General features: G+C 41.9%; 1 protein-coding gene across 2 annotated transcripts; it reads left to right on the forward strand.

Moving 5' to 3' along the window:
• Window positions 1–7,531: 7,531 nt before the first annotated feature.
• LOC310933314 (4-aminobutyrate aminotransferase, mitochondrial-like) lies at window positions 7,532–104,158 on the forward strand (the record flags this gene model as incomplete). Of its 2 annotated transcripts, none has more annotated exons than XM_083896776.1 (15): window positions 7,532–7,628; window positions 10,812–10,909; window positions 11,017–11,046; window positions 14,034–14,151; window positions 37,264–37,313; window positions 37,442–37,522; window positions 63,311–63,403; window positions 81,722–81,784; window positions 81,903–81,966; window positions 82,522–82,670; window positions 82,900–83,037; window positions 92,433–92,600; window positions 97,361–97,507; window positions 99,359–99,470; window positions 104,037–104,158. In XM_083896776.1, the coding sequence occupies 15 exons, from the start codon at window positions 7,532–7,534 to the stop codon at window positions 104,156–104,158; spliced, it is 1,530 nt and encodes a 509-aa protein (XP_083752902.1). The 2 variants fall into 2 exon arrangements, with proteins under 2 accessions (XP_083752902.1, XP_083752903.1); XM_083896777.1 differs by having other exon boundaries at window positions 7,532–7,605; window positions 10,816–10,909.
• Between the last annotated feature and the right edge of the window lie 38,164 nt (window positions 104,159–142,322).

Consider the following 142,322-nt stretch of genomic DNA (forward strand, 5'->3'; position numbering starts at 1 on the left):
ATTCTTGCTTTGCTGAGAGGATTAAAGGCGGCGTCCAGAAGAGGAAGGGCGTAACGATTCTTCACAGTTATGTCAGTTAGTCTACGATAGTCAATGCAAGGGCGAAGGGATCCGTCTTTCTTCTCCACGAAAAAAAACCCAGCCCCTACTGGAGAAGACGAGGGGCGAATGAGACCTGTAGCTAGTGACTGGTTGATATAGTCCTCCATACTTTGACGTTCGGTGCGGGAGAGGTTGTAGAGTCTTCTGGACGGGAGAGTAGCGCCAGGAAGGAGGTCTACGCTGCAGTCGTATGGGCGATGAGGGGGTAAGGAGAGGCCCCAGTCCTTGGAGAACACCTCAGCTAGATCATGATAAGCCTCGGGAACGCTGGACAGGTCAGGTGGCACAGGTGGGACGTTGGCAGGTCTCTGTGGAGAAGGTTGAGCGGACCTGAGGCAGTGGGAATGACAGTGAATGCTCCAGCTGGACAGACGACCCGAGGACCAGTCAAACGAGGGGTTGTGCAGAGACAGCCAAGGAAGACCCAGGACCACCGAAGCAGAGGAGGCCGGAATGAGGAAGAGTTGGACCTCCTCGACGTGGTTCCCAGACAGGACCAGGGTGAGGGGAATGGTGCAGTGCACGAAAACCCAGATTATCCGCGCCGCGAACGCAAGGTAAATGACCGTTCCCGATAATGCCTGATCACTGTTGATAACGGACTCGCGAACCCCCGCTAGGTGCTAACGGCTCTAATTAGCATATCAATGTAGCGATCGTCAGACTTGCTCTGACTGACACAAACAACCATTGGATGAAAGCACACACAGTTCCACAGTAAAATCCTCTGTGATTGGACAGCAATCCCCTCACTCATTGGTCACCTTTGGAACACATGATCATTTGCCCCTCCCATTTGTAATAATGATTATAATAATACAGATATTAATAATAACATTATTATTAATGATACTACTACTAATTATTCTTATTGCTATTATTATTTAGTGATAACTCCACATCACAATAGAGAATAAGAGACATAAGAAAGTAAATATAGTAAGTGAAGCTTTATTTAAAAAAATAAAAATAAAAAACACAAATAACATGCTTTATGAAAAATATCTCTTGGCTTCTTCAGGGTCAGAAGTTGGAGCAGGTCTTGCAGAGAGTGCCCCATTATGCAGCCTTCTGTGGTGGGTTGTTCAGTATTCTGGGTCCCTCTCCAGCCTCTCTTGTTTAAGGATGGAGGCTGAATATCCACCCAGCTTCTCCATCAGCTGAGCCATCAAATCAAATAACATTTTATTATAATTTTTTATTTGAATTTAAAGCCCACAATTACAAAACACAGTTTGTCCTCCATCCTCCTCATCAGACATCAGGTCAATTGTGATGCCCCTGCAGAAGTCCATCTCATCCTTGGTTAAAACAGCCCTCCTCGCTTCCAGCAGCTGGAAACACAAGTAGTACAATTAGTGCTGCTCCATGTGTGTATATATACACACACGTATGTATGTATGCGTTTGTCTAATTAACCAGTTAGTTTAGTAAAATGTCACAATTAGTACTTAGTATTAAGGTCAAGAAAAAACATTTTTAAATCATGCACTGATTTCAATCGTACCCTCTTTCTTCTCTGTCTGCTCCGGGCTGCACCTCTCACTGCTCCTGATTGGGCCTCAAGGTCTGGCTGACTTTATCTGTTCATATGTAAGTTCTTCTGGAGTGTCTCGTAGTATGTCTTACATGCCGCTGACAAAAAGAGAGGCAACAGGCATTAATATATATATTTAAAAAATCACCACAAACAAGAGAATTTTTTAGATTAAAGTTACTTACATATAAAGACTCCAGAGTCTACTCCACACATATCCGGCCTTGCAGAGAGAGTTTCCACTAAATGTAAAGTCACAGCAGAATTGTGGGGCGAGTCAAGTTGAGTATGTCAGCAAATCAAAAATACAGTCAGGTAAGAGTCAGGTTTTTTTCCTTAAAATCTTACCCTTGTATGGAGTCATAGCGCCTGTCTTTTCCCTCTGAGTTATGAAAACGAGAGAAACATATTTACTGCAATTTTGGGATTGTGCACCCCTCTTTTCCTCTTCAAATCAGAACAGCCACGGTTTGCTCTGGATCCACAGCTGCTTCCTCCAGAGACACCAGTCTGACCTCCATGGACGCCATTTTGGTGTCTGGGTCCCTATAGAGTAGATACATGTGTGAACATTTTATGCTCTTCAGTATTTGGATTCTACAAAATTACAATTCTACTTACTTTTGCTGTTCACGTGTTCTTTCAAGGCCCCAATTGACAGCTGATTGGCACAGTTTTAGCGTCTGTTTGAGTGTCTGTGTGGATAAAATGACCCTGGAATGGAAAATAGTAAAGATTAAAATAATATTACGGCTCATACAAAAAAGACTGGCATTACTTTACTTGAATCTTCATCATATTTACAATAAGTTGTTCTCTACTCGAACATAATACGAGTCTTTAGCTTTAGCTGCATATCTCAAGTGTTTCAACATATGTAGGATAATAAACACACATTTCCTTACGTTATGTTTACTGGCGTGAGAAATACACGCAAATGAAACACGGGCAAACACGTGTAGCATTAGCACTTAGCCGCCTATCGCTAATGCTACACGACAGAACATATACACAAAGACAGTTTCATTGTTGGAAATACTTACAACTTGAGCTGCAAGTAATCCACCACGTAATGTCGACACTGTTCCTTCGTTTAGATGAAGTTGTGTGCTAAGTCCAGCATGGTACTGCCCGAATTTTGAATAACACTTCTCTGTGAAGCGGTTAGCACACACGCGGAGTGTTTTGGGAATGTAGCAGCGGCGTTCCCATCAAAAATAAAAGATATCCACTCCGCTTTTCTGTCCTCGTCGACAGGAAGAATGTGGAGTGTCTGGTGTTGGTTTATTACAACCTAATACAGAGCAAATACTCGCGGATTTATTAGAAACATGTTCTCAATCGATAAACTCAGAAGCTCCAACGACGGTTCATATTTACATCCATGAGACAGACACGCTGCTGTTTCTTCTTCTACCGCTTATATCCATCTATAGGTGCACTACCGCCCCCTAGGTGCATTACCACCCCTATGACAGACCATTTGACCCTCTATCTGAACCAAGACCAGCTGTTATAAAGCAGTTTTTAGTTGTTAATGTCATGTCCAAAACCACTGCATTCAAACATGTCCTTGCTAAAGTTTCTTGGCTTCATCTCCATCCACACAGACATTTTAATGACAGCCAGTAGAAGTTTGGAGTTTGCAGGGAACAGACACATCACACCCAGAATGGTTTCTCCCTGTAGAACACATTGCTGGAATCCATATCCTTATTTAATAGCTCAACCTTGTTTCCTTACACTATAAATACCATGTGCATACTGTGTATATTCTGCAGACCGGTTATAATGTATATTCTACATTCTATTTTTAAACCTATTTTTATAGTCAGTGTTAATATCTTTATATATTGTACTTTATATATTCTATCTCTTTTTGGTAATGCATGTTTATTATTTATTATCCTTCTTTATTGTCTTGCTGCTGTAACACTTTACAAACCTTTACAAAGAGTTTATTCTCCAGCAGTCTCTGCAGAACTGGGCGGACTTGCTGGACATGTTCCTCCTCGGTTTCCGAAAATATCAGGATGTCGTCCAGGACATACGCAAAATGTCATTGGCAAGATGCTGGAACATGGCAGGGGCGTTAGTGAGGCCAAATGGCATAACCAGGTATTCGAAGTGTCCCATGGGTGTGTTGAACGCCGTACTCCACTTCTCTTCTTTTTGGGGGCAGTTTATATAGATATTGTTATACAATATAAAACATGTAAACTGTTTTAAACTGTCAGGCACCTTTATAGATTTTTATTAAAGTTATTGTCTTATGTTTTCTCATCATTCATAGTAAAGTTACCATGAACAGCTGGGAATCTACACACAATGTTGATACATGGCATGACTAAGTTTAAAGGTGTGGTGGTATAATCCAGTTTTTAACCACATAATACAATTAAATAATACTCCAATTGTTCAAAGAAATAATGGCTCTTCAAAATGTAAACTTAAATTCCTTCTACAGGGAAACTATTGAGCAAAACTCAATGGCTCCTGAGACAGTATCTTTTCCATGGTGACACACACTCCTGATTTGCATTTGAACAGATCACAACATGGTCATTTACATATGAAAACCTTACCCGCTCCTAGGAGCTGGGGGGGTGACTTTCTCACCTAGACTGCAAGTTTACGGCAATTCCTGGCAGTTATCGGCAACTGACTGAAACACCCAGTTGACTGGGAGTTTCACTGCAATTCTCAGGGACGATAACTGCCGAAAATCCCACTTTTCATGCAGTGGTGAGTAACCTCTGCCAAAAGATTGCCGTTGAGGTCTGAAATGGTCTTGGGTTGAGGCAGAGGTGTCGTCGGAATGCCAGCCTGTTCAGCCAGATGAGTGTCGATGAAGCTTTCATCAGCTCCGGAGTCCACCAGGCCGGTGGTGGAGAAACAGTCTTGGCCCCAGCGAAGTTGGGCCTTCAGTGAGACACGGGTGGGTGCAGGACAGGAGATGGTCCTATCCTGCGTGTGCTGTTGAGCTCAGGCTTTTGGGCGTTGGGAACAGGCTGCGATGACGTGACCATGCTGTCCACAGTAGATGCAGGCTCCAGACTGCAGCCGTCGTCGTCTCTCCGTGGGGGATAATCGTGTTCGACCCAGCTGCATGGGTTCGGAAATGCTAACGCTGTTAGCAGAGGGACAAGACGGAAGAGAGGAGATGGGAAGACAAGCAGGTTCCGGAACACGAACGGGTGGATTACGTTGTCTATCAACTCACCTCTCTCGGAGCCTACAATCTAGACAGATAGCTAGTTCAATTAACAATTCAAGATGGGGTGATATGTCTCGAGTAGCTAGTTCGTCCCGTAGTTCGTCTGTTAACCCACGTAGAAAAATGGCTCTTAGAGCCGCATCATTCCAACCACTCTCAGATGCTAAAATATGGAAGCAGCGGCGGAAGAGTTACCCTGTTTCAACGAGAGTAACTGATTAGAAATGTCACTGTTATGAAATGTAAAACCCGGTTTAACTCCGTAGAGAACGTAGCGTAGGAGATGGAGCGATGGTGATCGTTACGGAGGAAAGCCGTGGCCCACTGAGAGGCTCTACCGGTCAACAGATTGACTACGAAAGCGATCTTAGCATGGTTTGTGGGATACGTGGTTGGTTGTAGGTCAAAGACTAAGGAGCATTTAAATAGAAAGCTAGCGCATTTGTTTAATTCCCCCGAAAAACGTTCGGGGGTTGGAACAAACGGTTCGCGTGTAGCTAGCGCGGGGGCTAACGTAGGAGTAACTGGAGGCGAAGGAGCTGGGAGCGAGACGGAAGGTAGCAGCGGTTGAATGCTAGCTGTTATCTCGTGAATCGCGGAGGCTACATCCTTTAGCAGGACCTCGTGTCGGCGTATAGCCTCGCCGTGAGATGCTAAAGCTCGGTGTTCCCTTTAAAGGGAAAACCTAGAACTTTAAGGGTTGGACCCAAATGCAGAAGCAGGACACAGGTAAGTATATATATAATAATAATATTTATTAACAACAAATATATATATATATATATACAAGCGCTAGCAAGAGTGAAGGTGCGATAGCGACAGAGAAAGAGTATAGATAGCAGCAGGGCCAGATCCTCAACGACTCCTTCGTGGTAACAAAGTTCGTATGTCGTTCCCAAGGAATGGACTCACTCGAGATGTTTAGCAAGAGGGGTCCGATTGTCCAGGAGGGTCGAGGAGAGGTGGAAGAGACGAACGCAGCGGAGAAGAACAGGAGGAGGCGATTCCGGAGGTGGTTGGAAATCCGCGGAGACTCCGTGTTCTTCTCTCAGCAGGAGACGTGGTGACCTGGAGACGGAAGTTGAGGTGAGTACGTGGGAAGTCAAAGTTTCTAATAGCGAGGTAGAGTAGACGTTTACCAGCTAAGCGAAAACATGGAACTGACACCAGAGAGACGCGTAGCTCCGCCTTGTAAGCCCGCGTGATCGCTGATCAGGAGCAGCTGGGCAGGAGCTGCGCAGGTGGAAGTCATCTCTGGCGTCATCTTGGAAACTGGGTTAACCACGCCCCCTGCAGGGTGAAAGAGAGAGAACACGGAGCAGCAGACAATAACAAACAAAACGGAAGCCATGAAATGTGGATCGTGACAACCTGGACATTAACAGCTACCCAGGAACTCAGACTGGATGCCTTTGACACCACGTGCCAACGAAGACTCCCAGAGATTAGGTGGTATGACTTGGTCTCTAACGCCACCCTACGCGACATGACCAAGCAGCCGCCCCTGACGAACATGATACGGTCGGCCCGGCTCCGCCTCTTTGGTCACATTGCGCGGGCGGACCCTCCCCTGGAGCCAGCCGCCCTGCTGAGAGAGCCGACGCTCACCACATGGTCCCGTCCCAGAGGGCGACCACGACGCACCTGGTGTGATCAACTGAAGGACGACCTACTGGCTGTCGGCCTCAACCTGAACACCACCTGGGAGGCAGCTAGAGACAGATCCACCTGGAGGACCATATGCCGAGGCGCTATTATGCTCCCCTTGGGAGCATGAGGCCTTGAGTGAGTGAGTAAGTGAGTGTGAATGATGTTAAAAAACATTCCCACTGGTCAACAGTTCTGGTTAATTCAAAATAAAGATGTTGTTTATGATAAAAATTACCATATAGCTGAGGTGTGTTACCTTTCACTATAAAGAAATGTACATTACAATTTAACCACTCGTAGATGAGTTGACACAATGCTGATTAGTCATGTCAGAGCCACGTGACTGTCTCTGTGGTTTTCAATATGGCAGTGTTTTGTTTTTGTGTATGTGGTGATGCCTTTTACATCATGACAGAGAAGGAAGCATAACAGCTTCCCTAGTAAAGTGAGAAGGCAGCGAAATTAAACCTCATTCTCTGAATCACGAGGTAGTGAGATATCAAAATGAATAATCAAGATGGTTCAAAATTCAAGAATCTTTGTTATCCCCAGGGCAGATTATATCCTCATAACATAACATAAAAGCTCTGCAGGCTCACCTGAAGTTAAAAGGTCAATCGTCTGTATTTCTGTAGCGATTTTCCAGTCTTGATGACCACTCAAAGCTGCTTTACTCTTTCCATTTTTACCATTCACACCAACACCCACACATTCAAACAGCACAACTATGTGCAGCGCATTTCCTATCACACATTTTTCATACCCATTCACCCACTGTCATCACAGCTGTAAAAGTGTTGTAAAGTGTCTTGCCCAAGGACACATTCACATTGACAAACAGGTGAAGCGGATACAGTTAACACTTTCCCTGCCTTGCAGGGTGGTGGGTGTAAATGTTTTCTTTTTATTAGACATGTCCTCACAAGCTCTATTTCTTTCTCTGTCCATAGGTGACTTGGTGAACTTGGACCCAAGGGTAGGTGTCGCCTCTCGTCTTGTACACCCTGTCAGTTGACACTTTTGTCATGGCCTCCTTTCTGATCAGTCGTCAGCTCGTTTTCTCCCTGCAGAAAAACCTCTGGCTCAGTGCTGCAGGTATGTACAGGACATCGCCAGTGACATGTTGTCTTGTTAAAGATACTTTGTTTCATTGTTTACTTTAAAAATTAATATTTGATTGTTGGACATGTCATCAGTTAATTTTACTAGATCAGATTTAAAAAAATATTTATCATGGACTCTGTGTTACCTTTTCATGTCGCATGTCATTACTTGCCATACTGTATTATGTATGTGTTTGATTTGAATGTTTATTTCCACCTCATTTTTAGTATGTTGACATTTCTGATGTTCCTCTCGGGATGAACATGATAGCTCATGTGCCTAAAAATATACAAAATTATAGTCTTTCATAATCTGAAATAATATCTGACTGTGTTCATAACATGGTCATTGATGCATAAAATGCATATTTGTCAGAGACTGGTGACTGAGGCATGACCTAAAGGTCATCACACCTGTTAATCATTAATAGGTCAATGTGTTACTGCTTCATTTAAACATTTATCTGACACTGACCACTGCGATCATCTGCAGTTGGATTAATGCCAATGACTATTTCTTAGTCAATACCACAATGTGACAAATGAAAACTATATAAATGTTTTTTGTTTTTGTATTTTTTTCAAATTACATGTATATTTAAGCAGAACTGCAGCAGTATCATGGTTTCATAGTGGTATAGAAATGATGGTAATTATTAGGGCTGCAGCTGTTAATAATGTTAGCAATAAAATAGTGATAAATCAGGTAATGGGCTGAATATAACACATTTTTTTTCTTCTTAGCCCTTTTACGTGTAGCAACATACATAACAATATAAAAAAAATATATACTTTAAAACACGGGCAGGCCATTGACGTGTGTAAGGGAATTGGGCTTTTAACTGTAGGGTTGTCAGTCCAGTGAGGGAGAAACCGAAAGAAAAAAACAAAAAGACATATGCTCTTTTAAACACGCTGAATTCTCCACACATACACACACACAAGGTTTTCATGAATTCAACGGACATTGCATTGACTTACATTCATTTCCTAGAGATTTACTCTAACCTTTACCATAATTACAGTGGCCTAATCCTAAACCTGACCTTAACCCCCCCCCAACCTAACCTTAAAGCATTTTGTCACCTTAAAATATAGTAATTTATATGATGCTTTTTGACCCTACAAGGAAGAGAAGTCCCAATAATGTGAGTTTTACGTCCCCACAACATTAGTCATACATTAGTAATACACGCACACACATGCATACGCACACACCCACGCACACACGCACACACACACGCACGCACGCACACACACACACACACAGATTTATAGATGATGAAGTTAAGTTTATTCATTAGTGCTCTTGTTTACTCATCCACTCATTGTCTACCACTTTATCCTCCACATGGAGGAGGGGCTGCTGGAGCCAATCCCAGCTGACATAGGGTGAAAGAAGGGGGAAACCCTGGACAGTTCACCAGCCCATACACAGATGAACCATTCACACACCTATAGTTAATTTAGTGTCCAAGTAACCAATGCAGAAACCAGAGAACCTTAAGAAAACCCACACGCACATGGGGGGAACATGCAAACTTGAACTGGGACACGAACCGGCAACGTACAATTTTACAGTCTTCTGACATGTAATTGACAGGTAATTACTGACTGGTCTATGTGCATAACTCATTGTCAGAAGTAATTTGACTAAAGGGAATCTTTCTGTATGCCAGTCAGTTTTATGTGTGCAGCAAATAAACTGCTGATTTTGTTAGTGTTGTCCGCAGGTGATTTTCCATCAGCCTGATTTTATACTCATTATTTGCACATAAAAAGGATCCTTCATGAAGAGCTGGAAAGCATTGGTGGGAAGAGGGTCTGGAATATCTTGCTCAGCCTTCAAGCACTGCAATCCGAAATGGTGGAACACCATTTACTTTTTAATATATGTAAAACCTGTTTAAGAGTACGAGTATGGTTGATAAACCAAACTACTAAGGAAGAAAGGGTCCAGTTTGTCCAGGCCAGCTGCTTTTCATGTGTCCAGATTCTTTAAGGTTTTCTGGACTTCAGAGACATTCACAGGCATAAAGTTGAAAGTACAGTGAGTGTGTTTGCCAAAAACCTGAGGTTCAAATTTAGACTCCGATTTCATCAAACCGGGGTTAAAATAAACAAATCATATTAACAGTTTAACATGGCTAATTTGTCAGGATACACAAATCTTTAATTAAGAAGTGCAGTGGTTGACACAAGGCAGGAAGAGGATTTCACAATGTTGCAACATTTTTCTTTGAGCGTTAAACTTTTTGTTGTTTCAGAGAGGTAAAACTGTTTGAATTGGTTCTCTCAATTAAAGCAGTGCACTTATTTTGCAGTGGCAGACATTTAGCCAGTCTGTCACAGACAGATTTCTGGCCGCAGGTAGCATCTGTCTTTAAGAATATTTCGAATCTCCAAAGAGGACCTGTCACGAGGAGGCAGATTTATTAGTGTTTTGTTGATTAGTCTGTGTTTTAGTTCATGTCATGTTTTGGTGTTGGTTTAGGTTCACTTCCCCTTTTATTTTGGTAATCACTCAGTCTTCCTGTCGCGCTGGCACTGCTTCCACCTTGACACACTTCCCCTAATTCCCTCATGTTCTTCACCTGGTGATCCTCAGTAATCACACATACCTGCCCTTGATTTCCTCTCCCCTTTATAATGTCCTCACTTCCCTCAGTCAGTGTCAGTGCATTGTTTATGCTTCATGGAGAAATCATTGTTCCAAGTGTGATCGCAAGTATTTTTAAAAGCTCAAGTGAGAATAGGTTTTGTTATTTTTGTAAAGAAGCAGTTCATTGATTTCATGGATTGTTATTTCATTTTGTTAGAGGTGCAATAAAGCTTCACTGTCATTCATTCATCCTGATTCCTGTCTCTTGCATTTTGGATCCAAGCATTGCTACACCTTCATAACAGGACCAAGGATTGTTATGACCCTTCACCCTGATTTTTTTTGAAGGGGAACATGTCTATAACTTAAGAATTCATCATAGAAGTATTTCAAGTCAAGTTCTACATCGCCAAAGAGAGAAACTCTGCTCCTTTTAATGGAAGGTGAATCCTGAAGGAAAGCTTGCTCATGAAAGAATTTTTAAAAGAAGTCAAGGCTTGGACTGAAGGAGTTTCTAGAAAATACATTTCTAAAATCTCAATATTTAATAGAGCAGTTTGGTGTATTTGGTGTTTTAATTAGTTTTTTTTTCCCTACCAGGCAGCAGATATGTCAGCAAAGCAGCACCACAGACTCAGGAGGCGCGTGAATATGATGGGCCCTCCATGAAAACTTCAGTTCCTGGGCCACGATCACAGGTAACAACACACATCCACAGTCTCACAAGATTAAAAAAAAATGAAAAATAAAATATTTTAAGGAATATAAAGAAGGAATTATATTTAACTTTTCTTTTGATCTGTAGGAGCTGACAAAACAGCTGGGAGAAATCCAGGTGAGAAGAGAGTACATTTGTGGGTGACTAATAACAAGTGGTAGTAAAACATTAACTTGTCTAACTGTACTGTGTTCAGACTTAATGCAACAAAATCTCTCACGTGAATAAGTTACATACAGTGTCAATGCAGAGATGTATCACATGTGCCTCTTGCATCCGGCAGCGTGATACACAAGACCTCATAGAGGTGTTGCTGAGTCACTTGTGTTGTACCCAATGCATCATTTACAGACGTCTCTGACCTTTTGACTTATGCCTGGTTCACAGTGGATGCATGGCGTGAGCATTGCAGTTGTGCTACATCCCACTTGTCATCCCAACCCACAAATATGTTTATGATTTCCCTTTCTGATTTATCGCTGACAGAAAAGCTCAGCTGCTAAAATTGTTTCAAAAACATGTTTATGTTTTTCATGTATTCAGGTTCAGCCTAGACACTAAAAGTACAGTCACAGTTGTAAATGTTATGTTAACATGCTAGTAGAACGTCAATATCATTATCAACAGATCTAGACTGTCTTTTTTGCTGGAAACCACGTGTGAAAAATATGCGGGATGCCAAAATCTTAAAGGTCTTATGCAGTGTCAAGCCAAATTAAGGTCTTTGAAGTATGGTTGTTGTCAGTACTGCCTGAAAATATCAAAATACAAGCTACAAAAATGAATAGTAGTCTTCTACATTGTTTTACCAATACAGCTGGAATGCAAGGTGTGTCTTATATGTGTATAATTACAGTAATGTATATGAATCATACACATATACTATACAAACAGCCATTCATTCTCACACTCAAATCTATGGTCAATTTAGGGTGCATTTGCCTAATCCCCAAATCTGCATGTTTTTGGACATCACTGTTCAGATGAAATCTGCTGTGACACTGGTTATACTTAAAAATATATATATACTTTGTGCACGTGTGCGTATGGGAGTGTGTGTGCGTGTATGTATTATATACAGACCTTTTAATGTGCATTCATTCTTATGTTCTATAATATTCTTATGTTCTATAATATCCTTATGTTCTATAATATGCTTTGAATTGGTTCTTTATGTCTTTGCAGAGACAGAGTTCAGTTTTGAAAGGAGCTGATTTGCTTGCTTTGATTTATCCTTATTCAATAAAGCAGCATCGTGTTACTCTTTGATGTGTTTTTAAATTTATATCGTGTGTATAAATATAAAATTATTATTCATTATTTTTGAATGATTGTAATCAATGATTACAAATGTTTAGATAATGACCGTGGGTATAGTTGAATGTGAAAACACAGTGTAGTGGACAGTGGAATAACTAGTTAGTTTCCATTTGTGGTGACTGCTGGCTGTGATGAGGGATGAGATTTAATAAATCCTGGAATTTAGCCTGCTCCAGACCAGGCTAAGGCCACAGGATAAATCTCCATGGTAACTTATGTCATAACATATCCTGCTTTTGAGGAACTGGATCACAGATAAGTTAAGCCAGGATAAGCAACATAGCCCGGCTTAATCCCTTATCCTACTTTTGTGGAATGGGCCTCTGATCTTGGATCCCTGGGGAATAACTCACAGCCAGAGTTATTCCACCTTTAACTACCTGCTGTGCCCCTGCGAGCTGCACACTGCACAGCCGCCAGCCGGGCTAAGGAACTTTCCAGCTTGGCTTCGCCGCTTATTGCTTAAAAAGATATTTTGCAGAGCATTTCTCCTCACCTCCGCTGTTTGTTTCAAGGAAAAGATATTCAGAACTGAGCAGGAAACCACCAGAACCAGCCGCTCTTCGGAAGAGCCCGCTTGGATCGCGATCACACCGGCAGAATAGAAGATTGTGTTAGATCTGTAATACTACAGTTCCACTGGACTCACTCCAGTTAAACTGTGTGATCCAACACAATCCCTATTTCACCCGCGCATTTCTTTGTGTGTTGATAGAGTCTCTGACCCTCTTATCAGTTGATCACCCCATTGTTCTCAACACAGCTCGTGATCACGTGGTGAGGCGGAGGATCTCCTTAGATCTGTTAATACGACAGTTTAACGCAGGCTCCGTGAGTTAAACTGTGTGAATAACAGGAGACTTCTGTTGAGCTGCGTTCCCTCTTTTCACTTTCATCTCCTCCCTCACCTCTCCTCTCTCTGGCCCAGCCTGTGAGAGGTGAGAGCTGAAGATCGGGATCTGAGCACAGGCGCCATCTTGCGTTAAACGTACCACAGCGGCCATTTTGATTTGGTCCGGAAGGAGGCAGAGCCGTGGCGTGACAACATTCACACCACAGACCCTCTCCCACTTCCTCTCCCCCTCATTCTGGTTTACTTTTGGTTTTATTTGTTTACTTCTTATTTACCGCTGTCACTAGCTGACAGGGAGGGACACGCCCCTTTTCTTTTACATACGCACGCACACACACACACACACACACACACACACACACACACATAGCTAGTCCTCTGCACACACCTTTTAGTTAGATTAGATAAAGGATGAATGTTTGTTTATGTGTTGTTAAACAATTAATACTTTAATACATTTTGATCGTGTTTATCTAAAGTACTGTTCTCTATCTGTTGTGTTTGTATGCCTGTGACAAGGGTAATTGCAAGAAGCCAGTGTACGATCTCACACCTTCCCTTCCAAATTTAAGATTTTGCATATTAATCAATCATTTGTAGCTGATAATGAGACTTATCTAAAGGTTGTGAATTGACAGGTCATTCTTGACATTTTTTATATTTTTTTAAATTCATAAGAAAGTACTTAATACTACTTAAACTTAATTTACTTATACTAATACTTAATTATTACAAATTATTCATCATTCATATTAAACATTTCCTCACCAATTGTATAGATAATCCCAACACAGATGATTTACTGTGGCGAAAAGGGAGAAGCCAAAAGAAGAAGACTCACAGCATGATCATTTGCATCTGCTACAGAGTCAATGCAGGGGGTTTGAGTTCTTCTCTTTGATGTATCACATGAAAACTTGTCTCTTCTCAGAATGTTGCTGCCATCAACGTCTTCTGTAACTATGAGGAGAGCAGGGGAAACTACCTGGTGGATGTGGATGGCAACCGCATGCTGGATATCTACACTCAGATCTCCTCCATCCCAATTGGTTAGTAGCAAAGCTTCTTCTCCCAGCTGCCTGGACTGAAAGCTTTTTGCTGTTTTGATAGATATTGCAATATTTAAATATAATACTTATTCAAATGTTGTGGTGTTTGATACATTTCAGTATGAGCATTCATGAATCAAAATCATATATACTGTATCTCCTGCTACCCACTGTGGATTCCATATTATGGGAATGACTAATATATGACAAGAAAAGAGCAAAAAGTCATTTCAGAAGTTGGAAACAGCAGACCATAGATCTGCGGCTCTGTCGTGTTGTGTTGATTTTAGACACAACTTCTAACCTTCTGTTCTCAATTAATCTTTCTTTCTCCTTTTCTCTCCTCATCCCTCTTTCTGTCAACAAGACTCCCCCAACTCTCTTGTTGTTTAGGGGCGCAGGAAACCAGTGCCCCTTCTATCTATGAATCAGGGTGGTCATTTTATATCTGTATCTATATATATATATATATATATGTGTGTGTGTGTGTATATGACCACTGTATTCTACAGCTCAGTATAGCGGTTGAAACAACTTCTGGCTACAATCAGTCTTTCTTCATTACATTCCACTGTGTCTTTTTCCCTGCAAGCTGCTGAAGCTCTCTGAGTTTCTTTGCTGCTGGTTTGCGTTTTGTGGGTCACCTACTTAGACCGCCGCAATTCAGAGTGGTTAAGAGATTTAAATGAGGATTTTGCGCTAGGCAAGGGTTGTTAACATGGAGACTCAATGGAAGCGCAAAATGCAATTTGAAGCCACTGAACAGAAAGTACAGCTGACTGCGATGAGCAGATAACTGGGATTGAGGGACCTGACATATGACATAATGTTCCCCGCTGTTGCTGGTCGATGAACAAATCGGGGAACTCTCGCTTGCTCCCTGTTGCTCTCGCGCAGAAATTATTTTCCAGACTGGTAAAAATAATGTGGAAGAGGTGTAGCTACATGCAGGGGGAAAATATCAACATGATATCAAAAGAAAACAAAATGTGTTTTATAAAGCCAGTATTAAGGAGCAAACTAGTGGACAAATATCTGACAAATAACTGTGCTGCATGTAAAGCGCCAATGTGAGTGTGCATCTGGGCGCACGCATTTCTCCTATGGATATTTATATTTAATTGATTCACATATACCAAAAATAAATGGATGTGTGTCTGGAAAAGCATAATTTCCTGATTTGCTCGTTGTGCCCTGTTAGTAGATAAGCATCAATGTAAATTAGCATGTACAATCCAGTTAGTAGGTTTGTACAATGTCTTCCTTTTCTGGCTCCATACCTATCTATACCTGGACCAGGTGTTTTTGGGGATTTTGGCGGAGCGATCAAGGTTCCTTGACCGATAGATTCAATAGAATGATTGTGTTCAAACTCAACTCAACTTTATTTATTGAGCACTTTAGGCAGCTATAGCTGGTACAAAGTGCTTAACAGTACAATAAATAAAACATGGCACATAAAACATAGGAGACAAAATAAAAATAAATATATATATATATATATATATATATATAAACAATAAAACAATAACAATATTTAAAAAATAAAAAATAAAATAACTATAAAACTATAAAAAATAACAATGTTTAAACAAATAAAAAACAATAAAACTATAAAACAATAAAAATGTTTAAACAATGAAAACAATAAAACACTAAAACAAGAGCAGAGTCTCATGCTGAGTTGAACGCAGAAGAATAAAAATGTGTTTTAAGATGAGTTTTAAAAATGGACAGTGAGGGGGCCTGTCTAATATGAAGCGGGAGGGCGTTCCAAAGTTTGGGACCGGCAATGGAGAAAGCTCTTTCCCCTCTGAGCTTCCGTTTAGACCTCGGTACCTCCAGGAGCAGCTGGTCAGCTGACCTGAGGCACCGAGCAGGAGTGTAAGGATGGAGAAGCTCAGAGAGGTAAGGCGGGGCAAGACCATTTAAAGATTTAAAAACAAATAAAATAATCTTAAAATGGACTCTAAAATGCACAGGCAGCCAGTGAAGGGAGGCCAAAATGGGAGTAATGTGCTCCCTCTTACGTGCTCCAGTTAAGAGGCGAGCAGCAGCGTTCTGGACCAACTGGAGGCGTGAGAGGGACGACTGGCTGACTCCAAGATAAAGAGCGTTACAGTAATCCAGCCGAGATGTAACAAAGGCATGGATTACTGTTTCAAGGTGCTTTTGTGACAGAAATGGCCTCACCTTTGCCAGCTGCCTGAGGTGAAAAAAGCTGGACTTTACTGTTGCCCCAATCTGCCGGTCCAATTTAAAATCACTGTCCATAATAAAACCTAAGTTTGTGACTAAAGGCTTCACATACGGTGCCAAAGGGCCCAAATCAGCAGGAGGTTCACTAGAGCCGCTAGGACCAAACATTATGACTTCCGTCTTCTTTTCATTAAATTTTAAAAAGTTCAGTGACATCCATGCTTTTATGTCATCAAGACATAATAGAAGTGGTTGCAGACAGGCATTTTTCTTTCTCAGTGGGACATAAATCTGACTGTCGTCTGCATAGAAATGAAAAGAGATGCCATGTTTTCTTAGGATGGAACCCAGGGGAAGCAGATACAGGGAGAAGAGCAGGGGCCCTAAAATTGAGCCCTGTGGAACCCCATATGAAAGCGGAGCAGATTGGGACTCAGAGCCACCGAGGCGTACACACATAGATCTTCCCTCAAGATACGATCTAAACCAATTTAAGGCGCTACCACTAATGCCCACTAGGTGCTGCAAGCGTGGCACTAAAATATTGTGGTCCACAGTATCAAATGCTGCAGTAAGGTCAAGCAGGACAAGGATCACAGAGTCTCCAGAATCAACCGTCAGGAGGATGTCATTGAACACTCTTAATAAAGCTGACTCTGTACTATGCCTTGTTTTAAAACCAGACTGGAAAATCTCCAGAATATCATGCTCATCTAGGAACGACTGCAACTGAGCGTGGACAACTTTTTCCAGGATCTTTGAAATAAAAGGCAGCTTGGAGATAGGTCTATAATTGGCTAGCATAACACGATCAAGGCCAGGTTTCTTAAGCAGGGGTTGTACCACAGCATGTTTAAAACTTTGGGGGACAACACCAGAAGACAGACTGCTGTTAATAATGGCCAGGACTGACTGCCCTATACAAGGAAATACCTCTTTAAAAAAGTGAGGCGGGACAGTGTCACAGGGAGAGCCTGATGGCTTCATCTGGGCAACCACTTTTTCTAAGGCAATCAGAGACACGGGCTCAAACGAATCAAGCACAGCTGAGAAAAGCACACTGTCAGAGGGGTCAGACACAGGTGTGGTGATTAGAGCCCTTGTGGTAGCAACCTTATCAATGAAGAACTGCAGGAAGCTATTGCACATTTCAGGGGATTCCTCTGTGCACACAGGCTGAGGTGAGCCAAGAACAGACTCTATGGTTTTAAATAACACACGTGGGTTGTGAGAGTTTGATTCAATAATATTTGACAGGTGCTCTCTTCTGGACTCTTTGACAGTGCTCTGGTAGCTGCAGCTTGTCCTTTTTCCACCTGCGTTCAGCTTTGCGGCAATCCTGTCTGGCTGCGCGAGTTCTCGCATTGAACCAGGGCTCAGGTTTAGCTTTGGGCTGCACAGTTTTAAATGGAGCCACAGAGTCCAGTATGGTTTGGCAGGAGGCGTGAAACCAAGAACTGAGCACCTCCGTGTTTGGTAATAATTCAGAGGGGACACAGAGCTGGTTAAAGGCAGCAGAAAACTGACCGGCAGTGACAGAGTTAAATATCCTACGACAGCGAGCAGGAGCGGCAGATTTAACTGTAGCACAGGAGACGGCAGCTTCAAACAGTACCGGCAAATGATCGGAAAACACGTCGTCACATATTTCCACGTTTGACACAGACAGACCATGACAGAGGACGAGGTCTAGTGTGTGTCCACGTTTCTGAGTGGGACCGGACACACACTGCTCTAAGTTAAAAGAGTCAATAAGGCTTAAAAAGTCCTTCACCAGCTGTTTATCAGGACAACACACGTGAATGTTAAAATCCCCTACAAGGAGAACGCGATCATACTTGGGCATAATTTCCCGATGACCGCGGGGAGTTGAAAAAAGAACAACCAGCCGTTAGAAGTTCGATCAGAGGGCTGCACTCACCGGCACCGATCCATGTCTCTGTCACAAAGAGGAAATCCAGGCCACGGGAGTTGAAGAAATCCCTCAGGATGAACGTTTTGTTCACCAGTGATCTGGCGTTCACCAGGCCAAACCTGGCAGGAGCCGGGGGCTTCTGTTTGACTGATCGCGGAGACGGTGGCAGCGACTTCAGGAGCCGGAGGTTCACGCCGCGCTGTGAAAGTCGCGGAGGGCAGGTGCGGCGGGGCCGGAGTCCCTCAAACGAGCCGATGACAGGAATAAGGCAGGCATCGATGGGATCCAGGAAACGCCAAGGCACGGCGAACGGATGAGTTAATCCATGTCCTGTCCGGGAGATGGACAACGATTGAGCCAGCCAGACTTTTTTGCCACGGCGGCGGGAACGTTTCCGCCGAGGAGGTGGAGCAGAGGCCCGGCACAGGTATGTCGGGATCCCCGCTAGTAGCGGAGGCACAGTTTTCTGCCCATTATGCTTGAATGCACATACTTCTCCGACATTTCGTCGAAGACTCAAAAGAGCCTGATGATCATACACCAGCAGAGACTCGATCTGGTTAGTGCCAAGGGCTATAAACAACACAAAAATCAACCATAGTAGGAGCAAGAGGCGGCCAGCAAAACACAGCGGCGCCATCTTCAAAGGCATAATTGATGATAGATGTAATGATGATGGTGATATGACATGACTCCCATATTTATACAGTTCATTTCTAACTCCATCCGGCCCCACTGAGCATCCGTTGTTAAGGGTCTTTATGGCATTCTTCACTTCTGCCTCTGTGATTGGTGCTTCTCTGGCTTTGGAATGGCTCCAGCTGTTCGCCCTCTGGGTCTGTGAACTGTTCTTGGAACCAGCGGTGGGACCAAGTCACTAGGCGTGTCCCATAAGCGAGGCTGCAGCCGACGTGGACCACGGGCGCAGGAGGACCAGGAAGTCAAACGCTGCGAAATGAGACGGTCTGGCCTACTTTTTCTAATCGGCAAGCCGTCACCAATTCTTCCCGATTCCCGAAGCTCTACTTTATTAGTGTTTGTAAATATTCTACTTAATCTGCCGCTAACTATCTTAAAGAATGATTCCTTATTTCAAAATAATTCATTATTATATCATTACAATTATTATTTAGTTGTAAGTTAGTTTTAGTAGTAATATAGTTTTTAGTCTGTTTAGGTACGTTTAGTATTCCATTTAATTGAGTTTAGTTTGGACGGAGCCTTTAGAGCTTTAGATTATTATTATAATAATGATATTAATATTACATATGAAGAACCTTCACCATAGATGCCGGTGTGTGATGTTTCTCAGGTTGAAAGACAAACATGAACAGGTAAAATAAACATGGTTATGCTGTGAACTCTTAATCCTATAGAAACCGTAATAAATGTCACTTTGCAGGCATAAAATCATATCATAACTGTATACAGTATCTGATATGTCACTGTAGATTAAAACAGCCATATGTATATTAAGTACTCAAATCTGAGCCCGGACTAAAATTTACAGCAGTAAATTAAACAGTAATCTTAATCCAAGCTCATCAGATATAATACAATGGACATGTCACTGTACCAGGAGCCATTTTCCCTTGTAGAGCTTGTCATGTAGTTTACCTACTTCACAACAGAAAGTAAACATAATCTTGTATATATATATATATCTTTATATATCTCTACATACATACATACATATATAGATGTATATAAATATAGATATATGTTGTGATCCAGCCTTGTAATTGGTGAGAAAATATGAATACGAATGATTAATTATTTTTAATAATTAATTATGGTATTTATTTTCTAAAAACCCTTGCACGGGGCACCATTATGTTGTGGTTCATCAATAGTGGCAAAAATTTTATTGATAAAAATAAATTAATAAACATTAATTAATTAAAATGTCAGGGCACCACCCTGAAATCAGGGAAAAGACAATCGATCTATGCCTTTCAAAATCAGTCTAAATAATCACTGTAATTGACTATAATATCAAATATATCCCAATTGATCAGTAATGAAGGTATGAATACGAGCACTGACACTCTCAACCTCCCTTTGTCACAATATTCATGTACAAAAGACAGAGACCATTCCTTTAAGTGAACAAAAGTAAGAATGTATTAAATCAAATAACAAGAATCAATTAAACAATTTGATTCACCAACATTAAATTTCCAAGGCTAATTGAATGATCTAAGTCCATGAGCCGGGCTGTTATTTGGCGCACAGCAAACAGCTGTTGATCATCTTTGTCTCTGAGTGGAAGCAGTTCGGGTGTCAGGTATAGAGGGATGGGTCGACCGAGGTGCGATCCCCACAGGCGGAGGAGTGGAAGCTGGTGGCTTCTTCAAAAAGGACATTGTTCGTGCAGCACGGGAGAGCCGCATGCGGGAGGCCCGGGGGCCCAGAGTAGCAACAAGAGCAGCAACAAGAGCAGCAACAAGAGCAGCAAGCAAGAGCAAAGGATCAAGAGAGAAGGAACAAGAGTCTGTCTTCCAATTGATATGGCTTATCAGTCGAGGGGCCATAAAACAGAGACGGCAGATGTGGTTAAAACTCAAATCAGGCTTGTTGTCTGTATACAGGCCTTACAGAACAATGGATTACAGCCACACTGTTGGGTCCCAACAGTCCCCCTTTTGGTCTGAAGACTGGGTTGCTGGTCGCACTGTTCAGAGCAACCGAAGGGCCTATATGCCAGTGTGGCCTACCAGTGTTCAAGGCTGACAACAGTCCGGGTTCTGAATGGCACAGTCCATTGGTTCCTGGGGTTGAGAGTGGGCACAGTTCACAGTCTAAAGGGTTAACAGTTCAGGTTAACTGTTCAAAACTTAACAGTTAGAGGATTGTGTCTGGGCAACCTTGAGGCGCATCTGGGCAGATGTCTTAAGCTAAGCTAGCTAATTACATACAAATAACAACAGTGGAAAACATGCACAATCACACAGTTCTGGAGTTCTTGCTGTTGGTCCGCAAGGGGCACCTAGAGAGGGGATGGGTGTTCGGCGGAAGGGAAGGAACAGTGTGATGATGGCTTAACTTTGAAGGGGTTAGTGGAAAACATGTTTTCGGGCTGTTTTGTTGGTGCTGTGCACCAGCCAAAAGAGTCCAGCCTTGTCTGTTGTTATGGTGTATGTAATCTGTAAATAAAATGTGCAGTGAGAGCCGTGATGGCCCAGCAGCTAAGGAGAAGGCCAAGGCAGTAAGCTAGATTGTCTCTAGAACAGGCCTGTTCAGGTGATAAAGCCAATAAGTTCAGTACTTTTTGGGACTGAACTTCACCATTTAGTTCCCTCTGCAATAAGTTTCTGCCTAGAGGGTGGTGTTTACTGTGATGTGACCGTTAAAAGGGGGTCCATGACCTTAATCTCACAGTCCTGTCGACTGGAGTCAAGGTGAGTGGAGGCCTAGGTCATTTACATGCACAGTGGTTCGTGGAGGAACCATTTAAGAGAAACAGAACAATCTATTTTGGCAGGTTGACCTTAGCAGCTGTGTCATGCCGGTCACAACTCAGGACACCGCCCACTTTACCTGAGTCTTCATGCCTGGTTTCTTCACAGACATGCCCTGGCACCTTTACTCAGACGCAGACATTCTGAGACTCTGCAGATAATTGGCTATTGGGGAAAACTAAATGAATATCTTTAGTTTAGGTCCACAGGTTCATAGTCAGGTATAGTGAGGGAGGTGTTTCAGTTGCACGTGTGTTGACCTTTCCAACAATCGACATAGAGCATGGATTTCAAGTGACACATGCTCTCGTTCGATTATTGGAAGGTTCAGTAAATATAATCCTATCTCTAACCTGTAGGTTTATAGATGAGATTGCATGGCCAAGACTGCGTGAAAGATGTAGGTAGTCTGTTTCCCTTTCCTTGGGGTTAGAGAGAAAGCTCCAACTCTGTTGCTGGAATCTTCTCCCCCCCCCCCCTTTCGGATGTGGAAAACAGCTTATGGCTCAAGAGGAAAGAGATAGTTGACGAACAAACAATTACGGAACAAATAATTCAGGGCCAGGAATAGGCTCTGAGCAAGAAGCATGGATCAGTGAGGAGCGTCTAGTTTCTTGGCAGCAGCCATTTTGTTATTTGAAACTTGACCAAAATGCTCACTGGATCAAAGGCTAAGGTAGAGTTACCTGAGCTAAGATGTGACGAGGTCCTCACTGATGTGCAAAGAATCTGTGCAGAAAGCACTGGGCTGAGCATTAACCACTTGATCAGGTAAACTCTGTGCTAAACGTACAGATCTTCAGCGCAATCACTCCGAGTTAACACAGGTAACACAACGTTGCAGGTAAACGTTACAGCCATTGGCATAACATGCCCACAATAAATCAATAAAGATGGTCTGTGCACGGGGAAATGCCCCCCTGTGACCCTCTAGATGTCACAGTTCCTGTGACCTAAACTAGGCCCAGGGAATGCTTGACCTAGCCTAATTAATAAACAACCACAGCTCTTTGTAGCTGGGCTGTGCACAGGGAAATGTCCCCCCGTGACTCTCTAGATGTCACAGTTCCTGTGACCTGAACTAGGTGCAGGAAAAGCTCAAACTAGCCTAAATAAATAAAAAACCACAGCTCTTTGTTGCTGGGCTGTGCACGGGGGAAAGTCCTCCCGTGACTCACTAGATGTCACAGTTCCTGTGAACTGGACTAAGCGCAGGGAAAGTTCAACCTAGCCTAAATAAATAAACAGCCACAGCTGGGCTGTGCACAGAGGAGTCTCTCCATCCTCCTCTCATTTCTCTTCTCATGTCTTCCCTGAGGAGGTCGATCAGTTCTATTCAGAGACAAAAGACAACAAGGGAAGATGTAGTTTTAGCACGGGGGTTTAAATGACATGTTGTTGCCCCCTTCACAGTTAAAATTATCATTGTAGGCATAATAACATTACACTTATCTTTTAGAAATGACAAAAGCAATATTTATGTCTTTGCCAGAGTGAATAGGTGAGCTCATCTGAGGAGAATACATTGAGAATTATTTAATTATCTTTCATGCCACCTACAATTAGTGTATGTGGTGAAATAAGTATTATATAAACCCACCACATATATGTTAATTAAAGTTTTACTCAAAACAAAACTTTGAAAGTTACACTGTGATTGAAACTATCGTTTCACGGTGCTTACAGACAGCACGCAGCACACAGCGGTCAGTCTTGTGACTTGTGCTTATTAAAGACATAAATAGCGGTACGACTTTTAAAACAGAAGAAACTTTTAATTTGTTTTGTTTCATTGATTTGTAATACTTCCGTATGAAAACGAACTTGCTTCTCCCAGCCGCAACACGTCCGCCATGTTGGATTGGAAAAGTTTTGCTGCTGGCGCGCAAAGAATTGTTGGATATGATCGGCTGCGAAGGATACCCCAGACCTATCCTTTAAAAACAAGCTAACGTCGGCCGCATATCTCGGCCGCATACGGAGCAGTCGAGGTGGTACCTCAACTTTTCATTTAAATTCATTATTACAAAGCCATTTACATTCTTCTGTTATTGTCAAACTCTAAGTAATTAGAAAATACAAATAAAAATCAGGTCCATATAATGTGCTGGCAGTAAACATGAAAAAACAGTAAGCAGTAAGAATTTCGGAGCAGTAGGGTTAGGGTTAGCACGTATGACACATTTGTGTGGACAGTCGCCCTTCTCTAATCAGAACGATCTAATGTCACTCTGTAATGATCAATCAGACCGGGATTTGTCCCCAAAGCATGCTGGGAGGTGTAGGTAGTTTTTATGTCAAGTTATCACAAGTCAAAGAGGCAAAGTCCGATTAAAGTCATTAAAATAATGACTTGACTTTTTCCCTTGGCCGTTGCAATGAACTGGCTTTCTGTGTTGTGTACTGATAGCGTTGGTTGGGGAGCCCAACTTTGGACTTTCCATTGCTCACTGTAGCCTAAAGCACAACAACCTTGCGTAGCCACCCCTGCTGATTGGGTGGGAAATTGCAGTGCGTATCCGTCACCACGACGGAGAAGTATGAAGGCACGAGGGGTCTCCGTGGTTACACAGTCGGATAACGCATTACGCAGTCGGAGAAGTATAATGTGGCCTTTACTTTTGAACATTCCTCTTATATCCCTCCTGTTTATGCTGATTTTAAGCATAATCATAACATACATTTTGTAGAGTGTGAGAGCTAAAGCCCTTCCGAGCAGCAAAACATGCTATTTATCCATTATCCTTCTAGAAAGGGAAACTCTCACACGGTCCCGCTTCCCCGGCAACCACACGCAGGTACTCATTTTACAAGGCACATAAAACACAGAAAATACAGGTTTCTATATATAAACATTCACACATATTTCATCCGGTAAGTCATTTGAATGTTAAAGCTTCAGTTGTGTTGCCTCCTGAATGTCCAGACGTTGAATCAGTGAATCCTGTTACTGACGTTCAGGTCCCACAATCCATTTTCTGCTATTTGAGCTGTTGCTCTCTGCACTTGAAGAATTTCCATATATTTGCATTACTCTCAGACCCGATACTGGCCTTGATCTTGTCGTACACTTCCTTGTACTTATTCAGTTGACACAATACCATGCTCCTTTAGACTAAACTGCTGATGACGTTATCGTCACAGTTCAGGCTCCTTCTCACATTGGCTCATTCCACTTCCTTTGGACCCCCCTCGGGTACACGGATTTACAAGCAGCATCAGCCACTCAACTTCCTTGTCTCAAGCTGAGCTTCCATCATCATTTCTGAAAGTAAAACAAACCTATGGACTAGCCTATGGAGGGCAGTCATCTAATATGGGTTATTTGATTATGTAATTCAATACATCTCAATCTTTCAAACAATGGGTCCTTATAGGTCCTCTTAGCAACTGTGTTAGCATATGTTCACCTGTTAGCATTCCATGCAGTGTTAGTACTGATGTGAATTAACATGCAGTTATTCATAATTGTATGCAGCAAAAAATATATTCAGTTTAGTGTAGTGTTAGTAGATATTTCATTTAACTTTGCCATTAAATCTCTGAAACCTTGACTTTGAAAATGATCAACAATACTGATCCACACTCACCTCAATTTACAGCATCCAATATACCCAATTCCCTGGCTAGGAGATTAAACTCCCACTCTTTCCAAATTCCAAAAACCAACTGCTTCCTCTCTAAGGTTATCCAATGGTGCCATTTAAATTCAATGACAAACTATCAGAAGTTATTACTTAATTTTTCTAATGACTACACGATTCATAACTAAATATTTAAACTGTTGATCTGGTAATGGAATTCTCAGTGGAGTATTAAACTACCTACAGACATTTCTATTATTTCCTCATTACAAATGTATAATTTCTCATAACTTCAATTACATTTATTTCATTTTTCCAAGAATTTTAAAATTATGTATTTTATTGTTCCAAGACGTATTTCCATTATTCCCCCCTACTTGCAGATTTCATCTGTGCAAATTATTACTAATTCTACTTGTATTAATTGTCCTCTATTTGCATACATCTTAAATCTGCTAAAAATGTCCAACCTCCTACAAAAGCCACTGTATGGCTTACATACAGTGGCTTTAATCCTGTTTTTTTTTTTTAAGTTTCACACCACCGGGGGTAGTGAGTAAATGTCAGAGAACAAGATAATAGGATATCATGGATTGTTCATCACTAAAATAACACAATTTACAAAAACTTGTATCACCAAAAATGTATACACTGTTAATCTACCTTTTGATTTTAACCTAATCAATCCATTCAATCCAATAATAAATGTCACCACGTTGAAGCAGAAAACCATTTCCAAATTAGCACATTTGACTTTGTACTTTTTAATTCAAACATTTTAAATAAGTTTATTATCAACACACTTCAGACAACTTTCAGACTCTTCAAGACACTCCTCACATTACTCACAGACACACTCACACAGACACTCAGTTATTTCTGCAGTTTTTTTCCTTTATATGTCAGTCAGGTCTGTTAGTGGAGTAATGGATTGGATCAAGGTAGTCAGTCCACTATACCTATATCAAATGTATGTTATTTGTTCTCTACAATGTCTAAAATTATCAGAAGATATTTATTTGGTCAGTACATGTTCACATAAGGCTTGAGAAGAAACAGAGCATCCCCCATCTCCTTTTTTGGGATCCCTGAAGAGTCATAGCGTCCTATGTCTCTCCTCTTTACCTCTATTATCTCCTGAGCAAAATTGTAGATTATGTGTCCAAATGTTACTTCATACAGTCAACTTCACTTATTCTGGATTACATGGATTATTATTCATTTTTATTTTTTAATAAATTATTATTTTAAACCTATAGTGACTAGATTATATATTGCAGATGTATGTGTAAGTATATAACCACTTTAGTCATTTTCACATCACATCAACAACATCCACACAGCACACTCATTGTCTATAATGAGACAAGCCATTTGAAATTAAACAAAATCATGTCACAAATTCATCTTAAAAACTATGGGAGCCGTTAAGGACTTTGTTTATGACGAGGTGTCCCTGATCAAGACACTGTCATCCCCTCATTAACCATATACATATGATACATATACAACATAGGAACACGTTTAAGTTTCCACAACTGAGCTGAGCTAACTCAGCCCCAGCCACACATCATCATCTCCATAGTGACAAGAAATCCTGCTCTTTTCCAAAGAATAAAATCTCTCAGCTTGGATTTCTCCCTTATAATGTCAAACAGAACCTTTCTATTTCAGCTTAATTTAACAAGTATAAATCATTTGTGTTTTGGTATGTAGTTCTTATTACAAAATACACAGTTCCTCATTGGAAGGCGTGTCCAGAGGCTTTAGGGGCCCTAGGCAAAAATTCCCAGGTGGCCCTTCCAACCAGTGTTCCTCACCATTATGTTACAAATAATCTGACACCAACGAAAAATGTACGACTTAATTTTTTTCAAAATGAATGAAATAACATGGAAAAACCTTGTAATTAAAACGTATGTGACAATATAAATATATAGAACAATAAAATACTGTAAATAACTGAAAAAAACATATATAAACTGAGTAAAAAAGATATACATTACACTGTAAATAATCCTCTTCATTTTCCAACTTGCAGAACCATAACTTCACAGAGGTTCAAGTAAGGTGGGGCCCCTTTAGGGAGGTTGCCTACTGAGATGTCATTGCAAATCGAACATTGTCGTTTAAGGGGGACGGGGAGGCGGCTGGTCACTGCACATTTCAGTAAAAACAGCCCTCAGGCTCCGAGTGTCGGGGGGCCCCCTAACGGCTCGGGGCAGTTGCCTGCCTTGCCTGTTCACAAGCTGCGCCTCTGGGCGTGTCAGTGGGATTGAGGAGATCTTCTTCATCGACCCACAACGTCCAAAGTCGAGGTCAGCAGCACCCCATCCCCACTGTACACAGTGTTGATGTTGCACTGCTTCCCCCTCCTGAGTCGCCGGATCGCCGACCAGAACCCCCTCCAAGCCGTCCGGAAGTCGTTCTCCATGGCCTCACCAAACTCCTCCCATGCCCGAGTTTTTGCCTTAGAGACCGCCGAAGCCACACTGCGCTTGGCCTGCCGCTACCCATCAGCTGCATCTGTAGTCCCACAAGCCAAAAAGGCCTGGTAGGACTTCTTCTTTAGCTTGACGGCATCCCTTACCGCCGGTGTCCACCAACGGGTTTGGGGGTTGCCGCCACAACAGGCACCATCCACCTTGCGGCCACAGCTCTGGTCTGCCGCCTCAACAATGGAGACGAGAAACATGATCCATTCAGTAAGGCCGGGCGATATGGCCTCAAAAATCAATATCACGATATATTGAGCAGCTCACCTCGATAACAATATATGAACGATACGTTTGAAGTTGCTAAATGACGTCCCCAGCAGTAGCACTTTCTAGCACCCCTTCCCGGGACTCCAGAAAGGGTGGGTACTTTGAACAGCTGTTTGGAGCATAAGCACAAACAACAGTCGGCACCCGTCCCCCCACCCGAAGGCGGCCGGAGGCTACCTTCTCATCTAACGGGGTGAACCCCAATGTACAGGCCCCAAGCCGGGGGGCAATGAGTATGCCCACACCCGCTCTGCGCCTCTCACTAGGGGCAACTCCAGAGTGGAAGAAAGTCCAGCCCATTTCGAGAAGACTGGTTCCAGAGCCCAAGCCGTGTGTCGAGGTGAGCCCAAGTATTTCTATTCGGAACCTCTCAACCTCGTGCACCAGCTCAGGCTCCTTACCTGTCAGCGAGGTGACGTTCCACGTCCCCAGAGCCAGCTTCTGTAGCCAAGGGTCAGCCCGCCAGGGTGCTCGCCTTTGGCTACCACCCAACTCACACTGCACCTGACCTCAATGGCCCCTCCCACAGGTGGTGAGGTCATGTGTGTGTGTATATATAAACACACACACACACACACACACATATATACATATATATACATAATGGTATGCAAAAGTCACCCCTGTAAATTTTCATGGTTTTCCTTTAGAAATCATTGGTTGTTTGAATAAGAAATTTCAGTTAAATATATCATATAGGAGACAAGCACAGTGATATTTGAGAAGTGAATATGATTTGAAAGTGTGCGAGAATTATTTAAATATTATGAGACATTTGTATAAGTTTAGGCACCACAAAAGAAAAATGTTGTGCATCTTCCTTTTGCAGAAATAACAGCCTGGCTTGTCCAAATGTGCTTTAGCATACCTCAAGCGACTGTGGAGGGTGCAGAGAAAAGGATTTTTTTTCTGCATTACTTCATTCCATACAGCATCTCCTTGTGTAAAGTACGCTGAATAGTTGAACGATGCACAGTGACACCATCTGCAGCAAGATGATGTAGGTTCTTTGGAGCTGGTCTGTGGGTAGATTTTTCTTGGTCTGCCACTTCGGGCCTTAACTAGAACTGTGCCTGTGTTCTTCCAATTCCTCACAATGTTCCTCACAGTTGAAACTGAGAGCTTAAATATCTGAGATAGCCTTCTGTATCCTTCCCCTAAACCATGATGTTGAACAATCATTGTTTTCAGGTCATTTGAGAGTTGTTTTGAGGCTCGCATGTTGCCAGAGAAGAGGAGAAACACTTACAATTGGCCTCCTTAAATACCCTTTCTCATGATTGGGTTCACCTGTGTATGGAGGTCAAGGGTCACTGAGGTTACCAAACCAATGTTGAGTTTAATTAGTGCTAAAGGTATTGAAATCAATAAAATGGCACTCTCTCTTGTCCAAGAGTGGCTTGACACAAGGAATGCCACAGCTGAAACCCATGTCTTGCATACGTCTTTGCGTGGTGGTTCTTGAAGCACTGACTCCAGCTGCAGTCCACTCTTTGTGAATCTCCCTTTTCGCAATATTCTAATTTTCTGAGGTACTGAATTTGGGGTTTTCATTAGTTGTCAGTTATAATCAACGGATTTAAAAGCAATAAACACTTGAAATATATCAGTCTGTGTGGAATTAATTTTTTCACTTTTTTAATGGAATAACAACAAATAATAAATCAACTTTTTCATGATATTCTAATTATATCACCAGCACCTGTGTATATATAAAGATATATACATTATATCCGGTGGGGACAAGGACTCCCCCCCCCCTTGATAGCGATGGATGCAACTTAACTGATGGTACATAAACTCTTAGATCTACTAAGATCCCAGATAAAGAACGCTAAATTGCGTGCTCATGCTTAAACATTGCGCCTGCTGCTGGGTTGCGTTTTGCAGGTGACCTACTTAGATTGCCGCCACAATTGACTACAGGCGCAGAATTGGTTAAGACCGCCCTATTTAAATGAGGATTTTGCACTAGTCAAGGGTCGTCAACATGGAGAAAGAGCAGACTCAACGGAAGCGCAAATGAAATTTGAAGCCAATGAATAGAAAGTACAGCTGACGTTGAGCAGATAACGGAGATCGAATAATATTATTTTAATCCTGCATCGGTATGATGGACAGCTCCATCATTACCTGACAAATCAAACAAAGAAAACTATGGACTATGGATGATGCTGTGAGAAAAAAAAGGTGCTGCACTCTCCTCAGCTGCCAGGGAGTGAGCTTTCAATGGATGTGTGACTTTTACAATTCTGGGCAAAATTAAAAAAGACAAGGTAGATATATTATTTCTGCAAGAGACCCATTTGACTGATTCTGAGCATGCCAAACTTAAAGGTGACATAGAGTGGTCCTGTTGCACATAAATGTTAGTTATGGAGGTCTACTTACATATATTAACTTGTTTTTATGGTAAAAAACCTCCTAGTTGCTGTAAACGAGCCGATAGAAATCCTCTTTTCTGACGGTGTTTTTCTGCTGCGAGATTTCAGAGTGAACTTTCACCCCCAGAAGACAGAGTCTTGTGATTGGCCAGTACTATCCAGCACATCTGTTCTCAGAAGCGCAGCGCCCCCCTCTGGAACGGTGGATGCACTGCTCCTCATTATCAAAACATTGTTTTAACAGTGTTTAAAAATAGCTTTGTCACGACTCCCCGCCGCAGTCCCTTTTATGACTTTAAACCGGAGTCAGACCCAGAGTCAGAAGACACTGTCGCTCGTGAAACACCTCCACAACGGACGTTATTCTTCTTCTGCGGTTCAATGTACGCAACCGGATGTGCCCGGACTACTGCCCGGAGCAGGACGATCTGTTGTTCAGGAGAACCGCTGCTTACGTAACTATTACGGGATTTTCAGTGATCTCGTTGAGCCCCAAGATTACAATAAAACACAGCGTTCTCAGCAGTGGCTGAACTGTTTGTTTCGAACCGTCAGGTCTTCATAAACAAGGTAATGACGCAGATACACACCAAAAAAACAGCGTTAATAGGAACTTCCGGTTTAGTTCCGCTTTAAAAGACAGGGTTTCAACCAGGTTTACTCAGCCTCATATAAAACAGGGCACAGAAGGGGGGGTGGCAACACTGATATCGAGAAGAGTAGTCTTTGAAAAGGTAGCAGAAGTCACAGACAAGGAAGGGAGGTTAATTATGGTTGTAGGAAAATTAGAAGGTTCAGAAGTCACCCTCTTAAATGTGTATGCACCTCCGGGTGCGACATGGGGGTCCTATAGTCAGATTTTTGATTTAATGATCACGAAAGCACAAGGAATGGTGATCTGTGGTGGTGATTTTAATCTGAGACTGAACCTAAAGTGGGATATGTCAAGATTAACTCAGACCCAGAATAACACTGTAGGCAAAAAGGTGAGAAAGATGATAAGTGAGATGGGTATCTGTGATGTATGGAGGGAGCTCAATCCCACAACTAAAGATTTCACCTTTTATTCCTCACCACATAAAGCCTATTCGAGGATTGATTACTTTTTCATGTACAGTAAAGATATCGGCCTTGTAAGATCATGTAAAATTGGGTTAATGGACCTGTCAGACCACAGTCCGGTGTACCTAGATTTAAATCTAAGAAACAGCAAAAATACTTTTTCTTGGAGACTTAATCTTAATGTGATCAATGGAAAAATGGGGGAAGAACTTCAAGAGGAAATTAAGTTATACGTCTCAGAAAATGATAATGGGGAAGTTTCCCCCCTTATGGTATGGGATGCAGGTAAGGCTGTTTTGAGAGGGAAAATCATTGCGAAATTGGCATTACAAAAGAGGAATAGACAGGAGAAGTTGGATTAACTAGAAAAAGAGTTGGAAAATTTGGAAAAAAAGCATAAAGGAAATATCCTATTGGACCTTAGCCAGAAAATTGGAGAGATTAAAAACCAGATCAAAGACATTTGTGTCCAGCCATGGCAAAAGGGTTCACAAGTCTACTTCGGGACATTTGGAGTTATTTACAGATTCTGAAAGTGTGATTTCTAAGCTTTCCAACAATGTCAAACACATGTCCATCTGATTTCTGAAGAAGATGTGGCCATTTGAATGTAGGCACTCCTCAAACTGCTTTAGGGAGAAATTCAGCCAGAATAATCTTGACCAACTTGAGGAGCCAGGCCAATAGCTGCTCATTTGCATCACATTAACATGGTCACAACCCCCCACCCAGTCTAGCTGTCAGTGACATCTGACAGCTACAGGACAGAAACAGTGTAGCAGTTTGAAAAAAAAATGAATGAATGTAGTTCATGTCAATGCAGTGTTATTTGCCTTAAGTACTTCAGTGGACTGATAAGAATCAGAATTTACTTTATTGATCCCCAGAGGGAAATTCTTCTGTTACAAAAAGCACTTGAATAAAAATGAGAAACAAAAAGGTGAAAGATAGATACATACTTCAAATATCAAATAAAATATATCTAAGTGTGTGAAGGAGAGTTCAATATTTTCCAGACCATGGACTATATTATCATCTTCAATACCAGTTCCTCCCCCACAATGTGGCTGTACCCACTCTGTCCATCACAGTTGATATGCGGCTAAATGGTGACATCACAAACGCACCCTCTTCTGCTTACTCTTCTGTGCTGTAACCTTTGGTGCTGGGCATGTGAAGTCTTTTGCCTCATCAGAACAGAAAGGCCTGATTTTTTTCAAAATGATAAGTCTGCCTGTCCATGGTCAGTCCAGGTGGGGCCAGGACGGGAAGACTGTCAACAGGGGGCAGAACTCCTGGGTTGCGCAGTAGCTGAAACTCGATAGGCTCTGCATCACTGTGAGCTTGAGCAAGCACCACACCTGGTCTGTTGGCATCAAAGCTGTGACAGAATAGAAGCACACAACAGGATATTTAAAACATGGCTCACTGTTCACATGGAACACTATTATGTCCATTCGTGATTTTTTTATTCATAAAATGCAGAATTTTGAATATAAATACCTAAAGTTCTGATAACTATTAACTGTGGGAGCTTTCGAAAGTAGGGACTCAGATGTGTCTGAAAGGTCGATGATCTTTACTATCACTCTGCCATCTGCCGTTCCAACAAGCTGCGGAATATTGAGGTGACTTTCAGGAGAGCTGTGTTCCACTACCTGTTGACAGCAAGAACCACAATGAAATAATAATTTTACTTTTCCAAAAAAAATCACATTTACACAGTAGTATTTAATACAGTAGTATTGCTTGAATTATGTGTGAATGCCACACCTTTATGTGCATGAATTGCACGTGTAATTAACACGTTCATCACACATTGTGTTAATCACGTCTGTTAATCACATGTGTGATTCATGCATGCAAAGGTGTGGCATTCACACATCATTCAATGCAATGTTAGGTTTCGAACACGGGAGTTTCGTCTCAAAGCATTTGAATTATCAAACTGAACCTGCGGGTGTACAAAATCTCAAAGAGGGCCGTGACATGCTCCCCTTACGACTTATAATACGCTCATCTGACCGAACAAAAGAGAGGAGTAAGATAGGAGTTAGAGCGGTGCTGGCTCCATGTCATCATCTCAGACAACTACTGTGTGTGTCCTGCTCTCTTTCAGCCGCGGAATAATCCATCTGTTTGTTGTTTTAGTGACGATGAAGTCTGCTAACACGTTAGCATAAAGATCGCTAGCTTAAAATGCTAACAGTCCACACACAACAGATGTCTCTGTGCTTTCTCTGTCCCTGTGAAGAAGCTGCTCAGCCACAGCTGACTTATTGTCCTGTTTTCTTTGCCTTCCTTTGTCAAACAAAGCTTTGATGATAATCATGCTTAAATTTCGCACACACACACAAAGTTCCAGGCCTATCTCTCCCCCTCCCCTCCCTCGCTCTCTCTGAGTGAGAGCTGCATATTAATAAGCCATGTGTATTCTCCGTGATCGTCAGCTGATTGGCTGAAAAAGCAACAAAAGCCCTGGAATGTGAGATCGCCACACCCAAACTAAGAGCGATCCACAGCGATAAAACAACCTTAATTCAAACACAAAGTTTATGGTTCACACACCAGCCGTCTCTCTGCTGTCTCTGTCTTTGTGCCACAGCTGACTTATTCTCCGGTTTTCTTTGTCTTCCTTTGTTCAACAAAGCTTTGATGATGACTGCTTTGATGACAATCATGATTTAATTTCACGCTGCACACACACACTGCGCGCGCACACATACACAACTGCTGGACAGACTCTCTGTAAATTTCCCCACTGCGGGACGAATAAAGGACTTCTTATCTTATCTTATCTTATCTCTCCCCCTCCCTCCCTCCCTCTCTCGCTCTCTGTACTGCATATTAATTAGCCATGTGTATTCTCCGTGATCGTCAGCTGATTGGCTGAAAAAGCAACAAAGGCTCTGGAATGTGAGATCGCCACACCCAGACTAGGAGTGATTCACAGCCATAAAACAACCTTAATTCAAACACAAAGTTTATGGTTTTAAGACCCACAATACTGTGATTTGAAGCATGTAGTGGCTTCTTCAAAACTTCAACTTGTGTAATTTTGAAAAAAACGGAAATCCCTAATTTTGGAAAAAAAAACTTTTTCCTGTTTTTTCTCGTTTTGCGCTTTGCCGACTTGTTCCCGCTTGGTCCGTGGCGGGTCACAATATGTTAACAAGCGAACCTAAATATTAAATCTTTTTTATTTTTTTTATTTTATCCCATGTGGTCAGCGAGATGCAGTGCAACTGATGACAGCCCTGTGTTGTTATGGAGGCTTGAATTTCCAAACTGCTTGTGAAACAGTCATAATGACTTTTGGGGAAATCTACCCTGACTGGGTGACGCTGGAGGAAGATCACTAACCACAATTCCTGTGTCCGACCCGCCAGCCGAAAGCGGATTCTCGGTCCAAATCTGAATCAAAACAGCCCAAAGAAGCTGTCTCACCACACGGTTGATGAGGATCGCAAGTTGTCATGTTTCTTGTTGTTGTGTGTCTATTTAAGGAATACTGTATGTCCGGCATTGAATATGCATGGCTTGAATTTTTAAATATTCACGGCAACATGGGCTGTCAAAAATATTTTCTAGCATAAACTCTGCTCTCATCTCTCTCTCTCTCCCTCTCCCAATCTGCTTATAAAAATGAATATTGTATGAAAAAAATAAATGCTCAGAATTCCAGTGTGTTTCATTAGAAGCTGTAGGCCCCAGTAACAATCAAACATAGCCTGGGTTATTTACACGATTTACACTGCTTTACACAATCAGGATTTTTCGATCACCAATCACCGATAAGTGAGTTTAAATAAACTGATAACCAATCACGATCCGATCAGATGAGGAAGCAATATGCCTATTTAAATAACTTGGTCATTTCCTGTATATCCTTATGTACTGTTTACCGAGTATCAACAAAATTATTCTGAAGCATTTTTTGCCAATATTTAATCATTTCCACACCACCTAATCTAATGATTCAAGATTCAAAAAAACGTTATTGTCCCATCACATAGTGAAAGAGCAAAGACGTGCAGACACAACATAAGTATGTGTAACCCATGTTTATAACAAACACTGCAAAAACAGCCCCACTAGAAATAAGTTAAATATTCTTAAAAAAAAAATGTTTTTGTTTGAAAAATAGTAACATGCCAATGGGGTTAACCAGTTTTGCTTGGCTAGAAACCTTAAAACTAGCTTGCAACCCTAACCCATCTTCAGCCATTTTCAGACTGTAATGTTCCTTAAAATGAGGAAAAACTGGAGAAAAACTAGACAAAACTGGCCAAAATTTAAGAAATGTACAAGTATCATAAGAAAAGAAATTTGATGTTTACTAAAATGAGTCTTCTTTTACTTGATTAAGCTGATTTAAGCATTTCTAGCTTACACTTTCTTATATTCACACACACACCAGTCTGTCTTTGTGTATTTTACACTTATAGTACTGTGCAAAAGTTTCAGGGCACCACCAGCTCGGTTGTTTTATCTGTCTGTGAAATTCTGCAATCATTGGAATTTGGAATGAAGTGATGTGATTTAAAGCTGGTCTTATATATTTGTGAGCTTTCAATGAGTTTAACTCATGCAACGTGTGTATGTAATGCTCAAGCATGTCTTGAATAAACCTGGCGTAATAGACATTTTTTTACAGCAGATGTTTCTTTAAATTAAATAGTAAGACAAACACAGGATTTACCAGTAACATTAAGGTTCCAATTAGGTGTTATTGTTCAAGTGTAAGGGTAGATCAAAAAAACAACAACAACAAATAACTGCATACATATGTTCTCGATGTGTTCCAGTAAAGTGAAATAAAAATAATAGTCGTTATAGCATTGCTAAAACAACAAATCTTATTGTGGCCTAATACTTCTGCACAGTACTGTATTTCTTCTTTAATACCACCTCAAGTATGCACATGTATATATAAATACTGTATATATAATGTAACCTGTGTAAATGCCTACCAATATAATATGTTCAAGAAAAAAAGTAAGATGTAATATCTTATTTAAGGTGAAGTAAGTAGTTTATAGTGCCATCTAGAGGAGAGGCTGAAATTTACAACAAAGAACTGCTCCTCTGCTCAACCCCTCCCTTCCCTGACCGATACGGTATCCGCAGCCGGTCAAATGTCGTCCTCGTCGTCTTTCTCCGTGTCAGCAGATGAGGTTTGTGAGGTGAGGGAGAGGGCGGAGCTACTGCGGCCGTAGCAGACGAAGCGGAGAGAGTGGAGGCGGGACTTCCGCTACAAGTAAAGCGACGCTTTATTTGTTCTCTCGCGTTTGTCCTTACAGGCTCCTGTAGAAACATGGCGTCGTGGCAATGGAGTAGCGGCCCGTGACCATGTTATTTTACATGACTTTTTGAAAAACTACGAAAATGAAAAAAATAATATTATACAGCGACTAGACAATGCAGGAGCACATAATATGTATAAAAAAGTGGATTTTGGGTCATATAAACCCATAAATACTACACAGTGTCCCTTTAAGACAAAGTTGGATTTTTTTTGTGAAAAACTTGATTGCCAAGATGATTTTCCTTTTTAGGCAAAACATTTCTCTGATATGAGGCTTATTTTACTGTCTTGAAAATGAATTTCTTGGTTTATTAGTTGGTAGGAAACATGATGTGGCACAAGGTCTGTAAACTGCAGTATGTAATACAATAATGAAAGTATTCCACTAAAAACTCCCACTAAAATCTTTTCCTCTCTCCTACTCTGTCCATCAGGTTACAACCACCCAGCTCTGCTCAAGCTGATGACCAATCCCAACAATTGGGTAGGTTCTCTCCACAGACATATTGTGAATAAGCATTTCACGCATAAGAAACAATCAACATTAATATGGACTGGTTTAGTGTGAAGTATCCTCACTGTTTTTTTATTTGTTTTGTGTTTCACTTTCAGAGTACACTCGTGAACCGTCCTGCTCTGGGATTCTTCCCACCTGAGAACTTTCCAGACAAAATCACAGAAAGTCTTATCTCAGTATGTTTCTCTCTCTCTCTCTCACACACACACACACACACACACACACAATCTGTTATTTGTTAATTCACTTGTACCTTGTGTTTTCCATTTTCATTATTTTCACTGACAAACGTAATTGTTTTTACAGTATTTTATTGGCTATGGAATATTTTTTTAAAAAGGGGGACCGGAGGGTGTGTTCCAACTATCGGGGAATCACACTCCTCAGCCTCCTGGGGAAAGTCTATTCCAGACCGCATTCCTCGTGGCATTCTGTGGGGGGTGCTCTGGGAGTATGGGGTCGGGGGCCCTTTGTTAAGGGCCATGCGGTCCCTGTACGACCAGAGCAGGAGCTTGGTTCGCATTGCCGGCAGTAAGTCAGACTTGTTCCCAGTGCATGTTGGACTCTGGCAGGGCTTTCCTTTGTCACCGGTTCTGTTCATTATTTTTAAGGACAGAATTTCTAGGTGCAGCCAGGGGGGGTCCGGTCGGGAGCAACTGGATTTCATCTCTGCTCTTTGCAGATGATGTGGTCTTCTTGGATCCTTCAAACCAGGAACTCCAGAATGCGCTGGGGCGGTTTGCAGCCGAGTGTGCAGCAGCTGGGATGAGAATCAGCACCTCTAAGTCCGAGGCCATGGTTCTCAACTGGAAAAAAGTGGCCTGCCTCCTCCGGGTCAGTGGAGAGATCCTGCCTCAGGTGGAGGAGTTTAGGTATCTTGGGGTCTTGTTCACGAGTGAGGGAAGGATGGAGTGTAAGATTGACAGGCGGATCGGAGCAGCAGCTGCAGTAATGCGGTCGTTGTATCGGTCTGTTGTGGTGAAGAAGGAGCTGAGCCGAAAGGCAAAGCTCTCGATTTACCGGTCAATCTACGTTCCTACCCTCACCTATGGTCATGAACTTTGGGTTATGACCGAAAGTAGACCCAGGGGAAGACCCAGGACACACTGGAGTGACTACGTCGCTCGACTGGGAAAGCCTTGGGGTCCTTCCGGAAGAGCTGGAGGAAGTGTCCTGCGAGAGGGAGGTAGGGGCTTCCCTTCTCAGACTGCTGCTCCCGCGACACGGCCCCAGATAAGCGGTAGAAGATGGATGGATGGATGGATGTTACAGAGTAGTTACTTTATTTTACATTATATTCATTTACATTTATTCTGTATGACATCTGGCACTTTGAGGGTAACTATTATGCTGATGTGGCCCTAAGTGAAAATGAGTTTGACACCCCTGCCCTACACAATTTAACTGTTTACTGATACAAGTGCAGCTCCGCCTTGCCACGCATCATCAGGAACATGCCATGGGGTTGTATGGGATTACAAATAACAGTCGAATGAGCCATGTGTTATAAATACCCAGCAAATTCAATACATTTCACAGTCATGACGTGTGTCCCAAAAGCGAGGCTGTGGCCGATGTGGACCGCAGCCGACTAGAGCTCTACTTTGTTCGTATTAGTGTTCGTAAATAGTCCTAATCTGCTGCTAACTATCATAAAGAACGATTTCCTACGACGTTTTAGGTACGTTTAGTATTCCGTTTAATTGAGTTTAGTTTGGACGGAGCCTTTAGAGCTTTAGATTATTATTATAATAATAATAATATTAATATTACATAAGAAAAACCTTCACCAAAGATGCCGGCATGCGATGTTTCTCAGGTTGAAAGACAAACATGAACAGGTAACATAAACATTGTTATGCTGTGAACTCTTAATCCTATAGAAACCGTAATAAATGTCACTTTGCAGCCATACAATCATATCATAACTGTATACAGTATCTGATGTCACTGTAGATTAAACCAGCCATATGTATATTAAGTACTTAAATCTGAGCCCAAACTAAAATCTACAGCAGTAAATTTAACAGTAATCTTAATCCAAGCTCATCAGATATAATACAATAGACATGTCACTGTACCAGGAGCCATTTTCCCTTATAGAGCTTACCTACTTCACAACAGAAAGTAAACATTATCTTGTATACATCTTTTTGTACCATTATTTTTTCCTCATTTTAATACTCTTATCAACATAGAAAAGTGGATTGGCTTGCTTTGTGTAAATGTTATTTGCATATTTTGGCATATACTGTAGTGTTTCAAGACACAATTTTTATAATATAATATTTGTTCTAGCCAAAATATAATTTTAGATGAATTATTATTACACCTCTCATTCTACAGACTGAACACTGTCAGACAAACTAATATATGTTACAGGCTAAACCTGGTGTGTGTAACTTGTGTGTGTGTGTGTGTGTGTGTGAGGAGCTGTGCATGTGTGTGTGCGAGACGTTCGCGTGTGACATCAGAGGGGTATGTAGTTGAAGCAGGAAGTAATGTGTTCCGTGTGTTTACATTAGTGAGCCGCAGTTGAATATCTCCGTCACTCTGCATATTTTCAGTTATTCCTTTATTGTGAGCGCCGCACAATAATAACAGAGGCTGTGTATCACCCCACAGTTCTGTGAATAAAGAGACGTTCTTTAATGCAGACGAAGTCCTGTGGTTTAATGTGTTGTTGCCGTAACGAGCTAATCCGAGCTGAAGGAGCTAGCGGAGACACGCGCATCGCTCGCCATCCACTCAAAACGGAACGTTTACTCTTACTTACACGTGCCGACTATTCTTTGACCGGCGCAGCGTGTCTGTTGTTTTGTTTCCGGTCTATCTAGAGCCGGCGTGGTGTTGTTGTTGTTCTAACGTTACTAGTTGATGCAACAGCATGTGAAAAAACTACAAAGTTTGCTCGGCCAAAAAGAGCGCTAATCACGCGATAAAAAAATTGACGCCGTTAAAATGGGTTTGCGTTAACAAAATTATTGAAAAATTTCTCACTTTTCTGTGTCACGGAATGCAGTTTTAAGATAATTTGAGGCGAGAAATTGGCTATTTAGAGTCTAAACATGTTCTGTGTGTATTAAGATATGATGTATTTATAGTTTGGCAGCGACGTTGTCGGCGGTGATCAGCTGCGCCTCTGTGGACACTAGGTGCGTACTGTACGGAGTATAAATTGGGCTTTAGTGTACGTGGTGAAATAAGTATTATATGTGTCCAGCCATGGCAAAAGCGTTCACAAGTCTACTTTGGGACATTTGGAGTTATTTACAGATTCCGAAAGTGTTTCTAAGCTTTCCAACAATGTCAAACACATGTCCATCTGATCATTTTTGAAGAAGATGTGGCCATTTGAATGTAGGCACTCCTCATACTGCTTTAGGGAGAAATTCAGCCTGAAAGATCTTGACCTACTTGAGGAGCCAGGCCAATAGCTGCTCATTTGCATCACATTAACATGGTCACAACCCCCCACCCAGTCTAGCTGTCAGGGACATCTGATGTCTGTTAGCCCACAGGACAGAAACAGTGTAGCAGTTTGAAAAAGGAATGAATGTAGTTCATGTCAATGCAGTGTTATTTGCCTTAAGTACTTCAGTGGACTGATAAGAATCAGAATTTACTTTATTGATCCCCAGAGGGAAATTCTTCTGTTACAAAAGCACTTGAATAAAAATGAGAAACAGGAAAGGTGAAAGATAGATACATACTTCAAATATCAAATAAAATATATCTAAGTGTGTGAAGGAGAGTTCAATATTTTCCAGACCATGGACTATATTATCATCTTCAATACCAGTTCCTCCCCCACAATGTGGCTGTACCCACTCTGTCCATCACAGTTGATATGCAGGCTAAATGGTGACATCACAAGCGCACCCTCTTCTGCTTACTCTTCTGTGCTGTAACCTTTGGTGCTGGGCATGTGAAGTCTTTTGCCTCATCAGAACAGAAAGGCCTGATTTTTTTCAAAAAGATAAGTCTGCCTGTCCATGGTCAGTCCAGGTGGGGCCAGGACGGGAAGACTCTCAACAGGGGGCAGAACTCCTGGGTTGCGCAGTAGCTGAAACTCGATAGGCTCTGCATCACTGTGAGTTTGAGCAAGCACCACACCTGGTCTGTTGGCATCAAAGCTGTGACAGAATAGAAGCACACAACAGGATATTTAAAACATGGCTCACTGTTCACATGGAACACTATTATGTCCATTCGTGATTTTTTTATTCATAAAATGCAGAATTTTGAATATAAATACCTAAAGTTCTGATAACTATTAACTGTGGGAGCTTTCGAAAGTAGGGACTCAGATGTGTCTGAAAGGTCGATGATCTTTACTATCAGGCGACTTTCAGGAGAGCTGTGTTCCACTACCTGTTGACAGCAAGAACCACAATGAAAATAATAATTTTACTTTTCCAAAAAAAAAATCACATTTTACACATTACATATTGCAGTCTATATAAGCATTTGGCTATTGTATAGAAATCAATTTATACACATACCAAGAGCCTTAGCCGACCTCATGTATAGACGCCACACTGAGGCCTTGGACACATGGGTTGGCAGCAACTTCACATGCCAATCCTTATGCCCAGGATTCTGAAAAAAAATAAAAAAATACTTGTATCAGATCATGGTTCATGTTAACAGGCACTTTATCACTGAATCAGTATAGATTGATCAGTAGTATTGCTTGAATGATATGTGAATGCCACACCTTTATGTGCATGAATTGCACGTGTAATTAACACGTTCATCACACATTGGGCCTGATTTACTAAGATTCCAAATAGCGAGCGCTAAATTGCTTGCGCGAGCAGAAAGACTGCGCCCGCTACTGGGTTACGTTTTGCGGGTGAACTACTAAGATTGCAGCCGCAATTGACTACAGGCGCAGAAGTGGTTAAGACCGCCCTATTTAAATGAGGATTTTGCGCGAGTCAAGAGTTGTCCACATGGAGAAAGAGCAGACTCAACGGAAGTGCAGGATTAAATTTGAAGCCACTGAACAGAAGGTGACGTTCTGCGATGAGCAGATAACTGGGATCGAGGCATATATGACATATTGTTCCCCAGGTCCATAGGACCTTTTTATATTATTATTATTATTATTATAATCCTGCGCCTATGGACTATGGATGTTGTAAAAAAAAAAGAAGAAGGTGCTGCGCTCTCCTCCTGACTCACCTGCAGTTCACTGACAGCTGCCAGGGAGCGAGTTCTGCTGTTTCTATGGATCTAATGGATGAGTGACTTGCTTGTCAATAAGTAAATAAATAAATAAAGCGGATCATCACAACGGCTTTTTAGTCCCAGTCCGTCCCTGGTTTCATCTGTGTTCATTCAGTCAGGCTGAGTTTCCATTACGCGTGCCAACAGCCTTTGATCTGACGTCAGAGGCGACGGGACAATCGATATAGATGATATATCTATAGCTGATTCAGATAGTTACATTAAATAGTGATTGTTGTGATTATTTATTGCATTTAAATGTGCCTGGAACTGAAAGGGTTAGGGTTAGGGTAACCTGCCTGTGAGGTTTTGGTGACGTGTGCGCACTGTGCCACCTGCGCTTCGCCGTGCACCGAGAGTAGACCAGGTTAGAGCTGGACCCGTTAAGGTAAAGCAGGGTTCCCCGTTCCTCCGGTCTTAACCGGGGAACATAGGTACGACCCCTCCTTGAACCACACACTGCAGACCAAGGTAAGCCCATACCAGTACAAACACGCATTTCTCCTATGGATATCTATGTTTAATTTATTCAGATATACCAAATAAGAAATGAATGTGCGTCATCTGTGAACGCGTAGTTGAACATGCTCTGGAAGAGCGTAATTTCCTGATTTACAAATATATATAACTGTAAATAACCGCAGCCATGTGTGCGCCACGCACCGCTGTGCCAGTTAAGACCTGCCTTTCAAACGTGCTAAATATAGACGCAAAAATAAACACCGCAATCAGTTTCAGGTTTGATAAATCACTTTGCGCGTGCTAAAATAACATATTTACATTTTCCCCTCCCATCACACGCAAAATAGCGTGTAAACGCCCCATATTGCATATGCATTAAGGCAAGAACGCTAATTGGGTTGCGGGTGCTATTTTGCCCGTCTGAGGGATGCGCTCCTCGTTGCGCCCTGTTAGTAGATCAGCATCAACGCTAATCTGCGTGTGCAATCCAGTTTGCACACGTTTTTGCACACGCAAAGCTTTAGTAAATCAGGCCCATTGTGTTAATCACACGTCTGTTAATCACATGTGTGATTCATGCATTCAAAGGTGTGGCATTCACACATCATTCAATGCAATGTTAGGTTTCGAACACGGGAGTTTCGTCTCAAAGCATTTGAATTATCAAACTGAACCTGCGGGTGTTCAAAATCTCAAAGAGGGCCCCTTACGACCCTCGTGACATGCTCCCCTTACAACTTATAATACGCTCATCTGACCGAACAAAAGTTTCGATGTGCGCATCATTCTCATTGTAATAATACAGTACCGAGCTAGCGAGCTAAGCAAGCATAGCTAATAACAATGTAGCCAAACGGCGTTATGAAACGCACAGTGGATTATTAAAAGACAGCGTCCCTATGTGCGTCTGTATGTGACTTTGAATGAACACTAACATAACATAGATTAACAACGTTAATGTAAACTCACCCCATAAGAAACTGAAAGGTATTCCGGCAGACTTCAGTGCCTCCGATCAGATAAGAGGTCCGGGCGTGCTTCCTTTTCGTCGCAGTTTTACGTCTGTTTGCCTCCAAAAGTCCAATTAGATAGGAGATAGAGGGCTGCTGGCGCCACGTCATCATCTCAGACAACTACCGTGTGTGTCCTGCTCTCTTTCAGCCGCGGAATAATCCATCTGTTTGTTGTTTTTGTGACGATGAAGTCTGCTAACACGTTAGCATAAAGATCGTTAGCTTAAAATGCTAACAGTCCACACACCAGCCGTCTCTGTACTTTCTCTGTCCCTGTCCGTGAAGAAGCTGCTCAGCCACAGCTGACTCATTGTCCTGTTCTCTTTGCCTTCCTTTGTCAAACAAAGCTTTGATGATGACTGCTTTGATGATAATCACGCTTTAATTTCATACACACACACACACACTGCACACATACGCTGGAAAGTTCCAGACTCTCTCTCCCCTCCCCTCGCTCTCTGAGTGAGAGCTGCATATTAATTAGCCATGTGTATTCTCTGTGATCGTCAGCTGATTGGCTGAAAAAGCAACAAAGGCTCTGGAATGTGAGATCACCACACCCAAACTAGGAGTGATTCACAGCGATAAAACAACCTTAATTCAAACACAAAGTTTATGGTTTTAAGACCCACAATACTGTGATTTGAAGCATGTGGTGGCTTCTTCAAAACTTCAACTTGTGTAATTTTGAAAAAAACGGAAATCCCTAATTTTGAAAAAAAAAAAACTTTTTCCTGTTTTTCTCGTTTTGCGCTCGGCCGACTTGTTCCCGCTTGGTCCGTGGCGGGTCACATATAAACCCACACCATATATGTTATTTAAAGTTAAACCTAAAACAAAAGTTTGAAAGTGATTATAACTACTGTTTCACGGTGCTTACAGACAGCACACAGCAAACAGCAAATGCGGCGGTCAGTCTTGTGACTTGTGCTTATTAATTACATAAATAGTGGGTCGACTTTTAAAACAGAAGAAATGTTTAACTTGTTTTGTTTCATGAGTGGATCAATAATATGAGGAGCGAGCGATTGAAAACATGGCAGCAAGTCAGCCCTTAATTACAGTGTTAAAGCGTCTTCTACATAAATATTGAGACCACGGAGTAAAAATTATGAAAAATGCGCTCTGCTCTTCAGATTCTGTCACCACGTTTTGATAAGATCTACTCAGACCACCTACAATTTATCGCGACTGTACTCCATCCTAGTTATAAAGATCATTATTTTTGTGTAGCGATTAAACACGGAGAAAAATTATCCAGTCTGCTTTGGATACGAAGAGACCGCTTGGAGAAGCAGAAGTGCAGGAGAGATGAACGGAGCAAGAGAGGGAGAAGAGCACAGCGCAGGGGCGGTGCGCAGAAATAAAAGAGCCGTTTGTCTGCACCAGATGAGGGGGCACTACCACTTTTTTATTGATGTTGATTTATTTTACTTTTAAATGTGCCCATTGCATGGCTTGGTTTAAGATTCACTGGCCGATTACTTAATTAGTATGTAACTTAAGTGAAAAAAATGTATATTATTTCTTTAATTTCAAGAGTGTGTCTTTTTGTAAGACTCTATTGTTAGTGTAAAAGTATTGTTAATAAATGTCTTATAATAACACATAATAGTCATAATTAAACTTCCTGTGAACTTTTTTTTTTTTTTTTTTACAAAAATGCCATGGGCCACCGGTGAGCTGCCCGAGAGGTCCTAACACCGGGCTTAGCAGGTTTGCTGGGGGAAACTCTGTGTGTTACATTTCACATCTGTTCGCATTAGTGAAATGCACCCGAGCAAGCACACTCTGCAGTTCCCCTGGAAATGCTTTCTAGTTGGAAATTGATGTATGAAACACACCAGACCTAAATCTGGGCGTACATGTGCAGTAATGTTATTTGCTTGTGAGCTACTGACATAAATGTGACGCTTTCATTTCCTCTCTTTCTGAATCTTTTCCCGACATTTCATTTATTTAGGGAACGCAAAGTCCTTCAGCCAAGCAGTTGCCTCCTGGTCTGCTGTATGGAGGGTGACTAATCCTCCTTTCAGTCTTGGGGAGGGCACGTTTCAATGATGTGCTCCATTGTGTGTTCCTCTCCACAAGCACACAGTCGGCTTGGGCTGTGCCAGGGACCTGTTGGGAAGGGTCTGACACGAGATGTTTAATGGGGACCTCCGCGGACGCCCATTCCTTCTCTCAAGCTGATTGCATGCCAAAGTCAGCTGGTAGGCTGTGCTGGTGAGAGCAGTGCGTGGGTTGAAAATGTGTGTATGGTAGATGGGTGGATTGATAGGTCAGGGAGCTAGGGGAGTGGTTTTGACCAAATAGTCCCGGTTATGATTCTCATGGTTGTGTTGAGCTGGGTGTCCACATGATGGGCGGCTGTGAGGTCGAAAAACACAGTCCCTGTCTTTTGTCTGCTCTCGAAACCATTTTCGATGGTTTCGAGGTGGTGGTTAAGGCCAGTACTTGTTCTCCTTGGCTATGGTCCTTGCAGAAACCTGCCTGATCCACACAGAGAATATCTTCTACTCCTGGGGATATACACTGAAGTATAAACTGTTCTAGGATTTTGTAAGGAACACAGATTAGAGAGATTGGGCTGTAGCTTGCTGGTAGTTTATGGTTTTTGCCAGGTTTTAATATGGCAATAACTTTTGCTGTTCACCATTTCTTTGGGATCAGGTTTATCTGTATGATCCTGGTGTAGAATTGGGTCAGCCAGGTTAGTGCTCAGGGGCCCATATGTTTCTGGAGCGATGTTGTTGTATTCTGCTGCCTTTCTGTGTATTTTCTGTGTAATTCTGTGTATGTTTAAATCTATATATCCTGTAATTAATGACATCAATACGAGGCCCCTGCATACAATAGCACAAACGTACACACACACCAAGCACGTTAACACACATGCACACATACATTCACATATTGGCCATAGTTATGCTTACACAGGCTATCAGATAGATGCAAAAAATATATATATAATAATATATATATAATAATAACAAATATATAATACACACACGCACGTTCACACACACACACACACCCACATACAGGTTATAGTTTCCACATAGGTTGTCAGACAGGCGCGCACTCACAAACACACACACAGATTACACTACATAAATAGAATGGAATGTGTACGGAATTGGCTCTAAGCTTAAATAAAACGGCTTAAAGTTCTTAACCACTTAAATAGCCTTCAAGCAGACATCGTCTTACTACAAGAGACTCACCTATCTAAGACAGATTGCCAGTTCACTTCATCACAATTTCCCCACATATACACAGCAAGCTACAACTCAAGACAGAGAGGAGTAGCCATCATGATCAATAGAAAACTACATTTCACACATAATAATACTACAATAGACCCAGATTTAAAATACTTATCTTATTAATCAATAGCACAGACTTCTGTATTTCAAACATATATGGTCCAAATGTCGACGACCCCTCCTTTTTTCACACTTTCTTCACCTCACTGTCCACTCACCTAGACACAACACTTATAATGGGAGGGGACTTTAACATGGCACTTGACCCAGAACTTGACAGGCTCAGTAAGGCAGGAACAACACGGAACTGGCAATCAACAGAAACACTTAAACAATACATGAATGACTATGGTCTTTGTGATACTTGGCCCTCTTGTCATCCAGCCGTCAGAGAATACACCTTCTTTTCACCTGTACACAACTCCTACTCCAGAATTGACTTCTGGAGTACATTTGGTCTTCTTCTGACCAACAGCTCAATTCTTTCAGATATCACAGACACTCAGATTCACCCTATCACCATCACTGACCATGCATCAGTCTCATGAAATACAACTAATAAGACCATCACACCACCAATCAGAAACTGGAGATTTAATACCTCATTGATAGAGGATGCAAATTTCATCAAATACTTGTTGTGGTCAATATTTTTGGAGACCAATGACCTGCCAGGAACACCACCAGGTGTCCTCTGGGAGGCTGCTAAAGCAGTAATGCGGGGTATATTAATCTCCTACTCCTCATTTAAAAAGAAGAAAGACAAATTACAGGAATCAGAACTAGAACATAACATAAAAGTACTAGAGACTGCTTATGCTACATCCAAAGATGAGCACCTTCTGAACAATATAAGACAAGTATAACTTGAATTAAACAAAATAATAGAAAGAAAAACACAGGTCCAACCGGAGATATTTTGCTTGGAAAATTTTTAACATGACAATAAATCCAGTAGCTACCTAACATTTTTAGAGATTTCTATAAATACTTACATTCATTAAACAATAACTCATCTAGTACAGACATAAACACATTTTTAAACTCCATAGAGCTACCAAAACGTAATAATGAAACGGTCAAGTCTATGGAGTCCCATATCACAACAGCTGAATTGAATGAAGCCCTACATCATATGCCAAACAGGAAAGCCCCAGGACCAGATGGATTCCCAGTGGAATTCTTCAAAAAATTTTGGCCTACACCTGCACCAACATTCTATAAAATGGTCATAGAAATTAAGGAAAGTGGCAGTCTTCCCCCACACATAAACACAGCACATATCTGTCTCCACCTCAAACCTGAGAAAGACCCCTCACTCCCATACAGCTATCGTCCAATCTCACTCATAAACACAGATCATCTGCAAAGCCCTAGCAAGGAGATGATAGCTTTGATCTCCCTCGTCACCGCTCATTTTCGCGACACTCTTCTTCACCCAACTTCCACTACACATGCGCTGTTTGAGGCTGAGCTGCCTCAGCTTTTCCTTCTTCTCTTTTGCCATTTTCTCAGTCCACATCTCTGGTCATCTTCTTATGATATATGCTGATCACCCATCCAAAAAGAGCAGTACTACCATCTACAGGTTCAATTCCTCATTACACTTAGTTTACAGCTTTGATATTGAGAGACAAGCTCCACCAGTGTCTTATGCCCCTCCCTGGTGAAAAACGCAATTGACGTCTATGGCAGTGAACGTTTCGGGAGCAAATTGACATCTATAGATGTCAATGGCAGTGAATGAGTTAAACTATACTCCACTACTTAAATCAATAGAGGATGACTTTTTCTTCTCAATGATCCGCAACCAACCTTCACCAAGTTGGTTTAAATCGCTAGACTCTGCCACAACTAAATTCTTCTGGAAAAACAAGCCAGCAGGCATTAGCTTAAAAACCCTGGAAATAAATAAGAAAAGAAATAAGAGACCTATAATTAACCTCCAATGATCAAACGTTTTTTAAAACTTATATCTCCCAAAATGGTGTCTAAAATACATACACTATTAACAGAAAATGACAGCACAATTTCTTTACCAACCACAAAATGTGAGGCAGACCTATCTATCAGCCCAGATGGAAATTTCTGCCTACAAATATCATCTAATGCATTCAAAAATTATTTTAAAAAATCCAGGCCTATAACTAATACAATACAAATCCTGCACAGAACACACTACACAGGACAAAGGATGTTCAGAATGGGGTTCTCACAATCAAATATCTGTTCAAACTGCAATGAAAACACAGCAGATGGCTACATGCATGCTATATGGCTAGGCACACATGTGTATATCTTCTGGTGTAGGGTATGTGAGGACCTCTCAACATGCTTTGGATGCGCCATACCACCTTCGCCAGCACTATGCATATTGGGCGGGATGGTGGTTTGTCTCACGGGGCATCACAGGGTTGGTTACCTCCTCTGCCCTTAGAACCTCGGCCAGGGTAAGGAAAAACTACCAGGGGAAAAAAAACCTTAACAGGGAAAAAGAGAGACGTTGAAACTTTAGGGAGAACCACAGGTGAGGGATCCACTCCCTGGACGGACAGACGTGCAGTGGATGTTACCCAAAACATACAGAACACAATCCCCAAAATATAAAGAGTAAACGTTTTTTAGTGCCAGGATCCATCTGGATCACTGGCTTGTCGCAGCCTGTAGTTAAGCTGTTGTGGTCAGAGGGGATGACAGAGTCCTCGTTTCCGTCCTGGCCTCATCCCGTTCGCTGGTGTCAGCAGAGCTGTAAGGGCTTATAAATCAGTTAGATGTGTGGTATATGTTGTTTAATGGGCTGCATGTCATGGGGGGACATGGTAAGTGGTGAAATTTGGGAAATCGAGGACAGGGTGAGAAAAGTGAAGAGAGTGCAAAGTCTGTGTGCTCATTCTAAGTGCATGATGAGAAATTCCCCCCGCAAGGTAAGGTAGACTATTTTAATCAGGACATACCTGATCTAGCTTTGACTATAGGCTATGTTAAAGAGGTGGGTTTTCAGTCTCACCTTATAGGTGGAGACAGAATCAGACTCTCTAACTGAGAGTGGAAGTTAGTTGCACAGGAGAGGAGCCTGGTAGCTGAATGGTCTACCACCTGTTCTACTTTTATTCATTTTAGGAATAACCAGTAGACCCGAGTTTAGGGAGTGGAGCTATCTGTTGGGTTGATATAGGGTGATAAAATTGCAGCTATAGGAAGGGGCTTGATTATTTTGGGCCTTGTACGTGACATGAGTTATATGATCACATCTTCTGGTTCCAGTCAATATGCATGCTGCTGCATTCTGGACCAGTTGAAGGCTTCTTGGGGACGTATTAGGACATCCTGACATTAAGGAATTACAGTTATCCAGCCTAGAAGTTATAACGGCATGGATTGGCTTCTGAGTCTTGTCACAAGGTCAAGGTCAAGGTAAACTTTATTATCCCCCAGGGGAAATTCATGTGGTCAATTGCACGTCCCACAAAATATCACAAACCAGATGAAAGGACAGACAGACAGACAAATCGGTAAACATACCACATTATATACACAACAGAGATACAGAATAAATAGAATAAAACAAATAATAAATAGTAGTACCTGAGTAACATAGGGGTGAATGAAAGTGCAGCAGTGCATATTCTTGGTCTGTTGTTGTACAGTCTGATTACAGAAAGGAACAAATGACTTGTGGTATCTAGTGGACTTGATTACTCTTTGCAGGTTTCTGCCATTTGACCTACTACTTCTGACAAACTTGAGGAACAGGGGATGTGTTGGATCATCTAAAATGTGCTCCCTTTCCTAAAACAAGTTCATTATACAGCTGGGCTGCAGATACCTGATCAACTCCAATGACCCTACTGACTGTTTTGATAATGCGCTGCAATCTCTTCTGATCCTGTGCATGCATATTACCAAAAGTGCATATTAGTCCAAAAGACAAGACACTCTGCAGAAGAGCTTTGTAGAATAATTGGAGAATGCCACTATCTAATTTAAATCTTCTTAGTTTCCTAAGAAAGAACATCCTCTGTTGCAGTTTCCGGCACTTGGTCTGTGCAAACTCATTAAAACACAGCTTGTTGTCAATTTCAATTCCTAAATATTTATAAGATGAGACCCGCTCTATCTGTTCACCATTCATTTTGGATCGAGAGACAGTTTTTCCTCTTACTGAAATCTATGAACATTTCTTTTGTTTTCTTCACATTGACCATTAAAAAGTTGTCTGTACACATTTGATGAAACCTTGAACCTCCCTTTCAAAGCCTTCAAGAGATGAGAAAAACCAACCAGTGCTATATCATCAGCATACTGAAAATAATTATGAGCAGAAGAGGATGCTTGGCAATCATTAGTATATAATGTGTAGAGGATGGGTGATAGTACACATCCCTGCGGTGCTCCAGTGTTAATGCTTGTAGGGGAGGAAATGTGAGAGTTAAATCTTACTTGCTGACTACGGTCTGTCAAGAAATCATGAATCCATAAAATTAGTCTAGGATTTACTCCAAGGTGTAATAATTTCCTCACCATCAGATGAGGTTGGATTGTGTTAAAGGCACTACTAAAATCAATAAACACAATCTTAACCAGGCTCCTTGCATGTTCAAGGTGCTCATAAACATTACTGGTCAGGGTAAGGAGCGCATCTTCAACCCCCCTCTTGGCACGGTAGGCAAATTGGCTAGGGTCTAAAAGATGTGAAACCTCAGACTGAAGCTGTTTTAATATATTTTTTTCAAAGCATTTCATTACTGTAGAAGTGAGTGCCACTGGACGCAGGTCATTAAATTCTTTAGGTCTGTTGTTCTTGGGCACTGGCACTATTAATGATTTTTTTCCATATGTTGGGTGTTGCGGAGATTTGATTATTAAGTGAGTCGACCAAAGATGGAGTTTCCTGGAGTCAGAGATGAGTTAAGTTGAAAAGCTTTATTGGAAGCAGCTCAGATCTGAGGAGAACTGAGACAATGCCGAACATAAACAAGTATGTTAACAGTTGGGCATCTTCTGTCAGTCTGCCTGTGAGTCCCAGAGTTAGGATACTTAAAGGTGCTTCTTCTGCTGATACATGGAGCTGACCTTGGGGAGGACTGCGCAATAGCGTCAGTCCTCTGCCCCATTCCGGTCAGGCTCAGCGAAAACATGAAGAGACGAATTCTGTAGACAACAGTGCTGTACCGAGGTCAATGTGACAACAACAGTTTCAGCAGGCGCTGTCCTGAATTGTTTAGGCTTGCGCTTAGGAATGGGAGCTGATAACTTTAGAGAAGGCCGAATAATATTTTTCACTTACACTGCCCCCTTTTATTGATTTATACAATCAATAAACTAACTAGAAAGCACAGAGCCTCAATAACCCAATCAATTACATCTAACCATTAAATCACTAAAATACATGTATCAAATACCCTTAACCCAGGGACTTCACCTGGCATGCATGGAAAAAATGCCCTTCTAACAAAAAAACACAATCAATCATAAACATAGTCATGACTGATACAAAGAACTTAAACATTGTAATCAAGACATCAAGAAATCATAACATCACCCTTCTTTAGCCACCTCTTATCAACCATATGACTCATGAATTCCGCCTTCCAGGTCAACAAGGACACATTTTAGACAAAATTGTCTCCTCATGGAAAGAAGAACCCCTATGACACCAGAGCATCACAGGCGCTCACAGTGGAGGTCACAGATCACATGACACAGGAGCCAAACACCTTCCTCAGAATGCAGAAGAAGGGTTAAAAAGACACCTGCGCTGACTATTCTGATCTATAATGGTCAAACCTCGATGTTTTTGAGGAAAAAAGACCCACAGAAAACTTCTCTATCTGTCAGATGTTACACACTGTGGTGGGTGATGTAGAAATACAATGATCGTCATACATTACATTTCAGATAAATGAAGAAATAAAAACATCAATTATCATGAATCAGCATGAAACCTGTAGTGCAGGGAATTGAAAATGCATACACAAAATCATACTAATCACACATAAACACATTACTGCAAATGTATTTCGCGCAATCGTATTCACTTCAACTCATGCACTGTCCGTGCAGTAGAGAGTCACCAGCCATGGAGAGGTTACTAGCACATACGATGCATGGCGGCATGGAATCCAACGTCGTCATCTTCTTTATGAAACATTTTACAGAGTAGTGTTCAACCCATTTAAAACCATAAATCTTTTTTTACATTTTGTTGCTGAGATAACGCTGCTCTGTGCCGGCTCACTGTGCCAGCGTCCACAGAGGGTGGAGCTGATCACCACCGAGAATGTCGCTGCCAAACTATAAATACGTCATGTCTTAAAACACACAGCAGTTAACGATCTGTTAACCATGACACAGAGTGCATTTAATAGTTCTAGACATATCTTTTGAACTATCTACCAACTCCATCCCAAACAAATACTTCAAACAAATACTAACCATTGTATTACATTAGAAATCAGGATATTTAAATTCTTATATCTTCTAGAACACTAGCTCTTGTAAAAATAAAATAAACCTGAAATGTCCAATTATACATTATTCTTGTTATCATTAATAACGTATTTACTTATTTCTGTTCTTCTTTTCGTGGAAGGTCTGAGATTAAGTGCTTTCACTTTCTCAAAATTCACAAGTATTGTGATAATTTTTTATATCTTCTTTCAGCACAAATATATTCAGAATTTGGAATATTTTAATTCTAAATATACTTTGCATACAGGTAGATAGGCTTCTGTTCACAACTCTAATAATATGTCTACATTCTCCGAGACACATTATTTTTGAAACTTACAAGAGAGACATTATGAAAAACATGGTGACAAGTCTTATTGATGATTCTAGGGTTAGGGTTAGGGTTATCTATAAGGTAATCTGTATCTAGAATCAGAATACTTATTGATCCCACTGGGGAAATTCATGAAAGGATATACATACAATGTATAGGAATAATAATACAAACGAAATAGAATGAGATTGAACGTAAAGATAAGTAAACGTATACATTCCTATGTTACATGTCAACATGTAAAATTTATACAAGAGAGATGTAAATACAGTAATGACTGAATAATCTAGAGATGGTTGTAATTTGAGTGATGGCACATAAATATGTTATTGTACCGGTAATTTAAATAATATGCACAGATCCCAACATAGATGTCAAACATTAATGGAGGGAGGAGTTGTTGAGTCCAATGACCACAGTTAGGAATGCCTTCCTGTGATGCTCTGTGCTCGATTTGTGCTGTAGGTAGTTCCCCAGAGCTCAACACAATACGACACTTATGACAGAACATGTGAACTGTTCAGTACATGCAAACATTATCTTGTTTTAAACAGATCACATGTTTTGTACCAAATCACAATGCTTTTGGATATTTACATCTCCATGGAGGGATTTTAATGTTATTACAATTTCACATATTGTAACCTATAATTTAAGTTGCTTCTTAACCAATGATTTATCACAGGAGTAATGAATGATCAACTGTGTTAAATCATGTCTTACATACAATAAATCAATATATATCTGTATTAATTAGACTTTTTAGATGCTGTGATCTTGATTCAGAATTCATCCCCAAGAGAACGGCTAAAAGAAACTTGGGCAAGGAAAGGACTTATAACCTGTCTTTCTCTCATCCACACACAACAGTAAGATACAGAGTTTTCAGTCTTTGCAGGACAAACATGGCCTAGTACAAAGTGACTATTTCAGATAACTCCAGGTACGACATTATCTTAAAACTAAGTCCATTTCTAAATTGTATAATGCCTTCTTTTCTGCTAAAAACTGAAAACACCTTATATATTAAAGACAAGTGGGAAACAAGAAGCAGGAATAAGGCTTTCTGATGAAACTTGGGGGGGTTGCATCTTCCAGTGGTCCTCAACTAATTACATGAATTGGAGAGAACATTGCTTGAAAAATGTTTAAAGGTCACATAGAGTGGTCCTGTTGCACATAAATGTTAGTTATGTAGGTCTACTTACATATATTAACTTGTTTTTATGGCTAAAACCCTCCTAGTTGCTGTGAACTAGCCGATAGAAATCCTCTTTTCTGACAGTTTTCGGTTGTTCAGGAGAACCGCTGCTTACGTAACTATTACGGGACTTTCAGTGATCTCGTTGAGCCCCGAGATTACAATAAAACACAACGTTCTCAGCAATGGCTGAACTGTTTGTTTCGAACCGTCAGGGCTTCATAAACAAGGTAATGACGCAGATACACACCAAAAAAACAGCGATAATAGGAACTTCCGGTCTAGTTCCGCTTTAAGATATTTTAAGACTACAAGAATAGGAGTTGGACATGCTGGAGACAATGTGGTTCAATGGATGCAAATCATTTTCATTAACTCTTAAGAGGCTTTCATGTTACCATGTGAAAATATCCAAAAGGAAATATCTTTACATATAATAAGTAAACTACACAATCAATGACATGTACCCTTTTATCAGTGACATGTCAATAGAATTACCATTGGTATTTTGTATTTACTCTTAAACTTGTAACCAGATTATGACAATAAGATATTATTCTCACAATCTCCTCAAAGAAACATGAAATTCCTATTATTAAAAGCAACACAAAAAAATCATCTTCATCACAAGGGACTTTGAGTTTTAACTTGGCAAAGAAAATGATTAAACCCACTTTTCTACTTACTGACTTCCTTATATGTTCAATAACTGAATTGTTGAATTGTGCATTTTTTACAAAATGTAAAATAAATATTAAAATGTATAAAATATACATTTTACTATTTACTTATTTTTTTAACTCTTTTTAGTCAAGAGATTTTGCACACTCAAAAGTTTTTTTATAATTTTGCAACAATCGAACAAAATCTCTTCTTTTGAAAACTTTTCAAAAGGAAATGAAAAACCAACCTAATCCTGTGCAGTCGATGGAGTACAATTTTGGAAACATAAACTCTTTTGTCTAAAAAATTTAACTGCACCGACTTATATCAAAATAATCAAACAAACCCAGTTACTTTAATGCCATGCTCATCATAGCATATAAATACCAAAACATGGGATGAATTTTAACTGATTATTTGGACCAGAACTAAATATTGTCATCTCCTTCCCCACTGAACATGAACTATTATCAGTTCTGCAGTAACTTATGTTAAGATTTATGACAACAATCACTTAGTAATTTAACAGTTCGAGTTGTAACAACCATAACATGAATCAGTGTAGATTTGTACACTGTTTAACTAACCAGCTGCTAATCTAAAGGCTTCATAAAGAGCCACAAGCTCAGTGTCTAGAACTGAGTAGTGGACAGGAGCAGAACCTGAGGACAGAACCGCATGATTAAGAACAAACAGCATAGATACAACATAACCACAGACTGTGTTAGTAACAAAACAGAAACATCAACAAACAAAAATGCATCAGCATTTAACAGAGGTCCAGTCTGGGAGTGCACACCTGTTGGAGAAATCAGACCAGATTAATGATGTGTTCTCTGTCACTTGCAAGCTTGCATGTGTCTTTCAACAAAAAGACCTATGCATCATCACAATGTTTTTTTTGTTTTGTTTTTGTTTATCTAGTGAGGCACTGATGACATCATAAAGTTCAAACTGTGCAGAAATAAGTGATATAGCCAATGCACACCCATGTCATCTATGTGCTGACCAGAACATGTGTGTATGTATCATTATTATTATTTTTAAACCAACTGTTGGCTTCATCAGGACAGACAGACACAAGTTCAGTGCAGTGCAACTCATCAATTGACATAAAATCAGTCTATTACAGAGAAACATCAGATTGTGCTTCTATCAAAATGTTAACAGAAACAGTGGAAACTGAAACTTCCATTCACTTGCATGTTACAACTGTGTGGCACTGACATGAACATGCGTGTGTGTGTTAAGCTTAGAATGCATGCATTTTCTGACAACGCCACCATCAGGTGTGGAAACAGAAAGACATTCCTAGTCTGACCATCAAGGTCGTTCCCTAACAAATCTACATGTGACAAAACAGAAAAGCATGTTTAAAAGTCTTCGCCTTTGAGTTACAGTTACTCATTCATTGATCTTTTTGACCAGAGGAACCTTTGTAGTGCACATAATGTCCACTCAGTTTGGGGTTTCAGTAAATTCTGCTTTAATTCTACTGTCTACAAGAAATGTATGTAGACAAAATGTACTCAGCATGTACGCTGATCATGTATGTGTGCATGGGGGTGTATTTTCTGAGTAATGCACATACTGGATTGTGCAATAAGATTGTGTGAATCTGTATTATTTTCTGCATTAGCAAGCATTTCTTCTTTGCAGTGGTGTGTGTGTGTGTGTGTGTGTGTGTGTTACCTCCCTCCTGTTGTATCACAGTCAGACACGTTCACTGAGTCACCTCTCCTTCCTCCTGCCCCCTTCTCGAGCTTGTTGACTGGTTTGTAGCTTGTCATGTCAAAGAATGTTCATCATTATTGGCACCATGTAAAGTTCTTTTACATCTTTTCATTTTAGTCTTTCTTCTTCCATTGAAGTTGACCTTGGGTGTGGTAAGCATGTCTGCATAGTTCTTGCAGAGTATCAGAGCAGAAAATCATCATTTGCTCACCAAACTTGAGGTCACACTCAAAAGTTTGACAGATGTTTAAGTAGCTGCAGTGATGTCAGCAGCAGTCAAGGCCTGAACACCAGTGTTGAGTGCTCAAGAATGGCCACTTTGACCATAGGCAAGGTGTGTTCTGCACCATGGTCACCTTAATTATTATCATCATCATTGTCATCATCATCATCATCATCACCATCATATGACACAGTGGATTTGTTGTAGAGGCTTTGAAGTGTTATCACAGTCTCACCCTCTCCTCCTGTCTGGCCTTACACACCATTTCTTCTTCAGCATGTGTGTAGTCGTTGCCCGTCCCCTGTGACGCCCATTTCTCGTGATGATGTAGACGTTGGGCCTATGAGGGGTTAAAGGAGGAGTCAGGGGAGGAGGAATCTGACACTTCAATCTCCCTTCTGGGTGGAGCTGTCTGAACGGTGGGAGGGTCTTTGAGTCCTGGTGGTTGGTGTCTCGATGGCGGGCAGGAGTGGAGGTCAGGTCAGTTTCAGTGCAGTGATCTGTGGACAGAGAGAGGAACTGTGCGAGTATGGTGGTCGCAAAATATGAACTTTTTCTTTTTTCTTTTTTTAGTCTGCAATGTGTATATGTCCTCGACAAATGTTTATGCAATCATTCTTCACTTTGCCTACTTTTCTATACTTTTGTTATTTAATTTTTCTCCTTATCTACACCACTCAGGAAATGTTTGGATGTTAAGATGAACTGAGTTTGTTAAGATTCAGTGGTGACGATCTGAGACCTCACATCAGCCCTCCCATCTCTACACAAATGGAGGGTGGATGCTGGAGAGATTTTGTCTCCAGGTTGGCCATTCGCTGTCCATGGAGCCTCAGACCACCACTCTACTCGATCCCCCTTCTGACAACAAATTGTCATGGCAACTTCTTAATAAGACCATCATGAGTGTACAGACATTAGTGAGTGGATAGATAAGGTAATAAAAACAGTAGCTGTTTTGTGAATTTTAGTATCTTTCTGCAAGAGGAGCAGACAGAACAGTGTATCAAGCTTGTCTGTGCAGTCGTTCTCTGGAATAGAGTCACAGTTTAGATTGTTATTTTATTATCCTATTATTCTTCACTCTAAACTGACCAAATCCTATATAGACACTTAAAAAACAATGCGTTAGCTTTTCAACAGCATCAGAGACTCCTCACTCCTTTTAATTTTCTTTTGTTTCTGGGACCTGTGTGGGTTATGAGTGGTTATTTCTACACCATGTGCACATGGAATTTGGGCGTACCCCATTTCCCCCAGGACACAGGGCAGATTCTCGGTCTTGACACCAAACGAGGCGGCTTATTTCATCCCCCCGAAAACTTAATTATCCGATGATTTGGTTCTCACGAGGCCCCCTGTGCCGGACACAGCTTGATGCTGAACCGGAAACCAAAAACGTCACTCATATAATGTGACAATAATCTTATACTACATACCCCCACACTCCTCCCCAAAGAAACACTTTTGTTCTACTTTTGAACAAAATCACTCTATTATTATTTGAATATTTACATTGGGGACCACACCAGTGTCTAAGGACAGCTGGAACAGCCTCTGAAAAGGCTGTGCCAGCTCATCCGGCAAACACTGTTCTTTTTTAAAATCATGTGTGTCAAATCTACAGTAGAAGTTATTTAGCTCATTAGCCATGTCAAGCTCATTATCTACTACCATAAGATTATTCTTAGGCTTGTAACCTGTGATTTCGATATAATATTTCTAATTTTCTTAATTTTGTGAAGGTGGTAGAAGGCTGTTGATTAATGTGTTCACCTAGTGATACATCCTGGTCAAATAGAACCCCCAGGTTCCTTACTGTACTGCATGTGACTTGGTTGTCTTGGAGCTAGGACCATGAATTCAGTTTTTTCTGTGTTAAGCATTAGAAAATTCTGGGTCATCCTTGCCTGGATGAATTTCAGACAATCCTGGAGTTTAACTGAAGGGTTTGGGTCATCAGGCCGTACAGATACGTATAGCTGGATGTCATCTGCATAGCAATGGAAATTTATGTCACATTTCTTGATAATGTTGCCTAGTGGCAGCATGTACAGGGTAAAAAGAATTGGGCCGACACAGAACCCTGAGGAACTCCATAGTTAACTTTAGTGAGTATGGAGGATTCCTCATTTACACTAACAAATTGAAATCCGTCCGACAAATAGGACTTAAACCAGACAAGTGCCGATCCTTTAATCCCACCATCTTGTTCTAGTCTATGTAGCAGGATCTCATGATCTATCGTATCAAATGCTGCACTGAGATCCAACAGGACCAGTATAGAAGCCAGTCCTTTTTCAGAAGCCGCAAGAATATTGTTTCTTACTCTTAGTAAAACATTTTAAATAATTAAATGAATTAATTCATTCATCAATTAATTAATTAATACATTAAATAAATAGCTTCCTGAAGTTTTATAAAGTTAAATAAAATTTGCACAGAAATGTATAATAATATAATATTTCCATACTGCACTTTTAAGTCTATCCATCTGCAATAGGGTTTTGAAAAAAGAAAGATTTAAAAGTGGGGTCACATACTGACATATGCTCAACTCATCATGCTAAATTTATTGCAGCATTTCTGAAGCCTATAATTGATTTTATGTAAATATTAACAATTTTAACAACATGTGATAGCAGGGACCCTGTCATTCAAAACTAAGCTGTTACATTACTAACGATTAATGTTAGTGTAGCTGAAAAAAATAGTATAATAGCAATAGGAGAGACTGTTCATCCCTGAACACCATGCAGTTCATGGAAGCTTTATGATGCTATGTTATGAGAGAAAAAACTGAAACATGTCTCTTAACCTCTTCTCCCCTGACCCTCTTTTTGGAGTCCCTGCTCGAAAATGACATGCCCAAACTAAATAGAGTAAACCTCTGCAGTTACAAGCTCTATGTGGATTATCTTGGTATCAAAATAAAGATTACACTTGTGAGTTTCACTGTAGATGCCACTGTCTCAGAGTAAATGTACATGGAACACAGCAAAACTGAAGGATTTTTTTCTCTCGCCTAAAACAATATTGCATTTTAAAGCAAATATCACCTTTAAATATGCAGTAGGAGCTTAAAACACATGGAGGTCATGTAACAACATGTGGACATGAGCTGTGCAAAGTCTGATGCTGCTGAAATGAAGCAGAGTGAAATTACAGAGGTTTTATTAAAGAGATGTCTGGGCGTTCTCACTTTTGGCACAGCTTGGCACCATCTGTGCCATTTGAGATTTCTTAGGTACCAAATTATTAGAAACCAATTAAATTTTATTTAATGGTTTATATGAGCTTTTAGCTGTTTCTGACCTTTCTGTGGGTATGCAGCATGTCTGTGTTTGTTAAAGTACGATATGGTTTTATGACGCTTTTGTCGTGAAGAAGAGGTTAAACAGACTTCTGAGGGACACATGTTGTCCTCTGTTCAGGTTCTCTGCCCTCTCTCTGTCTCCCCATCGCATGTCCTGTTTATTAACTGCAGGCGCACACACACGGCACTCAGCGCCGTCCTCCCGTGGAAAACTAGCAAGACTATCAAAATGAACCGAGAGGATTAAACTTGATTTCATCACTTGTAATTTGGTGTCTCTCTGGCGGACGCAGGTGTGGAGGGACTGCCAGCGAGCAGAGCTGCTGTAACGTTACTTGTAGCGCTGAGTTGCAGAGGACTGTGATTTTTATTACAATTTCTGGAGAGTCTCTTACCTTCGAAACATATCAGCTCTCAGCAGCTTCTCTTTTTTCTCCTCTCCGCTCTGTGTGTAACCAATCAGATGGTGGTGTGGGCGGGACAATGCTGGAGACACAGTAGTGACTCTACAGGCAGAGAGGAGCCGCTGTAGAGGAGCTTAAATAACCCAGATTTAAATATAAATATAATTGGCCGTCGGATTAAAAAAAAGCAGAAGCCGATTTTCGTCAAAATGCCGAATATCGGCGCCGATAAGTAATGGTTTCAATACTGCTATTTTAAAGGCCTTTGGGACGCAGACACTCCATAAAGACGTGTTTATTTGATCTAGTAAGATATTGCCAATTTGTGGTAGGGCCTCTTTAATGAGTCTAGCTGGTATAGGATCCAGCTGACATGTAGTTAGTTTGGAGGAGGAGACCAATGAGGTCAGCCGTTAGCCGTACTAACTGTGTTTTGGAGATGTTGGAGGGTGGACATGCGACTATACGTTTTTTTAGTAACCTCCGACTGCGGAAGTCAGATGTCGTTGCTGCCGACGTGAATAACGATTTTATCAAACAACACTTAAAATTAGCCTTAGCCAGCAGCTTCAAATAAGATTCAATGTCACTCGCTCCGGCCTCAGGAATACAACGGACTGTGGTCGCTGGAGTCAAAAACATCACATTCCGTAAAATAGAGTCACCAATAACTCGAGACATTTCCTCAGCCGGTGTGTCGCTGCATGGGGAAAATGAATTTGAAATGTGGGCCGGTCGGTGCTTCTGCTAGGTTGACTATCCAGTTCTGCTTGTCCTTACCGGAGCAGCTCGGCATTAAGACGTCTGAACATGTGGTTTCCTTCCAGTCTGGCTGTTCTTCTTGCCTCCACAGCACTGAGCTTTTCCTCAGACAGGAAGCCTTCCTCTTATTCCTTCTCTTGTGACCGAGAACCTTAGCTGCAGCAGTGGTAATGCTTTGCTTGAGGTTGTCCCAGATCTTCTCTGGGTTATCCTCAACTGTAGACAGGGCAGCAAAGCGGTTGTGGAGGAGGGGGAAGAAGGAACGTTCTGTTCGCAGGTGAAAGTTGGAACAGAACTCTAGGAGTCTGGTGCCATTGTTGCAGTTATTCGTTCCATGGGGACCCAGGGCTCTTTCAAACCCGGCTCTGTCGTGCCCGGTTGTAGCGTTGAGGTCTCCAAGGATCCAGATGATGTCATGTCTGGAGATGTCATCCATCAGCACTGATAGCTGGGTGTAAAACTCATCCTTCTCCTCATCTACTGCCATGTTGGTTGGGCATAGGTTACAATGCCATTACATTCTGGTTACATTCTGCCATGACTGTGGTGTAGGCGGGTAAGGAGTCGTTTGCTCCATGTAAGACACAACCAGGGTCATCGCAGCGGCCGTTGCCTGTTGCCCATAGTTGGGTTGTAGTCAGAGGGGCAGGGGAGGTCCCGTAGGTTTAGCGGTCTTCCACTCTGACTACAACCCAGCTACAATTTGTTAAGCACTGTATACATGCAAAATAGAATTAGGTTTGTCAGTGAAAACTTAAAGTTTTTATTGTATTAAAAAGTGTCCCAACTTTTCTGGAAAATGGGGTTGTAGCTTATTTAAGAAATACATACACCCTTCTTTCCTGGTTACCTGTTCAGTGAGTAATCATGTCCTTCCTCTTGTATTCCCTCTTCTCAGGTGGCTCCAAGTGGAATGACCCGTGTTCAGACTATGGCCTGTGGCTCTTGCTCAAATGAGAATGCCTACAAAGCAATGTTTATCTGGTACAGGGTGAGTGAGAAGAAGAGCCTCAATCTTGACTTGGTTATCACTAGCACTAGCATTAGTTTTATTTTGCTTTATCTGTTAAATTGGCTAAACATAACCTGACTAACACCAAATTACATCTAAAATGCATTTGAGATTGAGTATGAGTCTGGAAAGGGTGTAATCACCACCCATTTTCAAGTGGTATCATCAAATGTGCTTTGATGTGTGGAGTGCGGCTTTCTAGTAATGGCATCCAACCAAATTTACCCAGGGGAGTTCTGTGCAGCAAGTCACTTACAATGGAAGCAACTGCCGAATTGAAAGACAGCTGCTCTGTGGTGGTCACCATATTGGATGTATATAAAAAAAAATATCTTAAACCTGCCTGTAGTGTGCCAGGGTTTTGTGTTTGGGTCCCTTTTTTTAGGCAATCCTGCAGTTGGCCAACATGGAGGCCTTGCCAGACGTGTCTGCAGAGTGAAATCGCCCGCAGTCTCGGCTTACTTAATCAGATCACCTAGCTTAATTTAATGATTAAGATTTTGTGTGAGCATAATAGATACTGACATAGTCACTGCCATTGCTGAAAACCAGCCTAAGACATTGGATGCTTGTCCTTACTGGAAGTCATGTCCTAAACATGGCTACCAACAGGGACATAATAAAAACAGATTTTAACAGCATAGCAAGATAAGAGAAAAACTTTTGCTTACGTCTGCTGTATATTAAGAATTTGTGTATGAAGTCTAGGGAGAAAATCAGTGCTTTGAGCTCTCAGGCACACAGGAGCCATGTATACTGTAGGTCTACTGCTGCCACCTTTGGAAAGTTTATAATACATGTGAACTTACCAATAGACAGTGTTGTAATGTAAGGAAGTATTTGTACTTCCTTACATTACAACACAGTGTAATTTAGTAGAATTTTCAAGTATCTGTACTTGTTACGTTATTTATATTTCTGACAACTTTCACTTTTACTCCACTACATTACCCTTATAATAAAATATGTACTTAAACTGATACAACTGTATCAGATGTCTTCGTTACTCGTTACTACAAAATAAAAGTTGACTCCGGTAGTGCCTGCTATGCCTACCACGAGTCACTGGAACATTGGCATTTAAAAACTCCCCATCCAACCTGAAGAAGCATATCAAGGTATGTGAAATTAATTTTTTCATTCAGAAAAATAACAATGTCATTGTTTCTACACATTCTATTTCATCCTTACTGACCGCAAGAGGCGGTGCTTTAGCACTGGATGACCATAACAACAAAGTCACGAGGAATGCCAGTACGTACCTCAGTGAGAGTAAAGGGTAGAGGCGGCACATTCACCCTATAGAATCTGGAGAGGATATCTGGTGATGCCCACCAGGGGCACGCCGCGCAGAGCCGCCCATGATGTAGCGACAGCCCTAGTAGAGTGGCACCGCCCTCCGGATGGCAGGGGATAACCACCGTGTTTGTACACCTGAGTGATGATGTCCATAATTCTGTGTGAGAGTCACTGTTTGGAGGGAGCACGGCCTTATTAGTACGCCGTAGTAGAGAAACAGCTGTTCTGACCGTCTCAAGCTCGCGGTCGAAGTTATATAGGCTCTTAAGGCCTGGACAGGGCACGGCCGTCATGACCTTTCCTCCCCTGCTGGGAGGATAAACTGTGCCAGGATCAAGGTTTGACGATGAGAGAACCTGAGGAGGAAAAGCCCGTATTCGGCCACAGAGTGACCCCTGAGCCATCTGAGTCTGAGTTCGACCTCAGACATGAGTCCCTCACAGAGAGAGCATGTAGCTCCTCAGCACTCCTTACTAAAGTGATGGTGAGGAGAAAGGCAGTCTTTAACTCAAGGGGGGGGGGGGGGCAGCACTGGGGCAGACCCCAAGCCAGAATTCTCTGTACCCTTGGTAGTTGTAGCCTTGAGGCTTTCCTTTAAGGAAAAGGACACGAGTCTGTGGCACTCCACGGTGTTGTCATCAACTTGAGTGTGTCGAGAGGAAAAGCCCGCCACATAAGCCCTCCCGTCCGCCATTCGGGAGTGGCTGTAGGAACTACAAAATTGTTGTAGTTGTATAGTAGACGGGGCCCTCGCCCCCGTCGGAACACCAGGCAGACAGTTTACACCTGTTCACATACTGCATTTGGGTAGAAAGCTCCATAGTTTTCAGTGTGGTACATTGGGCTGTGTCTGAACACTCTGCCCGGAGGTCGTGCCCTGCATTGGCCGACCCAGAGCTGGAGGCAATGAGGGTCAGGATGCCAGACCTGGCCCCCTAACTGAGACAGGAGATCCAACCTGTCGGGGAGACGCCGCGATGAGCTGCAGCAGAGCCTGTGCAGCAGAGGAAAACATGTCATCCCTGGCCAGAAAAGGGGGCCACCAGTAGCAGGTTGTGGCCCTGCTGGAGGACCCTCTGCAGTGTTTGAGGAATCAGCGGCTCTGTGGGAAGGCATAGATAAGAGCTTCTGGGCGATCGTGTGCGAGAGCATCCCCGCGGCTGAGAAGGGCTGGCCTTCTCTGTCAAGGAGAACCAGAGGGGGGCAGTGGGTCGACTCCTCTGTGGCAAAGAGATCCCCCTCTGCCCTGCCGAAAAAACATCCCAGATATTAAATACCACCTCTACATCAGAGTGTGTGCAATTATGTCAGAGAGAGACGGTTGAGACATTGTCTGACCGTACTAGCACATGCCTCTACTGAAGGAACTGAAGAAAAAGCTGCAGTGCCATGTGCACTGCCCGTAGCTGTGAGGGATACATCCGTGTGACAGTCTCCCGAAGGCGTGCCCTGAAGAAGAAACCATCTCACCCTCCGTGGGGCCAGAGCAGGCCGAGGAGGCAGGAGGCCAAGGAGGCAGGAGGCCAAGGAGGCAGCGTTGTGATGCCTAAGCTTCCTGTGCTGGTGCCACTTGGCATACAAGTGGAAAACTGTTCGGCCACCTCTGAAGGGGGCGTAGTGGTAGCGGGCCTAAGGGAGCCACAGTGGCAGCAGCTGTTAGCTTGCCTAAGAGGCGCATATACTGGGCGTAGCGCAAGCAGCGGCCCTTCTGAAGAGGAGAAGGAGGATGAGGATGTCGTCCACACGCCGAAGTGATGGACAGGCCCTCATGGCAACAGCATCCAGAGTCACCCCCCTAGAAAAGTGTACTCTGAGAGGGAACCAGGCAGCTCATTGTGAAAATCACTCTGAGGATGTTCATGCCCCGCGACTGCAGGGGGGAGAGGGCTGCTGCCACACACCTGGCAAGCACCAGTGGTGAAGGGAGAGGCCGAACGGGAGCAGTGAGCACCCCGGACTGATAATGGCGGCCCTGAGAGCAGGCTGCAGAAAATGCCTGGTGCTATGGGGACGTGAAAGTACGCGTCCTTCAAGAATAAGAGGTAAACCATTCCCCTGTAAAAGCCAGTACGCAGAACCACTGCATTACTGAGCATGTGGAACTTCGTGAACTTCAGGAACCTGTTGTCCCCTCAAGTTGAGTGATAGGGCGGAGTCTTTTACTTTTCCATGAGAAAGTAAGTTGAGTAGAACCCCATGGTGACAGGGTTTTTTTCTCTCGGGTCGCGTATAATGGTCATTTGACCAGGCTGTAGGTTGGGGGTGTCGGAACTGAAATTTGTACCTGTGGGGTTAAGGTGGAATCACCTAAGGGCCTGTGGTGAAAACAGTCCAGTAGCTGAGCTGCTGCTGGAAAAAAGAAGCCGATAATCAGCCACTGAATCTCCCCTGAGCTAGCCACTGGCGGCGAGTCAAAACAGTGGGGGAGCTGGGCTGGTTCACGCCTGAAGAGGCACTGGCAGGAGCCGGCTGAGCCTGTGGGGCCATGCGAATGGTGGCACCCATGAAGTTATACCCGCCACTGCTGGCTGGGGAGCGGGAGCTCACCCCAAGGGTGTGTGAGGCAGCACCTTGGGGAACCACATTGGCCCCATTGTTGGTGAACTCGGTGGCTGAAGCCGCCACGGAGAGTACATCTTCCTCCGGTTCGGCCGTGGCAGCGGGGAAGCGGAAAAACCTGCGTCCACTGCACCGATCCCAGAACTGGACGGCTATGAAGAGGGTCTTCATCTAGTTTAACTCCTCAGTCAGCTGGTCCCCCCTGGAGGCCAGTTTAGACTCCTCGACCCTCTTCCCAGAGGGGGCGCCCACAGCCTCTGCAGCCGAAGTCGATTAGGCTGTGCTGGTGGCAGTCGCTGGGCTGGGGTCAGCTGGTCCGGTTCCGGAACATGACCCAGCAGGTGTTCAACCTCAGCCAGTCTGGCAACCCGCACTGCCCTGGGCATGAAGCTGCAGTTCATGCACGGATCCTCCGACAGCCCCTCCCTCAGGTGTTCGAGGCCAAGGCACGGAGGGCACCTATCATGACCGTCCTCCGGCTGCAGGGAGGCCATACAGGTCGCACAGGAGTGGTCACCAAGCATGGTGACAGTCGGCGGCTGTAGAGTGGGAGAAGCAACAGATGCTGGGAGAGGGAGCGAGAACACTGCCTTCACCAACAGGTGTCGCACGGCCGTAGTTAGGGTAAGTGGTTCTTCACACTAACTATGAGGCCAACGGCGTCCGCCTATGCTGGGAGCGGGAGCGAGAACACTGCCATCACCAGCAAAGGTCAGCTTACTGCGCCAGTACAGACTGTCACCACCGAGCAGACACAGCTCGATGTGGCTGTTACTGACGGTAAGTAGTATACACCTGTGATGGGAGAGGGAGCGAGCACACTGCCTTCACCAACAGGTGTCGCACAGCCGAATACAGTTAGGATTAGTGGTTCTTCACACTAACTATGAGGGCACCAGCATCCGCCTATGCTGGGAGCGGGAGCGAGAACACTGCCTTCACCGGCAAAGGCCAGCTTGCTGCGCCAATACAGACTGTCGCCACCGAGCAGACGCAGCTCGAGATGTGGCTGTTACTGACGGTTAGTAGCATACACCTGTGATGGGAGAGGGAGCGAGCGCACTGCCTTCACCAACAGGTGTCGCACAGACAAATACAGTTAGCCTTAGTGGGCTCTTCACACTTCTGCTAACTGGAGGGCAACAGCACCTGCCTATGCTGGGAGTGGGAGCGAGAGCACTGCCTTCACCAGCAAAAGGTCGGCTTGCTGCGCCGAATACAACCATCCCACCTAGCAACACAGCTCAAGATATGGCTGTTACTAGAGGTAGGAGTATACACCTGCGATGGGAAAGGGAGCGAACACACTGCCTTCACGAACAGGTATCCAATGCAGTTGGCCTTAGTGGAACACGTCTGCTTACTACAGGGGACTAGAATGAAGAGTACAGCCAACGGTGTATCATCATCATCAACACAGTAAAAACCCAAAGCAAAAGCAGTACTCACTGTACAGTTACTCCCAGATAACTGTAGTACAGATGTCAGGAGAGGGAGCGAATACACTGGTTTCACTGACATATGTATAATGTACCGATTACACATACGCAAGGTCAAGCAAGCAGTGCTGACACTAGCGCCTGTAACTAAGAACACAAATGTCGGGAGAGAGAGCGCACACGCTGTCTTCACCGACACAGGAGAGTAAAAAAGAGAGACAGTACACATCGTACAGTTACTCATAGATACAGCAGAAGTACAAAGTTGGAAGAGGGAGCGAGTACGCTGGCTTCACAAACATAGAACCACCACGAAAGGTGGGCCGGGTACAACCAGCTGTGTACCGATTACACAGCCTCTAGGTCAAGCTTCTACGGATATAGCAGAAATACAGATGTCAGGAGGGAGTGAGTACGCTGGCTTCACCGACATATGAAGCTACAACTGGAGGTGGGTACGAACAGCGGTGTAGCGATTATGCAGACGCTAGGTCAAGTGAGCAATGTTGACCGCCAGCGCAACAACCCAATGTCGGGAGAGAGAGCGGACACGCTGTCTTTACCAATACATGAAATGAAAAAACAAAGCGAGAAACGGTACTCACTGTACAGTTACTCACGGATAACAGTAGTACAGATGTCAGGAGAGGGAGCGAGTACACTGGCTTCACTGACATGTATAATGTACAGATTATGCAGACACTAGATTAAGTAGCAGTGCTGACACTAGTGCCTGTAATTAAATCACAAATGTCGAAGAGAGAGCACACACGCTGTCTGCACCGACACATGACAGTAAAAAAGGAGAGAGGCAGTACACGTTGTACTGTTACTCATAGATACAGCATAAGTACGGGTGTCGGGGCTTCACCGACATACAACTACAACGAAAGGCGGGTACAACCAATTGTGTAGCGATTACACAGACTCTGTGTCTTAAAGCAATGCTGTCTTCATAACATGGAAAAGTACAGATAAAAAACGGTACAAGTTGTACAATTACTCACAGATATAGGAGTAGTACAGATGCACTTTCTTCACCAACATATGACCGCAACAAAGCGGGTACTATCAGCTGTGTACCGATTATACAGACGCTAGGTCGAGCAGGCAATGCTAACCGCTAGCGCCCGTAATTAACACACAGAAATGTCGGGAGAGAGCGCACAACGCCTTCACCGACTTAATTTTACCGGGAAGACATATTCTCAAAGGAGGCGAAAGACGCCTGGTATACTCAGCCAGTTGTAGCGTTGGCTGATCCAACTTCTATTAGGGGGTGTTCACGGCGAACCGCGACGAACCTCCCGTCTCCGCTCGTCGCAGCCCTTGGAGGGCGAGCAGCTCGCAGCTCCGACAGATTGTCACAAGGCTACCAGCGACGAAGCGGCGATGAACGCTTTAATTCAGCTAGAGTTCGCTGATATGCGTCTACCTGCAAAGCGAGAAGATGAAAAGGAACAGATCCTCTGATGTCACCGGAAGATATAGGCTAGCCGGCGTCATCAGGGGTCATGGGTGACTTTGTTGGTATAAACACTCGACCTGCGCATGCGCAAGATGGAGACATTCAGTGCTAAAGCACCGCCTCTGGCGGTCAGTAAGGATGAAATAGAACTTTAATTATGGATGCATGGATAGTACATAAAATAACAAACCGTAAGTGAAAACTTAAATTTGGGGTCATAACATGTTACAGAGTTCTATTAGATCTATAAGTTAAATTTTCATCCTCACTATTTCAGGAATTGACTACATCAGTCAGCACATCGAAGAACCCTCCCTTCAGCAAGAAGATGCTAGCCATTCCAGAAGATGCTAGCCGGTCCGTGAAGCTGTCAGAAACAGTCCTCTGCCTGCCTCAGAAGCCTGTGAAAGGATCACAGCATCGCAGAACTTGTCTTTAGTCCAAGAAGTGCGAGACTGAATTCTCACAATTTTGAAAACCAACTTCTTCTGAAAATGAAACACGAACACCTTTTCACATTCAATTGTGTCCAGCCATGGCAAAACCAGTCACAAGTCCACTTAGGGACATTTGGAGTTATTTACAGATATCCAAAAATGCCCAACACATGCAAACCAGATAATATTTGAAGAAGATATGGCAATTTGAATGTAGACACTCCTCAAACTGCTTTAGGGAGAATTTCAGCCTCAAATAAGTACACCTTCTGAGAGCCAAGAGACAGAATCATCACATTTACATAGCACAACCCCCTCCTGGTCTAAGCTGTCAGTGAAACCACACCCTGCTCTGTTCTGCATGAGCACAGATACTATTGTTGTGAGCTACACTGCTACACAGAACAATACATATACAATACATGAAAAAACTGGACATAATATCCTCTTAAGTTTTTAAATGAAATAACCTAAAAAATATATAGGGGGGGTGGGGGGGGGGCTTATTCGGTTATCATTTCTTGTCCTTACACTCCTGTAGTCATAGTCAGTTAAATATATCATAAAGGAGACAAGCACAGTGATAAGTGAGACGTGAAATAAAGTTTATATGATTTACAGAAAGTTTGCAAGAATTATTTAAACAAAATTAGTCATGTGCGTAAGTTTAGTTAGCATAAAGATCGCTAACAGTAAACTCACCCGCAGTCTTTATGCTTTCTCTGTCTTTGTTAAGAAGTTCAGCCACAGTTGACTTATTCTCTGGTTTTCTTTACCTTCCTTTGGTCAACGAAGCTTTGATGACGACTGCTTTGATGATAATCAGGCTTTAATTTTGCACTGCACACACACACACTGCACATGCTGAATAACTGCTGGAGTGTTCCAGACACTCTCTCTCCCCCTCCACTCTCTCTTTGTACTGCATATTAATTAGCCATGTGTATTCTCCGTGATCGTCAGCTGATTGGCTGAAAAAGCAACAAAAGCTCTGGAATGTGAGATCGCCACACCCAAACTAGGAATGATTCACAGCGATAAAACAACCTTAATTCAAATACTGTGGCAAGACGAGGAATGAAGAGACGCAGGTGAGTTTAACCAGGTTTATTGCCAGAACAGTAACAGCACATGTGCCCTGGAAAACAGGGATAACACTTCCTGACCCACAACCCACTGGGTGAGAAGACACACCCCTCAGTGCCCGCCACACAGCCCCCCCTGAACACCCAGAGGGAAACCCCATGGCAAGAGTTAGTACCTCCTAGGAGGCTTAACCAGCCTGCCAAAACGATTACGCCACCCCACGTCTGAAACCGCAGGGGGGCGACAGGCAGGAGAGACACCATCCACAGCAGACTCTAAATCAGGACACACAACCGGAGAAGACACATCAGGGGCCACTAAAGGGGGGCGACCCCGACGGGGAACCTGGGCCGGCAGCACCTCTTCCCCGGCCATTGAATGAGCTGGCTTGAGCCTATCCACCGACACGCGCTCCCTACGCCCGCCCATATCCAGCACAAAACTTTTAGAGCCCACCTCCAGCACCCTAAACGGGCCATCGTAAGGGGGCTGGAGGGGCGAACGGTGAGCGTCGTGGCGCACAAAAACAAAACGAGCCAACGCAAGCTCCACAGGCACGAACGACCAAGGAGAAAAGTGGTGCACGGGCACTAGGGCTGAACGATTATGGAAAATAATCTAATTGCGATTTTTCGTGCCAATATTGCGATTGCGATTATTTTTTAAAGGTCTTAATCTTCTGTATTATTAAACAAAGACAAGCAATACATCACAAGTATGGCTAATACTATATTACATTAAAAATAAACTGTTCTTTCCTGGAAGACAGACCTCTGTTATGATGACATGAGGTGATGCATGAATTGATGATTTTTATTTAACTACTTCAATCACAATAGCATATTTGGAACTTACAAACATCTGAACATAAAGTGCTGAGAAGGAACCCTGGTGTTAAAATGAAAGTCAGTCACAAGTCACACAAAGTGCCGATTGCATATATATATGTATATATATATATATATATACATATATATACACACATATTTATTAAAATATGTGGCTTTACCACACTCAGTTTTTTGACATCTTTGAACTGCTAGACAGTCATTAAATATAATAATAATAATAATAATAATAATAATAATAAATAAATAAATAAAATATACACACAACCCGTTTTGAAGTGCGATCATATGTGTCCAACCATGGCAAAAGGGTTCACATGTCTACTTCGGGACATTTGGAGTTATATACAGATTCCGAAAGTGTGATATCTAAGCTTTCCAACAATGTCAAACCCATGTCCATCTGATCATTTTTGAAGAAGATGTGGTCATTTGAATGTAGGCACTCCTCAAACTGCTTTAGGGAGAAATTCAGCCTGAAAGATTTCGACCCTCTTGAGGAGCCAGGCCAATAGCTGCTCATTTGCATGACATTAACATGGTCACAACCCCCCACCCAGTCTAGCTGTCAGTGACATCTGATGTCTGTTAGCCCACAGGACAGTAACAGTGTAGCAGTTTGGAAAAAAAAAGGAATGAATGTAGTTCATGTCAATGTAAGGCAAGGCAAGTTTATTTGTATAGCACATTTCAACAACAAGGTAATTCAAAGTGCTTTACATAAAGCATTAAAAAGCATAGAAAAGAGACATTTATAAAATCAGATATAACATCAAAATAAAAACAAGCAGGTAAAATTTAAAGATTAAGATTAAAAAATAAAATAGATACAAATAAAAAAAAAAGATAAAAAATAAAATCAAGAGTATATATAAGGAATAGAGGTTACAGTGCAGTATTGGAAATGACTGAAATGCAGCGGCAAACAGAAAAGTCTTCACTCTTGATTTAAAAGAGGTGAGAGTTTCAGCAGACCTACAGTTTTCTGGGAGTTTGTTCCAGATATATGGTGCATAGAACTAAAATAAAGAAATAATAAAAAAAATATATATCTAAGTGTGTGAAGGAATATTTTCCAGATCATGGACTATATTATCATCTTCAATACCAGTTCCTCCCCAACAATGTGGCTGTACCCACTCTGTCCATCACAGTTGATATGCGGACTAAATGATGACATCACAAACGCACCCTCTTCTGCTTACTCTTCTGTGCTGTAACCTTTGGTGCTGGGCATGTGAAGTATTTTGCCTCATCAGAACAGAAAGGCCTGATTTTTTCAAAAAGATACGTCTGCCTGTCCATGGTCAGTCCAGGTGGGGCCAAGACGGGAAGACTGTCAACAGGGGGCAGAACTCCTGGGTTGCGCAGTAGCTGAAACTCGATAGGCTCTGCATCACTGTGAGTTTGAGCAAGCACCACACCTGGTCTGTTGGCATCAAAGCTGTGACAGAATAGAAGCACACAACAGGATATTTAAAACATGTCTCACTGTTCACATGGAACACTATTGTGTCCATTCATGATTTTTTTATTCATAAAATGCATAATTTTGAATATAAATACCTAAAGTGCTGATAACTCTTGATCTGTGGGAGCTTTCGAAAGTAGGGACTCAGATGTGTCTGCCAGTCGATGGTCTTTACTATCACTCTGCCATCTGCCGTTCCAACAAGCTGCGGAATATTGAGGCGACTTTCAGGAGAGCTGTGTTCCACTACCTGTTGACAGCAAGAACCACAATGAAAATAATTATTTTATTTTTCCAAAAAATCACATTTTACACATTACATATTGCAGTCTATATAAGCATTTGGCTATTGTATAGAAATCAATTTATACACACACCAAGAGCCTGAGCCGACCTCATGTATTGACACCACACTGAGGCCTTGGACACATGGGTTGGCAGCAACTTCACATGCCAATCCTTATGCCCAGGATTCTGAAAAAAAATACAAAAATACTTGTTTCAGATCATGGTTCATGTTAACAGGCACTTTATCACTGAATCAGTACAGATTGATCAGTAGTATTGCTTGAATTATGTGTGAATGCCACACCTTTATGTGCATGAATTGCAAGTGTAATTAACACGTTCATCACACATTGTGTTAATCATGTGTGATTCATGCATGCAAAGGTGTGGCATTCACACATAATTCAATGCAATGTTAGGTTTCGAACACGGGAGTTTCGTCTCAAAGCATTTGAATTATCAAACTGAACCTGCGGGTGTACAAAATCTCATAGAGGGCCGTGACATGCTCCCCTTACGACTTATAATACGCTCATCTGACCGAACAAAAGTTTCGATGTGCGCATCATTCTCATTGTTATAATACAGTACCGAGCTAGCGAGCTAATAACAATGTAGCCAAACGGCGTTATGAAACGCACAGTGGATTATTAAAAGACAGCGTCCCTATGTGCGTCTGTATGTGACTTTGAATGAACACTAACATAACATAGATTAACAACGTTGATGAAAACTCACCCCATAAGAACTTCAGTGCCTCCGATCAGATAAGAGGTCCGGGCTTGCTTCCTTTTCGTTGCAGTTTTACGTCTGTTAGCCTCCAAAAGTCCAATTCGATAAGAGATAGCGCGGTGCTGGCGTCATGTCATCATCTCAGACAACTACCGTGTGTGTCCTGTTCTCTTTCAGCCGCGGAATAATCATCTGTTTGTTGTTTTTGTGACGATGAAGTCTGCTAACACGTTAGCATAAAGATCGCTAGCTTAAAATGCTAACAGTCCACACACCAGCCGTCTCTGTGCTTTCGCTGTCCCTGTCCGTGAAGAAGCTGCTCAGCCACAGCTGACTTATTGTCCTGTTCTCTTTGTCTTCCTTTGTCAAACAAAGCTTTGATGATGACTGCTTTGATGATAATCACGCTTTAATTTCGCACTGCACATACACACTGCACACATACACACTGCACACATACGTTGGACATTCGACACACTCTCTCTCTCTCTCTCTCTCTCTCTCTCTCTCTCCCTCTCTCTCTCTCTCTCTCTCTCTCTCTCTCCGTATAATTAGCCATGTGTATGCTCTGTGATCGTCAGCTGATTGGCTGAAAAAACAACAAAAGCTCTGGAATGTGAGATCATCACACCCAAACTAGGAGTGATTCATAGCGATAAAACAACCTTAATTCAAACACAAAGTTTATGGTTTTAAGACCCACAATACTGTGATTTGAAGCATGTAGTGGCTTCTTCAAAACTTCAACTTGTGTAATTTTGAAAAAAACGAAAATCCCTAATTTTGGAAAAAAAAAAGTTTTCCTGTTTTCCTCGTTTTGCGCTCGGCCGAATTGTTGCCTCTTGGTCCGTGGCGGGTCACATATGGCGTAACTAGGGATGGGAATTTCAGACATTTTATTATTTTTTTTTTTTTTAAACAGCAGCAGCTACCGCAGCAATGCGGGGGTGGAAACTAACTATTCTACAGTGTACTACGTCGTTTTAGGCTCAAAAACGGTCCATTATTGAACATCAAAACAGCGATAATAAAAATGAGGGTAAAAAAAAAAAAGCGGAGCAGAGAGAAACTATCCGCTGGCACAGGTGTGTCTCCAGACGGCTCAGGTTTTTGAACCTGCGCTTGTTGTGTCCACCAGTGCAGGATCTTGACTGGGTGAGATGCCGTCTTCAATCGTGTAGACGGCTTATTGTTGTGTCCACCCCCCGTTCTTAACATTAGCGCAAGCTCGTTCGCACTACACACACGCTTGGACACGCACAGTCACTGAACAGCTGTTCGGACAGCGGCCGAAGCTCCATAGTCACCTTACCGACCCGCCCTCACCTATTCCATTCACAGAAACGGGCCGTGACTCGTCCTCCGCAACTCGCGCATGTGAGAGCGTAGGGAGCCTGCATGTGACCAGAGTGCAGCGTCTGTGGTTAGACGATCTCGTTCATTATATATATATATCACATGTTTTACACGCGCATGTCACGTGAACAGCGTATAATCGCAGCCTTTGCGGTTAGAAAATTGCACTTGATCATATCGCGATATTATCGCAAATGCGATATATCGTTCAGCCCTAACGGGCACCGGAGCAAAAGTGACCTCGGACGAAAAACGTGCGACTGGAAATGAAAGCGGGGCCGAACTCTCAGGCAAAAACTCCCCTGGAACACGGAGTGGTTGACCGAGGACCAACTCCGCAGGTGAAGCATCCAGGTCCTCTTTAGGAGCCGAGCGCAACCCGAGCATCACCCAAGGCAAACGATCCACCCAGTTAGCATCCGAGAGCGCAGCACGCAACGATGCCTTTAGCGACCGGTGAAAACGTTCACACAAGCCGTTAGCCTGAGGATGGTACGCGGTAGTACGGTGAACTTGTGTGCCCAGAGACCTTGCCAGTGCTGACCAGAGTTCTGAAACGAATTGAGAGCCTCTGTCAGAGGTGATGTCAGACGGGGAACCGAAACGCGCGACCCAAGCAGAAAGAAACGCACGCGCCACATCTGCAGATGTCGTGGAGGACAGAGGAACCGCCTCTGGCCACCTGGTGGTCTGATCCACCATTGTCAGCAGGTGTGTAAAACCCTGGGAGGGAGGCAAAGGTCCTACCAGGTCCACATGCACATGGTCAAAACGCTTGGCTGGAATCGAAAAAGGCTCAAGAGGCGCCCTAGTGTGTTGGTGAACCTTAGCGCGCTGACACGCCACGCACGTGGCCGCCCACTCCCTGACCTCCTTGCGCAGGCCAGGCCAGGCCAGACAAACTTAGATGACACCAGCCTCACCGACGCCCGGACTCCCGGATGAAAGAGCGAGTGAACCAAATCGAAAACCCGACGGCGCCAAGCAACCGGCACGACCGGTTGCTTGGCACGAGACGTCACAAAGGAGGGCGGGACTCCCTTCCTGCACCACCGCCTCCTCTAACTCGAGACCGGTACCAGCGGACCGAAGTGCAAGAATATCTGGGTCACCAGGCTGATCGGCAGCCATCGCAGAAAAATCGACCCGGAGATGCAAAGGACACACCAGCATACGCGACAGGCAATCCGCAACCGGGTTCGCTTTACCCGCCACATGCTGAATGTCCGTCGTGAACTCGGAGATAGCTGCCAGGTGGCGCTACTGGCGAGCAGACCACGGCTCTGTCACCTTCGCCATTGCAAACGTTAACGCTTTGTGGTCGACATAGGCTGTGAAAGAGCGGCCCTCCAACAGGAAACGGAAATGGCGCGTAGCGAGGTACAACGCAAGCAATTTCGGTCAAAAACGTTGTATTTGCGCTCGTTGTCTCGTAAACTACGGCTAAAGAACGCGAGGGGCTGCCACGCACCCCCCACGCGCTGCTCGACCACCGCTCCCACGGCCACGTCTGACGCATCGGTTGTGAGAGCAATGGACGCCCGAGACACGGGATGCGCCAGGAGCACCGCGTTGGCCAGGGCAGACTTAGCCCCGTCAAAAGCCCGGATTCGTTCGGCGGTCCAATCGACCTGGTCGTTGGCCTTCTTCAGTCTCAGGGCCCTGTATAGTGGCTGCAGGAGGTGGGCCGCACGAAACAGGAAACGGTTATAGAAGTTTACCATGCCCAAAAACTCCTGCAGGGACTTGACCGAGATCGGACGGGGAAAGTTTGCCACCGCCTGCACCTTAGACGGCAAAGGAACCGCGCCCTGTGACGAAATGCGATGGCCTAAGAAATCGATCACCGGCAGCCCAAACTGACACTTCGCAGTGTTGACAATCAAGCCGTGCTCGTCGAGGCGCCGGAAAACCTGTGTAAGGTGAGACAGGTGCTCACCAGCCGACGGGCTGGCCACCAAAATGACGTCCAAATAGACAAAGACAAACGCGAGGTCACGTAGCACCGAGTCCATCAGCCGCTGAAATGTCTGTGCCGCGCCCTTCAGGCCGAACGGCATACGCAGGAACTCAAAAAGCCCGAATGGCGTAATCACCGCGGTCTTGGCCACATCGTCTGCGCGCACGGGAACCTGATGATAACCACGCACCAGATCCACCTTAGAGAAAACCGTCATACCAGCAAGGCCAACCGAAAAATCCTGAATGTGCGGAATTGGATAACGGTCATGCGTGGTAATATTATTCAGAGGGCGAAAGTCACCGCACGGCCGTCAAGACCCGTCCGACTTGGGCACCATATGCAGCGGCGAGGCCCACGGGCTGTTTGAACGCCTCACGATCCCCATACGTTCCATGGTAGCAAACTCCTCTTTAGCTGTAGCTAACTTAACCGTGTCGAGGCGCCGTGCGCGTGCAAAAACAGGCGGACCCACGGTAGGAATGAAGTGTTCCACGCCATGCTTGGTAACCGCGGTAGAAAAAGCAGGCGTCGTCAGCGACGGGAAATCTGCCAGTAAACGCTGAAACACATCCCCAGACGCTGAGAAGTTAGCATGAGTTAACGGCCCAGAGCCCCCCGTCTGACATGGGTAAGTAGCAAAAGACAGCATCAATCAAACGACGGTTAGCAACATCCACCAGCAAACCATTAGTACACAAAAAATCTGCCCCGATAATGGGAACTGTAATGGAGGCTATCACAAAGTCACATTCAAAACTGCGTCCATTGAAACAAACAGTCACAGACCTGGTACCAAATGTATCGATAGAGGAGCCGTTGGCCGCACTCAACTGCGGGCCGCCGCCACGGGCCGACAGGTCCGCCTCAGCCGGAGGGAGGAGGCTCTTCTGTGAGCCGGAGTCCACCAGAAACCGTCTACCTGACAGCGAGTCCTTAACAAACAGCAGCTCCTCTCGTTCGCCAGCGCCCACAGCTGCTACTGAGCGCTGGCACCGCCGTTTCCCGGTGCCTCGAAAGCACACGGAGGGACGCAGCGCCGAGCCTTGCCCCCGAAGCGTTGGTGGAAGAAACACAGGTCCCCCCGCTGTCTTCGGGTGGAGACTCCAGCCGTCAACGCCGAATCCGCGCACTCCGCCGTCGGCAGCAGGGAATCCGACGCCACACTCTGCACGGAGACACGTCTGGAAGTCAGCAGGACGCGGTCCGCCTCCTCAGCCAAACCGCGGAAATCGCCAGCAGCCAGGCACGGAGAGTTTGCCAGGGACGTGCGCACCGGCAGCGGGAGCTGTCGCAGGAAAATATGCGGGAAAAGGAAACCGCCGTCCTCCGAGCCCAGCAAGGACAACATGGCATCCATCAGGTCCACCGCCGAACCATCGCCGAAACCGGGAAGCGAAAGGAGTTTGTCCGCTCTCTCCGCGGTGGACAGGCTGTAGCGCCGGAGAAGAAACTGCTTGAGCGCGGCGTACTTTCCGTGCCGCGGCGGGGCACGCAGGAACTGCATCACACGGCGAGTGGACTGCTGGTCCAGTGCTGCGACCACCAAATAATACCTGGAGTCGTCTGCAGTTATTCCTCGCAGGTGGAAAAGTGCCTCGATGTGCTCAAACCACGGAGCAGGATCGCTCACCCAAAATCTGGAAGCTTCACCGGCCCCGTGAAGCCGGCCGGTTGCGGGAGTTGGGGCATGGCTGAAAAGGAGGCACGTCCACCAGCTGTTGAAGAGGAGACACTTTCCTCTTCTTCTTCGAACATGTTCAAAACGGGGTCACCAATGTGGCAAGACGAGGAATGAAGAGACGCAGGTGAGTTTAACCAGGTTTATTGCCAGAACAGTAACAGCACATGTGCCCTGGAAAACAGGGATAACACTTCCTGACCCACAACCCACTGGGTGAGAAGACACACCCCTCAGTGCCCGCCACAATACAAAGTTTATGGTTTTAAGACCCACAATACTGTGATTTGATGCATGTAGTGGCTTCTTACAAACTTCAACTTGTGTAATTGGGTTAGGGTTAAAAACGGAAATCCCTAATTTTGAAAAAAAAAGCTTTTTCCTATTTCTTCTCATTTTGCGCTGGGCCGACTTGTTCCCCCTTGGGCCGTGGCGGGTCACAATTGATAACGCTATCTCTTGCCAGTTGAAAGACATGGGGCCTCATGTACAAAGACTTGCATGGATTTCCTACTAAAACTTGGTGTACGCTAAAACCCAAAAAGTGTTGTACGCACAAATTAATTCAGATGTATCAAAGTGTGCGTAAGCATGGGTCCAAGTAAACCGGCTCTCACTGAAAATTGCGCTTTAATGTTGGCCTGTTTAACAGCATTGTATGGGAATTTGATGAACCTGGATGACATACGGATGATTCCGTCCCACACCGCTGGCATGGCTCGGCTCAGGGTTGACTGGCACACTCCTGACCGAAATCGGCTTATGAGCCAATTATCATCGTTTGCAAGCAACTCCTCGCGTTCCCTAAATACTTGCTCATGTCTGATTGCACCATTTGGTGTTAATTGTTCATAAGTGTGTCTCTGATGTTCACAACACTGTGATGACTACTTGTTTTCACATTATTAACAGTTTCCCAGCATCACCACTAAGTGTCGCCAAAGGAACAATAGCCGTAGAACGCGTACGGCAGCCATGAAATTGGCGTGGGCACCGCACATTTCCAAGGTCATTTCAAATTCATACATCTGAACGTGAGCGTGGAAAAGAACGTACGCCATGTTGTTGTGCGTACGCAAACTTTGGATATGAGGCCCATGGTCTGTCTATTCTGTATGGTCATAGAACACAGAGAGAGAAAGAGAGCGCGCTTGTCACCATGCATGACATTTAAGGTTAATTTTAATGTGGTTTAGAGTTGTTCGCCTGTTGGGCTTTTATTGTTAAGATGCCACAATAACTGTTGTATACAAAATTGTAATTGTTCACTTTGTTTAAATACGTTTAATTCTAATACAAAAGTACGTTTTGTATCAGAAAATTACTTTTGATACTTAAGTACAAAAAATGTCAGGTACTTTAAGATTTTCACTCAAGTAATATTTTAAAAGGTGACTACGTGCACAACAATAGTCATGTTGTGGGCTGTGTTTTTGTACACAATCAGAGAATTATGTGTTATGTCTTATGAGAATTATGTCTGTTAACTTCATAGTTCATAAAGTCTAAAATGACTGTATCGGACTGAGTTTGTGATATCAAATATGGTATTGTGCCTTGTTAGTGCCTCATACAACCACAGCCAGGACTATCCTTTTAAAACTTTATCTCAACCACCACACGTAATTTAGCTTTGTCTCTGTGTGATGTTGTGTGTGATTCTTTTCTTCTAGAACAAGGAACGAGGCCACAACACACCGTCTGAAGAAGACCTCAGCACCTGTATGATAAACCAGGTGGGAGGAGGAAACTTTTTGCATATTATCATGTTTTATGTGATTTCCACTTACATTGTTGTATCTTATTTAACAGTGATAATGTGTTTTTCTCTCTTGTTTTATCTTTCTGTCTCAGTCTCCAGGTTGTCCTGACCTTAGCATTTTATCTTTTATGGGAGGATTCCATGGAAGAACCATAGGTATGTTACATAGTCGCATAAACACAAATCACAGGACATGAAAATCTCATTAAACAGAGTGAAGATGTTTTCCAGCAGAGTTGAGCTGCCGTATGTCCATGCACACACACTCAATGTGGTGTTTGTCTGCACAAATGGAGAAAATAAAATAATGATAATGATGCCCTTTAATTGTGATTCAAAGGTAGTGTGGGCAGTGGCAGTACCTCAGCCATGAAAGGGCATGATTAATCAAAGAATACAAACAAAAGGGACACTTTCTAAAAATGCAATAAAAACTAAAAATCTTTTAGTGAACTAAAATCATTTGTTAAATCACAAACCTCTATTAAATATACAGACCAACATGACAAAGATTGATAAGGGAATGTTACCGCTGTCAGCATTTCTCTTAATAATTGTTTTAATTGTCATTGTCAGAAGTGAAGATATTACATCATCTGCAACAGAGAGCATAGAAAGAGAAAGAGAAATGAACACACCTGAAATACTGCATGTTGAATCAGCATTGCTGTCTGTAGTCCCTTCATGGCTTCATGGTTCTCTCTTGTTTAGGCACATTGGCAACAACACACTCAAAAGCAATCCACAAGTTGGACGTGCCGTCATTTGATTGGCCCATCGCCCCGTTTCCCACACTGAAGTACCCACTGGAGGAGTTCACCAGAGAGAATGAACGAGAAGAGGCTCGCTGTCTGGAGGAGGTGAGCTCTGCATATGTGTGTGTGAGAGATGAGAGAGAGAGAGAGAGAGAGAGTATGTGTATGTAATTAATTTCCCTTTTCTGTCATAAACACTGACCTTTGAATTATTATTAGTATTATTATTTTCTTTTTTTTTAACGTGTAGCACATTAACAATTTGAAATTCAATTTGTAAATTGCTTTATAAACACATTTCGTTATTATCATTATTTTTATTATTATGGTCCAGGTGGAGGATCTGATAGTGAAGTGGAGGCAGAAGGGAAGGCCTGTGGCAGGAATTGTGACTGAACCAATCCAGGCTGAAGGTGGAGATAACCACGCCTCTGCAAACTTCTTCAAAGGCCTTCGAAACATTGCAAGCAAGGTAAAGGTTATCACTTCAAGTAATAAATTCTAATTCACATGGCAGAGGAACAACTTCAAAGAAGTAACAATTGGATATAGAGCTGCAATGGACTGCAACGACCCCTACTGATAGGACGGGAAATTGCAGTGCGTATCAGGCACCACTACGGAGAAGTATGAGGGCTCGAGGGCTCTCCGTGGTTACCCAGTTGCATAACGCATTACTCAGTTGTAGAAGTATAAAGTTCTTCTCCGACTGCGTAATGCGTTATCCGACTGCGTAATCACGGAGACCCCTCGAGCCTTCATAGTCCTCCATCGTGGTGCCGGATACACACTGCAATTCCCTGCCTGATCAGTAGGGGTCGCTACGCAAGGTTGTGCTTTTGGCTGCAGTGAGCAATGGCACAGTTTTAAAATAAATTGCGGGGAGAAATTAGCCATTTAGAGTCTAAACATGTGGTTTGTGTATTACGATATGACGTATCTATAGGTTGACAGCGACGCTGTCGGCAGTGATCAGCTCTGCCTCTGTGGACGCTCGGTGCACACAATGGCGGCACAGAGCAGCGTTATCTCGGCCTGTCCTGAGGACCAATCACAGCCTTTGCCGTCTCTGTTGCCCCTTGACGGAGTAACACTTAAAAAATATTTCATGCAGCCGGAGAGGCTCTCCGACAGGCTCTCTGGCGATGTAGAGGGGGGAGGGTCTCCGTAACCTACATAGAGCACTTTACGCAGGAGTATAAATTGGGCTTAATGTGGCCTGAACGTGACTTTAAACATAAACTAACAAGAACTGACTACACAAGCAAAAAAAACTAACAAATTTGGCGCCTCGTGACAGTACCACAACAGCACATCCTCAATGATTCAGCATCTGAGAAAATCTGGTATATAGTTTTGGCATATACATATATATGCCAATGTGCAATATACACATTTATATAACATCACATTTTGTATCACATTCACAATATAACATTAATATGTATATGGTAGCTTAACTTATTTTAGTTCGATTAAATCAAAGGCTGATCTAGGCAGTAACGTATTGTGTCATTTCCTGTACTTTCACTGGCGTGATGCTGTGTCTCCTGCTCTCTCTTCGATTATTTATCTAGTGTTACGATCAATTAACTCAGTGCTTCTCAATTATTTTCTGTTATGCCCCCCTTAGGATGAAGAAAACATTTTGCCCCCCACCCACTCTCCCCCACTCCCACACAATAATTTGTCTATTAATTTGTGATAAGTAATTCTTTGCATAACATTGCATGCTTATTAAGATTAAAGAAAACTAAATATAGGTCGACTTACAACAAAGAATAACTTTATTAATGTTGTTACATTCTGGTTTAACAGAACAATTTAAGGAGAGTTGGACCCGAAAATGCAGAGGAGACAGTAGCAATAGTATGAATAATATTTATTGAAGTTTACAGAGATTAATGTGAGGCTACGAGGGGAGTTAGCATGTGGGCTAAGGGCGGACGTTGATGCAGCTGAGCAGGGAAGGGCGTGAGCTAAGAGCGAGAGTCAATGCTTGAGGAACTGTCCAGAGTAGAATGAACCCACTGGTTGTGGAGAACACAGGGAGAAGTTCCAGACGCTGAGTGAAGTGTAGCAATCTGTAGCTCTTGGTGTTATCCGAGGAATCTGTGGTGTCCGTAGCTCTCAGGAAGCAGTAGATGTGGTGACCTGAGGCAGAGCAAATGGTGAGTCAAAAACCAGGAAGTCAGACTAGAGCAATCACAAGAGAATCACTAGGAAGTTACCACTGGAGATGATAGAACAATCTGACGCTGGTGAAGGGGTGGCTCAGGCTTAAGAAGCCTCCTGATTGCTGATCAGGAGCAGGTGGGGAGTTGATCACCAGCGTCCTTAATGAAAGTAGGTCAGCCACGCCTCCTGCAGAAAAACTACCAGGGAAAAAACCCTTGTAACAGGGAAAAAGTAAGAGGTAGAAACCTTAGGGAGAACCACAGGTGAGGGATCCACTCCCTGGACGGACAGGCGTGCAGTAGATGTTACCCAAAATTACAAAAAATAAAGAGTAAAAGTCTTTAAAGCAGACCTAGACCGGAAGTACCAATTAACGTGTTTTTTTGTGTGTATATGTGTTTTGTGTGTATTACCTCGTTTATGATGCCCTGGTTTGTCGCAGCCTGTAGCGAAGGCTGTTGTGGTCAGACGCTTGGGGATGACAGCGTCCTAATTTCCGTCCTGGCCTCATACCGTTCGCTGGTATAGCCTGGAATGATGGTTTTGTAGCATACAAAAAAAACTGCCTATTATTCTTCTTTAATCGAAGAAAATAAGAATATGTAATCACAGGTTTCTTTTCAGCACTGTGTACTGAGCCACAGCTCCACTGAACCATCTATTCCATGGGTGTCAAACTCTGGCCCGAGGGCCAAATTTGGCCCGCCGTGTAATTTCATTTGGCCCTTGAGGCAATATCAAATTAACATTAGAGCTGGCCCGCCGGTATTATACAGCGGCACCGCTGCTGTAACACCGCATTCACCGCTAATACTACAAATCCCATAATGCTCTGCTGTTGTTTTGTATTCATTGTTATTTTATTTTCAAATTTATTAGCTTGTGGAAAAAGTTAATGTTGATATTTACCTCAGAAGGCTGCAAATAGAAAAGAGGCATTCAATTTTTTATTTAAATTTTATCTAATATGCCATTGATGTTTTTTCGTTAGTTTTTTGAAAGTTGATTTTGCACTATTAAGTTATATAAGCGTTGCTTGTTCCATATTCAGTGTTAAAGCAAATAAGTGTAGCAAACTGAGCAATAATTAACGTTTTATTCATGCACTTTCTCTTGCTACTTCAAGGCTTGAATGTTTGATTCATTCATTATTGTTATTTTATTTTCCAATTTATTATTAGCCTGTGGAAAAAGTTTATTTTGATATTTACCTCAGAAGGCTGCAAATAGAAAAGTGGCATTAAATTTTAATCCATCCATTATCTACCACTTATCCTGTATTTAGGGTGCATTTAATTTTTATTTAAATTTTATTTGATATGCCATTGATATTTTTTAATTATTATTATTATTATTTGAAACTCTATGTCACTATAAAGTTTTATAAGCCTTGCTTGTTCAATATTCAATGCAAAACTTGTTTGGGTCCCTATTAAAAGGTTAATTTGTTCAACCTTGGCCCGCGGCTTTGTTCAGTTTTAGATTTTGGCCCACTCTGTATTTGAGTTTGACACCCCTGATCTATTCCTTTAACATTGAGCAGTGACCCCTTTATGAACTTGTTTTTGTGAATAAAATAACATTAATTACAGAAAAAATTGATCATCATAACCCTAACAGAGGTACTGACTTTTAGCACAAGAGCTTCAGAAGCACCAGGTGTACAGTTATAAAGTTTGTCCCCATAGATCTCCCTATAGTTTGACATCATTAGTTTCATCATCCAAACCATCAACCTGTCAGTTAGATCCCATCTCTCCCACTAAACTGTTTCAATATGTGTTTCCTTTAATTAACAGCTCTATATTAAATCAAATTAATATATCCTTTCAAACGCTGTCAAATTCGAATTAGTCTCTCAAATTAATGATAAAGAAGTTTGATTTGTTTTGGTAAAAGGTAAAATAGACCAGAAAGAACTAACATTGTTAAATGTCTATGCCCCCCCCCTTTGGGAGCAATATGACCTTTTTCAGAAGGATATTTGAACTAATTACATCACAAACGTATGGGACTTAGGAGATTTTAATATACTTCTGAACCCTTCTCTAGATACAACCAATAGAATAAGAAGGAGGAATTTGATTGAAAAACACATAAACAAAGGACTTAAAGGGACAATGTGTAGTATTTATGGGTTTATATAACCCAAAATCCACTTTTTTACACATATTATGTGCTCCTGCATTGTCTAGTCGCTGTATAATAGTTTTTGTTTCATTTTCGTAGTGTTTCAAAAAGTCATGTAAAATAACATGGTCGCGGGCCGCGGTTGCATAGCCACTGTTATCAGCGAGACGCCATGTTTCTACCGGAGCCTTTAAGGACAAACGCTAGAGAACAAATCAATCGTCTCTTTACTTGTAGCGGAAGTCCCGCCTCCACTCTCTCCGATTCGTCTGCTACGGCCGTGGTAGCTCGCCCTCTCCCTCTCCTCACGAACCTCATCTGCTGACACGGAGAAAGACGACGAGGACGACATTCGACCAGCTGCGGATACCGTAGCGCTCAGGGAAGGGAGGGGGTGAGCAGAGGAGCAGTTCTTTGTTGTAAATTTCAGCCTCTCCTCTAGATGGCACTATAAACTACTTACTTCACCTTTAAAGACTTGGGACTTATTGATGTATGGCCGGCTCTGAATGGATCAGCTCTAGGATACACCTTTTATTCTACAAAAAACACAGCCCATTCAAGGATTGAATATTTTTTATGTATAACAAAGATCTGCATAGGCTAAAATATTGCAGAATAGGTCAGAGGGATCTTTCAGACCAGTCTGGGATTTTTCTAACTTTACATTTAGACGGTAGACAGCGAAAAACTTTGTGGCATCTTAATACTGGTTTGCTAAATGATCACAACTTTAGAAATTCTATGGAAAATGACTTAGCATTATATATGCATGACAATAATAATGAAGAAGTAAATCCCCGTATATTATGGGACGCAGCTAAAGCTGTTCTCAGTGGGAACATTATAGCTAGGACAACTGGACTAAAAAGGATGAAAACTCAAAAAATAATTGGTTTACAGGAAAAACTTTGAGAGTTGGAGCAAACACATATACCAAACAAAGAACCCTCGATTATACAACAAATCAGACAAACTAAACAGGAAATAGATAAAATATTAGGTGAGAAGGTGGAGAAAAATATAAGATTCATGAAACAAAGATATTACGAGGCTGGGCCTAGGGTTGCAAAATTATTGGCTTGGAGGCTCAAAAAACAACAGGCAGAAAACACTATTCACAAGATTATAGACCCTTCTATGAATAAAATGACTAACAATTTGGACGGCATACAAAAGGCATTTGAAAGATATTATAAATCTTTATACTCTCAATCAGAACAGGTTAATAACCACTCAGCTGCTGAATTTTTGAGCTCCTTAGATCTTCCTGCGCTAGTTCAAGAAGCTAATGATAAACTCATCTCACCAATAACAATGGAGGCAATAAGTAAAGCTATCTCAAGTTTGAACTCTAATAAATCATGGCTTCGGATGGCTTCCCTCCAGAGTGGTCAATGAAAAATCACCTGCTCCCTTATTTGGAGTCAAGCTTTAATTATATTCTAAAAGGAGGCTCTCTCCCTCCCTCCTGGAGAGAGGCCTTCATATCTGCGATCCCCAAAGAAGGTAAGGACAGAATGGACTGTAAAGGGTACAGACCAATTAATGTTTTAAATTCAGACTATAAATTGTATGCCACTAGCAAAAAGAATGGAACCTGTGATGCCCCTGTTAATAGACGAGGATCAAACAGGATTCATAAAGAATAGACAAACACATGATAACATAAGAACAGGGTATCCGCATGGTCTTAAAAAGTCTTGAATCCAATAATTTGAATTTAAGGCAAATGTCTTAAATTCTCCTCTTCCTCTCATAAAAGGTCTTAAATACAATTTTGAAAGGTCTTACAAATCTATTAACGTTACTTTTATATAAAATATGCATAAACTTCAGTCTCGCTTTGAAATGTTTCTATTTTTGAGTGTGCGATAACCAGCCACCTGTGCTGCCCAGTAAGAATGTATCGATCACCACTAGCTAGTGTGCTGTGGGTGTGCCGCGGTGTGTTACAGCTTAGCATAGCAGCGGAGAAAACTTTACTTTGAAGTCTTTACTTCATGTCTTTTGCACCTTTTTGCCAGTATGGATTTGAAATGGGTTTTAAATTGTATTTATTATGGTCTTTAAAAAAGTCTTAAATTTGACTTGTTGAAACCTGCAGAGACCCTGAAGAAGAGCCTTACATACTATTGAACAGATTAACAAAGACCAAATTAGTGTCATCATTCTCAGCCTAGACGCTGTATAAGCTTTTGATTCAGTCGGGTGGGAATTCCTGTATTTAGTTATGAAGAGATTCAACTTTAGTAAGGATTTTATACACACATCCGGGCACTTTACTCCTCCCCCACTGCGAGAATTAAAATTAATAGCATTAATTAATATATGTCAGGAGAGGAGAGGAATATAAAATAAGTATGCACGTGGACGATGTGTTGATCACAATAAAAAACCCTAATTCAGGCCTGCCTCAATTAATGAAAATGCTGGAAACATATGGGAAATATTCAGGATATTTCCTAAATATACATAAAACACAGGTTATGACATTTAATTACACACCTACACAAGGTGCAATGTATAGTTTTTATTGGAACACACCTTATATTAAATATCTGGGAGTGAGTTTGCCTAAAGACATGTCACAATTATTCAATATTAACTATAACGTATTACCAAAAAAATATATGATGACCTTGATTGGTGGAGTCTGCTGCCTCCTGACTTTGGTAGCAGAATTAGATCAATAAAGATGAATATCCTCCCTAGGTTATTGTATCTCTCTGTATCACTGTCAATGGAAATCCCCCCAAAACAATTTAGAGAGTGGAATAAACATATTTCACGATTTAACTGGAATAAACAGAGACCAAGGGTTAACTTCTCCACCCTTCAGCTCCCGGAGGAGAGGGGTGGAAAGGCCCTCCCATCTTTACAGGACTATTATTTAGCAGCTCAACTAAGACCTCGAGTATATTGGTGTAATTCTTCTTATGTAGCTAAATGGAAGACCATAAAGTTATCATTAACAGATGCACCAAAACAATCCCTGCTTGGTTGCGTGGGAGTGGAGAAAAAAATATTATATACGGAGAGTCAATGGGTGAATTGCTCATTGAAGTTATGGGGGGAGGTGGTTAAAAACTTGAACTCCAAAAACATAAAATCACTTAGATGGCCAGCATATGACCCTGAATTCAAACTAGCATCACTAGATCATGGGTATATAAAAATTGGACCTATTATGGTGTTACTGCTGTATGCAAAATTGTTAAAAATTACTTTGTCAAATATATGGACTAGTTAGGCAACACTTTTACAGGTACTTACAGCTTCGTGACTATTTTTGTAAAAAGCTGAAAGGTTGTAACCCCACAGAGCCACCAGTGATAATTCATATATTTATTGATGCATACAATTCTGGGAATATTAAAGGCCTTATAAGCAAGTTATACCACAGCATCTTCCCATTGAAGAAGGACACAACAGATTATGTGAAAAACAGATGTGAAAAAGAGTAGAACATCGTGATAACAGAGGACATGTGGCTGCACGCCTAGGAAACACAGTCATCGTCCACCAACTCCTGGACTTGGAGAGACTTCTGTTGGAAAAGTTTAATTCGTTTTTTATAACTCCCAAGCAGAAGTCCAAACAGACTGGCACACAAGTGGCCTGCTGAGAGAATGTGGAGAGGTCTTTGCTGACCATGCCCATGTTTTTAGTCTTGCCCCTCTATCCAGTCTTTATTTCAAAGGTCCTATGTTTCAATATGAATGTATTATTCTCAACGGGACCGTATCTATGTTCCCCGGGTCCTATGTTCCCCGCTTTGTTTGTGACCGGGGAACATAGGACCCTTTCTCTAACCCTAACCCTAACCCTACCCTTTTTCAAAAAAAAGGGTCCCATGTTCCCCTGTCACATACAAAGTGGGGAACATAGGATATTTTTTGGGAAAACGGGGCACATAGGACCCGGGGAACATAGGTACGACCCCATTCTCAACCCTCTTTCTTGGGAACATGCCAGATGGTTTGAGTAAAGCGGATGTGTACCTTCTTAGGGTCATGCTGGCTGCAAGTAAAAAGGCCATCCAGAAAGCTCCAGAAAAATGCCCCCACTACAGACACTTGTTAATATTGTAAAACGACTACATGTACAACAGCAAATGTGTCCAGCCATTGCAAAACCGGTCAGAAGTCTACTTAGGGACATTTAGAGTTATTTACAGATTCTGGAAGTGTGATTTCTAAGCTTCCCAACAATGTCCAACACATGCAAATCAGTTGGGTGAATCCTCCACCAAAATCACACGTTTATTTTTATTTTCGCCGTCGTACATCTTGCTGATTGTGACTCTACTCTCGTGAGACGGCACAGTTTAGCGAGTATTCCCACTAGCGTAGTACGTGGTACCAGGTACTATTTTTAGTACCTACTCTGGTGAGGTTCCAAGTGAGCTGCACAGGTACTATGCGCTGATTGGTCAAAACTGCCAGCCACTGATTGGCCAGAAGTGTCGTCACTGGGTGCGTCATGAGCGCGGCATAAGACACAGGATGCAGGAGTCTCATCCACCATTTTAGCAGCGAGCGAGTCATGGCAACTGTCCGTAAAAGTATTCCATGGACAAATGAGGAGGTCCAGACTTTCTTGTGCTTAGTCAGCGAGGACAACATACAGAACGAGCTTGACGGTGCCACTCAAAATGAGAAGGTGTACCAAGAGCTCGATGTCCGCTCACGGCTTCCACCAAAACACTACAACAGTGTCGGTATAAGTTAAAAAAGTTAAAGAGCGACTACCGGACCATTGAGGACCACAATGGCCGCAGTGGGGTGAACCACTGAGAGGGTGGGAGGTTTTGTGTGTCAATAAACTACAATGTGACTTATGTGATTGCATCGTGCCTATTTATTATTCATCTACACCGGTAGCATGAGTTTACGGTTTAACACTAATGTGCATCTGTGGTGTTTTGATAGTTTAGTAATTCCTAGTCATGACGTGTGGGTAACATGTATTTCGTAAATGTGACTTTTAAACACATTAGTTATCAGACATAATGGTGCTATATCGGTTACTTGTGGCAGCCTTTACAAATAAAATATACCATTGTTTGTGTGTTAGTCTCTGTTGTGTGCGTCGCTTATAAGACGTCACAGCAGTTCTCGTATGCGCGTTGTAGCCGTGTAGTGATGACCCCGTCCACGTTGTGTAGGTACTTTCTTTGTAATGGAAACACTACTAAACTAGCTAGTGGAAATGCACCATAACATTTGTTGTTGCTCTGTTTTTGTCATTCACCCCCCCTCCAAAGTGTGATTTAAGTGTGAGTATGCATGATAATAATTGAAGAAGATATGGCAATTTGAATGTAGGCACTCCTCAAACTGCTTTAGGGAGAATTTTAGCTTCAAAGATTTACACCTTCTTAGAGCCAAGAGACAGAATCATCACATTTACATAGAACAACCCCCTCCTGGTCTAAGCTGTCATTGAAACCACACCCTCCTCTGTATGAGCAGGGTGTGCTCTGTTCTCCCTTTTAAGACTAGTCTGCTATGTCAACCATCTGCCTTCACTCTGTAACTGTTTATCTACCCCCAGCATGGATGTGCTTTCCATGTGGATGAAGTCCAAACTGGTGGGGGCAATACAGGAAAGTTTTGGGCCCACGAGCATTGGGGTATGGACGATCCTGCTGACATTGTCTCATTCAGCAAGAAGCTTCTGACTGGCGGCTACTACCACAAGTATGAACTACAGGCTGATAAGGTTTGTCAATGTTTGCTTCAAGTTGTACATGTTTTGATTTAGATTTGATTATTGTAAACCTTAAGCCCTCTCAGCACCCTAAGGGCCTGATTTACTAAGATTGCAAATAGCGAGTCCCATATTATTTGCCCATATAATTGCTTGCGCGAGCAGAAAGACTGCGCCTGTTACTGGATTATGTTTTGCGGGTGAACTACTAAGATTGTGGCCGCAATTGACTACAGGCGCAGAAGTGGTTAAGACCGCCCTATTTAAATGAATAGGGCGCGAGTCAAGATTTGTCCACCTGGAGAAAGAGCAGACTCAACGGAAGCGCAGAATTACATTTGAAGCCACTGAACAGAAAGTGACGTTCAGCGATGAGCAGATAACTGAGATCGAGGGATATGACGTCCTTGTTCCCCGGGCCCATAGGACCTTTTTATATTATTATTATTTTAATCCTGCGTCGGTATTTTGGACAGTTCCATCATTACCTGACGTATCAACAAAGAAAACTATGTACTATGGATGTTGCTGTAAAAAAAAAAAGAAGAAGGTGCTGACTCACCTGCAGCTCACTGACAGCTGCCAGAGAGCGCATAGGTCTAATTTCAATGGATGAGTGACTTTTTTGTCAATAAGTAAATTAATAAATAAAGCGGATCATCAAACAGGCTTTTTAGTCCCAGTCCGTCCCTGGTTTCATCTGTGTTCATTCAGTCAGGCTGAGTTTCCATTACGCGTGCCAACAGCCTTTGATCTGAGGTCAGAGGCGACGGGACAATCGATATAGATGATATATCTATAGCTGATTCAGATAGTTACATTAAATAGTGATTGTTGTGATTATTTATTGCATTTAAATGTGCCTGGAACTGGAAGGATTAGGGTTAGGGTAACCTGCCTGTGAGGTTTTGGTGACGTGTGCGCACTGTGCCACCTGCGCTTCGCCGTGCACCGAGAGTAGACCAGGTTAGAGCTGGACCCGTTAAGGTAAAGCGGGGTTCCCGTTCCTCTGGTCTTAACCGGGGAACATAGACGACCCCTCCTTGAACCACAAACTGCAGACCAAGGTAAGCCCATACCAGTACAAACACGCATTTATCCTATGGATATCTATATTTAATTTATTCAGATATACCAAATAAGAAATGAATGTGAGTCATCTGTGAACGCGTAGTTGAACATGCTCTGGAAAAGCGTAATTTCCTGATTTATAAATATAATATAACTATAAATAACCACAGCCATGTGTGCACACCGCTGTGCCAGTAAAGACCTGCCTTTCAAACGTGCTAAATATAGATGCAGAAATAATCACCGCAATCAGTTTCAGGTTTGATAAATCACTTTGCGCGTGCTAAAATAACATATTAACATTTTCTCCTCCCATCACACGCAAAATAGCGTGTAAACGCTATTTTGTTGTCTGAGGGACGCACTCCTCGTTGCGCCCTGTTAGTAGATCAGCATCAACGCTAATCTGCGTGTGCAATCACGTTTTTGCACACGCAAAGCTTTAGTAAATCAGGCCCTAAAAGTCCACTTCAATGGTCATCACCTGATCGAAATTTGTTCATGTTCACAAAGTCAAATCTTAACTGCACTATGAATGGTAATTAAAAGTCATGTGATCTGAAATTCTGCTCAGCTATTGGTCAGACATGTAGACTGGTAAAAGACATCCCTCACAATTTCGACATCATGGAGCGTCAGGAGGTTAATGTTCATCTACCCTGCTGTTCTGGTAATGAGCAGGCCAGCAGGTGGTTAGTGGGTTGGCATGGTGGCAGCCTTCTCCAGTGAGGATCTCAGAGAAGTAATGCCATTAACGGCATCCAGTTTCTAGGGTCTTTTGGGTGACGATTCTCGGTTAAATGTGCTAGTTTACCTGCAGAGGAAGAGAGTATAAAAGCAGGCTCTCCTCCCTGTTCTCTCCTTCTCCTTACTTACTGTATTGATGTAGGTGACAACACTGAGGCTATGGCTATAAATACAACACTTCCATTGAAAAATATGGTTAAAGTTCACAGCAGTTCACTTGCAAGCATTCACACCAACCCAAACAAACTGCACGAACGCGAATATAGTTATTGCACTACTGGGATCGACTTGATGACGCTTTCCATTACTTTATAGTATCTCCTTGCGTTCACTGAGGTGGGGTCGTCATAGCACGGACCAACGGACCATGGTCTATTTTTGAGGACAGCAGACATGTTTGCTTGCTGTAGCGCTCTTGTGTTTTTTTTATTTTTTTTTTTTAAATACTGGGTTTGATTCTTGTGTTGGATGAGCAGGTACCAAAAAAACAACTAGATAAGAGTCAAGTCGAGCTGAGTATTGCTATAACTTTAAAATGGAAAAGCATCATAGTTTGTAAACTTTCCTTTATTCTCCTTCACCAAATTCCATTCAGAAAATCAGCCTGTTTAGCTTTTAGGAAACCTAACACTGAAGTCACAAAATAACACAGTTGATCTTATTGGCAACAGTGGAATAACATTAATGTGCGCTGTGATTTTCTCTGTGGACTTTGATGCAGGATATGATTAGGTAGCTGCTAAGGTCACTGAGAACAGAGTTTGTAACTCTCTATGTTCATCGTCTGGGGCCTCATGTAAAAACCGTGCGTACGCACAAAAAGACAGCGTATACTTGCTTTCACGCACACGATGGCATTTATAAAAATGTACTTGGCTTGCAGACTGCAGCGCAGTGCAGCACAAGGTGGAGCGCTCCGCAAACTCACGGCAGCTCGAGAGTTTGTGGAGCGCTCCACCTTATCAGGTGGAGACGCTGCAATATTAAGCTCTGCAACTTATCAGAGTGTTTCAAATTAATATTATTAATGTGTCTACAGTGACAAACATGAATTATTCTGTGACAAACAACAATGATACACCACATACGTTTGAACATGTGTGGATAAGATCAGAGGACACTGAAGACGAAACTGATCCCGCGCGAAAACACACACTTCAAACGTGTGTGCGCGCGCGCATGTGTGTGTGAGTGAGTCACACTTTTCTCTAAGTCTTACTTACTTGCTGAAATTGATTTAACACAAATTAATCTTTTCTTTATGTAAATAGACACACAGCTGCTGACGTGAAGACATGAACTCACGTCACTCTACAATGTTTTAAACGCTCCAAAATAAAGTTACAAACTAATCTGTTGTAAGAAAATGGGACTTGAATGTTGAGTAGAACATTTCCTTATCCCATTTTAATCTATACGATAACAAAATAACTGCAAAAAAGTTATTACACCACCGATGCACCTTTCATCGGAAGAGACAGCTGATGCAGGTGCGCGCTCGTCAGGCGCTGGAAACTCCGGCACACCTGAGACATCGGCACACTAGAATCATCTTCCTCCCTCCCCAGCGTCCACAACACAATCAGTGACAGTAATGAATCATTATATGCAGTAAGTCAATGAGCTCTATCTGCTTATTCTGTGCGTAATGCGTGTGTGCGTAACTGGATGATGACGCGTGACACTGACACATTTATAGATTGTTGAAATGATCTGTAAATTCAGCTCACATGGATAAGTCATGTCTAAACAAACGTTACATCAGAAAAACAACACCTACAGGATAAACTATCAATGCAAAGCCAGTTTTTTTTTTAAACATTAATATTAGAGCTGCCGCGGTGACCCTCACATTTAGTTCATTCATGTTTGTATATAATACCAAATAAACATACAAACAAAAAATTATAATATATTTTTTTCAAATTTATACATCATAAATCGATGCGTTCTCCATCCTCCTTCGCTGCCACATTTGTCATTGTTCTTCAGGAAGCAGGCGTCAGAGAGTGCGTTTTAGTCATTTGTATATTAATTTGTGGGTGGAACGTGTGCGTGGTGTGTTACTCATTCACCTCCGCTCAGTTTCACGTTTGATGGGATGTATAAAGAGAAGGTGCGCAGGACTCGACGTACGCACGGTTTTATAAATCTGAGAATTTCTTTGCGTACGTACTTTTCAAATTTTGTGAGTACGCCCTCTTTCAGTATGAAAGCTGCACACTCTTTTATACATGAGGCCCCTGGGGAGTATGAATGTATAAGGTACACTCTTAGAAATAAAGTGCTAAGTAGAACCATATAAGGTTCTTTGGCTTGTCATCATAGGAGAACCGTTTTTGGTTCCAGGTAGAACCTTTTTATAAAGGTTCCACCAAGAACCCTTTTAAAACCCTTTATTCAGGAAAGGGGTTTTAAAGTTCTCTGGATCAACATGGTTCTTACTGGAACCATTAATGTTACCAAGAACCCTTGAAAAACCCTTTCTTCGGGAAAGAGTTTTTCAGAAGCAAATGGTTCCAGGTAGAACCTCAGCCCTTGTAGAAGAACACTTTTGGAACCCTTATTTCTAAGACTGTAGTAGCAACCTCCAGTTTAGGTTTCTAGAAAGCAATGGGCAAAGAGTTATTCTGACCACAAATAGCAGAGAAAGCAGAGGATCACCCAACAACATTCTCTAATTGCCAGAGAAAATCTTTATCAATGTTTAAGGTAAGATCAATATTTTTGAAACTCAAGAATCCGTCTATCAATACTTGAAATCTGGTAACAGTTGGTTTTGGTGTGTTGTGGTACAGAAAATAAATTAATAGAACACATGGGCAGTACACTAACATCCTAAAAACATGTGCCCTGCTGTCAAATATTCAGTTATTTTTCATTATTATAATTAATCTATTTGTTTAAAAGATTATAAAAATGTCAATGAGTTTTATCTATTGTGTTTGTTTCAGCCATACCGCATCTTAAACACATGGATGGGTGACCCGTCAAAGAATGTGTTACTGGCTGAGGTTCTAAATGTGATTCGCAGAGAGCGGCTTCTGGAGGAGGTCAATCGCTCTGGGAAAGCCATGCTAAATGGTCTTTATGATCTACAGGTAATATACTTGTATGTGGAGGTGTATATGTAAAGTATTTGGAGTGGGAGTACATCTTAATGCATCAGGATTTTCCTTTATAATCTCTCCCACTAGAGATATCTCATTCAAAACGATAACAATAATAAAACCTAGTTTGATAATGTCAGCAAGCAGCATGGAATCATGGGAATTTCCTTTGCCACCAGAAGAGCTTTGACGGCACACAAAACATATATTAAAACATCATACAACATAGTTACAAGTTACAATATTACTTTATTAAGTAGCGTGTCACCTTAAATGTGCGTTACTTTCATATACAGTATGCAGCCAAGTCCTCTAATTACTCACCCTAGTCCATTTGAGAAAGGCAGTGGAGGCCTATATACAAGTAGCTGGGATGTTTGTATATAGGCCTATATAGGATGTTTATCTTTTTCTTTCGATAATAATAATAATAATACTTTATTGATTTATAATTACTCAAGTGTGAAATCATATAAGCTTTTTCCCCTATACCCCATTTGGTAATTTGCCCTAATTTTCCCTTTTCAGATAATCATAAGGATTTATTAGATTAGAGTAATATTGATAAAATCAGTACCACATGGTTGGTGTAGTGATTAGCACTCTTACTTTTGCGGCAGGAAGACAGAGGTTTGAGACCTGGTTGGAGCAAGGGCTTCACATGTTTATGTAATCTCTTGTGTGCTTGGTCTTTCTCCGAGTTCTCCAGCTTCCTCCCACAGTCCAAAACATACAACATACATACATACATTAAAGGGACACTGTGTAGTATTTATGGGTTTAGATGACCCAAAATCCACTTTTGTATACATATTATGTGCTCCTGCGTTGTCTAGTCGCTGTCTAATATTTTTTGTTTCATTTTCGTAGTGTTTCAAAAAGTCATGTAAAATAACTTACCGCTACTGCATTGCCACGACGCCATGTTTCTAAGGGAGCCTGTATAGACAAACCCGAGAGAAAAATCGAGCGCCGAGACGAGGCCGAGAGCGGATCTTTTTACGCGTTTAGAATGGAGGACCACACTGTGGCAGTGGGGCTTGGTTAGAGCGACAGCTGCTGGAGGGAAGGGAGGAGTGGCTCAGCCGGTGATCAGACAGCTGGACTGATCACCGGCTGAGCCACTCCTCCCTTCCCTCCAGCAGCCGTCGCTCTAACCAAGCCCCACTGCCACACACACGTATTTTACAGCGGATAAAGAAACACCAGTACCTGACCGTACGCCCGCACCACGGAGAAAGACGATGAGGACGACATTTGACCAGCTGAGGATACCGTAGCGCTCAGGGAAGGGAGGGGTTGAGCAGAGGAGCAGTTTGTTGTTCCTCTCCACTAGATGTCACTATAAACTACTTACTTCACCTTTAAGTAAATTGATCACTCTAAATTTACTGTAGGTGTGAGTGTGAGCGTGAATGGTTGTTTGTCTCTTTGTGGCCCTGTGATGGACTGGTGATCGGACCAGGGTGTACCCAGCCTTTTGCGCTATGTCAGCTGAGATTGGCACAGCACCCCCACAACCCACATGTGGAGGATAAAGCGGGAGAAATGGATGAGATGGACAGTACTGCATCCCTTATGTGAGGATGGGTAGTCTGCACTACACTACCACATCACAGCTGCTTCCCTGGTGCAATGTTTTCGTAACTGCTTCTCTGTTACGATGTTTATGCCTGCTCTTCACACTACTACCTGATTAGGTAGTAGTGTTAAGTAGTGTAGTAGTGTAGTGTGGAAGTAGTAAGAGCAGGCATAAACATTGTTGATTTTTTTGTTTTTTTAATGTTATCAATCAATCATAAACAGGCTGTCGTTGACATCGATCATGTGTGTGATACGCAGGCTCGATACCCTGGTGTACTGAGTCGTGCTCGAGGACAGGGAACCTTCTGTGCCATTGATGTCTGCAATGATGAAACACGCAACAGCATCTTGCTCAAGGCCAGAGACAAAGGTATGAAGCACTAGTGATGTGTTGGTCAGGAACAAGCCAGTTCAAAGGGTCGGCTCTTTTAAGAATGAATGATGGCAGCCATCTCCCACCCACCAGCAGTTTTTATTTTAAAGTAATACAAGACAGAATAATATAAAAATATTTGCGCTACGGGTGCTCCATGCATGCAGTGACTGGATGTTGTGTGTGCTGTGCAAACAGTCACGTGAGGATAGACCAGGATTATACCACCAAGCAGGTAGGGGCAGGGGTGTTCAGTGTGCTCATAGATAGATTTACGGAACAGGAGGGAGAGGAGCAGAAAAAGGAGAGAGTGGAGTTCTTTCCACAAATACCAAATGAGTGACAGTAGTACAAGAAGCAGTGTTAGGATTATTAATAACTGTGATAACACAAAGGCTGAATGCAGACTTTGCAAAATTAAGCAGTCATATCGAGCAGGGTGCACAACCTCCAGACAGTTGGAAGAAAAAAGGCAGACTAGGGAGCATGCTTCTGCCAGTGCATCTACGCCACATATTTTTTATATATTAGAAAAGGTAATTTTTATTTTTGAATACTTCAGTAGGATGTATTGATAATTTAAGTCACATAGGTCAAACTCAATGCCCGGGGGCCAGATGTGGCCGCGTGTGATTAATTGGTCTTAAAAATCTGTGTTAAAATATGTCTATGCTGCTTTAATGCGTGCGTTGACAATAAACTACATTTTCCGCCACTAGATCGCAGTGTATCATTTTACGCATCATGCGACAAGTGAAATTGAGATTGAGACTGTGATCGCAGCAGAATGTGTTCACAAAAGCCACAACCAAAAACGATGTGGCAGTGAAAGCTACCTTTATTGTGGCTGAAGAAATCACCCGTGCTTCAAAGTCTTTTTCTGACGGTGCATTTTTGAAGCAGTGCATTCTGAAGGTGTGTGAGCAGGTCTGCCCCGACCAGATACAGACTTTTAAAACTGTTAGTTTGTCAAGAAACACCATAAAGCAGGTTTAGTGTAAACTCTGAGTCTGTTAACCCTGAAATGAGGGAAACTCCGAGTTTTCCGTTTCACAAAGGGAGGTAAGTCAACATGCTCTTTGAAACTAACCTGGTCGGGAGCAGGTTTTTCTCCGCAAACGTTGAGTTTCTCTCTGTCTCCGCCCTCTTTCAGACACACACGGTATTTGATTTCCTCATTCATTCAGTCGCAGAGTTTTGGCGTAGTATAGTTCTGCGTCTGTTCTGCGTCTACATTAGAAGTTATATTAGGTGGAGACTATTTTCACTACCATGTCCTTTTGACAGTGATCCTGTGGATGAAGGTGCAGCATTACTGCGCAGAGAATTAAATATTCGTCAGGAGATGATTATCAGACCGCGCATAGATGTTCTTACATTTCCAGACACTTTTCTTTTTGGGCGGAACTGTTTCACGTCACAGTTCATCATTTACATTCACAACCTAATCCGTCCTTACATTTCAACATTAACAACCGGAGTCACGCCCTCACATCCCAGCAGATATTGTGTGTTGCGCTGCGGTTTTTACAATTATTTTTTTTACTTACAAAATTTACAAATGTTTCTTTTATACAACGTCAGAGATGCAGAGCACTTGAACGTGATATAAAGAATGAGAAGTCGTGTATGTGTGTGAAAACAGCATAATGTTGGTGATAAAACAACTGTAAAGTCAATTAGCCACTTCATATTTACTTTATGTCAAACATGATCAAAATGAGGTTAATCTCATGAGATTATACCGAGGTCTTACCTGTTTGAACAATGTTTTTATGTTTCATATTAAACTGCTGCCAAGTGCGCTTCTTCCCCGTGGGATTACACCTAAATAAATTAATTAATAATCTACAACTCAAGCAGTTTCTTCTGTAATATTATTGTGATTGTGCAAAGGACAACATTTAAACTTCCGCATCAGCAGCAGTGTTCTCCCACGCCGTCTCCCTCTCTTTTGCTGCTGTGTTACACTTCCTTCTAAAAACATGCTCAAACTCACGCATTAATATTTCTTACTCCAGTGGAGTAAAGAACGTCACCCTCCGCTTCCCCGTTGCCATGGTGACTCGTCGAAACAGGGCTCCATTCATGCTGTCTTTTTATACTTGTGGTGCACGCGCTTAACTCTGGTGAAACTACTCTGAGTTGAACAAACTAACTCAAATCAGCTGTTGTGGAACCGAAAACTCAGAGTTTCCTATCTCAGAGTTGATCAACTCAGAGTTCAGGGTTAGACTCAGAGTTTGTTGAACATGCTTTGTGAAACGGACCCCAGGTTACATCTATAATGCATCATATTTGTAACTCGAATAAGTAATAAATACAGAAAGTTATTTAGCAATATTATACAGAGTAGTTACCTTTATTTTACATTATATTTGGTTACATTTATTCTGTATGACATCTGGCCCTTTGAGGGCAACCATTATGCTGATGTGGCCCTCTGTGAACATGAGTTTGACACCCCTGATTTGAGTGGTATATGTGTACACATACAAATGATAAGCCAAAAAAAGAGCTTAATGTGGCTGAATTATAAAATGTATAATTAAGAAATTAAATTAATTAGAGCCATTTGGGAGCAAACAATTTGGCTTACTGAAAAAAACAGGGGGAAAAAACGGAATTCCCGTCACTATGAAGCCATCACACTGTCTTTTGTCTCATTTGTTGATTTTCCATGACTTCACTGTTGCCCCCTCTCTTCTTTAGTGATACCACTGTTACATCTTTCTCTATGGGAAAGACGCTAAGAGTTTAAGGACTGGACCCGAATGCAGACAGTTTTACAGTTTGGACAACCACCTCCATGACGTGATTCGTTTTTAGTGACTTACAGCATAACGCCTCTTGGTGCAAAATGCAATGAAAGGTCCAAAACTCACCCTCTCCAGTTGCGGCTTGTACCTTTTCTTTGAACTTTGTCGCAACACCTGCCTTTTTCCCGACCATTGACGGCGCACCATCTGTAGCCAGGCTTACTGCGCGGGACCAGTCCACCCGACTCTGTCCAGTGCTCCAACGACGGCATGAAAAATGTCCTCAGCCGTTGTTGTGTCTGTCATAGGCACCACCTCCAGAAACTCCTCTGTGACAGTCAAAGTCTCGTCAACTCCACGAATGAATATGGCCAATTGAGCCACATCCGTAATGTCAGTGCTCTCATCAATTGCGACAGAAAATGCCAGAAATGACTCCACTTTCCGTTTCAGTTGGAGGTCTAAATCTGCAGAGAGTTCGGAAATCCTGTCTGCCACAGTATTCCTCGACAAGCTAATATTGGCAAATGCTTGCCGCTTCTCAAGACACACTATTTCGGCAGCCTCCAGCATGCAAGTTTTGATGAACTCCCCCTCACAGTACGACTTTGATGCTAACGCTATTTTGCTAGCAATCAGGTAGCTGGCTTTTACTGCAGCATCACTGACATCTCGGCTCCCGGTGAAAACAGATTGCTGTTTCCTCAGACTTGTCAACAATTCATGTATCTTCTGTCTTCTCACTTCACCTTGCAAGCTGTTGTATTTTTCGCCATGCTGGGTCTCATAGTGGCGCAGTATATTATATTCCTTATGTTCCGAGACTTGTTGCATGCATACCAGGCACACGGGTTTCCCATTCACCTCCGTGAACATATAAGAAGAGGTCAATTTTTCCTGAAAAATCTGACACTCTGTGTCCGGGTGAGGACAGCTGCTTCAAGGCGAGAGTCAATGTTTGTGGTCGAGTTCCAGCCAGGAACAAACTCACTCAGAGTTGGAGTTGCGAGGAGAGGATTCCCAGGCTGAAGAAGGCGACAGGAGAAGACTCAGGCTTGTGGAGAGGAAGGCGGGGAGACGACGTAGAAGTTGAATGCAGAGGGAGCCAGGAGACGAGTGGAGACGCTGGCGGAGCTCTTTGTCCCGTGCAGCTCTGGAGATGAGATGATGACGGTAGGTACCAAGCGACGGGAACTCAGGAGAAGGAGGAAGTTGCTGGCGATGATCCGTGTCTCTCATGGAGTAGGAGATGAGACGATGACGGCAGAACCAAGCAACGGGAAACTCAGGAGAAGGAGGAAGTCGCTGGCGATGATCTGTTTCTCTCGAGCAGCAGGTGACCTGAAGATAGACTCGGTAAGTATACGAGCAGCAAAAGTTTCTTCTTTTAGGAGAGTCAAGACTGTGGCTTTACCAACGAGTGTAGTACAACGATCTGACGCTGGTGAGCAGGTGGCTCTAGCGTAAGAAGGCTCCTGATTGCAAATCAGGAGCAGCTGGGGCGGAGCCGTGCAGGTGGAGCTGATCACCAGCGTCTTCACAGAAAGTAGGTCAGCCACACCTCCTGCAGAGAGAGAGGGAGAGAGAAAACATGGAGCAGCAGGGGAAAACTAATAATAATAATAAATAATGTTGGAAGGTGTGGTGAATGAGTGGGATCGTGTCAACCACAACAGGGCTTGGACGTGTGCAAGTAGTTAATTGTATTTTGTTGCACAAGTGTGAGTAACAAAAATGACCAGTGAGGCAGTTACTACCTCAATTATCTCTGTTGATTTTGGTTTAATTGTGCCTTATTTGACAGGTATTCTCCTGGGAGGGTGCGGAGACCGATCAATCCGTTTCCGTCCAGCGCTGGTCTTCAAGGAATACCATGTTCACATGTTCCTCAACATCTTTAATGATGTGTTGGCCCAGATCAAATAAATCCTGATCCTGAAGAGTCGATCCAGAGGAGAGGGAGTGGAAAACTGAGCACAGCCTGTCATGATAAGTACGACCAATACGGCCAATAACTCACACAGATATTACCTCTGGTACAAGACCCAGGCAATGTATTTTACTTGTGCTGCCATAAACAAGTGTCCAGAAAATGGTAAGACTTTACAATAAGGGTCCCTTAATTAACATTAGTTAGTGCTTTATTAAGCATTAATTAACTGTTTAATAATATTTTAACAATTATTATTTTGTATTACTTAGCATTAGTTAACATATTAGTTAATACATTAATAAGCAGTTAATAAATGTGTACTACTCAAAGTTAGTTAATAAAATGTAAGCATTAATATAAGTTTAGTATTATAATACGTTGTTATTAGGTATGCATTACTCCGCATTAATTAACACATTATTTGGAGTGAATAAACTAATGCCTCTTCTAATATTTACTATATGGTGTACATGGATGAGCATAAATAAACTTCTTAATTAATCATTTATTAATGCTGTGCATGTCATCAGGTCGCCCTTACCTAACCTTGTGTAAGTAACATTAGTGACCTGTCCTAACCCTTAATAAGTGCCTCATAAGCATTAATTAACCATATTTAACCATTACTGGATGCTTTTTGGACCCTTTTTGTGTGAACATGCACCCCTTAGGAAATAAGCATTACTTAATCAAAATTAGCTGAAATGTAGTTGAAAAAATCACATAAAGCATTTTACACATTTTATTTGTCTGCAGAGAGGACTATAGCCTCAATACACGGGGCAGGTTGGGTGCTCTACTATCTGAGCTAAACTTTGAGCAAACATGAACATCTTATTAAGTAAAGAACAAAGAACAAAAATAACAATATGGTGACCATGTAAGATAAGATAGTCCTTTATTTGTCCCGCAATGGGGAAATTTCCAAAATGTAATGCTTTATATGTGATTTCCTCAACTACATTTCAACTAATAGTGGTTAGATTATGCTTATTTACCCCGTTATGCGTTTCCTAAGGGATACATGCATACACTTTCCAATAAGGGTCCAAAAAGCATTCAGTAATGGTTAACTATGGTGAAATAATGCTTATGAGGCACTTATTAAGGGATAGGTCAGGTTACTAATGTTAATTGATACAGTATGTCGCAAGGAGGTGGTGAGGAGGTAGGGAACTAATATTACCAACAAAAAAAGGGAAAGCTCAACAACTTCAGCCTGGGAATTACTCTCAGACACAAGGCACTCAGGTTTGTGGTTACTCAGAGGGCAGGAGACATGTTTCCAAGTTAAAATACACTTTATTTGTATTAAATATTCAACGGTTCTAATAAAACAATTAAACTCATTCATGCAAACACAAGAAAAAAAAGACCTAATCAGGGCTGAGGCCAAAGTGGATGGACGAAGGCTTGTGCACAGGAGGATCCACCAAGGGAAAACAACAACATCACTGGGCACACGTGTCACTCTATCAGTGAAGAAAAAACACACCCTGCAACACAGCAAGACAAGACGCCACCATGGCAACACTGGCCTACAGCAACTGAAAAGGGATGAGAACAACAAACTAATGGGGTTGCACACACTCAAAAAAAGAGAAACTCAGAGCCTAACAAAACTATAAGAATGGGCAGGTCACAGGCTTAAACAACCAATACATCAAGTAATAACTGTCCAATATAAGAGGAAGTTAAAGAGAACAAAACAAAACTCAATTACCTAATTTACAAAATAAAGCCCTGATTTAACTGGATTAACAAAATAGAAACAAGCAAAATCCAGGTTCAACCTGGACAAAGCAGCAGCGGCCCAATGAGGTGGTTACAGTAACACCTAATAAGGAAAAACATTAGCATCGACTAAGTACACTAAAATTAATACGGCTGTATTTTGCAATATACTTGTTTAGCAGCAAAAGACACTCACACTCATGAGAGGAAGGGAAAAAGGGCTCCAGGCAGCCACCAACATTTACCTGTGACCACGCTAGCATTAGCCACCTAGTAGCACAAACCATAACGCAGAGAGAGACAACACTTACCACCGCCAAAACAACCACAGCAGCGCACACAGGGAGCACGGAGCAGCACACATCCAGTCGCCCTACAACTCAACGCAAATGGTATTCGACTGTCTTTCACTGATGATGATTACTACTCCAGTGGTCCCTTGTTTATTGCGGGGCTTACGCTCTAAAAATAACCCAGAGTAGGCGAAATGGTAGTAGTAATATAGAAGTAGTTAGCTTTGTTTTTTTGACAATAATTATATATGTTTTAGGCTGTAAAACCCCTCACCGCACAATTTATATTGTTTTCTCAGACAGGAATTAACATTATCTCACATTTCTCTCTTGTTTAAACACTCTTAAAGTTCAAACCTTCGTAGATTTTAAAACATTTTAAAATAAGTATGGTATTATAGAATGAAACCAAAGATCAAAACCTATTTTCAGGCTCAAACATTTGTTTGAGAAATAAAAATAAGAAATGTTTTCCTGTGAATAAATAAGATAGCTTTTAGAAATAACACATGTAATTTGAATGATCAACCTACGAGGTTGAACACATAAGAAATTATTTCTAATGACTCACGTATTTCACAGTTCCTCTGACCGTGCAGCGGCCTCTTCGTCCTGGCGCCGCTTGGCTGTAGCAGAATGCAGAACACAATGCGTGTTCATACACTGAATGAACTGTATGAATTAATTTTAATGATCAACCTACGAGGTTAAACACATAAGAAATTATTAATAGTGACTCATGCTTATTTCACAGTTCCTCTCTTTGTCCTGGCGCTGCTCCACTGTAGAAGAGGATGCAGAACACAATGCGTGTTCATACACTGTAAAAAAAACAACAACAAAAAACCGTGTTATAGTGAGGGACAACTGTAATATATTAAAGCTCCCATAGAGTGGTCCTATCGCACATATATGTGAGTTATGGAGGTCTACTTACATACATTAACTTGTTTTTATGGTCAAAAACCTCCTAGTTGCTGGAAACGAGCCGAAATCTCTCCTCACTGAAGCTCTCCTCAGCCACGGTGTTTCAGACTGAAAACTCACACCTAGAAGACAAACTGTATTGTGATTGGCCAGCCTATGAGACCGAGTTAGAAGACACTGTCCAAGTGAGACACCTCCACAACAGACATTCTTCTGCTTTTTTTCAGAGATCTCGCTGAGCCTGAGAGTACAATACAACAGTGTCATCTGCAATGGCTTAACTGTTTGTTTCAAACCGTCAGGGCTTCATAAACGAGCTAATGGCGCAGATACACACCAAAAAAACAGCGTTCGAACTTCCGGTCTAGGTCGGCTTGAACTAATGTGTTTATTAATGTTGAGTCATACATATATGATGAAAATTAATTCCAATATTAAACTTTTATTAATGCTTAGAAATTTATTAACTAACTTTGAGTAGTTAATTAACTTCTTATTAATGTGTTAACTAATATGTTAACTAATGCTAAGTAATACATAATAATGATTGTTACTATATGATTAAATGGTTAACTAATGCTTAATAATCTACTAACTAACATTAAATAAAGGGACCCTTATTGTAAAGTGTTACCCAGGAAACCTATTAGAGCAGATGTCCGCTGGTACAATGGCACTTTTTACACATCATTCATGTTTCTGTAAAATAAATCCACAATCTTTCTCACCTGAATTCATGTTCTGGGTAGACTGCCTAGACTAGCTTTAGTCTGGATGAAGTCCATGTTATGAGCAAATGCTATACCTTTTTAAAAGAACTCCTCCACTACTTTTGATCATTTTACCTTAACTGTACTTACTGCAAAATACAAGAAATGTTAGACTAAATTTTGCCAGAGAATTTTCTCAAGTTGATGTTTAAATTTTCATTTCATGTTGTTAACAATCATTGGTGGTGTCAGTCTTCTTTGCCCATTTGGCAAAGAAGCAGATTTGATGATTTTTACTTTTTCAATAATGTATGCAAAATCATAATCCAGTCTAAAATTATAATGATTTCATATTTACCACGTTTCACTTTTAACTAGTTGTCTTTGGGACTGTCTCATCCACTAAACTGATATAAGGTATGATTTCAACCTTAAATTAATCAATTTTGAGGTTTCATCAACTTACAATGGGGTGAATGTCACCACGGTTTATAAAAAAACACTCACATTAAGGTACTGTAGCTCGCCATCATTTATACACAACACATGGCCTGAGACAATCTCTCATCTCTGAAATGCTGATTTTGAGATGACATTTATTGTCCAACTCTCGTTTTGCCTTTTAGTGGTGTAGGCAATAGCCATTTCTAGGAATAGCTTGATACCACATTTTTATGTTCAATACCATTACAATTTTAAAGCTTTGAGTATCTACAGGAAGCCACTATCAAACATACACATTCTTTTTAAAGATTTGTATAATTATTTTATAATAAAATAACTCGAAACAGCACACATGATCACAACAGTGTAGCAAATGTGCATATGCTTTCTCGTTTTCTGGTCACATGTCTTTGCCAGTGCCATTCATGGAATAATAAGGCTTTTTAGAACTAAATGTTTTTCTTTTTTTGATTATTTGATACAGTGATTTTGCCATGGCGGACCAATACCAATATTGAATATAACACACGCTCATCCTTGTGATCCTTCCACTTGTTTTACATTATCCTGAAAGGTTAATATGGATTTATTAATCAATTAAGGCCAAAACAAATTGTATAATCCTTTAATACCTCTAAATAGCCACTACTGTGTGCTCTTATTAGGGGACAGACTCAGACCTACATTTCACAGTTTCATAACATATGGTTTTAAACACATTTGATCTAATAGAGTTCAAAGATGTTGCACATAAATTACAGTTTTAGAAATCTGCTCGACCTGTGGAACACTTCAGGCCTTCCTTGGTGTCAGCTAATGTTTCCTGGAGCTTTCAGTCAAATCTAAGGAGTTTATAAAATGTAAACACATTCACATGTGCTAACATTTTTTAATTCTCATGTATGAATATATTTACACATCCATGTTGTACAAATTATATCCTGTGAGCCTATATGCAACATATCTCATAGGCAGAGCTTCTCCTGTATGAATTTATCCTATATTTGGATTATGAATAATGAATGTTAATTGAAGTTATCAAGGCTGAGCAATATGATGGTGATGATGAGAGCATGTCAGTATGTAATGACCTTTAAATTATTTTCTTTTGACATAACATTTTGCACTTATGATCAGTGAAGTGATTATTTTAGATGGCTCTAACTGCTGTTGTCAATAAAGCATTGCACCATGTCAAATAAATGAGTTTTATTTCTGAGGTGTGAAAGTTTTGTCCCAAGAACAGGGGATTGATGAAAACTAAAAGAATAGTTTACATCTGCATATACCATTGAGCAGGTGTTCATCCATGACAGGAGTTTACCTCAACAGCTCAATTACTATAACTATTACTATTATATATCTACTCATTACTGCTAATGTTAATATGATGATGAGATGGAACCAACCCCTGATGGGTTGGGGCAAGAGGCATGATGTCACACCCTGGACAAGATGATGAAGAGGATGGTGATGATGATAATTGTTATGACTGACATTAATTCTTGAAATACACACATTATGCCTCGTTCACACAGGATGCAATGTAAATTTTAGTTTACATACAAAATCAATGCACAGATGCCACATTGTGTCTATTGCAGCTTTGTTTACTCGAGTTGTTTACTTTGACAAAGAATCAATTTGACACCTTGAGCAATCAGCGTTTAGATTCTCCGGGTAACTTCACATACTTGCCAGCTCTCTACTCATAAGGGAGGAGAAATTTGTATTTTTCTTGTGTGGGCCCTCAGAGCTTTGTAACACATGTTGCTGTACTCGCATGACAAGCAGTATCATCCTATCGCCCTATGCCAGCTGAGATAGGCACAGCACAGCAAGATAAGTATTATGTTCCAGTAAAACAGCAAACTAGTGTTTCATTTGTGTTGTTTGATGAGTTGAAATCATCTCACTGGTATCTTTTGGTTTAGTGTATTTTCAGAAAACTATCAAGATGATCAGGGAGTACCCTGTATCGCCCTATGTCAGCTGAGATCGCTGCCACAGCGAATGGGATGAGGCCTGGACGGATACGAGGACTCCATTATCCCCAAGTCTCTGACCACAACAGCCTTCCCTACATCACATCAGAATTGTGCACCGTAAAAAGTTTGACTATTAGTTACTCAAAAAAATTAAGGCAACAAAGTGACACGTAAAATTATTAAGTAGATTTAAAGTTCTTCAACTTTAAATAAAAATTACTTAATTATTTGACCAAATTAAAACAAACTAAATTAGAACATCCTAGTTGAAAAATGTGTTCAAATGGGGTTCATTTAGTAATATGATGCTAAAAGATGACTTATATAGGAAAAGAAAATTAAGTAAATCAAACACAATTTCTCAAGAATAAGCTATTTATATTTATGGGGTAACTGAGGACATTTAATTTCTTTTTAATTATGTATTCGGAGGAAATTGATTTAAATTTACTAGAAATACAGAGTACACTTAACACTTGGTAGAAATGTATTTTGATTTACCAATTGTTGAATAAAAATTTAGCTAGTTTTATGGATAATCTAAATAAAACATTTTGGAATCAATTAGTAACAAAAACAATCAATTCAACACATTAACACTTCCTTTCCTAATTGTTTTAACGTAGAATAATTGATCAAATATATGCTTCATTAGGTATCACAATGCTTTAAATCTATTCATTACATTTGATTGTCACTTTGTTGCCATACATTTTCTAAGCACAATCTGCTCAATACTTTGGCTTTTTCGTAGTAAGCTTTACTTAATACCACAACAAAATATCACAGTGCATTAAAGGACAGTACATAAACATTTATTTTTTCAACTTTGTGTAAACAGGCCTATAAAACCTTTATCTATATTATGTTGATATAAAATATCGGGAGGAGCTACTAAAAGGCTGTAAACCATGTGTACTACAGGCATAGAACATCCACTGGCCTTATGGTGTAAAATTTTGGTAAACGATGCTTAACACAGTCTTGTTCACATAGGCACCCATCAGTGTACCAACAAAGACATGTCATTACTGAAAGAATCAAGCATTAAGCATTTAACAACATTTCACATTAAACTCTGTCCATCACAAGCACTGAATATTCTTACATTTGTTTAACTAATGCAGTAATTCATTTGAACAATGTTTCTGAATTGCAAGTACGTGTTCTTATCTTTGTACTGTATAAGATTTTGTGTACAACATACACTAAAAGAAAGTTACTGATTAATTGGATTTTCATTCAGCTGCAAGCTTCAACAAGTTGACCTTAGGAGAGTTAACTTACTTGCTATAACTCAGCACATTTGTTATTTGTTCACATTAATCTGCAATTGTAATATAAACATGTTTAAATTACATTTCTGGAATACCAATTTAAAACATTTGGAAGGAAAAAGTGCTTCCTGAGCCATTAATGAATAAAAAAAACACTAGAACACTTTTTTTTTTAATCAGGAGTGTTGGAATTACTGCATCTAACTGGAACTTCAACGTCTTTGAATAACACCTGACAGTGATTTTAACATCCACCTCCTCAATCTTCAATCTTGTAGTGTATCGGAGCTCCTTTGGATATGCAAGATCCACTGCATATGTCAGCCCAACAAGCATGGCGCAGACTCTTGCAAAGCTCTTCAAAACAATTAGAGCTTTGACACCATCAACCACAATTCCAATGTCTTCAGGGTCCTCTGACGCACTGTTCTTGATTCGGTAGATCTTCAAGCTTTATACAGCCAGGTCCTGTGCCACACTGTCTGCATCAGCATCCTGGAATTGCAAAAATATTGTGTGTATATTATACAGTCATGGAAAAAATGATTAGATCACCCTTGTTTTCTTCAGTTTCTTGTTCATTTTAATGCCTGGTACCACTAAAGGTACATTTGATTGGACAAATATAATGATAACAACAAAAATAGCTCATTAAATAGCTCATTATTTTGAAGAGCTGATATCTAGCCATGGTTTTCTTGATAATAACCAAAATCACTTAAAGGGACAATATGTAGTATTTATGGGTTTATATTACCCCAAATCCACTTTTGTATACATATTATGTGCTCCTGCATTGTCTAGTTGCTGTATAATATTCTTTGTTTCATTTTCGTAGTGTTTCAAAAAGTCATTTAAAATAACATGGTCGCGGGCCGCGGTCGCATAGCCACTGTTAGCAGCGAGGCGCCATGTTTCTGCCGGAGCCTGTAAGGACAAACGCGAGAGAACAAATCAAGAGTCTCTTTACTTGTAGCAGAAGTCCCGCCTCCACTCTCTCCGCTTCGTCTGCTACGGCCGCGGTAGCTCGCCCTCTCCCTCACCTCACGAACCTCATCTGCTGACACGGAGAAAGACAACGAGGACGACTTTTGACCAGCTGCGGATACCGTAGCGCTCAGGGAAGGGAGGGGGTGAGCAGAGCAGCAGGTCTTTGTTGTAAATTTCAGCCTCTCCTCTAGATGTCACTATAAACTACTTATGTTACGGAAATTTTGTATTGATATTGTATAAATGTAAAAGTATGAACTGAAGTGACCTAAGATCAAGGGACCATTTGCTATTTTGTTTTACACACAGGGGTTTGAGTCGTAAACACCCTATCTTCCTCTTTCCCAATGGGGGGTCTACCTGATTCCCTCTCTTCCCGTGGGAGGGAGGAAACCTTTTGTTCTGCTCTGTCTGTGTGGGGGGGTTTGACACACCCACCAGACAGGTTAACTAGAGAGGTTTTCCATTGATTCAGCAGTCTTCGCGGGGTGACTTAATCTGCAAGTTGCTTCGTGATTGCTCTTTCTGTACAGAAATAAACTCTTGTTTGATTCCTGAGCTGGCTCCAACATCCATCTTTTACCAAATTATCCTGACATTTTGGCGCACCAACGTGGGACCCCGATACCTGTCCCTCTCTTCACAACGGTGGACCTGAAGACCTTGCAAGGCGGAGAAAAGAAACATTTCTCCAGAAAAGACCTCCACCTCGGGGCTCTTAAAGCTTCGTTTGGTCAGGGAGGCCAGGTCCCCTGAAGAGTGGGACAGTGACGGTGACCAACCAGAGAGGGGTGACGGACCAGCCAGGGAGTCAAACAATCAAAAAGGTAAGACACGTGTCGTGTATGTCTTGTGAGGGGCCAAATCATTTGGAAATTAAATTTTGGATTGGGTGAAACAGAAACTGGTTCAGTTGGCTTCAAGATCAAACATAGTGAGGGCCAGATCATTGGAGAATTAGTCTCACGGGGGTTTGAAAAAAAGCCCTCGTCTGGTACCAAGATTTAGAAATATCTCATGAGGACCAAATCATTGGAAACTTAATTTGAGGGGGTTGAAAAAAACTCTCGTTTGGCTTCAAGAACGGGTGGTCTGTTATTTGGAAGGACAGCATAGTCAAACTAATCCCGAAGTCTCGACTGCGTCAAAATAAAAAGAGAAGGAAAGAGTCAGGGACTCTATACAATGGATGAGCTTAAGAAGATAGAAGAAGAAGATAAAACTTTGTGGTAACAAGAATAAAACTTTGTGGTGACTTATTCAGTGTCTTAAAGATTCCAACAAGATGGCGCGGCTGAGTCCAGACGCCGTCGCGACTGCTCCCCTGAGACTGTGCTTTTTTTTTTGTTATTTATGCGACTTTCATTTTTTCTCTTGCGTCATCATCTACCGCAACGATAGCCTATGACCGCACTTTACTCATTAGTATTGCAGCAACATCACCACTCACGATTTTAGGTTTTAAACACTCCTGCTCTACCTGGCCGAAGGAGATCCTACGGGACGCGGCCCCAAACAATGGAGCTTCACCCTCACCTCCGCGGAAACGCAGGAAGAAACATCGGGGGAAAAGGGCCGGAATCCGCAACAGACTGCGAGCGAGTGCACACCGTCCACCGCTGCCCAGTATCCTGCTGGCTAATGTCCAGTCCCTGGACAACAAGCTGGACGAGATCAGGGCCCGTGTACGTTATCAAAGGGACATAAGGGACTGCAATGTTCTTTGTTTCACGGAGTCATGGCTGACCCCCGCTGTGCCAGACCACGCCATTGTTCCTGCAGACACTTTCTCCGTGTTTCGCATGGACAGAACGAAGGAATCTGGTAAAAGCAAGGGAGGAGGCGTGTGCTTCATGACAAATAACAACTGGTGTGATCCGAGGAATATCTCAGTCCTTTCACGTTCCTGCTCGCCACATCTGGAACATCTGGCGATTCTTTGCCGACCCTTTTACCTGCCCAGGGAACTCACGGCCACCATTGTTGCTGTTTACATCCCACCACATGCGGATACGGACACTGCTTTGGCTTCACTTCACGACACAATAAACAAACACCACAACAAGCACCCGGACACTGCCCTCATCGTGACAGGCGACTTTAACAAAGCCAAGCTCACAAAAGTCATGCCGAACCTTTTCCAGCATGTGACATTCCCGACCAGGGGAGGTAACACGCTGGACCACTGCTATACCCTTCTTAAGGACAGCTACAAAGCCACAGCACTGCCGGCTTTCGGTAAGGCAGACCACGCCGCCATCTTCCTCATGCCGGAGTATAAACAGAAGCTAAGAGCGGTTGCCCCGGCAACGAGGCAGGTCAGACGATGGTCTGCCCAATCAGGAGCCACGCTACAGGACGCATTATGCGACGTGGACTGGGACATGTTCAGGGAGTCCTCCGGCGATGACGTCAGTCTGTTTACGGAAGTGGTGACGGACTTCATTGCTAAGCTTATAGATGATATTGTCCCCGTGGTGACTGTGAAGGTTTTCCCAAACCAGAAACCGTGGGTCGATGGAACTATTCGCGAGGCTCTGAAGACCCGAACAACGTCCTACAATGACGGACTAATCTCCGGTGACATGGTCGCTTACAGAGCGGCGTCCTACGAGCTCCGGAGGAAGGTGAGGGCTGCTAAACGGCGGTACAAAGATAAAGTGGAGGCATCGCTGAGCGATCGGGACAGCAGGCGTATGTGGCAGGGACTTCGGAATATCACGGACTATAGAGGACGTAAAGAATCATCGGCGGCTGTGGATACTTCGCTAGCAGAGGAATTAAACACCTTTTTTGCTCGCTTTGAACACTCTAGCGTAGCAACTAGCGCTAACGCGGAGGAGCCCAGCTTAAACACCGGTGATTGTCACGCACTGTCCGTCTCAGAGCATGACGTGAGGAGAGCTTTGAGGCGTGTGAACAGCAGGAAGGCTGCCGGCCCTGACGGCATCCCCGGCCGGGTGCTGAAATCATGTGCTGGGCAGCTAGCCCCTGTCTTCACCTCTATTTTCAACCTGTCCTTGACTCACTCCGTGGTCCCTGCCTGCTTCAAGAGGTCCACCATCATCCCTGTTCCAAAGAAGCCCAGCCCTGCCTGCAACAACGATTACCGCCCAGTAGCACTCACCTCCGTGGTGATGAAGTGCTTTGAAAGACTGATAAAGGACTTCATATGCGCTTCACTGCCCAGCTCACTTGACCCTCTTCAGTTCGCCTATCGCCCAAATAGGAGCACTGATGATGCCATCACACACGTCCTCCACTCCACCCTCACCCACCTGGACAGTGGGAAGGGGAACTATGTGCGGCTGCCGTTTATAGACTACAGCTCCGCATTCAACACCATAGTTCCCCACAGACTGGTGTCAAAGCTCAAGAACCTGGGGCTGAACTCCTCACTCTGCTCCTGGGTCCAGAGCTTCCTGACGGACAGACCACAGGTGGTGAGGATAGGGAACCACACCTCCAGCCCACGCACTCTCAGCATCGGAGCCCCCCAGGGCTGTGTCCTGAGTCCTCTGCTCTACTCTCTCTACACCCATGACTGCAGAGCCCTCACCCCTCCAACATCATCGTGAAATTTGCAGATGACACGGTGGTGGTTGGCCCGATCTCGAACAATAGGGAGACGGCCTATCTGGAGGAGGTGGATGCACTGTCGACATGGTGCCAGAAAAACCACCTGGACCTGAACGTCTCTAAGACCAAGGAGATAGTTGTGGATTTCAGGAGAGAGAAGCAGAGGAGCCATTACACCCCCCTCAGGATCTATGGGACCCCGGTGGAGAGAGTCAGCAGCTACAGGTACCTCGGTGTCCACATCTCCGAGGACCTAACCTGGTCCACACACATCTCCACCCTGGTAAAGAGAGCAAGGCAGCGCCTGTACCACCTCAGACGGCTGAGGAAATTCAAGGTCTCCCCAGTGCTGCAGAGAACCTTTTATACTGCAGCAGTGGAGTCTGTGCTCACCGGCAGCATCACTGCGTGGTACGGCAGCTGCACTGCCAGAGACAGGTCAGCTCTCCACAGAGTGATCCGCTGCGCTGAACGCTCCACCAGGGCAGCACTGCCCACTCTACAGGACATTTACACCAGGTCGCTGCACCAGCAGAGCCAGGAAGATTATGAAAGACACTCATCACCCATTCAACAGAATGTTCCAGTGGCAAACGTCTGGCAAACGTCTCCACTCCTGCATGGCCAAAACAGAGAGGCTGAGGTCGAGCTTCTTACCTCAGGCCATCAGGATGCTGAACTCTCAACCACCCACATGAATACAGCACACACACAACACACAAATCCACATCGCTGCTATATTGTATATTGAACATATTGAACATTGTGCATTTGATCCGTATTTTATTGCATCTTACTGCTTTTATTTTTTATTCTTGTGTATTGTAAATATTTTTATATTTATCTGGAAATTATTCTAAATTTAAATTGTATTTTATTTTATTTTTATTTTCATTTTCATTTTTATTTTTATTTTATTTTTATTTTTATTTTACTATATTTTTACTCTACTTTACTTTATCTTATTTGATTTTATTTTATTAGTGCTTCACAGTTGCACAGAGGGGCTTGTTTTGCAATGTCATTTCACTGGGGTGTACTTGTACATCCACATGTGACAAATAAAAATCTTGAATCTTGAATCTTGAAAATATCCTCTGTGGATATTACAAGGGTGCGTTGCTTGGAACGAATGTGTCGTACAAACCACCTGGCTGAAAAGATTATCCAAAGTTAGTGTATGTTTGATAAAGATCCAAATGTGTGTATGAAAAATCAGGATGTGTGAAACAGTTTGAGTGTGTGAGAATATGAAAAAAACAAAGTTAAGAAAAAAGAAGCTGAAAACCGAAGAAGATAGCCCATTGTAAGTGATATCACGCCCATTCGATGAATGGTAGGTAAAACCGGTAAAATAAAAAAAGCAGGTTAAAAAAAATTAAATAAAAATAAAAAAGTATAAAAATGGGAAACTGTAACAGTTACAAATGTTGTGAACCTGACGAGGTTCAATTTAAAGGAGATGTGAAACGGATGAGCCAGAAAGCGTTAGACAATGTGAAATATGTGAAAAAATGGGAAAAGAAGTATGGTTTTAGAGGAAAACTACTGGTAGAAGAATGCAAAGAATTGGTAGAAAAGATTGAGGCTAAGTCTAAGGGAATTGAGAAAAGACAGGAAGAAGAGATGCAGGATGTTATAAATTTAATTCTGTTTTTAACTCCAACTGAGATAAACAGGAGAATGACGCCTCTGGGTCTCCATCCCCCGTGCATCAGCACTCAACAACCACCACCTCCAGCTCAGGCCTCTGCTCCAATCTCTCCCCCTCCTTCTCACTCTGCACCTCCTCCCTCTGTTCCTGCACATACCGGAAGTGTCACAGGAAGTCCGAAAGCGACAAGGTCAGATAAGTGGTATGAAAAGTGGAAAAGTATGCTAATGAATTTTCTGATGTGTATTTCTGAGACAACATCAATCGTGGAGGCAGGAGAGGAGGAGGAAGAGGAGGAGGATGAGGAGGATGGAGAATTGATGGAGATGAGAGCTGCTACAATTGTGGCAAATTTGGACATTGGGCTCGACAATGTAAGGCTCAAAAAGGCAGAGGTCAAGGAGGCTGGAGGGGGGAAAGGAGAAAGGAGACCCAGATGAGTTGAGGATTCATCAGAATGACTTGACAATAAACAGGTTATGCACCTACACACACACGTACACACCAGAACCTAGAAGATGAGGAAGTTTTTTAGTGTTTTATTGTGCATGGTAATCATGTGCTTTTGGAGGTTTTTGGATGTTGAATAGACTGTTATAAAATGATGAAGTTGTTTGAGAAGCAAGGAAAAGTAAGTTGATTAAGGAAAGACTGTGGAAAGTAGTGAGAGTGAAAAGGGTAAGTTAAAGTTGAAGTTGAAATTTAATTTAAATATTGAATAAAATACATACAAATAAAAAATAATGAAAACAACAGTAATTATAAATTAACACATTAATGTCACTAGAGTTAGGTCAGCTAAGTTTAACTAGATATTGTGTTTTATATAGTGCTTTAGCTGGTTAATGGGGGGATAGTCTAGGACGAAGTGTCCCTGATCGAGACACTAAGTCCTTAACGGATAAGTGTGGTTTATGTAGAACATGTGTAAATTTAAGGAAAACAACAAATGGTCAAATTGTGGCTGAAGAATCACCCTTGCTTCAAAGTCTTTTTCTGAGGTTGCATTTGCATTTTTAGTTATATTTATTCTGTCGTACAGTTACATTTGGCTCTATGAGGGCAACCAGTATGCAGATGTGGCCTACAGTGAAAATAAGTTTGACACCTCTGATGTAGAGCATGAATGTGAATGAATGGGAGAATTCAAGCTGTTCAAGAGAGCTTTGAAAGGCCCAGTGGACAAATGGAAATAGTTTTTAAGTTGAAGGTGTGACAAGATTTTGTTTGATTTGCAAATGGATTTGTCTCATTGTAGACAAGAGATGTGTGTTGGTGGATGTTGTTGATGTGATGTGAAAATGACTGAAGTGGTTACCAACTAACATCTGAAATATACAATACAGTCACTATAGGGTTAAAATAATAATTAATTAAGAATAAAAATGAATAATAAGTAAAGTAATCTACAATTAGGCTAGGAGATAATAAAGGTCATGAGGAACGACATAGGACGCTATGTTGTTTTCTAATGAATCGCCAAGAGAGGAGAAATCGGGGACGCTCTTTTTCTTCTCAAAGCCTTGGGTGAACTCATATTGACCAAATAAATATCTTTTGATAATTTTGGATATTATAAAGAACAATTAGATACATTTGATATAGGTATAGTGGATGACTACCTGATTCAATCCGTGAATCCACTAACAGATCTGACTGACTTATAGGAAACTGACTCTGCAGAAATAACTTTGAGTGTATGTGTCTCTGTAGATAATGAGTAGTGTCTTGGAGAGTTTAAGGTTGTCTGAAGTATGTTGATATTTAAACTTAGTACAAGGTCAAAGGAAAGATTAACGGTATTTCAATTGTTGGTGATGTAAGTTTTTGTAAATGTTATTTTAGTGATGTATAATGATGTAAGTGGCAATTGGGAAATCAATGTGCAGTGAGAATGGTTGTTTTTGTTGTGATTTGGAGCAGTGTACTTTTCACTGGCTTAGTGAGAAATGAAACTTGAAGACTCTCTGTGAAGTAGGAGTGGTTATCCATATGTTACTCTATTATCATGTTTCTCTGACATTTGCTCACTCCCCCTGAGTGGTGTGAAACTTCACACTCTCAAAAAAACTTTGAAAAGGAGAAAGAACAAGATTTAAAGCCACTGTAAGTAAGCTACACATACAATTCAAATGTGGAGATTAACTAATAAGATTTGGATATAGAAATGTAAAAATTTTCAGCAGATTTAAGATGTATGCAAATAGATGGAAATATATATATATTCTGATATCTTAGTGTGTTACAGTGTATTGTATTTTAGCTGTTAAATTGAAATAAGAACTAATGCCTGGTTTGAACAAAATTAGGTATTTAATTTAAACGTTTAAAGAAATAAATCTTAAGAATTTTTTTTTAGGTCATTAAGGAACATGCTGACTTCATGAAGGACCTCATAAAGATTACAAAGCACAGGATACAAGGAAAGGTAAAATAACGAAAGTAAGGGGACTTAGAATTAGTAATAATGTGCACAGAGTAAATCTGTGCAAGGGGGGAGAACAATAATGGAAATACATATTGAAACAATATAATTCAAATTTAAAATTTTTGGAAAAATGAAATAAATGTAATGGAAGATGTGATAAATAATACATTTGTAATCTTTGCTGGTAGTTTAATACTCCACTGAGAATTCCATTACCAGATCGAGAGTTGAAATATTTAGTTATGAATCGTGTAGTCATTAGTAAAAATAAAGTAATAACTGATAGTCTGTCATTGGATTGTAATAGCACCATTGGAGTTGGTTTAAACTCCTAGCCAGGGAATTACGTATATTGAATGTTGGAAATTGAGGTGTGAATATGGAAGTGAGTGGTTGGTTGTCATTACCGTTGATAATTTTGAAGTTAAGGTTTGGTTGTTACAATTAATGCAACAGTGATTTAACAAAATTTTATGAAAAGTGTACTACCAAAACACTAAACTGATTATGTTTTGGATAACTGCATGTTAAATCACAGTACTAACACTGTATGGAATGCTAACAGCTGAACTTATGCTAACACAGCTGCAGAAAGGACTCACTGTTTTAAAGATTGCAATGTACTGAATATTAAATAACCCACATTAGATGACTGCCCTCCATAGGCTAGTCCATAGGTTTGCTTTACTTTCAGAAAAGATGGTGGAAGCTCAGCTTGAGACAAGGAAGTTGAGTGGCTGCGGCTGCTGTGAACCAGTGTACCTGAGGAGGGTGCAAAGGAAGTGGAAGAGCCAATGAGAGGAGGAGCTTGAACTGTGATGATAACAACATCATCAGCAGTTTAGTCTGAAGGAGGATGGCATTATGTCAACTGAGCAAGTACAAGGAAGTGTACGACAAGATCAAGAGCAGAATTTGGTCTGAAAGTGATGCAAATATAGGGAAAACGTTGACTGTATTAAAGCAACAGCTCATACAGCAGAAAATGGACTGTGGGCCCTGAACGTCAGTAACAGGATTCACTGATTCAACATAGTCTGGACATTTCAGTAGACAACACGACTGAAGTTTTAACATTCAAATTTACCGGATGACATGTGTGAATGTTTGTAATTATGTAATGTGCAAAGGGAATGTTAGATTGTAAGGATGTTTTATGTTCTGTTTTGATGGAAACAATGTTTGATTTTGTGTATGATTACTGTTTCTTGTAACATGGAGTACCTGCGTGTGGTTGCCGGGGCAGCGGAACCGTGAGAGAGTTTCCCTTTCTGAAAGGATAATGGATAAATAGAATGTTTTGAACTGCTCGAAAGGGTTTTCGCTCTCACACTCTACAAAATGTATGTTATAATTATGCTTAAAATCAGCATAAACAGGAGGGATATGTTACGGAAATTTTGTATTGATATTGTATAAATGTAAAAGTATGAACTGTAGTGACCTAAGATCAAGGGACCATTTGCTATTTTGTTTTACACACAGGGGTTTGAGTCGTAAACACCCTATCTTCCTCTTTCCCAATGGGGGGTCTACCTGATTCCCTCTCTTCCCGTGGGAGGGAGGAAACCTTTTGTTCTGCTCTCTCTGTGTGGGGGGGTTTGACACACCCACCAGACAGGTTAACTCGAGAGGTTTTCCATTGATTCAGCAGTCTTCGCGGGGTGACTTAATCTGCAAGTTGCTTCGTGATTGCTCTTTCTGTACAGAAATAAACTCTTGTTTGATTCCTGAGCTGGCTCCAACATCCATCTTTTACCAAATTATCCTGACAACTTACTTCCCCTTTAAGTTCTTACATAAATATCTTGGCATTAAAACAGTGCTTTTAGGCATTCAATGTTTTCTTTTCTGTCTCTTTTAGTCACATGATACACACAGGAGTTAGTACTTGATTGCATAACCATTGTTTTTGTTGAAACAAGGGTGGTCTAATAATTTTTTCCATGACTATATATATATATAATCATACCTAATTTCTGAGGTTATGTGCCTGTGTGATCCATACTTTTTTCTTTTCACCAGGCTGCAAAAAACTAGTCCACCTTGCGTTTTTGCTCTGAGAAGAAAAGTATGTTTTCACCAATGGCTGCTGTAAGACTGACACAGCCCTGATACTTATACTGCAGGTTTTATGTTTGAGAGCAGTTTTTTTTTTTTACACCAGCAGACACAGAGCATTTTGAAAAGAGAGCCAGTGACGTAAACGGAACCTTTCTAAAAAGTTTAAAGATTTTTAACTTTAGTGCTAAGAGTGGCTGCACAAAAACTGTTTAAAAACTTTTCAGCATTTTCATTTTCTGTGTTGGAAAATGAAGCCAATGCAGAAGTGCAAAAAACTGTAGACATACATAGAATTACCTGAACTCACACACACAGAATGCATTAAAAGAAGTTGCATCAACGTCTCTGAATAAACACAACTTAATCAGTTACACTGACAAAACTTAGCATATTTTAAGACTGGATTTCAACTTACATTGTACTCTTTCAAGAGCTGATCAGTAGACTCCCCAAGATAAGCCATTAAACAATGAATCACGGCCTCTCTGCTCATATCAATGGTGGGACTGCTGGGAACCTAAAATGAAAAACAAATCAAATTCATGATTTAAATTACTTGTAGAACCATGAAACAGTTTAAACTGCATTTTTATTGAGTAAAGACATACGTTAAGTACATTAATTATATGGATAACTGGCATATAATTAATGTACTTAACGTATGAGACAACAATGCGTTATTATGGCTAATTTGGGAGAATTCTAAGGGAGATACAGAAATTCTGGCTGGAGAGATTTTTGACAACAGCATATAGGGTATGCTCTCATTCTGCATGTAAAGAGGTCAGTTCTCTGTGTGATCTGGTAACAGGCAGAACGTATGTTATATCAGACCTTTTTGTTATCATTATTATTCTGGGTTAAAGAAAAACTGGTGAGTTTTTTTGAATGAAGTGTAGCGCCCCCCATGCCCTCAGCACCAGGCATGAAACTTTACCACACGTAACTTCCACTTGGGGCGCTTCCTGAGCTCTTTGTTTAAAATGACTCCCGTGAATTTAACCTATAATGGTTTAGTTAGATTTTGTCTCGTGCATTAGCTCTTTTACTCAACTTTAAAACCCTTGCTGTACCCGGATCCCCACTATGGCATGTAGAATAAAACTGCAGAATCTTTCCTTTTTTATAAAAATAGAAATGTATTTGTTGCATAAACAAGAAATAAAATTGCAGTACAGTTTAATAAAATAAAAACTCTTCACCCAGTAACATGAAGGAAAGATCGATAAAATCAAATTGAAATTAGTTACCTTTTGTACCTTTGCCTCTCTTTAAAATGAAACAAAATGTATCACATTTCTATCAATGCTCAAACACCAATGAACATATAATAATCAAACAAATCAGCAATCAATCAAATAAATCACAATGTCCAATGCCAGCATTTAGTAATAATGAGCTTGTTGCAGGCCTGTTCGCTGCTTGTGTGCGTTGTGGCCAAAAACGGAACAGCCGCTTTGCTCGTGAGCAAAATAAAATGGCGCCCTGTTTACCTGCAGCGTTGGAAGACTGGAAGGATGAGATGAGATCAACCGGATCTCCGTCTGCGAATGCCCGCGTAGAATCACACCCCCTTGGCTCGTGCAGATGTTATTCCTCTCTGTCGATCCGTTTTATCCAAACGAATGGCTTTATCCAGACGAACTCACCGCTGCTCCAGCGACTCGGCATCGGTGTGCGCAGAAACAATGAGACCACCGCTCCGTCCGTGAACTCAGTGCTAGCGTAGCATGAAAGGCTACTCACGCCAGTGAGAAGTCTCTCTACAGTCCAAACGACACGGCACCAACGTTGCAGTCATCTGTCCGACAACCTTAGTCAGTTGTAATCCTGTCTTATAGCCTAAACCAAGATAATAACCATGCGTTGGTATCAAGAGCAAGCTTGGACTAGCCGTCCATGCTCTCCTTCTCTCTCTCTCTCGCTCGCTCTCTCCCGCTCTCCCGCTTCCGGTTCGGTCACAGTTCGGTTCTCACACAGAAATAGTTTTCAAACAAAAATAATACAAGCCACATTAAAAAATAAATGACATCTCGACATTATAGATTCAAACAATTTGTAAAATTTCTTAACAAACATTTTTTAAACATGAACAAAATTAAAAGAAACATAGCACAGGGCTACACACTCCCCCTCTTAAATGGTTCTCATGCCCTCATGAGACATAACTCAGACATCAACTATTTTAGTTCTTACCCAATCTTTATGATTACACCCCTGTGAACTATAGTCAAAGGCTGGTCTTTAGATTTTCCGGCCTCATCATATGTCAGTCTGAGAACAGGCTTAATTGCCCTCTTCCCTCTTCTGGGGGAATGCTTTTGAGGGGCAACTTCGCTGTCAGATGACATCGGTACTTCTCCATCACATACAACGTTACTTCTCTGTCCATCATTTGTTTCCACATCATTGACTGTATTTACACTTTCATGAATAGCATTTTCAGCATCTGATGTAGCATCTGGCTCAAAACCACATCCAGCAAAATCAGAAACATCTTCAGATTCCTCAGCAGTGTCCACTACTGACACATTATCTGGTCCCCCCTCAGCAACACGAACTCTGGAATCATCATGCTCAGATTTCCATCTGTACATTGGTCTTAACTCACTGTCTGATTCACTTGACTCTTCATCGAGTGAATAATTGCTTTGACGTCTCAAACTTTGACTCTTGTGTGATACAGATCTCTTAGTCACAGTGAGTCCTAGTCACAGGTCTCTTTACAGGTAATGGAGCAGTTTGCTCTTCATCAGACATCCTGACCAGATAACCAATCGGCAAAATATTGTCTCTATGAATAGTTCTGAGCTTCCCCATCCCACATTCAGGCTTTACCCTGTACACGGGCAAGTCAGGGAGCTTTTCCACCACTACATAAGGTAAAGAGTTCCAACGACTCTGTAGCTTATGCTTCCCTTTCAAACCCAAGTTCTTCAAAAGTACTCGATCACCTTTGGCTAAAACTTGGTTCCGCATCACTTTTTCATAGTTTCTTTTGTTTCGCTGATGAACTTGATTAGCAGATTTAGTCGCAAGTTCATATGCATTCTGTAGGTCTCTCTTCAGTTCTTCCACATAGCGTGAATGACTGACCAACACATGTTCATCAGTACCAAAACACACATCAATAGGCAATTTAGCTTCTCTGCCAAACATTATGAAATAGGGTGAAAACCCTGTGGCATTGCTCTTCGTACTATTGTATATGTGTACCATTTGACTGACAAATCGGCTCCACTGTCTTTTTTGAGTATCCTTCAAGGTCCCCAGCATGGAAAGCAATGTCCTGTTAAAACGCTCAGGCTGCGGGTCCCCTTGAGGATGGTAGGGAGTCGTCCTGGACTTACGGATCCCCAAAGTCCTCAAAAGTTCTTGAATCAATCGGCTTTCGAAATCACGGCCCTGGTCCGAGTGAATGCGGGCTGGGAGGCCATAATGAACGAAAAACTTCTCAACCAGGACCTTAGCCACTGTCACAGCTTTTTGATCTTTAGTAGGATACGCTTGCGCATAACGACTAAAATGATCTGTGACGACGAGTATGTGTGAACATCCACTGGAATCTGGTTCCAAGGACAAGAAATCGATACAAACCAGCTCCATAGGACCACTGGAGGTGATCTGATGTAACGGAGCAGCTCGGGAGCATGGGCTCTTCCAAGTTACGCACCTTCCACAGTTTCCTATGTACCTCTCAATAGTCTGAGTAATTTTAGGCCAGTAAAACCTATCCCTTCAGCTCTACCGTCCTCTCTACCCCCAAGTGTCCCATATCGTCATGCAAAGCACAAATCACTTGCAGTCTGAACTTCTTGGGCAGCAGCAACTGACGTAATTGTTTTCCAGATGTTTTGTGAGTAATTCTGTAAAACAGTCCATTTTCAATTCTCAGTTTCTGAGCCTCACGTTTTAGAAAACCTATCTCAGGATCAGATTGGTTTGAGTTAGCTGGCCACTGGGCATCTCTAACTGCTCTAAGTACACTATCTTCCAGCTGTGCATTTTGCAAGTCCTCACAGGTAAGCTGTTCGAGGTGGCCTGAATTAAGATGAGTTGCAAAAGCATACAACTCAGGAACACCTTCTGCCGGGACTCCTAGTTCACCGGCCACAAAGGCATTACTGTCAGTTAACTGACTCGTACGTGGCTAAGGCTGCAAGCCACCTATGCCCGGTTGCATTCAGTTTCCCAGTCGTCAGTACGTAAGTGAGCGGATTGTTGTCCGTCATCACCGTGAATCTCACCCCGTACAAATAATCGTGGAATTTATCCACCACAGCCCATTCAAGGGTTCTGATAGGGATATGATAGTTCTGTTCTGCAGCACTCAAACCTCTACTGGCAAACGCGACAGGTCTAAGGCCATCGGGATGCACCTGATTCAAGACAGCCCCGAGCCCTTTAAGGCTAGCATCAATGTGTAACACATAGGGTTTGTTTGGATCAGCAAAGGCCAACACAGGCGCATTGGTGAGGCACCTAATGATCTCACTGAAAGCCTTGGAACATGCATCAGTCCATCGCGAGCCAAATGGTTCAGACTCTTTGTAGTACTGCTGTTGATCTTTAGCAGAATTGCCTTTCTTTCCTTTCCTCACTGGAGGATAACCTTTGGTGAGATCTGTCAATGGTTTAACAATAGAGGAATAGCCGGCTACAAATCTTCGGTAATAGCCACAGAAGCCAAGAAATGATCTCAAGGTTTTCAAGTCAGTAGGCTGTGGCCATTTAGTGACAGCCTCAACCTTAGAGGGATCGGTGGCAATCCCGTCGGCCGACACAATATGTCCCACATACTTAACAGTAGACTGACAGAACTGGCACTTGTCTACAGAAACCTTGAGACCAACCTCCTCAAGACGGTCTAACACTTTCATCAATCGCTCCTCATGCTCCTCGAGAGTTGCACCAAAAACAATCAAATCATCGAGGTAAACAAGAACCTGTAGCAAATTCATGTCCCCAACGGCTTTCTCCATTAAACGTTGAAATGTCGCAGGGGCTCCCATCACTCCCTGTGGCATTCGCTCGAATTGGTAGAAACCAAGTGGACATATTAACGCGGTTTTCTCCTTGTCTTCTTCGGCCATGGCTATTTGATAATAGCCGCTACGCAAATCAAGCACTGAGAACCAACGGCTTCCAGCCAGGCAGTCCAGTGCATCGTCAATCCGCGGGGTTGTGTATTGATCAGGAATAGTCTTAGTATTCAGAGTCCCGTAATCAATGCGCATACGCACGCTACCATTTTTCTTTCGTGCAATCACTATGGGTGATGCATAGGGACTCCATGACTCTTTAATCACTCCTGCATCCAGCAGGTCCCGAAGATGTTTACGTACGTCCTCTATGTCAGCAGGCGCCAGACGTCTGGACCTCTCCCGAAATGGTCTGGTATCAGTCAGACGAATGCAGTGCTCTACATCTTTGGCTAAACCTGCCTCCCACTCATTGAGTGAAAATACTTTACGGCGGTGGCACAGCTTCCTAGTAAGTCTCTCCTTCCATTCCATGGGAATAGGAGAATCCCCAAAATCAATCAAACTCGGGTCCATTTCTCCCGATACTTCACCAGTCATTGGCGGACTCGCCAAATCAACTGTTTGCATTTTACCTAGCAGTGTGCCTTCAGGTATCTTCACCTCTTTATTTGCGTCATTCTGCAATAGCAGGGAAAAACACTTTGGATCAATAGCCTTAGCTGAAATCACGACAGGTCACTCCTTGTGGCAATGACATAATGTCACTTGCTTCCACTATTACTATGCCCTTAGGCTCTGGCTGGCAAAAATCCACTTGGCATGATACACAACAACTTGTTGGTGGTGGAATGGCCAACTGACCAGGACCCATCCATTTAACCAGACCCAATATCTCATCAGCGTCCACCTCACTACTGCTATGTGAAACAGTCTCTTTCTTGGGTCCAACACTGCTGACAATCAAAGCACGAGCCAGAGTTTCAATTTTTGGGTGGCCACACAAAGCAGCAAGCCTATGAAACAAACTTGCATTGGTGCCTAAAATCACTGGGGCCTGGTCCGGTGAGTTAGGTCCCGGACAAATCAAAGCCAACACCGACAATGTCTCGGACTTACCAATAAGCTCTTTAGGGAACTGCATGTCAACCACAACATATCCTAAGTGTGGGTAGCTTGTATCACTAAGGCCCCAGATGGCCAAACCAGATACTGGTTGGATATCTATGCCTGACAAGTGTTCCTCATACCATTTTGAAAAGTGATCCACTATCTAAAATAGCTGTGCAGGGGCAGCCATTCACTTTCACCTGCGCAGTAGACGGTGGACCAATCAGCCCCTCAGGAATCGAGGTAGTTGACTTGGCATGCACAGCTTGTTTTTTGACTGAGCAGTGAGTTGTTTCATCTTTTGAGTCACTGCTAGGACTACATCTGTCTTTGACTTTGTTGAGTGAAGCTATGAGCCTTCTTATCACTTTTTTCTCATTCTCAGGAGATGAGCACTTAGAAGCAATATGGCCATCTTCTCCACATCTATAACAAAACCGGTCACTGTCACTTTTAAAACTCCGCTTTTGTGTTGAAAAGTCATGATCAGCCGTCTTCATTGCAACAGCAGCCGCTGTAACCTGCTGTTCCGGGACATTGCCACTCTTAGCCTTTAATTTCTTCTCTAACCTGTTTACTTGCTTTCGCAAAGCAACGGCTTCAGTGTAATCATTTCCAGACTGGAAGGGTCTCTGCGCGGATGTGTGAACCTCAGCTCCCCTTCTGGCACAAATAGGGCTCTTACTCATCTCAGAAACATGGGTTTTTAGAGCTTTAAAATCAGCTTTCAGCCTCTCCACTACGTCTCTGTCGGTCTCAATAGAGTGCTCTCGCGCCGCAACACTTCGAACACGGGTAGTCACTCTTTGTCGTGTCCGCTCCTGTTCTTCATTAGCCCTGATCTCGGAGAGTAGATCAAGAAAATTAGGAGGGAATATTTTTCTTTCATTCAACTGTAGTTGCAACAGCATCCAATCAGAGCCAATTGCTCCACGTAGCAGCTGTTCGACTCTCACTCTGTCCTTGTCACGGGCCAAAATACCACCTTTCTTAACAACTTTAGCTAGAATAGGTTCAAGCCTCCGGACATAATCAGACAATTTCTCACCAGCCTTCTGCTGGATGAGGCGAAAAGAAAAATAGAGGTCTTCGCCAGACTCAGCGGACCCGAAGGCATTATCCAATGCATTCAAATACTCCTCAAAGCTGGCGTTGGGCCTGCTAAGGCGCAGAGACTTAACAACCTCTAATGCAGGGCCTCTCAAACACTCAAGGATCCTACGTTTCTTCTCTTGCTCAGCCCATTCACTCTCTTGGACCATTAGCATTGCCTGCTCCAACCAGTAGTCCATAGACTCCTGCCCAGCCGGGGTGGGAAATATACAAGAAAAAATCCTGAGGCGGCGAAAACTATGATTTTCCGTCTGACCTTTATTCGCTCGACTGATAGCATCAGCCAAAGACTGCAGAACTGACTCTGGAGTCCCTTCAGAGGGAGCAGACGGGGTACAAAAATCTTGTAAATCAGCTACTGTTTTTCCTTCAGTGGCCAAGAAGATTTTTAATTTCTCCGAGAAATCATCAGGAGCAGGGCGAGTTGTGTTGGCAATCACAATGTCCCACACTGCTTCACTGTCAGCAGGCCTCACTTCAGGCGGAACTAGCCGTGGGTCAATCTCCTCTCTGCACTCACACAGGACACACATGCCCTCAGCAGAACTGCTAAATTCCCCCCCCCTCACTCTCACACGTCCCCAACCTCGCACAGTTTGCAGGACATCTTCGATTTGGCCAACTGCAAAATCTTCATTGACACCAACCACAAGTATGGCATGTTTAGGTGGAATGTCTTCACCTTTGCACCATTGCAGCAGTTCTGTCTGCAAACTGGCTTTATCAATAGAATGAGCCTCCATGTCAAAATCGCAATTTTCCACAAATGGAGCTCACTTCACATACAGGTTTTACAACAAGGCAACTTAGGAAGAAAAGAAAAAAATGTAAACACTACAAAATCAATCCCAGCGGTGCCTCCATTTTATGTAGCGCCCCCCATGCCCTCAGCACCAGGCATGAAACTTTACCACACGTAACTTCCACTTGGGGCGCTTCCTGAGCTCTTTGTTTAAAATTACTCCCGTGTAATTAACCTATATGGTTTAGTTAGATTTTGTCTCGTGCATTAGCTCTTTTACTCAACTTTAAAACCCTTGCTGTACCTGGATCCCCACTATGGCATGTAGAATAAAACTGCAGAATCTTTCCTTTTTTATAAAAATAGAAATGTATTTGTTGCATAAACAAGAAATAAAATTGCAGTACAGTTTAATAAAATAAAAACTCTTCACGCAGTAACATGAAGGAAAGATCGATAAAATCAAATTGAAATTAGTTACCTTTTGTACCTTTGCCTCTCTTTAAAATGAAACAAAATGTATCACATTTCTATCAATGCTCAAACACCAATGAACATATAATAATCAAACAAATCAGCAATCAATCAAATAAATCACAATGTCCAATGCCAGCATTTAGTAATAATGAGCTTGTTGCAGGCCTGTTCGCTGCTTGTGTGCGTTGTGGCCAAAAACGGAACAGCCGCTTTGCTCGTGAGCAAAATAAAATGGCGCCCTGTTTACCTGCAGCGTTGGAAGACTGGAAGGATGAGATGAGATCAACCGGAGCTCCGTCTGCGAATGCCCGCGTAGAATCACACCCCCTTGGCCAGCAGGGGTTGTAGCCAATTCAGTGGTCTGTCCAGTCCGTCCACAGACCAGTGGTCCGGATCAGCCGCCGTGTGGTCGGTACCTGCACCCGCTGGTGTGGACCAGTCACCAGGTGGTCGGTACCAGCTGCCCGGTGGTCAGTACCAGCCGCCCGGTGGTCCGGACCAGTCCTACGGTGGTCGGTACCAGTACCTTTGGCCCGGTGGTCCACCCATGCTGCTCACCGCACACATCCTCTGGCTTATCTCCATTTCACCCTTCTCTCTTCTTTGGCGTTACAATAACTTGCTATTAATCGTTTTTGTTAGTAAACGATGAACCATAACAACACTATAGCCTGGCACTTCCTGTGGTCGCTACCACTAGGGGGCTTTAGAACTAGTGGTCTGCCTGTTTCAGACAAATCTGTTCAGTGGTCAGTCAACTTCACTCACGCCAGGTGGACACGACGACGACAACGAGAGAGGGATATACATTCATTCAAGTACTTGAATTACTCTTTCAAGGTACGTATTGTCAACATTCAATGAATTAGTTTCGGTTAACACCGATTATACATAAACATAACATTACATAACAGTAAGTTCCAAAATTCAACTCTCTCGGCCCCTGCGCCGTGGCTGCTAACATTGCAGATTGGTTTTCATGTTGCTACGACTTCTACAAGGGCACAATTTCTGTAGCTTCTGCCTCTTGTCAGTGTTCACTTATTCACAGTTTCAAAATATTGTACATTACGGATGTTATCATTAATATATATTTTGTGTGTGTGTGTGTTTGTGTGGTGGGGGAAGGGTGGCGCACACCTAGGCAGTTTCCTCCTCATGGGCTGCCATTGACTGCTATTGTAGTCAATTGACCACTGCGTTCAAAATGGCTGGCAGTGAATGTTTAATGCATGTGAAGCCATTGGACAGGGAAAAAAAACTAAATGGTTTCATGTGATTTTCTATGTATGTTTTTGCCTTATAGCTGATCATGGACAGCAGTGTGGCCATGTCGTCAGGTAAGAGTATATGTGTTATTTCTTTCTTTCTTTTTTTTTTAAAGGCAAGGTCAGTATACCAGTACTAATACCCACTTTTACTATTCTTTAGACTTAAATACTGCATTTACAACAGTGGAGGACTTGTACCACACTGAACACAAACAGTGCCAATACTGTAAAGTTGCCACAGTGCCAACCAGAGACCACATCACAAAGGTCCATTTACAGTATGCTGTGTGCTTCCTTGATGGAGAAGTTGGTAAGCAGAAATACAGTACTGTACATGTTCGTCTACCAGTCTTGATGCTTGACCTGATATGTTTATTTTTTTAAATGTTCCATAGAGACCTTCAGTATACCATGTCACTGCCAGCTTAAGCAGACAACACGCAGTCACTGGCACTGTCCCAAATACAGTTCCATCATTCAGAGGAGACACACTTTTGAAACTCACCTTAAAAATCATGGTAAGATTGATAAAATATAGAATAACCACGATTTGTTGCCCTCCCTTTCTCAACATCCTGCATGCACATGGTTGTTTACATAGCATGATCATTATAAAACAGGACATTTTAAAGTGAACAGATAAACCTGTACGTCTAATGCCCATAATATTACCATGCTAGAACTCCTCAATCCGATATCAATTCATTTCCATCCATAATTAGGTACAATTGGACTGTTACATTGAGCAGGTGGAGGGTTTATTTATATCACTACGATTATGAGCATTTCATTATTAATGTCAGTGATACCAGTCTTAGGCAGAGGGAACATGTCCATTATTTTACAGTACATTACTTACAACATGGTTTAGGTGAAGTCTGAGTTTAGTTATCCTGTCTCTGAAAAAGGAGTTTGCAGGAGGTGTTTGCTCACACTTTGGGTGAGGAGTTTGCCCAAGCATATGATAAGCCTTGGCATGATGAAGCCATTGTAGTACTATTACATGTTAAGTACATAATATTGATTGCTAGCTGCCTGAAAGGTATAAGATTTACATATGTATCCCAACAAAATGTTTAGTGTAATTTAAATCTTTTCCTCAATCAACAGGAATGATTATTCAAGGGGGGAAATATCATCAAAGGTAAGTTTTAAGTATAAGAGCCATTTCTCCCTTTATTTGTCTCTTGTGTTTATTTGATGTAATTCATTTGTTTGTACGCTAGGTGGCAGTCACTCCCAATTTGACTCTATAAATAGAGGATGCCAGGTGTGTTGCATACCTGCAAAGCAAAACTTTTAAGCTGTGAGCGTGATCATGACAAGCAGCGTAAAACTAATGGTTGTTAACCTATATTGTTAACAACCATTAACAATGGTTGTTAACCTAACGTATATGGTATATGATGTACCACAATACATGCTATGTAAATAGAAGTCGCAACAAAAAGCAAGTTAAGTACACATCTGGACATTGTTTTTATGTTTCAGCTAATGCCAAATGGTAGGCTACGCGTTGATTAATGTTCACAGCACTGCAGCACCTATAGTGACATAAAGGAAAGCCACTATAATTAGATTACTCTTAAACTTAATCAATCCCAAAATGTGACATTTGTATGGCTGCAGTAGCCTTAAATGCTCCGTTATTGTCCTTTTTGTCATTAGTGTTACAGAATGCACTAAAGCATATTTTTCCTTATCTACAGTATAATGGGGAGGTTTTGTGTTTATATATCTACATTTACAGCCAAATACCCAACCAAGTATTAGAAGCACTTAATAAAGTATCCAGCTTATTTTGTAATGGTGTATGACATGACATAACATTCTCAATATTTGACAAGATTTTCTGCCACCTATAGCCTATAATGCATGGGTGTCAAACTCTGGCCCGAGGGCCAAATTTGGCCCGCCGTGTAATTTCATTTGGCCCTTGAGGCAATATCAAATTAACATTAGAGCTGGCCCGCCGGTATTATACAGCGGCACCGCTGCTGTAACACCGCATTCACCGCTAATACTACAAATCCCATAATGCTCTGCTGTTGTTTTGTATTCATTGTTATTTTATTTTCAAATTTATTAGCTTGTGGAAAAAGTTAATGTTGATATTTACCTCAGAAGGCTGCAAATAGAAAAGAGGCATTCAATTTTTTATTTAAATTTTATTTAATATGCCATTGATGTTTTTTCGTTAGTTTTTTGAAAGTTGATTTTGCACTATTAAGTTATATAAGCGTTGCTTGTTGCATATTCAGTGTTAAAGCAAATAAGTGTAGCAAACTGAGCAATAATTAACGTTTTATTCATGCACTTTCTCTTGCTACTTCAAGGCTTGAATGTTTGATTCATTCATTATTGTTATTTTATTTTCCAATTTATTATTAGCCTGTGGAAAAAGTTTATTTTGATATTTACCTCAGAAGGCTGCAAATAGAAAAGAGGCATTACATTTTTATCCATCCATTATCTACCGCTTATCCTGTATTTAGGGTGCATTACATTTTTATTTAAATTTTATTTGATATGCCATTGATATTTTTTAATTATTATTATTATTATTTGAAACTCGATTTTGCATGTCACTATAAAGTTATATAAGCCTTGCTTGTTCAATATTCAATGCAAAACTTGTTTGGGTCCCTATTAAAAGGTTAATTTGTTCAACCTTGGCCCGCGGCTTTGTTCAGTTTTAGATTTTGGCCCACTCTGTATTTGAGTTTGACACCCCTGCTATAATGTATTTGTCCTCCTGTTGTCCAGAGTTGAGCTGTGTGAAAGAAGAAAAGGTGTTACGATCTCACCTGCACCTTCTCCTCAAATTTTATTATTAGTGTTGTTTTTGTTTGCTGCTGCTTTTTTCTCTTCCTCACTCTGACTCAGCAGGGGGCGTGGCTGACCCAGTTCCTCCAAGACACCGGTGATCAACTACACCTGCGCGGCTCCGCCTCACCTGCTCCAGATGAGTAATCAGCGGGGCTTAAAGGCGGAGCCTTTCCTCCTCACCGGTGTCAGATCGTTTTCAATCCTACTGGGTAAAGACATGCTGCTAGCTCTCTCGTTGTACTTACCTAGAAAGATACTTACCCGTTCGTCTCCGCTCTAGGTCGTCACGTCTCCTGCAGGTCTTCAACTCTTTGGCTGTTCCGGTCTCCCTACACTCCTGGGATCTCCTGTGCCACGTTCGTGAGTTGTTTTCCACTCTGGATCACCGCCGACCTGCCGAGTCACCCCCGCAGTAGCTGCAAGGACAATTTTCCACCTATCTCTCTATCTATCCCCTATCACTTCCCACTTTTGGGAATTAGTTTTTTGTTATACGTTTTTTGTAAATAAATTTATATTTGTTTTGAAATAGCCACTTCCGTCTCCGTCTGCTTTCGGGTCCACACCACTAATCATTACAAAAGGAAGGAAAACTGAATTTTGTCAAGAAGAAAAAGTCAGTTCAATGTCCATCCTGTACTGCATGCTTCTCAACTTCAGCGACATTGAGGAAGCATGAGTTGGACAAACACCAGCAGGTTTCAGAACCAGTATTCCTTATTGATGAAGACAGAGGAATATTTGTTACAGCTCAGGACAAATCTGGACCGAGGACCATAATCCATATGTGTAAGTCCTTCAGTAGACAGAGCCTGGACTGCGAAGGAACAGGGTGCAGAGAATTCATGGCTATGGCGACAGGCAGAGAATGTATGCATCTCGAAAGGCTCAAAAACTTCAAGTCGCAGCAACAACCTCCTCTGCTACAGACTACGTCTATTAACAAGATGTTTGAAAATGGCATAATCTCCAGCTCCACAAAAGAGGAATGTAGTCCGTTAAATGATAAAGCCAGACAAGATGGAACTACATGTGTTTTCCCAATATTCTTTGAGGAACACTACTTTTCTGTTTATACAGCAAAAGTAGACAGATGGTGCATGTTTGGAAGGACAAGAGTGACACTGGACACTGTTACTGGAAAGTGGACATGCCGATGCAGAGGCAATAAGAAGAGAATGTGTGTCCACATTTATGTGTCAATGTGCTGGACCTATCAGGAGAAACAACACCTCTTGCGTGTGAACAAGGACATAGATTTCACAGACACTGACAATGACAGTTTGGCTGAAGATATGGAGCCTGGGCTTTTTCAAAGTAATGATGACATAACATCAGTGCAAATAAAAAATATTGTAGAATACATGTGGAAGTCCAAAAGAATGCCTCCAAAATTGCCAGAAGAGATGCAAAACGCAGCGCCAAATATCCCCCAGAAATTCTCACCAGAGGAAACCAAATGCCTGTACTGTCCCGGTCCTACACCACCAGATCTATCGCAGGAGAAACTGGTTACAAAAAAGGGAATAATTTACGGGATTCTGACAGTTCACAAAGGTTTGTCTGCGTAAATATCTTTTGAAAAAAATGTTTGGTAACGCTTTCTTTTACAGTCCCCTAATTACCAGGTATTTACCTGGTAAATTCATGGTAACACCAAAGTGTTACTAGGTAATTACCAATGGTAATAAGAAAGTAAATACAGTGAAACTGTTGCCAAAATACTGGGCATTTACCTGGTAACTATATAGTTAATTATAGCGTGTTATTACTGCTGTTAATAAGAAGGTATGTACAGCTAAACTATGGCAAAACTATGGTAAATGTAAGTGTATTATTGGGTTATAAACTGGTAATAAGCAGGTACCTACAGTCCCCTAATTACTAGCGATTTACCCAAGGGGTAATCTAACAAACCTAACCCTAAAAATGTGTGTAATTACATGGAAACAAGCTTGGCTTTCTTTTACAGTACAGTTTTACTTTACTTACCGAGTACATTACCGCGCATTACCCAGTATTTTGGCAACGGTTTCACTGTATTTACTTATCTTATTACCCTTGGTAATTACCTAGCAACACTTTAGTGTTACCATGAATTTACCAGCTAAATACCAGGTAATTAGGGGACTGTAAAAGAAAGCGTTACCAAATGTTTTTTTATAATAATGAGAGATGTGAAAAAAATGTATGAATGTCAATTGTAACTTCTTTTCTTCTTTTTAGGTGTTCATGTGTACATCAAAACTTGCCCCGTATGCAAGACACCAGTCAGGTTTCAAAATTATTTAACAGGATTCCACAAATATAACAATCGTCTATTTCTCAGCCTTCAATTGTGTTCATTCATGACCAATTTGCTAAAGGTAAAACAATGTTTTTTTTTTACTGGACAGCCTATCAACATGTAATGGCGTTGTTTTGTGGATAATTATTATGATGTTCCAAATACATTACAATTAATCCCTTATCTTTTGACAGAGCCACACTGCTATCGGACGGTTCATCACTGCCATGGAACATCAGCTCGACATAACAATCCACCACAATACCATACGAAGGGCTTTTTTCCACTACTCTACACTGACAGCCTACTCATACGAGTTCTTCTGCTACAGATGTGGCCACCACCCACCAGTAGCAATATCAGATGCGAACTGGAAGTTGTCTTTTGATGTACCTGGTATGTCAACATTTTGTTAGACCCACAGACCCACTAACAGTTATGCATGTGTTGAAAAAGAAGTATTTAAAGCTTGCAGATGTGTCATTTTAAAGGCTATATTACTCATAGTAGTTTGAAATTTAAAAAAAAATAGTTTTTCAATGAAAATTGAAACCAACAAAGGACAATTGTATCACCAATTGTTCTTTGTTTCTTTCTTTCAAGTCAAAGTCAGCTTGTACTGCCATAAATAGTTTATTATTTCTGATATTGCAATATCAGTCAAAATAATTGCAATTACATAATTTTCAAGATCATGTATCTCCACTGGCCACAATTCAGGTTTAGAATATGTTCAGTTCATCTATTTTGTCTTATCTTTTTATGGAAAAAAATAAGGGGCATGACCTTAAAATTTAATTAACAACTTTCTTTTCCTAACTAGTGAGTTTGCTGAAAAGACCTTATGCAAAAGATGTGAAGGACTGTGACCTGTCTGTCAACATCACAGAAAAGTGGAACCGACTTGAGAAAGAAATAATAGCAAGTGGAATCTGCGAAGGTTTGTTATTGTACATCTGGTACATCATTATTATTATTATTATTATTATTATTATTATATATTTGCACTTCTACCTACAGTCATCATATTTTTGGAAATAATATCATTTGTAATTAATTTATTTTTCATGGCACCTGCAGGCAAGCAAGAGTGAGCTTATTAAGGCCTGCTCAGATCTGGGTGTCTCAACAGAGGGATCTGAAACAGATTTGATAAACAGACTTGAAGAGATGCTTCTCTACAAGGATGTTTATCCAAAAATGTTCATGAAGCTGCAGAGAACCGGGGGTACGGATACATATACATTCTAATTTCAACAAATAACAGTGTTAGTTACATAATCTTAGGGGTTAATATATGTTTTTTCAAATAACAGTAGGTTTTCTTGTATTGGTAACATCAGTAATCATAATTTGTCTCCATCTAGGTGGTGTATTGCACATGGGCTGCACTCACTCTGTGGTATATTACTGCTCACCTCTTTTGTGGCAAGAAAGTGCAAGGGACCATGCAGATGGCCTTTTAAGCTTTGCACATCCCCCGAACATTTACATTTCTGATGTTGCTGGTCGGGTTGCTAGACACACAAACGACAGAACAGCGCAAAGGTTTTTTCATCCTCATGATGGAAGGCTTTGTGAGTCTTCACAGGAAAACCTACAGGCAGCACAAGACAACACTCTAAAAGTGCAACTTCCGTGGGCAAAAAATCTCATATTCAAGAAGAGCAAGACTGATACTCCAAAGGATCTGATATCAGAAGATATATTTCAAAGGCCACATCCCATTACAGGGTCTTCAGAACGCTACTCCCTCTATGACCGATTTCATCAGAAAAATCAGACTCGGCCAGAGGAAATACTGCGCAGCCTCAACATTGTACCTGATCTGTCCAGTTATGTGAATTCCTCAGAAGCTGAACAGAAAAACAGGGAGCTCTCTTATGACAGGTACTTCCTATTCCAAATGAAGGAAACACACTTCATGTTTTGTTCAAGGTTGGTCTTCCATCTTCACAATGACATAATAAATCAGAAGTTTGTGAAAAACATGGAAAAACACACCAACGACAAACTTGAAATGGGTTCAGATGGACGGCTGACTCTCAGTACAGGTGTGACATTGAAATTTGTAATTTTTTTTGAAAATTACTTATAATGTATGACAGAAATAACTTAATTATGTTCACTTTTTAGGATATTCTTTTCCTGTAGAGGTGATGACATCTACCCCAAGCACAAATAAGGCTGCAGAAATCAAAGAACAAGTCCTGCCCATCAAGAAGTTCTCAATAGGCCAATTCCAGATACTTAAAGAGCACAAGGTAGTGTAAAAAAAAAAGCAAGAAAGAAAGCATTGTCTAATCGCAAGTATTTTTTGGAAACCTCAAGTGAGGAACCAGTTCTTGATCTCATGTATTATTTCGTATTGTTAGAGGAGAAATAAAAGCCTCACCGTCATTCATTCCTCCGGATTCCTGATTCCTGTCTCTTGCATTTGGATCCAAGCCTACACATCCCTAACACATTTATTTCTCTCATTTTCAATTTTACCTCCTCCCAAAATAGGAGAAACTGTCTGACATGTACAAGACACCTGCAACAGACTTCGCCATTGTGAAAGTGGACCAGGCTTTGATTTACCGGACAGACTCTGAAAGTGTTTGCCCGCAAGCTCTATTACAGGATGGCCCTCAAGTCTCATATCCTTGGCTTACAGATGATGTAAGTAGACTGCAGCACATGTGATTATGGAATACAGTGCCACCAAATGATTTAAATATGAATAGCTTTTCTTCTTTCTCTTTTACAGGTAGTCAATGCGAGAGTACTCCAGCTGGCAAGACCTGTGCAGAATGTAAGATGCGTTTTACTGATAACTTTGTCAATAATTTCACACACAGAAACAGTGAACTGCTACAAGCAAGTTTTTTCTTTGATCCTTTTATAGGTGTTTGCTTTGCAAACATACCATTTTACAGCTTGGTGGAGGAACTGGCTAAGAGGGGAATCTATCAGCTCCCGGCATCTGAAATGCATCCAGGTGTTTTGTCTGCATGTTCTTCCTTTTTGCTTGATTTTAATAGAAATACACAATGTAATAGTAACCAACTACCCTAATGTTGGAATAATGATTTGATGCGTATGTATATTTTTTGTAATTGAAGGGATTAAAGCAAGACTCAACAGTGATATTTCCTCGAGTTGTTGGCCATCAGACACCAGAAACTGGCAATCACTTCATTCTCTGGGTGAGCATTGCACTAAAAGTAAACGACTGTTTATTTTTTATTAAAGACTGTTTTGGGGACATTTATACTTTTTGATAGACAGTTCAAAGATGACAGAGACTAGAAAGATAATGGGTAACTACATACACCCCTTACCCCACTGTGGATGCCCCTAAAAGGCAAATGTAGTTGTTACTTGCATCTGCATGCCATGATAAAAAAAAATGCCCATGGTGTTGACAGGTTTTAGATGGCTCAAAAAAAGAGATCCGAATCTACGATTCCCTGGAAGTGTACACAGCCATCTTTGCAAAGGACATGGATATCCTATGGTATTTAAAATGTGTTTGTTTGAATGAAGTGTGGCTTGTTATACAGGACAATGATTTAGAATATTGTACCTCCTTTATATATATAGTAACAGTAAATGACATATAATGGAATGACATGTCTGTCATTTTAGCTGTGCATTTGAAAACATATGGAGCCTGAAGGAATGGTCTATATCCGGACCAATGGAGACAGAAGGACGGTGTGAATTATGTGTGAATGCCACACCTTTATGTTCATGAATCGCACGTGTAATTAACACGTTCATCACACATTGTGTTAATCACATGTCTGTTAATCACATGTGTGATTCATGCATGCAAAGGTGTGGCATTCACACATCATTCAATGCAATGTTAGGTTTCGAACACAGGAGTTTCGTCTCAAAGCATATGAATTATCAAACTGAACCTGCGGGTGAACAACATCTCAAAGAGGGCCGTGACATGCTCCCCTTACGGCTTATAATACGCTCATCTGACCGAACACGCGTTTCAAAGTGCGTATTTTTAACACGCCAATAGTGAGCTAGCCAATCTCTAGTATAGCTAATAACCGTTATGGCAACATAACGTTCTGAAACGCACCAGAAGTGTGTTATCCACACGTTATTCTTGCACAGCAGAGGTCATATGCTCCCGTACATATCGATCAGATGATCGTAGCTTATAATACGACACACAACTTTCGATGTGCGCATCATTCTCATTGTAATAATACAGTGCCAAGCTAGGGAGCTAAGCAAGCACAGCTAATAACAATGTAGCCAAACGGCGTTATGAAACGCACAGTGGATTATTAAAAGACAGCGTCCCTATGTGCATCTGTATGTGACTTTGAATGAACACTAACATAACATAGATTAACAACGTAAATGAAAAATCACCCCATAAGAAACTGAAAGGTATTCCGGCAGACTTCAGTGCCTCCGATCAGATTAGAGGTCCGGGTGTGCTTCCTTTTCGTCGCAGTTTTACATCTGTTCGCCTCAAAATGTCCAATTAGATAGGAGATAGAGCGGTGCTGGCGTCACGTCATCATCTCAGACAACTACTGTGTGTGTCCTGCTCTCTTTCAGCCACTGAATAATCATCTGTTTGTTGTTTTTGTGACGATGAAGTCTGCTAATAGGTTAGCATAAAGATTGCTAGCTTAAAATGCAAACAGTTCACACACCAGCAGTGATTATGCTTTCTCTGACCTTGTGAAGCTGCTCAGCCACAGCTGACTTATTCTCCGGTTTTCTTTGCCTTCCTTTGTCAAACAAAGCTTTGATGATAATCACGCTTTAATTTCGCACTGCACTGCTCACACAAGTAACTGCTGGAACTTTCCAGACTCTCTCCCCCCTCCCCCTCCCTCTCTCGCTGTACGTGCATATTAATTAGCCATGTGTATTCTCCGTGATCGTCAGCTGATTGGCTGAAAAAGCAACAAAATCTCTGGAATGTGAGATTGCCACACCCAAACTAGGAGCGATTCACAGCGATAAAACAACCTTAATTGAAACACAAAGTTTATGGTTTTAAGACCCACAATACTGTGATTTGAAGCATGTAGTGGCTTCTTCAAAACAGCAGTCGAAGAGAAGAATGAGCATTGTTGACCCAGACTATTTTAGTACTGCTAGAGGAATTGAGTACCTATAAGTCAGGTTAAGTAGTGGAAAGCGTGAAAATTGATTCAAGAAGAAGAGTGAAATCCTGCACAGGTTTATTTAATCAAAGAAGTGAAACTGCAGAGATGTTGAACGTTGAG

Source organism: Microchirus variegatus, assembly GCF_963457635.1.
Source record: "Microchirus variegatus genome assembly, chromosome: 10".
Classification (NCBI taxonomy): domain Eukaryota; kingdom Metazoa; phylum Chordata; class Actinopteri; order Pleuronectiformes; family Soleidae; genus Microchirus; species Microchirus variegatus.